The sequence below is a fragment of the Gossypium arboreum genome, chromosome 2 (genome assembly GCF_025698485.1).
Source record: "Gossypium arboreum isolate Shixiya-1 chromosome 2, ASM2569848v2, whole genome shotgun sequence".
Taxonomy (NCBI): Eukaryota; Viridiplantae; Streptophyta; class Magnoliopsida; order Malvales; family Malvaceae; genus Gossypium; species Gossypium arboreum.
The window spans coordinates 114,495,807-114,634,991 of NC_069071.1; the positions used below are offsets into that span (position 1 = coordinate 114,495,807).

At 33.1% G+C, this 139,185-nt stretch overlaps 20 protein-coding genes and 1 pseudogene across 23 annotated transcripts in view; 11 read left to right on the forward strand and 10 right to left on the reverse strand.

The window, feature by feature from the left end:
* Positions 1–16,223: 16,223 nt before the first annotated feature.
* On the reverse strand, positions 16,224–20,073 carry LOC108466328 (probable LRR receptor-like serine/threonine-protein kinase At3g47570). The gene is made up of 3 exons (XM_017766660.2): positions 17,205–20,073; positions 16,621–17,034; positions 16,224–16,438 (listed from the first exon to the last, which is right to left on the reverse strand). Exons 1-3 carry the CDS (start codon positions 19,906–19,908, stop codon positions 16,431–16,433), a joined length of 3,126 nt encoding a protein of 1,041 aa, XP_017622149.1. The 5' UTR covers positions 19,909–20,073; the 3' UTR covers positions 16,224–16,430.
* Positions 20,074–24,893: 4,820 nt separating this feature from the next.
* LOC108466329 (uncharacterized) lies at positions 24,894–26,700 on the forward strand. The gene is made up of 4 exons (XM_017766661.2): positions 24,894–25,557; positions 25,656–26,453; positions 26,547–26,606; positions 26,671–26,700. Exons 1-4 carry the CDS (start codon positions 24,976–24,978, stop codon positions 26,698–26,700), a joined length of 1,470 nt encoding a protein of 489 aa, XP_017622150.1. The 5' UTR covers positions 24,894–24,975.
* A 1,349-nt stretch (positions 26,701–28,049) lies between these two features.
* LOC108466330 (uncharacterized) lies at positions 28,050–29,808 on the forward strand. Its single transcript, XM_017766662.1, has 3 exons — positions 28,050–28,418; positions 28,502–29,224; positions 29,752–29,808. Exons 1-3 carry the CDS (start codon positions 28,050–28,052, stop codon positions 29,806–29,808), a joined length of 1,149 nt encoding a protein of 382 aa, XP_017622151.1.
* A 6,864-nt stretch (positions 29,809–36,672) lies between these two features.
* Positions 36,673–38,366, reverse strand: LOC108466332 (uncharacterized). Its single transcript, XM_017766663.2, has 4 exons — positions 38,337–38,366; positions 37,606–38,220; positions 36,855–37,508; positions 36,673–36,765 (listed from the first exon to the last, which is right to left on the reverse strand). The coding sequence occupies exons 1-4, from the start codon at positions 38,364–38,366 to the stop codon at positions 36,673–36,675; spliced, it is 1,392 nt and encodes a 463-aa protein (XP_017622152.2).
* A 3,588-nt stretch (positions 38,367–41,954) lies between these two features.
* LOC108466333 (uncharacterized) lies at positions 41,955–43,132 on the reverse strand. The gene is made up of 3 exons (XM_053022870.1): positions 42,512–43,132; positions 42,144–42,324; positions 41,955–42,028 (listed from the first exon to the last, which is right to left on the reverse strand). The coding sequence occupies exons 1-3, from the start codon at positions 43,130–43,132 to the stop codon at positions 41,955–41,957; spliced, it is 876 nt and encodes a 291-aa protein (XP_052878830.1).
* Positions 43,133–46,805: 3,673 nt separating this feature from the next.
* Positions 46,806–50,962, forward strand: LOC108467113 (neutral ceramidase 2). Of its 2 annotated transcripts, none has more exons than XM_017767629.2 (11): positions 46,806–46,949; positions 47,027–47,101; positions 47,246–47,602; positions 47,690–47,898; positions 47,976–48,332; positions 48,436–48,700; positions 48,787–49,057; positions 49,149–49,274; positions 49,491–49,554; positions 49,663–49,832; positions 50,274–50,962. In XM_017767629.2, the coding sequence occupies exons 3-11, from the start codon at positions 47,271–47,273 to the stop codon at positions 50,817–50,819; spliced, it is 2,340 nt and encodes a 779-aa protein (XP_017623118.1). In that variant the 5' UTR covers positions 46,806–46,949; positions 47,027–47,101; positions 47,246–47,270; the 3' UTR covers positions 50,820–50,962. The 2 variants fall into 2 exon arrangements, with proteins under 2 accessions (XP_017623118.1, XP_017623117.1); XM_017767628.2 differs by having other exon boundaries at positions 46,808–46,949; positions 47,024–47,101.
* A 1,696-nt stretch (positions 50,963–52,658) lies between these two features.
* On the forward strand, positions 52,659–56,030 carry LOC108466816 (probable sugar phosphate/phosphate translocator At5g05820). Its single transcript, XM_017767175.2, has 4 exons — positions 52,659–53,130; positions 53,930–54,033; positions 54,951–55,179; positions 55,794–56,030. The coding sequence occupies exons 1-4, from the start codon at positions 52,690–52,692 to the stop codon at positions 55,938–55,940; spliced, it is 921 nt and encodes a 306-aa protein (XP_017622664.1). The 5' UTR covers positions 52,659–52,689; the 3' UTR covers positions 55,941–56,030.
* A 717-nt stretch (positions 56,031–56,747) lies between these two features.
* LOC108460837 (ataxin-3 homolog) lies at positions 56,748–60,361 on the reverse strand. The gene is made up of 2 exons (XM_017760516.2): positions 59,954–60,361; positions 56,748–57,725 (listed from the first exon to the last, which is right to left on the reverse strand). Exons 1-2 carry the CDS (start codon positions 60,200–60,202, stop codon positions 57,132–57,134), a joined length of 843 nt encoding a protein of 280 aa, XP_017616005.1. The 5' UTR covers positions 60,203–60,361; the 3' UTR covers positions 56,748–57,131.
* Positions 60,362–60,931: 570 nt separating this feature from the next.
* On the reverse strand, positions 60,932–65,223 carry LOC108464068 (OVARIAN TUMOR DOMAIN-containing deubiquitinating enzyme 3). 2 transcript variants are annotated; one of them, XM_017764155.2, is made up of 8 exons: positions 65,087–65,223; positions 64,837–64,993; positions 64,658–64,745; positions 62,826–62,889; positions 62,313–62,418; positions 62,164–62,218; positions 61,953–62,006; positions 60,932–61,275 (listed from the first exon to the last, which is right to left on the reverse strand). In XM_017764155.2, exons 1-8 carry the CDS (start codon positions 65,106–65,108, stop codon positions 61,138–61,140), a joined length of 684 nt encoding a protein of 227 aa, XP_017619644.1. In that variant the 5' UTR covers positions 65,109–65,223; the 3' UTR covers positions 60,932–61,137. The 2 variants fall into 2 exon arrangements, with proteins under 2 accessions (XP_017619644.1, XP_052881188.1); XM_053025228.1 differs by lacking the exon at positions 61,953–62,006.
* Positions 65,224–65,937: 714 nt separating this feature from the next.
* LOC108467315 (uncharacterized) lies at positions 65,938–73,987 on the forward strand. The gene is made up of 18 exons (XM_017767940.2): positions 65,938–66,339; positions 66,817–66,952; positions 67,515–67,653; positions 68,046–68,197; positions 68,600–68,683; positions 68,765–68,827; positions 69,192–69,320; positions 69,433–69,639; positions 70,091–70,210; positions 70,640–70,689; positions 71,455–71,614; positions 71,707–71,844; positions 72,238–72,360; positions 72,450–72,548; positions 72,782–72,871; positions 72,989–73,073; positions 73,161–73,294; positions 73,383–73,987. Exons 2-18 carry the CDS (start codon positions 66,824–66,826, stop codon positions 73,524–73,526), a joined length of 2,046 nt encoding a protein of 681 aa, XP_017623429.1. The 5' UTR covers positions 65,938–66,339; positions 66,817–66,823; the 3' UTR covers positions 73,527–73,987.
* A 4,834-nt stretch (positions 73,988–78,821) lies between these two features.
* LOC108466566 (protein OCTOPUS-like) lies at positions 78,822–80,521 on the reverse strand. The gene has a single exon (XM_017766942.2). It carries the CDS (start codon positions 80,390–80,392, stop codon positions 79,001–79,003), a length of 1,392 nt encoding a protein of 463 aa, XP_017622431.1. The 5' UTR covers positions 80,393–80,521; the 3' UTR covers positions 78,822–79,000.
* Positions 80,522–84,876: 4,355 nt separating this feature from the next.
* LOC108466334 (probably inactive leucine-rich repeat receptor-like protein kinase At5g48380) lies at positions 84,877–87,217 on the forward strand. Its single transcript, XM_017766666.2, has 2 exons — positions 84,877–86,063; positions 86,143–87,217. The coding sequence occupies exons 1-2, from the start codon at positions 85,098–85,100 to the stop codon at positions 87,028–87,030; spliced, it is 1,854 nt and encodes a 617-aa protein (XP_017622155.2). The 5' UTR covers positions 84,877–85,097; the 3' UTR covers positions 87,031–87,217.
* A 523-nt stretch (positions 87,218–87,740) lies between these two features.
* Positions 87,741–90,657, forward strand: LOC108460642 (pentatricopeptide repeat-containing protein At3g09060). The gene has a single exon (XM_053025229.1). The coding sequence runs from the start codon at positions 87,863–87,865 to the stop codon at positions 89,948–89,950; it is 2,088 nt and encodes a 695-aa protein (XP_052881189.1). The 5' UTR covers positions 87,741–87,862; the 3' UTR covers positions 89,951–90,657.
* On the reverse strand, positions 90,463–91,742 carry LOC108460647 (uncharacterized). Its single transcript, XM_017760226.2, has 2 exons — positions 91,270–91,742; positions 90,463–90,925 (listed from the first exon to the last, which is right to left on the reverse strand). The coding sequence occupies exons 1-2, from the start codon at positions 91,606–91,608 to the stop codon at positions 90,494–90,496; spliced, it is 771 nt and encodes a 256-aa protein (XP_017615715.1). The 5' UTR covers positions 91,609–91,742; the 3' UTR covers positions 90,463–90,493.
* A 1,241-nt stretch (positions 91,743–92,983) lies between these two features.
* LOC108466335 (protein NRT1/ PTR FAMILY 8.1-like) lies at positions 92,984–95,135 on the reverse strand (annotated as a pseudogene).
* A 4,576-nt stretch (positions 95,136–99,711) lies between these two features.
* Positions 99,712–103,942, forward strand: LOC108465074 (laccase-4). Its single transcript, XM_017765399.2, has 5 exons — positions 99,712–99,886; positions 100,012–100,163; positions 100,913–101,286; positions 101,790–102,716; positions 103,550–103,942. The coding sequence occupies exons 1-5, from the start codon at positions 99,794–99,796 to the stop codon at positions 103,678–103,680; spliced, it is 1,677 nt and encodes a 558-aa protein (XP_017620888.1). The 5' UTR covers positions 99,712–99,793; the 3' UTR covers positions 103,681–103,942.
* A 10,765-nt stretch (positions 103,943–114,707) lies between these two features.
* LOC108467331 (transcription factor DIVARICATA-like) lies at positions 114,708–117,152 on the forward strand. Its single transcript, XM_017767958.2, has 2 exons — positions 114,708–115,740; positions 116,516–117,152. The coding sequence occupies exons 1-2, from the start codon at positions 115,313–115,315 to the stop codon at positions 116,973–116,975; spliced, it is 888 nt and encodes a 295-aa protein (XP_017623447.1). The 5' UTR covers positions 114,708–115,312; the 3' UTR covers positions 116,976–117,152.
* A 4,832-nt stretch (positions 117,153–121,984) lies between these two features.
* LOC108462790 (sulfoquinovosyl transferase SQD2-like) lies at positions 121,985–126,119 on the reverse strand. The gene is made up of 11 exons (XM_017762697.2): positions 125,581–126,119; positions 125,045–125,111; positions 124,734–124,804; positions 124,295–124,412; positions 124,141–124,214; positions 123,948–124,003; positions 123,775–123,858; positions 123,173–123,260; positions 123,012–123,089; positions 122,819–122,875; positions 121,985–122,710 (listed from the first exon to the last, which is right to left on the reverse strand). The coding sequence occupies exons 1-11, from the start codon at positions 125,940–125,942 to the stop codon at positions 122,215–122,217; spliced, it is 1,551 nt and encodes a 516-aa protein (XP_017618186.1). The 5' UTR covers positions 125,943–126,119; the 3' UTR covers positions 121,985–122,214.
* Positions 126,120–131,643: 5,524 nt separating this feature from the next.
* LOC108466862 (josephin-like protein) lies at positions 131,644–132,324 on the forward strand. The gene has a single exon (XM_017767218.2). The coding sequence runs from the start codon at positions 131,760–131,762 to the stop codon at positions 132,153–132,155; it is 396 nt and encodes a 131-aa protein (XP_017622707.1). The 5' UTR covers positions 131,644–131,759; the 3' UTR covers positions 132,156–132,324.
* Positions 132,325–133,323: 999 nt separating this feature from the next.
* LOC108467165 (mediator of RNA polymerase II transcription subunit 6-like) lies at positions 133,324–136,436 on the forward strand. Its single transcript, XM_017767716.2, has 5 exons — positions 133,324–133,700; positions 134,858–135,032; positions 135,228–135,297; positions 135,692–135,801; positions 135,990–136,436. The coding sequence occupies exons 1-5, from the start codon at positions 133,459–133,461 to the stop codon at positions 136,149–136,151; spliced, it is 759 nt and encodes a 252-aa protein (XP_017623205.1). The 5' UTR covers positions 133,324–133,458; the 3' UTR covers positions 136,152–136,436.
* Positions 136,437–136,568: 132 nt separating this feature from the next.
* LOC108467164 (26S proteasome non-ATPase regulatory subunit 7 homolog A) overlaps positions 136,569–139,185 on the reverse strand; it is a 3,222-nt gene continuing 605 nt past the window's right edge. Inside the window, exons 2-10 of one of the 2 annotated variants that reach the window (XM_017767715.2) lie at positions 138,816–138,908; positions 138,627–138,708; positions 138,440–138,536; positions 138,205–138,280; positions 138,054–138,112; positions 137,821–137,943; positions 137,235–137,292; positions 137,025–137,110; positions 136,569–136,936 (exon numbers count right to left, since the gene is read on the reverse strand). In XM_017767715.2, coding sequence (XP_017623204.1) covers positions 136,871–136,936; positions 137,025–137,110; positions 137,235–137,292; positions 137,821–137,943; positions 138,054–138,112; positions 138,205–138,280; positions 138,440–138,536; positions 138,627–138,708; positions 138,816–138,908 — 740 coding nt within the window. In that variant the 3' untranslated portion in view covers positions 136,569–136,870. The remainder of the gene's footprint in view (positions 136,937–137,024; positions 137,111–137,234; positions 137,293–137,820; positions 137,944–138,053; positions 138,113–138,204; positions 138,281–138,439; positions 138,537–138,626; positions 138,709–138,815; positions 138,909–139,185) is intronic. The other variant, XM_053025230.1, reaches the window with a different exon arrangement.

The following is a 139,185-nucleotide window of genomic DNA, read 5'->3' on the forward strand; positions in this document are numbered from 1 at the left end:
GAGACATAGCCCCTTCTTTTTGCATACAGGAAGAAAAACAGAACCAAGTAATCCGGATGAAATATGAAGCTGTGTTTGAAAATAGAGCAACAAGGTAATAAACCCGGATAAAGTATGAAAGAAGCTTGAGCTTCAAAGACTTGAGACTTACAAGAAGAACAACCAAAAACAGAAGCAAAAACAAATTGTTGAGGAAGAAAATGAATTTTTCTTACCTTTCATTTCATCCAGCAAAAGTATATATGTTATAATAAAATTGACAGTTACCAAATGTATAACTGCTCCCATAAATGCTTGACTAAAGCATAACTAAAATTACAAACAAAATGTAGCTGACATACTAGCTATCATATTCAAATCTTGACCAAGTCCTACTAACTTGAAGTACAAATTACAAAGAAACTAAATTAAGTTACAAATGAACAAAATAAACAAAATGCTGTTGCTCCACTGGTTCATCTTCAATGCTGGTATAATGTTGCATTGCAGGCCAAAGCTTAACAATGTTATAAGAGACATCAACACTCTAACGACTTAGATCATTTTTATTACCTTCTTTTTAGCAATATTTTGTTATTATGTTATATATTTATTGTTCCTAGTTTGTTGCCTTATTTTGAATAAGTAGGAATTTCCTGTGTTGCTTATTATTTTATTATGGTTCTTATAGATTAGTTTTTATATGCTCACTGACTGTTGATATTGAAGAAAGGGTGGCTTATATTATTTTATCACCATCTCTTTACAGGCAACCATTGGATAGTTTCCAAACAACTTTTCCAATTAAGAGATTGAGAGATGCCAAACTATGGTTCCAGTGAGCACTGCAAATTAAAATAAAACATTGTGGATATGGCGTCATTCTTAAATAACATGTTTCCGAGCACAGAAAAGAATGGTATATTGCTGGTGCTTATAATTTTCAAAATGAAACCATGGTCTCCAACTTAAGCCATTTCATTCATAATCTTTGGTACTAAGACAATAAACGAAAAACCAAGATTGAAAAACAATGAGTTGCAATATTCTGGAGATTAAAATGAAACATTCTTAAAAGTTATATCTGTAGTTCCAATAGGGACGGAAGCGTGTAAATTATTGTACTAACAAATCACACAAAGTTCAATTCCCAGGGAAGAGAGGTGGATCACAAGGATCTCTTAAATACCAACTCTTTCCTTAGTCAGAATATCCCTTCTATAGTAATTTAATAGCACAATTAAATACTATTATTATACCTTCAAATATTGAAAGAAAAATAGGACAAGAAAGAACACAAGAGTTTTAACGAGGTTCGGTAAATTATACCTATGTCCTCGGGCACTAACACCAGATGATAACTTTACTATCTCCAAAATATTACAAACAAATAGAATTCTTTAAGAATTCTCAAATGGGAGAAGAGAGAAAACTAAGAGACAAAGATTGGTTGGGATGGTTGAAATGAAAAATGATTAGGCCTATTTATAGTTGAGGTTCAGGGACCAACTTGCAAATGGCCTAAAAAATTAGGGACCAAAATTGCAATTATCCCATTCAACTTTAAACAACTTGCCTATCACTTTTTCTTTCGGTGCCAATTGCACCTCCCATTTTTGACTTTTCAACACCCCATTAATTGACTTTTCAACAATCTCCACCTGGAAGATTTGATTAGGATAATCACATCTTCACACACTTCCTTCAACTCCCCATATTCGATAAAGCTATCTTTTGTAGTGCCTCCAAATGCGCTCTCGAGCGCCATACACCTAAAGGTGCTCAAATTCTCAGGATGTTAATCAAGTTCAAACAATGATTAAACTTGATTGTTGTTACTACCTTGATCATCATATCTGCGGGATTATCTGCTGTCGGAATCTTCTAAAGTAGAATTTTTTCTTTTTCAAAGACTTCCCGCACAAAGTGATATCTTACGTCGATATGCTTGGTTCTTAAATGATAGACTTGATTTTTCGCTAAATGAATAACGCTCTGACTGTCACAATATAGACTAATGTGACTTTGAACAACTCCCAAGTCTTTTGAACAATCCATTAAGCCAAATAGCCTCCTTAATGACTTTCAGAATCGCCATATATTCGCCTCAGTAGTAGACACGACATCAGAGATCGTAAGGTAGACTTCCAACTCATGGGGCTTTAGCAAGAGTAAACAGATACCCCGTAGTTGAACGACGTTTATCTAAATCACCAGCAAAGTCAGAATCAACATATCCAACTACAAACTGACCAAGTGTAATGAACCGAAAGTTACGGTATCGGAAATTGAGTCTTGAGTACTGTTTCCGTGAAATTTATTCATGAATATTTATTAGAAATATTTATGAATTATAGTTGAATGGTTATTTAATGTTTGATTAAGTTAAGTAGCTTAAATTTAGAATAATGACTAAATTGCATACGGTATAAAAGTTTAATTATAGATTAAAGATTAGTAAAAGGGACTAATCTAGCAATTAGACCCTAAGTGCCATGTGTGTGAATGTATGATATAACATGTGTAATAGTTGGTATATATGTGTAATAGCTATAAGATATTTTATGTTATAGCTATTACACATGTTAATTTTATATTTATTATAGGTTAATAATAATATAATATAGTATAATGAATAAAGAATAATGAGTAAAGAAACATAGAAAGAGTTACAGAGAGCAAACGTGAGAAAGAAAGAAGGAAAGAAAGAAAGAAATAGAAAAGGAAAATTTGAGGATTAAGGCCCTAAAGTTTAATTGGTAAGTTGTTTTAGCTCATTTTCTTATGATTTTTATGTTTATGGATGCCTAATTCAAAGTTCTACATGTATGAGGTTAAAATGAAGAAAAATAGAAAATTTTAGATATTGATTTAGTTGAATAAATTGAGGTTTTATGGGTTAAATTGATAGGAATTGAAGTTAGAAGTGAAAATTGAGTGATTTATTAAAAGAATTCTAAGTTAGGTTTAAATAGGGATTAAGTTGAATAGAGCTCAAAATTTATGTTTTATAATGAATTTTATGAGTTAGAAATTGTTAATGAGTTGATTAAAAGAGAATATGAAGCTTAAGTTAAAGAAAAAAGATTAGTAATGGAAAAAGACGAAATTGGAATTTTGTAAAAGTTTGATAGAAAGTGAAAATGTGTTTTATGAATTAGTATATTGATGATTTTTAATTGTATGATTGTTAGTAGCAAACGTAGCAATCGGATCGTCATCAAAGAAGGGAAAAGAGAAAGTGAACGAAGATATCGATTAAATTCGATAAATAGTGGTTTGTATTTCTATAAACCGAGCTTAATCGTTATTGCTATATTTGATATTTATATTGTATGAAAATGTGAATGAGGTAAGTATTTTTACCATATTGAAATGAATGTGATTTTGAATACCCTATTAACAAATTGTCGGGCTAGTCGGATATAGTTGACATGTCATAGGAATTGGAAGTATTGGGATATTTCGACATTGAGTCGATGAGACACTATGTGTCAACTCATCGTTAAAGTTCGGATTTGTTCCGATGAAGTACTTTGTGTACTATAATGTTAAAGTTCGGATTTATTCGATGAAGCACTATGTGCTTATCCCGGAGTGTGGGTTGGATCCGTGTATCCGTCGATGTCCGAAAGTTATGTTAATAAGGGTAAATAAAGTAAAGGTTATTAAAGTCTTGATTGATATTGAATAATAGCAATAATGTGTTTGAATTACCATGTCTTAAAGTTGATTAAGCTATTGTTTATAGAAATACCATCGAGAGTATTCTCGGTGAGACGGTTTGTTTCGTCTGCGCAGCTAGGCTAGGTCTGAAAGTATAAGGACTCAACATATAAGCCGATCCCCAAACTCAAATTGGTGAAGTTTCTATCTTTTGGAAAATGGCATTGTACCTAGGATGTTTTTGGTTATTTTGAAAGTATCTAAGTTGTTAAATGATATTTTGGTATGTTTTGTAAATGTTACCAAAACCTTAAGTATGGTATGTTTTGATATGTTAGTAAAGAGTAATAAGAGGAATTGTTGGTAAATGTTGTAGAGAGAAGAAATGAAGATGTTATAAACTTAGTTATCAACATTTTATACTAAAACAGATTTGGACAGTAATAGTAGTCCAACTTTGAAAATATACCAAAAATAGTATAAAGTGAATTAGATGATGAATAAAATATTTAATTGAAGCTTAATGAATCTATTTTTATGGAAGAAACAAAATAGGTAAAAGAGTTGTGTTTTATGAGATATTTACGTTTTGGTGAAATAGGGTTAGAACAATTTCTGGATTCCCTATTCTGACTTTATAAATTCACCATAAATTGTGTATTAAGAATTAGGACTCAAACTTTATTTGTATGGATTCCTTATTGAGTCTATTTTTAATTGAAACAAATGGCATAGTCATTGGATTTCTGTACAGGAAGAAATTTGATTCGTAGTGCACAAGGGTCAGAGTAGCCGAACCCTGAAACAGGGGAGACTTTTTCTAATAAACTGTACTAATTTCCCTGACCAAAAATTCTAGAAAAAAATTATTAAGTAGATATATGAGTCTAGTTTCAGGTAAAATTTACAGAATTGGATTTTGAGTTTCGTAACTCGAGATATGATTTTTTTAGCGACCGTGACGCAGATGGATAGTTTACTACGAAAACTGTTTAAGTGCTATGATAAGTTTTGTAATGTCTCCCTTGACTCCGCAAGAAGCGGTCTCGGGTAGGGGGACGTTACACTATTGATTGGTATCAGAGCTATTTAGGTTTAGTCGGTTCTAGGACTAAATCGAATGTCAATGTGAATCTAGAGGTACATGCCATTACTGAGTCAAATTTGAGTTGGGATTAGATGCTGATATGTTTGTTGAATATTTTTGTTTTATAGCATTAAGAATGTCTGATAAAAGCATTGAGGATACTGATCAAGAGATGTATAGTGAAGATGATGAACCGTATAATGTGAATGAATCAGAGTCTGCAACTTCAAGTTTGAATCCAGTAGGAAATCAACCGAATGTTGGAAGTGATAATACTGAAGTCTTTAGAATAATCGCCGATGCCCTTCAAAAAGCGGTAGGAACTATGCTTGCTACGTCCTCTATCCCTACTACCCAAGAGCTCCAATTAAAGAATTGAGAAAATATGGAGCTGCTGAATTTTTGGGTGCAAAGGAATTGATTCGACTCATCGCTGAAAATTGGTTAAAGACTACAAAGAGAGTTCTCAAGCAACTTGAATGTACACCACAAGAAAGCTTAGTGTGTGTTGTCTCATTACTGCAAGAGGAAGCTTTAGTATGGTGGGAATCGGTGATTCGAATGTACTTGAGAACAGATAAGTTGGGACTTCTTTCAAAAGAGTTTCAAAATAAGTATTTGGGAGAAATGTACATAGAGGACAAAAGACAAGAGTTCTTAACACTGAAACAAGGTGAGATGCTCATAGTGGATTATGAAAGAGAATTTCTGAGATTGAGCAGATATGCCACTGAGTTTGTACCGACCGAAGTCGACCGATGTAAAAGATTTTTAAGAGGATTACGTGATGAATTTAGACTACGCTTGATGCCTCTTAGAATCACCGAGTTTATGGATTTAATGGAAAGAGCTAAGATGATTGAACAAATTCTCGGAAGGGATAAAAAGTCTGAAGTTGCTCGTTTGACTGAAAAACATCCCGGAATGGTTAGTTCAAGTCCACAACTTAAGCGGTCAAAGGAATCATGAGGTAATTGGAGATTTAGTTCTCGATCGGAAAGGAGTGATCAAGGTCGGAAAAGACAGACTCATCGTGTCTCTGGCAAGATCCAAGTCCGATTCGAATCTCGAAATTCCAATATGTGAGCATTGTGGAAACCGACACAAAGAGGAGTGTAGAAAGTTGACTGGAGGTTGTTTCCGTTGTGGAGCTACCGATCATTTTATTAAAGATTGCCCAAAGATATCTGGAACAACACCGACTGTAATGCAAAGATCTGAATTTGCTTTCGGAGGTCAGGATCAGCCAAGTAGTTCGTTTGCTAGAGGTGGTACTAGAAGAACTAGTGAGAGTGCTACACAACAATCTGAAGCTAGAGCTCCAAATGAGCGTATGTTGTGAGGACTCGAGAAGAGAAAGATGCTCACGATGTGGTGACAGTATATTCTTATTGAATTCAACACCGCTTATGCTTTAATAGACCTCGGTCATCACATTCATATGTTAATACGAAAGTAGTTGAGACAAAAAATTAGAGTTTGAATTGTCTAAAGTTATAATAGAAGTGTCTAGTCCATCGGGACAAACTACTTTAGTGAATCATATATGTCGAAGATGTTCGTTAATGATTCAAGATAGAATATTCCTGTTGATCTCGTTGATTATGCCATTTGGCGACTTTGATGTTATTTTGGGAATGGACCGTTATCGTAACATGGAGTGATTTTAGATCGTTATAAGAAGAAGTTTATTGTTCAGAATGAAAGTGAAGATAGAATTGAAGTAAATGGTATTCGGACTAGTGGATCAATTCGTGTTGTTTTGGCCATTAAAGCTAGCAAGCTTCTTCATCGAGGTTGTAATGCTTTCTTAGCATATGTGATTAATTCGGATTCAGTTGAAAGTCAGTGTAGTAAAATTCAGACTGTATGTGAATTTTCTGATGTATTCCCTGAGGAATTACCTGGATTACCCCATGATCGAGAGGTAGAATTTGTGATTGAAGTCTACCCAGGTACAAATCCGGTATCGATACCTCCGTACCGTATGGCACCTACTGAGCTAAAGGAATTAAAAGTACAGTTGTAAGACTTATTGGACAGAGGTTTTATACGACCTAGTACATCACCATGGGGAGCTCCAATGTTATTTGTTAAGAAGAAAGATGGGTCGATGCGGTTGTGCATTGATTATCGACAACTCAACAAATTGACTGTCAAGAACAAGTATCCACTTCCCGAATAGATGATTTGTTTGATCAACTGAAAGGAGCTCATTTTCAAAGATTGATCTAAGGTCGGGATACTATCGCTTGAAAGTAAAAGAGTGCGACATATTGAAGACGGCATTCCGTGCGAGGTATGGGCATTATGAATTTTAGTGATGCCATTTGACCGACAAATGCCCTCGCCGCTTTTATGGATCTTATGAATCAATTTTTCAGCCATACTTGGATCGGTTAGTAGTAGTTTTTATCGATGATATTTTGGTGTATTCCAAGTCGAAAAAGATCATGAGCAACATCTCCGATTGTTTTGCAAATACTACGAGAAAAGCAATTGTACGAAAAATTGAGCAAGTGTGAATTCCGTTATCGGGTTGTGTTTCTTGGTCATGTCGTATCGGCGGATGGAATTAGAGTGGATCCAAAGAAGATTGAAGCGCTTATTCAAAGGAAAGTTCCTAAGAATGTATCAAAGGTACGAAGTTTTCTTGGATTGGTGGTTACTATCGAAGATTCGTCAACGGATTTTCAAAGATAGCCTTACCGATGACCAAGCTACTACGTAAGAATATTCCATTTGTTTGGAATGAGCAATGTCGAAAAGTTTTGAAGCATTGAAACGAATGTTAACAGAGACACCAGTATTGACTTTACCGTAATCGAAAGAGATTTTGTAGTGTACAAAGATGCTTCATTGAGTGGATCGGATGTGTCTTGATGCGAACGGAAAGTCATTGCTTATGCTTCAAGGCAATCAAACCGCATGAACGCAACTATCCAACTCATGATTTAGAATTAGCAATGTAATTTTGCCTTGAAGATTTGGAGGCACTATCTTTATGGTGAAAAGTGCTATGTTTATACTGGATCATAAAAGTTTGAAGTATCTGCTTTCACAAAAAGAATTGAATCTGAGACAAAGGTGTTGGATAGAGCTTCTGAAAGACTATGATTGTGTCATAGACTATCATCCAGGGAAGGCTAATGTAGTAGCCGACGACCGAGTAGAAAAAGTGCGATTGAATTACGAGCAATGTTTGCACAACTTAGTATCACTAAAGATGGAAGCCTTTTGACTGAATTAAGAATAAAGCCGGTAATGTTTGATCGAATCAAATCAGCACAGTTAGAAGATGATAAGTTGTTAAAGAAAAGAGAGATGATTCGGAATGGTACAACAGAAAATTTTAGCATTGATGGAAATGGCTGTCTAAGATTTCAGAATCAACTTTGTATTCCAAATAATTCTGAGTTGAAAGAGTTAATTCTTCGAGAAGCTCATAATAGTCCATTTGCATTTCATCCTGGAGGTATGAAAATGTATCGTGATTTGCGTGAATTGTATTGGTGGTCGGAATGAAAAGGATATAACGAATATGTGGCAAAGTGTTTGACTTGTCAACGAGTGAAGGCAGAACATCAAGTTCCATCGGATTACTTCAACCCATCAATATTCCGAATGGAAATGGGACCGAATAACGATGGACTTTGTGACGGATTACCGATGTCTACAAGTAAAAGAATGCTATTTGGGTAATAGTTGATCGACTTACGAAGTCACTCATTTCTTAGCTGTGAGAACCGATTGGTCGTTAAAGAAACTTGCTGAGGTTTATGTTCGGGAAATCATTAGATTACATGGTATTCCAAAATCAATAATTTCTGACAGAGATCCAAGGTTTACGTCAAGGTTTTGGAAGCAATTACATGAATCTTTCGGTACTCGACTTCATTTTAGTACAGCTTTTCATCCACAGACTGATGGTCAATCTGAACGGGTAATACAAATTTTAGAAGATATGCTTCGAGCCTATATGATTGATTTTGAGTCTAACTGGGAATATTATTTGTCATTAGCCGAATTTGTGTATAATAATAGTTTCCAGTCAAGTATACAGATGGCACCGTATGAGGCTTTGTATGGACGAAGATGCCGATCACCCGTATGTTGGACAGAACTGAATGAGAATAAGATGATTGGACCTGAATTGGTTCAAGAAACGAAAAGTACAATTAAGAAAATTCGGGAAAGATTGAAAACTGCTTTTGATAGATGTAAATCGATGCGATTTGAAACGACGGGATATTGAATACTCGATCGGGGATAAAGTATTTTAAAGGTTTCACCTTGGAAGAAAATTCTAAGATTTGGTCAAAAGGAAAATTAAGTCCTCGTTTTATTAGGCCTTACGGGTTATTGAGAGAATTGGACCAAGAGCGTATCGATTGGCCTTACCTCCTAACTATAGAAAATGCACGATGTCTTCCATGTTTCTATGCTAAGAAGATATCGATCGATCCTTCACATGTTATTACTACCGAGAATGTAGAGATTCGACCGACTTATCGTATAAAGAAGAACCGGTTGAGATTCTAGCACGAGAGGTAAAAGAATTACGTAATAAACTTATTCCTTTAGTAAAAGTGCTATGGCGAAGTCACGGTGTTGAAGAAGCTACATGGGAACCGAAGAAACGATGAGATCTCAATACCCCATCTCTTTTCGTAAATTTCGAGGACGAAATTTATTAAGGGAGAGAATTGTAATGAACCGAAAGTTACGGATCGAAAATTGAGTCTTGAGTATCTTGCTTCAGTGAAATTTATTCATGAATATTTATTAGAAATATTTATGAATTATAGTTGAATGGTTATTTAATGTTTGATTAAGTTAAGTAGCTTGAATTTAGAATAATGACTAAATTGCATACGGTATAAAAGTTTAATTATAGATTAAAGATTAGTAAAAGGACTAATCTAGCAATTAGACCCTAAGTGCCATGTGTGTGAATGTATGATATAACATGTGTAATAGTTGGTATATATGTGTAATAGCTATAAGATATTTTATGTTATAGCTATTACACATGTTAATTTTATATTTATTATAGGTTAATAATAATATAATATAGTATAATGAATAAAGAATAATGAGTAAAGAAACATAGAAAGAGTTACAGAGAGCAAACGTGAGAAAGAAAGAAGGAAAGAAAGAAAGAAATAGAAAAGGGAAATTTGAGGATTAAGGCCCTAAAGTTTAATTGGTAAGTTGTTTTAGCTCATTTTCTTATGATTTTTATGTTTATGGATGCCTAATTCAAAGTTCTACATGTATGAGGTTAAAATGAAGAAAATAGAAAATTTTAGATATTGATTTAGTTGAATAAATTGAGGTTTTATGGGTTAAATTGATAGGAATTGAAGTTAGAAGTGAAAATTGAGTGATTTATTAAAAGAATTCTAAGTTAGGTTTAAATAGGGATTAAGTTGAATAGAGCTCAAAATTTATGTTTTATAATGAATTTTATGAGTTAGAAATTGTTAATGAGTTGATTAAAAGAGAATATGAAGCTTAAGTTAAAGAAAAAAGATTAGTAATGGAAAAAGGACGAAATTGGAATTTTGTAAAAGTTTGATAGAAAGTGAAAATGTGTTTTATGAATTAGTATATTGATGATTTTAATTGTATGATTGTTAGTAGCAAACGTAGCACCGATACGTCATCAAAGAAGGAAAAGAGAAAGTGAACGAAGATATCGATTAAATTCGATAAATAGTGGTTTGTATTTCTATAAACCGAGCTTAATCGTTATTGCTATATTTGATATTTATATTGTATGAAAATGTGAATGAGGTAAGTATTTTTACCATATTGAAATGAATGTGATTTTGAATACCCTATTAACAATGTCGGGCTAGTCGGATATAGTTGACATGTCATAGGAATTGGAAGTATTGGGATATTCCGACATTGAGTCGATGAGACACTATGTGTCGACTCTTCGTTAAAGTTCGGATTTGTTCCGATAAAGTACTTTGTGTACTATAATGTTAAAGTTCTGGATTTATTCCGATGAAGCACTATGTGCTTATCCCGAGTGTGGGTTGGATCCGTATCCGCCGTTGTCCGAGTTATGTTAATAAGGGTAAATAAAGTAAAGGTTATTAAAGTCTCGATTGATATTGAATAATAGCAATAATGTGTTTGAATTACCATGTCTTAAAGTTGATTAAGCTATTGTTTATAGAAATACCATCGAGAGTATTCTCACAGACGGTTTGTTTCGTCTTGCAGTTAGGTACGAAAGTATAAGGACTCAAAGATACAAGCCGATCCCCAAACTCAAATTGGTGAAGTTTCTATCTTTTGGAAAATGGCATTGTACCTAGGATGTCTTTTGGTTATTTTGAAAGTATCTAAGTTGTTAAATGATATTTTGGTATGTTTTGTAAATGTTACCAAAACCTTAAGTATGGTATGTTTTGATATGTTAGTGAAGAGTAATAAGAGGAATTGTTGGTAAATGTTGTAGAGAGAAGAAATGAAGATGTTATAAACTTAGTTATCAACATTTTATACTAAAACAGATTTGGACAAGAATAATGAGTCCAACTTTGAAAATATACCAAAAATAGTATAAAGTGAATTAGATGATGAATAAAATATTTAATTGAAGCTTAATGAATCTATTTTTATGGAAGAAACAAAATAGGTAAAAGAGTTGTGTTTTATGAGATATTTACGTTTTGGTGAAATAGGGTTAGAACAATTTCTAGATTCCCTGTTCTGACTTTAGAAATTCACCATAAATTGTGTATTAAGAATTAGGACTCAAACTTTATTTGTATGGATTCCTTATTGAGTCTATTTTTAATTGAAACAAATGGCATAGTCATTGGATTTCTGTACAGGAAGAAATTTGATTCGTAGTGCACAAGGGTCAGAGTAGCCAAACCCTGAAACAGGGGAGGCTTTTTCTAATAAACTGTACTAATTGGCCTGACCAAAAATTCTAGAAAAAAATTAGTAAGTAGATATATGAGTCTAGTTTCAGGGAAAATTTACGGAATTGGATTTTGAGTTTCGTAACTCGAGATATGATTTTTTTAGCAACCATGACGCAGATGGATAGTTTACTACGAAAACTGTTTAAGTGCTATGATAAGTTTTGTAATGTCTCCTGCTTGACTCCGGCAACGGTCTCGGGTAGGGGGACGTTACACCAAGTGCTTCATCCTGTTCAAAAATTAAACCAACATCTACGGTTTTTCGAAGATACCGTAGAATCCATTTCACACTTGCCAATGTCCTTTTCCAAGATCATGCATATACCGCCACAACTCCAACAACTTGTGAAATGTCGTCACGTACACACCATCGATACATCAAACTCCCAACTGCATTAGCATATGGGACTTTTGCCATATATTCTCTTTTTCTTCAGTTTTGGAGATAATTGAGCACTAAGTTTCAAATAAGAAGCAAGTGGGGTACTTACATGTTTTGTGTTTTCATTTACACCAAAACATTGTAATACCTTTTTCAGATATTGCTTCTGATTCAAACAAAGCTTGCCTCTCTGTCTATCTCTACTTATCTCCATGCCGAGAATCTTCTTGGCTTCACCTAGATCTTTCATCTCGAACTCTTGATTCAACCGAGCCTTCACTTATCTATCTCTTTTGGCTCTTGAGCGATTAACATATCATCAACATACAATAGTAGATAAATGAAAGATCCGTCATGTAGCTTCTGCAAATACACACAATTGTCATATTTACTTCTTGTGTACTTCTGCCTTCTCATAAAGCTATCAAATCGCTTGTACCATCGCTTCGGGAATGCTTCAATCCATATAGCAATTTGTTCACTTACAAACCCAATTTCTACCACCAAAGATCTGTGTATCCTTCGGCCGAGTCATATAGATCTCCTCTTCTAACTCATCATGCAAGAAAGCCGTCTTAACATCAAGTTGAGCTAGCTCCAAATTCAACTGTGCTACTAAGGCCAACAAAATTCTGATGGAGGAATGCTTCACAACAGGGGAAAATACATCATTGTAGTCAATTCCCTCCTTCTGAGCGTAGCCTTTAGCTACCAATCTTGCCTTGTAGCGAATATCTTTCTTGCTAGGAGATCCATATTTCTTTACGAATACCCACTTGCATCCGATTGCCCTTTTACCTTTCGGTAATTGCGCCAACTCCCAAGTATTGTTCTTTCGGAGAGATTGCATTTCTTTATCCATGGCGCTTTTCCATTTATCACTTTCTAAGCTTTGCATTGCTTCTTGATAAGTGATAGGAATATCATCATTAACAACGGGAAGGGCGTAGGCCACCATATCAGTAAATCGAGTAGGTCTACGAATTTCTCTCCGTGGCCTTGCAACCTGAATCGGTTCAGTGTACTTAACGGTTCTTGGGTCGAACCTCTTCAACCTCTAATTCCTCCATTGTGGCTGGAGAATTAGACTTATTAACGGGCAAATCCCCATCCGCTCAAACTCCACTGCTTTGGAGTACACTCCACCGCCGTGGAGTTTCACTCGTCTGAATATCTTTATCTCGCTACCTTTTTCAATGTGGCGATTCATCAAAGGTAACATCTCTGCTATGCATCATTTTCTTTGTGTCTAAGCACCAAAGACGAAATCCCTTCACTCCGTAGTGATTCCTATAAAGAGAGCTTTCTTTTCCTCGATTTAACTTTGATTCCTTCACATGGTAATATGTAGTGGATCCAAACACATGTAAGGAATCATAATCTGTAGCTGGTTTTTCAGACCATACCTCCATAGGAGTTTTTATTTCTAATGCGATGATGGCAAACGATTAACAAGATGGCCAGGTAGATGTCACACCTCACCAAAATTGCTTGCCCAACCCAAAGATTGGACAACATACATCGAACTTTCTCCAACAATGTTCGATTCATACGCTCTGCCACTCCATTCTGCATGGTGTATCCCTAACGTGAAGTGTCGAACAATACCATACTCTTGGCACACATCAAGAACGGATCACTTCTATATTCCCTCCATTGTCCGTCCTAAGCCGCTTGATTTTCTTGCCACCGGTTTTCGATCATAGTTTTCCATTTAAGAAAAACTCCAAGCACTTCATCCTTAGTTTTCATGGTATACACCCAAACTCTTCTCGAAAAGTCATCAACAAAAGTAACAAAGTAGTGTTTTCCTCCCAACGAAGGTGTTTTGGAAGGCCCCACACATCTGAACATATTCCAAAATACCTTTTGTATTATGGATAGTGTGTTAATTTCACTCTCTTTTGCTTTCCCAGAACACAATGCTCGCAAAATTTTAATTTGCAAGCATTTGCACCTTTCAACAATCCTTGCTTTGCCAGAATTTGCAAGAATTTTTCGCTGGCATGTTCCAACTTCATATGCCACAACTGCATTGAGTCCAATTCTTTGTTACCGGAAGCTACAGCGACTGCTCCAATAACTGTACTACCTTGGTAATAATACAAGTTATTTTTCCTAATGCCCTTCAATATCACAAGTGCGCCAGATGTCACTTTCAAAACCCCATCTCTCATAGTAACAACTGAACCATTGGATTCCAAGGCTCCCAATGAGATGAGATTTTTCTTCAAACTGGGCACGTATCGAACATCAGTCAGAACTCTAGTTGATCCATCTTGATTCTTTAATTAGATTGAACCTATCCCAACAATTTTACAGGCATTGTCATTGCCCATATAAACAACTCCTCCATTTAGCTTAACTAAATTAGAGAACCACTCCCGGTTAGGGAACATATGATAGGTACAACCCGAATCCAATATCCACTCATTTGAATGGAACGACGATGATGATGCAATCAGTGATAGTTCAGAGTCACTGGTATCATGCTTTACAACACAAGCATCTACAATAGTTTTTCCCTTATTCTTCAGCTTTGGACAATTTTTCTTCCAGTGGTCTTTCTCATGACAAAAGGCACATTCATCTTTCCCAAGTCTGGACTTTGACTTTGATCTCCCTTTCTGAGTTTTCTTTCGAGTGTATGAACGACCTCGGACTACTAAAGCTTCAGATCTCGATTGAGTTTTTCTTTTGTCCTTCTTTCTCTGCTCATAATCAGATAAGGCCGCATGCACTTCGCTCGCCGAGATATGTCACTCCTGCCATGAAGTAGAGTAGTTTCTAGGAACTCAAACTCCTCAGGAAGTGACCCCAACAGCCTCAAAGCCAAATCATCATCTTTGAATATTTCATCCGTATTTAGCAAATCAGTGACTAACTGATTAAATTTGGTGATGTGGTCATTCATTGTGGTACTTGGGACGTAAGTGAAGAGAAACAGTCTTTTCTTCAAGTGGAGCTTATTTTGACTGTTTTTCTTCAAAAAATTTTCTTCAAGTGCCACCCACAACTTATTTGCAGAAGTCTCCTTTGAAAAAGCATACCTCTGCTCTCGAGAAAGGCATGATCGAATTGTGCCACATGCTAACCGATTGATCGCCTTCCAATCTTTCTCTTGTACATCATCTGGTTTCTCTTCATCAATGGCAATGTCTAGACCCTGCTGAAAAAAAGGCATCTAGAACCTCACTTTGCCACATACCAAAATAGCCCGTGCCATCAAAGATCTCCACGGCCAATCTTGCATTTGCAATTGTCGGTCTTGTCCATATGGACGATGTTGAAGCTCCTAAACCGTCCATCTTCTCCATAATCTTTCAATATACCTAAGGAAATCTTTTCTGATGTGGAAGATCAGTTTAAACTGCAACCACAGAGCATACTACGATTAACCTTCGACTCTGATACCACTTGTAGTTCCAATAGGGTCGGAAGCGTGTAAATTATTGTACTAAAAAATCACACAAAGTTCAATTCCCAGGGAAGAGAGGTGGATCACAAGGATCTCTTAAATACCAAGTCTTTCCTTAGTCAGAATATCTCTTCTATAGTAATTTAATAGCACAATTAAATACTACTATTATACCCTCAAATATTGAAAGAAAAATAGGATAAGAAAGAACACAAGAGTTTTAACGAGGTTCGATAAATTATACCTACGCCCCGCACTAACACCGATGATAACTTTACTATCTCCAAAATATTACAAACAAATAGAATTCTTTAAGAATTCTTAAATGGGAGAAGAGAGAAAACTAAGAGAGAAAGATTGGTTGGGATGGTTGAAATGAAAAATGATTAGGCCTATTTATAGTTGAGGTTCAGGGACCAACTTGCAAATGGCCTAAAAAATTAGGGACCAAAATTGCAATTATTCCATTCAACTTTAAACAACTTGCCTATCGCTTTTTCTTTCGGTGCCAATTGCACCTCCCATTTTTGACTTTTCAACACCCCCTTAATTGACTTTTCAACAATATCAAATCTTGATACTGCAACAAAATATAATATAGCTTTTTCTATAGTCGCTCTTGCTTTGGTTGCTAGACTAACTACCCCGTTTCTTTCCTGGTCTATCAAAAGTTAAAGCTAGAGCCTGTCAAAAAATTCTTAACACATTCCATCTAGGTGTTTATAACCAGAAAGGCAATTAGGATGAATAAGCTAGAGCCTGTAAATAAACTCTTATCACATAGCACATAATACTCTGTCAATAAATATATGTTTAGAAGTTTACGGAGTTATACTATAATAAAGTTCACATTCAACACGCATAAGTTGAAATTAGCATGAATAAAAGAAAATAGCCACGCTTTGCCTGATTTAAGCCCTTCAAGTTCATTGATACAGCGGCGCCTTAGGTACCTGCAACATATGGAAACAAGGAAACCTCTAAACCATCGAAGTTACTTCCATTGAGTGTAACCAAAATACATGTTACTTGTTCAAATTATTTGAATAAATCATTTATATGAAAAGTAGTGGAATTTAATTTGCTTCTAAGTCAAGTAATGATTTGATTATTTTGTTAACATATTATTGTATACCTGCTGATTGAGCAATATATAAAGCTTGGCGCTCACGATATACGCGAGTTGGATGAAGAAGTTTGACTCTAATAGAACAAAGCTTGGAAACAACATCACTCATGTCCATCCTCTCGGTAGGTGATTCAGCAGAACAAGTGAGTCCAATTTCAAATATTGAATTCAAGTGTTGAAGATGCTTGTCATTGAGAGTGAATTCTGTAAATGTACCTTGTCTAGCTCTCTCTTGAAGAAGAATGGGATCTGTAATCTCAATTACTTGTTCTGGCAAAGCTGCCTCAACAAAGTTGTGAATGCTAAGACCTTCTTTGAACATATTATCAGTCGGCCTTTTCCCGGTGAAAATCTCGAGCAAGAGAATGCCATAGCTGTACACATCACCTTTTGTCGACAACTCACTTCCCATGGCATATTCTACAATTAACTTATCACAAATTACATATAGAAATAATTGCAAAAGAAAATCCTTGGAAAATATAAAGATAGCCTGTTACATCCAAGCTCTAGATATATGAAAAACTACTTCTAGATTGTGTGTTTTGCTTTTATATTATAGAAGAAGGGGAAAAAAAAACTTAATTTACCCGGTGGAGCATAACCAATAGTCCCTCTTAATCCAATGGAGCTTGACTGATTAGTAGAATAGTTAAGCCTATCTGAAGAAAGGATTTTTGCTAAGCCGAAGTCACTTATATGGCCAACCATTTCTTGATCAAGCAGTATATTGCTTGGCTTGAGGTCACAATGAATGATTGTCGTCTCACAATGATGGTGTAGATACTCGAGTGCATAAGCAACGTCTATGGCCACATTAACTCTTTGAAAAAAGCTCAGGTTTCTCATAATGCCCGACTCATTCCTCTTGATAGATTGATGTAGCCACTCCTCCAAGCTTCCATATTCCATGAACTCGTAAACCAATGCTTTAAAATCATTGCCTCGATAATCAACACCTGAAATGGCTGTTAATACCTTGACAAGATTTCGATGTCGAATGTTCCTCAGGGCCTCGCATTCAGCCAAGAAACTCCTAGAAGCTCCACGATTTAGAAGATTAAGCACCTTTACTGCAATAATTGCTCCACTCTCTTCGAGAATTCCTTTGTATACAGAACCGAAGCTTCCTGAACCAAGCAAATTTTGTATGGAGAATCCATCTGTGGCCCTTAGGATGCTTTGGTATGACAACTGTAAAATGGAATTTTCTGCACAAGTTGTTGTTGGCTGCTCTTTCTTCTTTCTAAACCACAGGATGAGGAGACAAGAGAAGACCAAAGTCACCCCCAAAATCACGATGATAATTGCAACTTTTAATTTAAGGGAAGTGTCTGATGATGTTTTTGAGTTACATCTTGACAAGTGTAACTCAGGAATGCCTCCACAAAGGTTATTGTTTCCCTCAACGAATGTAGCACTTTTATTCTTAAAGACTCCTTCTCTTGGTATGACTCCCTCAAAATCATTGAAAGAGAGATTTAAATACTTTAATGCCCCAAAGCTCACAAGGAATTCTGGAACCTCACCAGAAAGATTATTGTCAGAAACATCCAATGCCACAAGACCTCTCAATGAACTCAAAGATGAAGGAATGGGCCCTTCAAACAAATTGCCTTCTAAAAACAGTGCTTCTAGACGTACACAGCTACCAAGGTTGTTTGGAAGCAAACCGGATAACCTATTTCGAGAAACACGAAATGCACCTAGATTTTTCAGTTTTTCTACTGTAAGAGGAAGGCCACCAGTCAAATAGTTTGATTTTAAGTCTAGAAAAATAGACAAGGATGGGAGTTCAAATGCTTGAGGTGGTATTGGTCCACTAAGATTGTTATGAGAAAGACTCATTGCAAGCAAATTTTGGCAGTGACCAATACTTGAAGGAATGCTGCCCTGAAGATTGTTAAAAGCTAAATTAACTTCGGTTAACATGGTTAAATTTCCAATAGAATAGGGAATAGTCCCAGAGAGAAAATTATTATCAAAGAAAAATCTTTGTAGCTTCTGATGCCTCCCAATATCGAAGGGAATGGGACCTGATAGTTGATTTTGTGATGCATCTAGAATTTCCAATTTGATGAGGTTTCCAATCCTATCCAGGATTCTTCCCGATATTTTGTTCTGATATATTGATAAATGTAAGAGGGTGCTAGAAAAATTGCTAATGCATTTGGGTAATGCCCCTCCAAAATTATTTACCCCTACATATAGATTTAATAGTTTGGTATTATTGACTAAAGTGCAAAAAAAGTTCAAGTCACCTTCTCTCCCACGTCCCAAAGCATTGGCGCCTAGTTGAAGCTCGCTTAGTTTATCCAACTTTTCCAATGAAGGCACATTTCCAGTGAGTCTGTTATTGTTAAGTTGAAGTATATCCAGACTTGAAGCGTTGCATAGTGCAATCGGGATTTGTCCAGAGATTTGGTTTCCCCAGATGGAAAAGAATTCAAGATTTGGCATTGTGATCTCTAAGTCAAAATGAAAAGTACCTTGAATTTTGTTTCCACCAATATCAATGGCTAAAATATTGGAGAGATTGAACATTGCCGTAGGAAAGATACCTGATATTGCATTCTCTGCTACCATAAAAAATGAAAGATTTGTCAATCGTCCAAGAGCTTCGGGTATAATCCCGGTTAATCCATTAGATTCCAAACGAAGCTCCTCCAGGGATGACAAGTTCCCAAAGGAAGGTGGGATACTCCCTCTCAAATCGTTGTTTCTAAAACCCAGGAATTTCACGTGTGACAAATGACCAAGCAAAGCAGGTATTTCTCCTGTTAGTTGGTTGCCTGACAGATAAACTACTATAAGCTTAGAACAAGCTGATAAATTGGAAGGAATTTCACCACTGATGGAGTTATTGGTCAGGTCTAATATTTGCAGTCTTCTTAAACGACCAATTTCTTGAGGAATCTTGTTGTAGAAGCGGTTGCCCACAAGACTCAACTCCCTGAGAAAGCTCATATTTCCAACATACGGTGATAAAGATCCTGAGAGTTTCAAGTGTTGCAGTTCCAACTTGGTGACTCTCCGATGCTTACGACCGCAGGTAACACCACGCCACTGGCAGAAGTGAATAGAACTATTCCAAGATTCCATAACCTTAAGCTGATAACCGGTTATCTTCGCTTTGAACTGGAGTAAAGCTTGTCGATCAGTGTCGTTTCCTCCAACTACAGGGCTGCTTGTTGCTAAACCAAGCAAGTTGAAGCATGAGAGAAAAATTATAACTTTAACGTAAACAAGAAAAAAAGAGTTGAACACTTCCATATGCTTTCTTGATAGCTCCATCAACCTGAATCAATTTCTTTAGGGATGAGAATGATTTGTAGTTGAGAATGCTTTGTTCATCAGTGCAAAATAAGTTATTTTTGAACTCTGATACTACCTTATTCTATATCCCCTAAATTGGCTTAATTTACCATTTTTCAAAGTCATGTGGCTACAATTATGGAGCCCCCCACTTCTTCATGGAAAAATAATTGGAAAATGTAAGTATTGACTTTCCAAAGTCATCTGATAGATAAGTTAATGGTAACCAGATTTACAGACTACCATTGGATAGTTTCCAAACAACTTTTCCAATTAAGAGATTGGGAGATGCCAAACTGAATCCTCGTATGCAGGCCCCGCTTTGGGATCGTTTGAGAGTGTAACTGTCCATCATAAAAAAAGGGATCTTAAAAGATATTTTTTAATTTTTAATATAAAAAAGTTTTCAGACTAAAATAAATTAATTAAATATTAGAGTTTTTAATTTTCCACCATAAATGTTTTATCTTTTAGTGTCCAAAAATTGACTTTTATTATATTACATTTTATAATTTTTTAAAAAAGTCAAATTTATTATTTCACGTAGGACTCAAAAATATCAAATATCAAATATCAAATATCAAGAACAAATGAACATTGCATACTGATTTAACTAAGAAATGAGAGAGTTTATTGTCATGCTCCTTTTTTTTTTAACCATATTTAAAATTTGGATATATGATCATATTAGATTTATGATCATAAAAAAAGAAAAGATAATTTAGTAAAATTAAATACATTTATGTCGGTTGGATACTCGTATTCGACACACCACTTAAATTGAGTAATATTAACTTATTTTTCTTCTCATGTTTTTACTTAAAATTATGCATAGTTAGTATCGAATAAATTAAAACAAATTCTAATTATTCATTTAATTTAAAAAAATTCAATCGTTAATATAGATAATATTTTAGTTCTATATGATAAAGATATCGAATCAATTAAAAAATTTACATATCAATTGAGTCTATTGAAGTTGGCTTCCATGCAGGACAATGAGTAGCACAAGGAGCAAACCATGCAGTCTGAGCCATGCATGTTGCAGCTAGAGCCTGTGCTGCTGATTTTGTTACTTCAAGGAAATATTTCGTTACTTAGTTAGATTTGAACTAAGTTGGTAACATATTTGATGTAATTAGGTGCTGATGGATTGATGAATCAGCTTTACTGTGTGTTCAAGTTATGTTTATCAATTTACTAGGTTACTTAGTGGTGTTAGGTAAATGTTTAGGTGACAATTGCTTATTTTGACCAGCTTATTGGCTGGTATATGTAATGGCTTTATGCCTCAATTCATTTGTAATGAAATCTGTTAGAAATTCTTCTTCATTCTCTGGTTTTTTACTCAAGTTCTTAAGCTGATTTTGAATGTTTTCCTCAGCAAGACATCGAGCCTTATAGCTCAAGTTTCTGTCAAATTTCTCATTTTGTTTTCTTAGTTCCAACAATTGGTATCAAGAGCTCATTTCTTAGTGGACTTCTCAATTTTTTTTAAATCCTCAAAACCATGTCTTTATCCGGTTTCTTTCCAGCTCCACCACTAGTGTTCAATGGTGAAGGCTACCACATTTGGGTAGGGAAAATGAAGACCTACATGCAGGCATTTGACTTGTGGGAGGTTGTCAACTCGGGTGTTGAACCACCACATTTGAGAGCCAACCCCACTGTGGCTCAGATCAGGTAGCATTCTGGTGATAGAGCCAAGAGATACAAAGCAATGTCATGCATCCAAAACAGTGTGTCAGACTTGATCTTTACAAGGATCATGGCTTGTGAGTCTCCAAAACAGGCCTAGGATCAGGGGCAAAGTCAGAACAAATTTTTAGGGGGGCCGAATAAAAATTTAATTTTTTACAGTCTATATATTTATAAGTTTTAAATGATTAAATCGAATTTTTATAATTTTAGGGGGCCAAAGTACAATTTTACCTTTACTAATTTAAAATTTTAAATAAAAATTTAAGAGTCTAAATATAAATTTTTCATTTTAGGGGGCTGTACATCGCCAAATTTCCTTGTATCCGCCTCTGCCTGGGATAAGCTCAAGGAGGAGTGTTGAAAATGGCCAACCATGGTGTTGTTATATTTTGGTTAAGTGCATGCAGCTTGTAAACATGCTGCAGCACGTATGCTTGTTGTAACTGTAAGGTTGTTTAATTACTTTGTTAAGTTACTTAGTTGAAAATGAACTAAGTTGGTATTGTTTTGATACTTTTTAGGTGCTGATTGACATAATCAGCTTGTGTGCAAGTTAAGTTTTTCTTGCTTCAAAGTATGATTAGTGGTAGTAGGTAGTATTTAGTGATGTATTTGACTATAAATGTATTGTTTTTTCTAGTTGAAAATTGAGCAAAAGTGACCTAAAAAGCCATAAGCTCCCTTGCTGCACATTTGTGAGCAAGTAAAAATGTTTCTTACATCTTGCTTCATTGTTCTGTGTTCTCTGTTTTCTTACTTTACTGTTGTCAAAACCCCAACAGAGTATTAGCTCAACTGAGATAAATATTATTGCCAATACAATAGTACATGAGTTCGAATACATGAAGCGTATTATATAAGTTTAGGAGAATAAATTTGGACCACTTCGGTTTAAGAAACGAATAATTCAATCCCATTTTCATATTGCTTGAAAGCTAAGTGGAATTATTCCAACTCCACTCACAACCATCATTCATTTTCCCTTAGATATCTTTTTCCTTTAATGAAGAATCCTGGAAGGAAAACAATGCAAATTCTCCTATTTTCTTTTGTGGAGAAGTACCAGGAAAATTGTTGGAAATTGGCCATCCATGCTGCTGTTATGTTTTTGTTGAGAGCATACAGCTTGTATGCATGCTGCATGTTGCAGCAACAAGTTTTCTGTTGTAGTTGCAATTTAGTTTAGTTTGGTTGGAAATGAACTAAGTTGCTGACGTTTTGATGTGTTTAGGTGCTGATAGAGCTGATAATTCAGCTTATTGATGTGTACAAGTAATGCTTAGCAAGTCCCTAGGCTACTAAGTGGGAGTAGGTAGTATTTGGTAATGTGTTTTATCTATAAATGTATTGTTTTTCTAATTGAATGAATGAGCTAAATGAGTGAAGCCATAGCTCCCTTGTCGCACATTTGTGAGCAAGTAAAAATACTTGCCTTTGTTTCATCTGTATTTCTTCCTCTGCTCTGCTCTTCCCTAAAAAATCCCCAACAATTGGTATAGATGCTAGAAAGGTTTTAACACAAAGCATCTTTCCTTCATATTTTATCCGGGTATAATACGTTGTTGCTGGTGCTCTGTTTGAAATTCTTACTTTACCCGGTTAAAGTGTGTCAAAAACTCCAACAATTGGTATCTAGAGCTGTATTCTTAAGGGACCTGTTGTAGTTAAAACCAAAATCAGATGGCTTCATCAGGCTTCTCACCAGCTGCACCACCAGTCTTCAATGGAAAAGGCTATCACATATGGGTGGTTAAAATGAAGACACTATCACATATGGGTGGTTAAAATGAAGACACCAAAACAGGCATGGGATAGACCGAAGGAGGAGTTTCAAGGAAAGAATGTGAGCTTTCCAATGTGCAAGCTGCAAGCTTAGCAAGATGTCAAAGCTGCAAGCTTAGCAAGAAGTGATAGTTATGAGCCTATTGAAGACACCAACCAAGACAAGAAGCCAAAGTGCGAGCTCATCAAAGGTGTATGGTTGCAAGCAGCAAAGTTGAAGACACCTGTTGAAGACAGTAAGCAAAAAAGCGAGCCTGTCAAAGGTGTATAGTTGCGAGCAGCAAAATGCAAGCCCGAGTGGGTGCAAGCCAAAAATGGCAGACTGAAGGCAAGCAAACTATACTTGCAAGCTGTTTATGCAAGAAGAAGCAGGACTGTAATAGGGAACAAGGCAATATGTGTTGTCAACCAAGGCTGTGAAGGAGGAGAAGACTCCATTTGCCAAGGTTGAAAATGAAGTGCTTGTGCAGGGTCAGCTTGAAAGAAAACATCTAAGGACTGCCAAGTTCAAAAACTTGATGAATGAATGACATTTGCAGCATGGAGTCCAAGGAGGAGTGTTGGAAATTGGCCATCCATGCTGCTGTTATGTTTTTGTTGAGAGCATACAGCTTGTATGCATGCTGCATGTTGCAGCAACAAGTTTTCTGTTGTAGTTGCAATTTAGTTTAGTTTGGTTGGAAATGAACTAAGTTGCTGACGTTTTGATGTGTTTAGGTGCTGATAGAGCTGATAATTCAGCTTATTGATGTGTACAAGTAATGCTTAGCAAGTCCCTAGGCTACTAAGTGGGAGTAGGTAGTATTTGGTAATGTGTTTTATCTATAAATGTATTGTTTTTCTAATTGAATGAATGAGCTAAATGAGTTGAAGCCATAGCTCCCTTGCTGCACATTTGTGAGCAAGTAAAAATACTGCCTTGTTCTGTCCTGTATTTCTTCCTCTGCTCTGCTCTTCCCTAAAAAATCCCCAACAATTGGTATAGATGCTAGAAAGGTTTTAACACAAAGCATCTTTCCTTCATATTTTATCCGGGTATAATACGTTGTTGCTGGTGCTCTGTTTGAAATTCTTACTTTACCCGGTTAAAGTGTGTCAAAAACTCCAACAATTGAAGGAAAAATGCTTGGAGTTCAAGCTTTTAGCTATTGTTGGGGATTTTTGAAGGAAGAGAAACGCAGCAGAGGATGAAAACAGTCAACAAAACAAGACAATGAAGCAAGATGCTAGAAAGGTTTTTACTTGCTCAAAGCATCTTTCCTTCATATTTTATCCGGGTATAATACGTTGTTACTGGTGCTCTGTTTGAAATTCTTACTTTATCCGGTTAAAGTGTGTCAAAAACACAACAAAAATGATTTGAAAGAACATATGAAAATAGAATAAAATTAAAAGAAACACAATATATTCTTAAAAAGATTCGCTGAAATATCAGGGATTAGCTATCTTTCGTTAAATAAGAAAAATAAATAAATAGATCAGTGAATTTGAGGTTGGTTTGTGCTGTGTTCCAAACTTCATCCCGTCTGAAGTTTCTCTTGTTTTGTATTCCATTCTGTACCTATGGCTTTTAAAACATTCACGGCTTCAATCAAACTGTTGATAGACCAGGAAAGAAACAAGGTACTTCTTGCTGAAGCTGGGAATGATTTTATTGATATTCTCCGCATCCTTCTTAAGTTGCCGCTTGGAAACATTGGTCTACTCTTTCGCAAAAATGAAAGCCTGCTGACCGGTTGCTTGGATAACCTAAACAACAGCGTCGAGAATCTCAGCCTCAACAGCTTTCGAAACCATGCATGTAAGCTTATGTTGCTTTATCCTATATGCACTCATAAAGACAAGCCAGTCCAGTATTTTACATGCAAAACGAGGGGATGTGGTTTGTTGAGTTATTGTGAAACTTCAAGATGCTCTTGCGGGAAGTTGATGAATAGTGAGATATATTTAGAAGAAATGGAGAGAGATGGGGTAAAATATGAAAATGAGGGAGGGTTCAGTAAAGTAGAATCCAGGTTTTTCATCACTGACGATTTAAGAGTGATGAAAGGATTACCAGGTGATCTCATTCAATTTCTTAATAAGTTGGGTATCAAGGATGTTTATATGAATGCTATTAAGGAACTTGAAATTGGTCCAAAAGAGGTACTGTGTACTTAACTCACTTCCATTTTCTTCTTTGAATATGATTTAGACTATGATTATGATAGTAATTTATGTGTCCCCTTGCTTGATTATATCAGATAGTTAATCTTTTGAGCTATTCATTGATCTCAAAGACTACTCTGACCGATGTTTTTCTAAGAAAACAAGGAACGATGTTAGTTGAACGGCCCTTGCTCATAGGTCCAAGTACCAAGGAGACAACTGCAAAAGATGGCAAAACAAGAGTGAAGATACTGAAGAGAAAGTCAGATAGGAAGATCTTGTATGCTGAAGCAAATGAAGATTTCGTTGACCTCTTATTTAGCCTCCTCACAATCCCTCTAGAATCGGTGTTACAACTTGTAGGTGATAGTTACATCATAGCTGGATCCATTTTTAACTTGTTTAACGATTTAAACACTATATTCTCCATAGCCAAGCCAAAGACTCTCCAGGATTATAGTTGGCCTGAAAGAATATTTAGCTTCCTCACACACCCTTTAGGATCTGTATATGAATTTGTAACGAAGTCAAAGAATTCCAAAAAAGTTGTTCTTCCCCCATTTTATAGTTGCCCAAATGAGATTCCAGATATCTGTTCTCAGCAGCCTCCTGCATATTGTTTAGTGACAAACCCCTTTAGCGTAAACAGGAGATACTACTTGGAAAGTGCAATTAACAGAAGAGGAATGCCTCTAAAACTGTTGGACCCAAAGTCTTCAGAGCCGAACACAACGAACAGTTCGGGCTATGTCAAGAAAAACTCACTGTTTGTTATCACAGATGATCTAGTAGTTAAACCATTATCCTCGGTTTCTAGTATTTCTTTACTAAACGAAATAGGTGTCGCAGTCGATGATGTTGAAGAGCAAGTTATTAGCATAGGAGAGATTGAAGTAAGTCATTATCCTTGCGAGTTTTGATCAATCTAAATTTCCACTTTTCACTCACTTTATATTCATAATCTGTAATGCAATATTGTTTTGCAGGCGGTTGGTTTATTGAGGGCTTGTTTGTGTTCGTCTTCAGCTTTGTCAGATTTAATGAAGGTTTATGTCTAGCAACCAAAGCAAGAGCAATTATAGCAAAAGCTACATTCTATTGTTGTTGCAGTATCAAGGATATGGAGTTGTAGTCGCCTAATTGTCAAGATGTTTTAGTTTACTTTCATGTAATAGTACTTTATTGTCCCAGTTCAAAACTAAAATATTACTTTTAAGTAATGTTTCAGTTTCTATCTTGGTTTTTGCTTTAGTACAAAAGAGTTTGAATGAAATGGCTCAAGTTAGGGACCTTGGTTATACTTTGAAAATTGAAAAGACCAGTAAATATACAGTTCTTTTATGTACTTGGAACCCATGTTATTCAAGCATGAAATCATAGTTACAATATATGTGCTTTGACAAGGTCGAAGTGAAAAATATTTTTTAGGGGAGACTATAATTAAGATGTAATTTTTAAAGGATTAAATTAAAATTTTATTACTTTTCGGTGTCAAAGTGCAATTTTATCAATGTGCAAAAGTTATATATTAAGGGTATAGTTAACTTGCTTAGAAAAGAGTCACATTCTTTACTTTATCTGTTTGTTAATTTGGAAGATCAAAACAATAAGATTCGAATATTCTAAAAAATTGATGAATATAGGTACACTTTCGCATTTAATTTTGATTTGTTATTAATGATTTAACATGATAGACTCTGGTTTACAAGTAATTAAGTTTTTATCAGATCTTATTTTTACGGTTCTAACAGTGAAAATATATATAACTTAGATCATGGCCCGTCAACTGTTATTGACAAGTTCAAACCTATCTAGGTATCAATTAAGGGCCTAAAATGATATGTAAGCTATTCAAATTCGAATAGAAAAAAAATTAAGTTTGATTCATCGTTCTTGAGTTGAGCTCAAGCTCAAGTGAGCAGAGTTCAAGTATTTTGTTTTAATAATATGGTTTCGACCCTTTAAAATGTGAAGTTTCATTTTTTGCCCATTAAAATTTTCCAAGATTTAATTTAATAAATAGTAAAATTATACTTTAACCTTCAAGAATAATAAAATTTTGATTTAATTTTAAAATTATAAAAATATATACTATTAAAATAGTAAAATTACATTTTAACTCTAAGAATGTACTATTCTTTTATGTGCTTGGGTCCATATTATTCATGAATGAAACCATAACAACAATATAATGTAATTTTTTTTTCCTAGATTTAGCATCAGTATGATTATATTATTTATCTGTATCAATCATTCTTAAAACCAATCTGTAACACTTTGCCGTAGCAATTATAATCTTGAGAAGCATTATCATTAATGTAAACTCTCATATTTTCATTATAGTACATCAGTCATTCATATATATAGAATCATAATTGCCTGAAACTGAAAGGGATTTTCACTTGCTAACATGATTTTCAATGGTAGTGCTTTCCTTTGTTTAGGTATGGTGAGGTTTACACAGAGAACAATGTTGTCTTCGTAAATCAATGCTGCTTTATCCAAGAAGCATTCATGAAGATAAGTTCAAGAGCTTGAAGCTTAACAAGGGGTTCACAGTGCCTACCCAGTATTTTGTTTGTGAAAAAAGGGTTTGTAGACGAAATCCGGTAGGTTGGCTTAGTTATTTCAGAACTGCAAGGTGCAGTTGTTGGAAGTTGATGAATAAAGAAGCTATTCTTCGAGTGAAAAAGAATGTGGTAAAAGATGAAACTGCGGGAGAATCGACATTTTTTATAACTGACGATCTAAGAATAATGCAAGGATTACCAGGTGATTTAATTCAATCCCTTCTCAATTTTGGTATCAAGAATGTTAGTCTCATTGAAGAAAAGGTTCTAGAAATTGGATCAGCAGAGGTGATTTTGATAATTTCCTTTTTACTACTTTCTAACTTCCAATGTGATTTAAGTTTCATAATTGTGTGTCCTTTTGCTTACAGATGTGTAATCTTTTGAGCCATCTTTTTATCTCAAAGATGACGTTAACCGATGTTTTTCTGAGAAAACAAGGAAGTCTCAGCAGTACAGCCATGCTCGATGAGCAATTCATGCTCGTACGAGCACCTAATACGAAAGAGTCAAATGAAAATGATAGCAAAACAAGTGTGAAAATCATGTTGAGAAAGTCTGATAGCAAGTTATTATATGCTGAAGCAAGTGCAAATTTTGTTGACCTCCTATTTAGCTTCCTCACCATGCCATTAGAATCTATGTTAGAACTTGTTGGTGGTAATGGTAACGTCACAATTGGATGCATATCGAACTTCTTGAACGATTTAAAAACCATATTCTCCATAAAGAAAAAGAAATTCCGGAAATGTGTTCTTCCCCCGTTTTATAGTTGTCCCGATGTGTTTCCCGATATCCGTTCTTGTAAACCTCCTAAATATTATTGTAACTCAGTACCAAGACCAAATGGCCTTAACTTCTACTTGACATGTTACCATGAAACAGGCAGGCTGTTAACATTTATGGACCCGAAGTCTCCAACGCCAAACATGGAAAATAGTTCGGGCTATGTTGAGAAAAACTCACTGTTTGTTATAACAGATGATCTTGTAGTTAAATCTCTATCCTCGGTTTCTAGCATTTCTTTACTAAAGGAAATAGGGATCTCGGCCGATGATGTTGAAGAGCAAGTTATTATCATTGGAGAGGTTGAAGTAAGTCATTCTCCTTGTGAGTTTTGATCAATCTAAATTTCCCATTTTCAGTCACTTTATAATCATAATCTGTAATGTAATTGTTGGAGTTTCAACAATCTTTAACCGGGTAAAGTAAGAATTTCAAACAGAGCACCAGCAGCAACGTATTATACCCAGGTAAAATATGAAGGAAAAATGCTTGAAGTTCAAGCTTTTAGCTACTGTCAAGAATGGAGAACAGAACTTAGAATTTTTAGAAGGCAAAGGAAGAATGGAGCATATGGAAGAAAATCTGATAATTTTCATTAACATAAACAATGGCATATTGCCAATACATAAATCAAGCTTTTAGCTTGTCAAAATCAACATGTGGTCAACTAATCTACACCAACTACCACTAAGACATTGGAACTTACAAAACTAAACTTGTACATGAAAGAAAAGTTGATTAACAGCTCATTCATACATCAATCTTCTACCTAATGTAGTTCAATATGAACCAAAAAGAGTTACATTGACTAAAACAACAAAATGAACAAAAACAGATTGCAGAACTTGGTTCAACAGCTTCTGGTCTTGGCCTGCTCTGCATGATCGGATGACTGGTGCTTGAGCTGCATGGAGGGCCACATTCTAACACTCCTCCTTGGACTCTATGCTGCTAACTCCAAGTTCTTTCCTTAACTTGATAAATCTTGAAGTACTTAGGCCCTTTGTGAAAATGTCAGCAACTTGGTCTTCTGAATTGCAATGAACCAGCTCTATTTCTCGAGCTTGTTCCATCTCCCTTACTACATGCAATTTAATGTTGAAGTGTTTGGTTCTACCATGGAAGACAGGATTCTTTGCAATTGCAACAGCAGACATGTTATCACAATAAATCTCTGTTGCTTCCTTTTGATATAGGTTTAAATCACCAAGGATTTTCCTAAGCCAGATGGCTTGGTTTACTGCTCCAGCAGCAGCCACATACTCAGCTTCTATTGTTGACTGAGCAACAATTGATTGCTTCTTGGAGCTCCAGCAAAACATAGCTGAACCAAGGGTAAAGGCATACCCTGAGGTACTCTTCAAGTCATCTTTTGATCCAGCCCAGTCACTATCAGTATAACCAATGAGTCTTAGATCTTTTGCCTTGTTGTAATGCATGCCATAGTTCAGGGTACCTTTGATGTACCTGAGGACTCTTTTTGCTGCTCGAAAATGGTCCTCATTGCAACAATGCATAAATCTTGATAATAGACTCACTAAAAACATTATGTCAGGTCTTGTGGCTGTTAAGTACAGCAAGCATCCAACCAGGCTTCTATAGGTTGTCTCACAAACCTTTTCTGAGTTGCTTTGACTTTTTAATCTTTCTCCAACAGCAACTGGAGTGCTTGTTGCTTTACAATTCTACATTGAGAATTTTTTCAGAATCTTTATAGCAAAAGTTCTTTGACTAAGAAAGAATCCAGCCTGTGATTGTGTCACTTCCATCCCTAGAAAGTAGGTCATTTCTCCAAGATCAGACATCTCAAACATTTGATGCATTTTGGTTTTGAAATCAATAAGTATGGCTTGATCTCCTCCTGTAACCAATAAGTCATCAACATACATAGACACAATAAGCTGTGTTTTACCATTTTCCTTTTTGACATACAAAGTAGGCTCACTGAGGCTTCTTTCGAATCTCATACCAACCAGATAACTGTCAATTCTACTATACCAGGCCCGAGGAGCTTGTTTTAACCCATACAAGGCCTTCTTCAGCCTGTAGACCATGTCTTCCCTGTGTGGCACTTTGAAACCTTCAGGTTGCTCCACATATATCTCCTCTTCTAGGTAACCATTGAGAAAAGCTGATTTTACATCAAGCTGATGGATTTTCCACTCCATTTGAGCTGCTAAGGCAACCAACAGCCTGATGGTGTCTAGCCTGGCCACTGGTGCAAATGTTTCCATGTATTCCAGGCCATACTTTTGGCTAAAGCCTTTCACAACTAGCCTGGCTTTGAGCTTGTTTAGGCTCCCATCTGCATTCTGCTTGGCTCGATAGACCCATTTTACTCCAATAACTTTCCTGTTGTCTGGCCTAGGAACCAGTTCCCATGTCTGGTTCTTCTCTATCATGGCTATCTCATCAGACATTGCCTGTCTCTAACCTTCATGTGCTTCAGCATCTTCAAAGCAGCCTGGTTCTTCTTGTGAAACATGTGCCCTCTCATAAACTTCAGCTAATGTTCTTGTGCCCCTGACTGGTTCATCATTAACATCCATGTCAGGCTCATTTTGCTCAGAATCAAACTGATCAGTCATGAGTTCTTCAGAGGTGGCTTCAGGTTGATTTCTTTCCCAATTCCAATATGCCTTCTCATCAAATACTACATCCCCTTACTTGAACTTTGTTGGTGAGGATCCAAGATCCTATAACCCTTTTTACGAGCTATAGCCTACCGTAATACCGTGTTTGGCTCTTTTTGACAGCTTGTCTCTCTTTATAGCTGGTATGTGAGCATAGCATAAGCAACCAAACACCCTTAGGTGCTGTACTGAAGGTTTGAATCCAAGCCAGCCTTTGAATGGAGTCTTTTGTTTTAAGGCTTTGGTTGGAAGCCTGTTTTGTAAGTAGACTGCAGTGTTAACTGCTTCAGCCCACAAATTTTTAGGCAATTTCTTCTCAAACAAGAGACATCTAGCCATATCCAATAGGCTTCTATTTTTTCTTTCACTAACCCCATTCTGTTGAGGTGTATAAACATTTGTTAACTGGTGTTTGATGCCAGCATCATTGCAGAAGGCTTGGAACTGGGCTGAAGTGTACTCAGCCCCATTATCTGACCTAATGGTCTTTATCTTGCAGCGTGTTTCTGTTTCTACTGCAGCTTTGAACTTCATAAACACTTGAGCAACCTCAGACTTATGCTTCAAAAAATAAACCCAGCAGTATCTGGTAAAATCATCAATGAAGAGAATAAAGTACCTATTGCCACTAAGTGACTCAGTTCTCATGGGGCCACAAACATCAGTGTGCACTAATTCCAGCTTGCTTGATGCTCTCCAGGTGGTGTTTGCAGGAAATGGAAGCCTAGCTTGCTTTCCCATCTGACAGACTTCACGAACATCTTCATTCTGAACTGTCTTGGTGAAGTTTTCAACCATTTCCTTACTAACCATCCGAGCCATAGACTTAAAGTTGGTATGACCAAGTCTTTGATGCCAAAGCTTGGTATTTTCTGTTGAAGCTGTATGGGCTGTGTGTGAGTCACCTGACCAGTCAACTTCAAAACATTTGTCACTCATGGTGACTGTCATAAGGCTTGATCCATTTGGATCAGTGATTTGGCACTCTTGACCCTTGAACACAACAGAGTAGCCCTTTTCAAGCAGTTGAGCAATGCTGAGAAGATTTCTATCAATTTCAGGTACCAACAACACATTTTTGATGATCTTGTCACCTATGGCAGTGCATATCAGCACTTCTCCTTTGCCTTCAGCATTTATGAACTGACCATTTCCAATTTTCACCCTGGTTTTGCAACACCTAAACATCCACCTAACACCACTAAGTTACATTGGAATTTATGAAAACATTACTTGCACACATAGGTAAACTGATTTATCAATCTGTCAGCACCTAATTACATTAAAAGCTATACTAACTTAGTTCATTTTGAACTAAAAAACTAACCTAGTGCTTGAAGTAACATAGCAGCTTGAACTTTAGCCAGCATAAGTATGGCTTTGCAGCTTGTTCTGCTTCTTGGCTGTTTCATGTGCTGCATGCATGCCAACTTCAACACTCCTCCTTGGCTTGCATGCTACATAATCCTAGCTTAGCTTGCAAATCAGTGAACCTTGCTGTTACAACAAGCATACGTCTTTGAAAGATGTTTAGAAGTCGCATGCACTTAACCAAAATATAACAAAGAAGATGGTTGGCCATTTTCAACACTACTGGTTTGCTTTTGAACTTGGCAGTCCTTATATGCTTTGGTTAAAGTTGAACTTGCACAAGCACTTCATTTTCAACTTTTCTCAACCATGGACTCATTTTCAACCAAATCTGACTCACACACTTGACTATCTTAGTCTTTTGTGCCACAGATTTGTTCATCAAATGGAGTGTTCTCCTCTTTCACAGCCTTGGTTGGTATCACCATTCAAACACATCTTGCCTTGTTCCCTTGTTAATTACAGTCCTGCTTCTTCTTGCTTCCACATGTTGTTGACCTCGCACCTTTGACAGATTCGCATCTTTGCATACTGTCTTCAGTAGGTGTCTTCAACAGGCTCCCAACTATCACTTCTCGCTAAGCTTGCAGCTTTGACATCTTACTAAGCTTGCAGCTTGCACATTTTTGCTGAGCTTGCAGCTTGCACATTAGAAAGCTCACATTCTTTCCTTGAAAACTCCTCCTTCAGCTTATTCAAGCTTGTTTGGAGTCTCTTATGGTTGAGCTGATGTTGTCTTCTCTTCAAGCAGTCCTTGATGACATGCTTTGACAACTTCTTTCTTTTAACAAGCAGCCGAAGCAAAATCAATGGCCCTTAAGACTAAGGTCATGATACCAATTGTTGGAGTTTCAACAATCTTAAAACCGAGTAAAGTAAGAATTTCAAACAGAGCACCAGCAGCAACGTATTATACCCAGGTAAAATATGAAGGAAAAATGCTTGAAGTTCAAGCTTTTAGCTACTGTCAAGAATGGAGAACAGAACTTAGAATTTTTAGAAGGCAAAGGAAGAATGGAGCATATGGAAGAAAATCTGATAATTTTCATTAACATAAACAATGGCATATTGCCAATACATAAATCAAGCTTTTAGCTTGTCAAAATCAACATGTGGTCAACTAATCTACACCAACTACCACTAAGACATTGGAACTTACAAAACTAAACTTGTACATGAAAGAAAAGCTGATTAACAGCTCATTGATACATCAATCTTCTACCTAATGTAGTTCAATATGAACCAAAAAGAGTTACATTGACTAAAACAACAAAATGAACAAAAACAGATTGCAGCACTTGGTTCGACAGCTTCTGGTCTTGGCCTGCTCTGCATGATCGGATGACTGGTGCTTGAGCTGCATGGAGGGCCACATTCTAACAGTAATATTATTATGCAGGCGGTTGCTTTATTGAAGGCTTGTTTGTGTTCATCTTCAGCTTTGTCAGATTTAATGAAAGTTTATGTCTAGCAGCCAAATCAAGAGCAATTATATCAAAAGCTATATTATATTAGTGTCGGTATCAAGGATATGTAGTTGTAGTCGCCTAATATTCTAAGATGTTTAGTACTTTATTATCTCAGTTCAATACTAAAATATTACTTTTAAGCAATGTTTCATTTTCATCTCAAACTTTTTGCATCTCCTTGTTTTTCTATCTTGGTTTTTGCTTCACTGTCTTAGTACAAAAGAGTTTGAATGAAATAGCTCACGTTAGGGACCTTGGTTATACTTTGAAAATTGAAAAGACCAGTAAGTATACAGTTCTTTTATGTGCTTTGAATCCATGTTATTCAAGAATGAAACCATAATCATAATATAATTTTCTGAGGCTGAGCCAAAAACAAATAGCAGCGTCTATGCTGTGTTAAGAATACATTGACAGGCTCTGACTATGTTAACACCAGATGGAGTTCATGATTCGGTATTAACTCTCTTACCATGGTGTGTACAAAGTGGTCCACATTTTTGCCGATGACTGCAGTTTCGAGGTGGTCACCATCGGTTCTGTAATTCATAATTTTTGGTACTAAAAATGAAGAAACAAGGAGTTGCAATATGTTGAAGATGTTACAAACGTTACTTAAAAGTAACTGAGAATTTGACAACTTCAAATTGAAAATAAATTGAAAGATGAACTATTGCCCGTAATAAAAGATGTAAACTTTACTTCAAAATTAGCATAATGTGATTTTGGATTTAAGAATTTTCTGTTCTTTTCATTTTGTTTTGGTTTCTGTTTTGTGGAAGACGAGTTGAAGGACTAGAAACTTAGCATGAATTTTAGTGTGCCTACAGAGTATTTCATATGCGAAAACTGGTAATGTCGAAAATCGGGTGGTATAGTTGACAACAGAAGCTGGTAAACTGATGGGAGATGCGGTAAACCTGAAATTAATGGAGACTCAATGTTCTTCATCACTGCTGAGTTAAGAGTGATGAAAGGTTTAACAGGTGATCTCATTCAATTCCTTCATAGGCTTGGTGTCAAGAATGTTAATAAGAATGCTGTTAAGGTTCTAAAACTTGGTCCAAAAGAGGTACTGTGTACTTAACTTACTTCCGTATTCTTCCTTTAAATATGGTTATCATAGTATTGTGTCCCTTTGCTTGCTTTTATCAGATACCTAATCTTTGAGCCATTCATCGAACTCAAAGACAACTCTAACTGATGTTTTTCTGAGACAACAAAGAATGATGTTCGTTGAACAGTTCATGCTCGTAGCTCCAAATATGAAGGAGACAACTGAACATGGTGGCAAAGCAAGAGTAAATATTTGGAATTGTTGCAGCCGATGTTTTAATATACTTTCAACTTGAATTTTTTGTGATATTCTCAGTTAAAACTCAACAGTAGTTTTAAACAATATTTAATCAACATCTCCAACATATTGCGACTCCTTGTCTCTCTATCTCCAGTATTTATGTGGATCAATACATACAATACTAAATACCTCACATTTAATGCCAGGGAATATTAAACAAATGTTGGATATTTAAGATTTTTACTAGGTACTCTAAGAATAGTCTGGCAGTTTGTACTAGATTACATATATCATGTTATAAAAACTTGATGGACAACCCTGTCTGTGTCACAAATAGATGCAGGTTCACAACAAGACCGCTGCTGATGCCAATGGATGTCTGTCAGTGTCAACATGGTTATTCAAACAGAAAGGCAATTAGTTTGAGTTTAGCAAGAGCCTGTAAATAAATTCTTAAAACACATAGCACATAATACTCTTCTTTTGTATGTTTCAGATGCTAGGTAGGGAATTGCAAGTTGGTAGGATGAGTCGTGCAAGTTAAGACTGCATCGCAATTCATAGCTATTTTTTTATATCTATGATGATTTTTGTAAAAGAATCGATATTGTTTAATTCTAAATCCGGAATCTTTGTTATTGATAAAATATAAGTATATTTTTGGTTCTTAAAAGTAAGAATGCAAACCATTTTGAAATATGATCTAATTGTTGCCAGTGAAAACATGTAAATGCATGTGTCCTTTTCATGGTGGTACAATGCGCAATGGCTCCCCATTCCTGAAATTGGAGCAACAAGCCTTTTCCAAACGACTTATCCCGCATTGCTGTTTTGGCATCATACTTGAATAACACAGTGTTCTCACCGATTAAAAAAAACTTAAGCCATTTCATTGATGGTTGTTTTTTCATACCCAGATGATAAGGAAAAACACAGACTGAGACAAGGAGTTAAAATATGTTGCAGATGTTAAAGAAAAATTGCTATTATGGCTCTTGCTTTGGCTGCTTGACATAAAGGTTCAGCAAAGCTGATAAAGCTGGAGAAGAACACAAACAAGCCCTCAGTAGAGCAAGCGCCTGCACCAAAATATTTAAGATAATGATCAAACTTAAAAAATATGAGAATTAGTATATTCAATTGATCAAAACTCGAAAAGATGACTTACTTCAACCTCTCCAATGCTAATTACTTTCTGTTCAACATCATAAAGAGGGACCCCTGTTTCCTTTAGAAACGAAAAAGTGGAAACGGAGAGTAGTGATGTAACTACAAGATCATCTGTGATCACAAACTGTGATTTTTTCTTAATATAGCCCCTACTGTTTGATGAGTTGGGGTTCGGAGATTTTGGGTCCAGCTGCTTTAAAATGCCGTAGCAGTGATGATGAAAAGTAGTAGACTGCTGAGAACAGATACTTGGAAGCTCAATTGGGCAACTATAAAACGGGGGAAGAATACCATTCAGGTAACTATTCTGCTTGGTTATGGAGAATGTGGTGTCTAAATTTTTAGACAAGTTATAGATGGATCCCACTGTTAGATTACCCTTATCTCCTAAGAGTTCCAATGCACATTCCAAAGGGATTGTGAGGAAGCTAAATAGAAGATCAACAAAATCTTCATTTGCTTCACCATATAATATCTTCCTATCTGATTTCCTCAGCGTTATCTTCACTCTTGTTTTGCTATTTTTTTCAGTTGTCTCTTTCATATTTGGAGCTACGAGCATGGACTGTTCAACGAACATTGTTGTTTGTTTTCTCAGAAAAACATCAGTGAGGGTAGTCTTTGAGATCAATGAATGGCTTAAAAGATTAATCTGATATAAACGACCAAAGGGACATTACTATCAAACTAAAATCTGAAATAATCAAGCAAAGGAAATATGCAGAATTTAGTTTAAGGATATATATTACCTCTTTTGAACTGATGTCCACAACTTTTTCTTCAATCTGACAAACATCATAGATACCCAAATTGAGAAGAAAATTAATAAGATTACCTGGAAAAGCCTGCATTACTCTTAAATCATCAGTTATGAAGAACAACATTGGTTCTCCCTCACTTTCATCTATTACTGCATTACCTATAGGAATCGGAAAATTCAACATATTTCCGCAACGGCATCTTGAAGTTTTATAATGACTAAACAATTTTTCTGGACAACAAACATTTGAGCATCGGAAGTACTTTGTAGGCTCACTAACATCCATGTTAAGCTTCAATTTCTTCGAGTACTGGTCTTCATGAATGCTTCTCGGATTAAGCAGCATAGACTTACATGCATCGGTACGAAAGATGGTTGGGCTAAGGTTTTCTACACTGTCATATAGGTTATTCAAACAAACAGCTCGCTGTACACTTTGATGTTTGCTGATAAGTCGTGCAATGTTTCCAAGAGGAAACTTAAGCAGGCGACGAAGAATATCAACAATGTCACTACCAGCTTCAGCAACAATTACCTTGTTGCTTTCTTGGTCAATGAAAAGCTTGATTGAAACCGTGGTGGAATCTTCAGAAGCCATGGACATCTAATTGAAAACAAAACAAAAGCAAAAGCAAATTCAGATGGATAAAGTTTGGAGCACAGATGAAATGAACCTAAAACCAGTCTATTTATTGTGTGAGACCATAAGAGGGCCATTACTGCTTCAACAAAACCTTTGATGTTCCCCATGCATAACAAGTGAGACTTTATTAAGTCTAAGTTCAATTAAGAGGAAGTAAAGATGTATGTGCATGAATATGGACTAATTTAATCTGACTAGATAATATGTAAATACTAAGCCCCTGCAATAAAGGTTTGGCATCTGATGTTATGGATTCCATAAACAGAACATGTAATTTATGTCAATGCTGTTGGTTTCTCCAAGATTCTCAAATTAACCAGAAAGTAACATTTTTGGCATAAAATGAGGAGTGTAAAATAAGGTAGTGTTATACTAAATGGTACTTATTCATGTAATCACAGACAAATAACAAAACCATATCTTATAATGTAAGAACTTAAATAGATTCATGATCACAACAAGACAGATAATACCTTTGTATCTTCTAAAAGAGAATTTAATCACTGAACAAGTCTAATAACAGTAGAGATGACAATAATCATAGCTCAATCTTAATGGTCAATTTTCCTCAATCCAAAATCACTTCAATGCTAATTTTGAAGCAAATTTTTTTTAATTATTTTCATTATTAAAACCAAAAAAAGATGAAAATTTCACAGTAGTTTGGAAAGCTGTCATCTTGTTGATGCAATGCAAGAGAAATTACCATTCCTCATCAAAGAATATGACAGCATTCAATCTTTATAAAGAACTCAAATCATTTTAGTATATCATATGATCAAATTATAATAATAAGCATATTGAACCAAATTTCCTAAGCTAAAATAAGGCTATTTTATCAAAATAACTCAAAAAAATTTATTATTTACTAAATGACCTTAATTAAAAAAATCACCTAAATCATCTGAAATGAACCGTGTTGACTATTGAGGGGTTTTGGACACCCCATGACCAGCACTCATGTCCTCAATCCCCAAAAAATTACCTGATGATTGGAAAAGTGTTTAAAAAAATAATTTTTTTGGGGTAGGTCATAGCATGGCCAACACCCATATATTTTTTTCCATTATCTAAAAGAATTTTGAGTTTTGGCTTTATGGTGACCGACACCACTTTTTGATTTAAAACATTTGAGCTAATTTTTTTTAATCAATCCTATGCCTATTACACAAACACCATATTGTATATTACAACATGATATAGCCCAAATGCTTTGAAACACAAAGTGGTGTCAGCCACCACAAAGCCAAAACTCAAAAAAAAAAAAATTAGATACTGAAATATATATATATATGTTGGCCATGTAATGGCTTGCACCATAAAATTTATTTACTTTTTAATCATCAGGTTATTTTTTGAAGATTGAGGACATAGATGTCAGTCATGGGTGTCCAAAACCCTTAAAGTATGGTTCATTTCAAGTTATTTAAGTGATTGTTTTTGAATTAGGGCCATTTACATAAATAATAAATTTTTTGGGGTTATTTTCATCAAATATCTCTAAAATAACCAAAAACAGTCTTTTTGTCATAAAATTTGAATCTCTAGAGAAAAATATTGCTCAGTTTTGCAGAAAAATCATTTAAGTTCTCCAACTAACCAGACTGCTTCTATATTGTACTAATAACAAATATATTGTGCTAATAAATTCTAAAGCTTCTAAGAAATGGAATATAAATTCTGTAAACAAAATTTGAACGTAAACTCGTCAGATTCAGTTGCTTCGCATCTACATGATTCTTCTTCAAGCAGCTCGCAACTTTACCGCGACCCCAGTTCGCATTTTTACTTCCCCAAAGTAATGAGCTCGCCAATATTGTTGAATCCGCCAATCATAAGACGACTTCACCAATCTTGAAGGATTCGCGAAATGCTACATGAACGGTCATTTTGCAACAACACTTCCATATTCTTCCTTTGAATATGATTTATAGTATGGTTATGATGGTAATGTGTCCCTTTGCTTGCTTATATCAGATGCCTAATCTTTTGAGCCATTCATTGATCACAAAGACTACTCTAACTGATGATTTTCTGAGACAAAGAATGATGTTCGTTCAACAGTTCATGCTCGTAGCTCCAAATATGGAGGAGACAACTGAAAATGGTGGCAAGCAAGCGTAAGGATTTGAAATTGCTGCAGCCGATGTTTTAATATACTTTCATGTTGAAAATGGCCAACCATGCTGCTGTTATATTTTTGGTTAAGTGCATGCAGCTTGTAAACATGCTGCAGCACGCATGCTTGCTGTAACAGTAAGGTTGTTTAGTTAATTTGTTAAGTTACTTAGTTGAAAATGAACTAAGTTGGTATTGTTTTGATGTTTTTAGGTGTTGATTGACATAATCAGCTTGTGTGCAAGTTAAGTTTTACTTGTTTCAAAGTATGATTAGTGGTAGTAGGTAGTATTTGGTGATGTATTTGACTGTAAATGTATTGTTTTCTTATTGAATGAGTGAGCAAAATGAGCTATCAGCCATAAGCTCCCTTGCTGCACATTTGTGAGCAAGTAAAAATATTTCATGCATCTTGCTCCATTGTTCTGTGTTCTCTGTTTTCTTCCTTTGCTGCTGTCAAAACCCCAACATTTCAACTTGAATTTGTGAAATTCTCAGTTAAAACTCAACAGTAGTTTTAAACAATGTTTAATTCATATCTCCCAACATATTGCAACTCCTTGTCTCCCTATCTCCAGTATTTATGTGAATCAATAAATACAATACTAAATACCTCACATTTAATGCCAAGGAATATTAAACAAATGTTGGATATTTAAGATTTTTCCTAAGTAGTCTAGACTACATATATTATGTTATTAAAACTTGCAGATCAACTGTCAGTATCACAAATAGATGTAGTGTCAAAGTGAAAGATTACCTACATATTATAATGAAACTGTAAGTTTCTACTTTACACCATTGTCTTGAAATTTCTTAAACACATTGCACATAATGCTCTTCTTTTGTGTGTTGCAAATGCTAGGTAGGAATTGCAAGTTTTAAATCCCAAATATGATCTAATTGTTGCCAAAGATATGGAAGAATTCTTGGTGTTGATATTTTGGTTAAGGGTGAAAACATGGAAATAAATGTGTCCTTTTCATGGTGGTACAATGCGCAATGGGTCCCATGAATGAAATTGGAACAACAAGCCATTACCAAAAACCTTATCCTCCATTGTTGTTATGGTATCATACTTGAATAACACAATGTTCTCTCCTAAAGCCATTTCATTGATAGTTTTTTTTTATACAAAGACGATAAGGCAAAACACAAAGATTGAGACAAGGAATTGAAATATGTTGCTAAAGAAACATTGCTACTGTGGCTCTTGCTTTGGCTGCTTGACATAAAGGTTCAGTAGAGCTGATAAAGCTGAAGAAGAACATAAACAAGCCCTCAATAGAGCAAGCGCCTGCACCAAAATTTTTAAGATTACTGAAAAAAATGAAATTTGAGTATATTCAATTGATCAAAAGTAGAAAAGATATGACTTACTTCAACCTCTCCAATGCTAATGACTACTTGTTCAACATCACAAAGAGGGGTCCCTGTTTCCTTTAGTAACGAAAAACTGGAAACCGAGGATAGTGATTTAACTACAAGATCGTCTGTGATCACAAACAGTGATTTTTTCTTAAAATAGCCCCTACTGTTTGTTGCATTCGGGATCGGAGATTTTGGGTCCAATTGCTTTAAATAACCGTATGAGCTATGCAAAATTTTTGTAGGATGCTGAGAACAGATACTTGGAAGCTCAATTGGGCAACTATAAAACGGGGGAAGAATACCATTCAGGTAACTATTCTGCTTGGTTATGGAGAATATTGTGTCTAAATCTTTAAACAAGTTAGAGATGGATCCCATTGTGAGATTACCCTTACCTCCTAAGAGTTCCAACGCAAATTCCAAAGGGATTGTGAGGAAGCTAAATAGAAGATCAACAAAATCTTCACTTGCTTCACCATATAATATCTTCCTATCTGATTTCCTCAGCATTATCTTCACTCTTGTTTTGCTATCTTTTTCAGTTGTCACCTTCACATTTGGAGCAACGAGCATGGACTGTTCAACGAACATTGTACTTTGTTTTCAAAGAAAAACATCAGTAAGAGTAGTCTTTGAGAACAATGAATGGCTCAAAAGATTTAACATCTGACATAAAGTATCAAAGGGACATTACTATCAAACTAAAATCTGAAATAATCAAGCAAAGGAAATATATAGAATTTGGTTCAAGGATATATATTACCTCATTTGAACTGATGTCCACTACTTTTTCTTCAATCTGACAAACATTATTGATACCTAAATTGAGAAGGATGTTCATAAGATCACCTGGCAAACCGTGCATTACTGTTAAATCATCAGTTATGAAAAACATTGATTCTCCCTCACTTTCATCTTTATTTGCAACTGTTCCCACTTTTAAATCAGTCGGATTATCCATCAATTCTCCGCAACTGCATCTTGAAGTTTTATAATGACTAAACCAACGACCAGTTTTTATACAAAGATAAGTTCTACATAGGAAATACCCTGTAGGCTCACTAACATCCATGTAAAGCTTCAATTTCTTCGAGTACTCGTCTTCATAAATGCTTCTAGGATTAAGCAGCATAGACTTGCATGCATCAGTACGAAAGCTGGTTAGGCTAAGGTTTTCTACGCTGTTATATAGGTTATTCAAACAACCAGCTCGCTGTAAACATTGATGTTTGCCGATAAGTCGTGCAATGTTTCCGAGAGGAAACTTAAGCAGGCTTCGAAAAATATCAACAATGTCACTACCAGCTTCAGCAACAATTACCTTGTTGCTTTCTTGGTCTATCAAAAGCTTGATTGAAACCTTGGTGGGATCTTCAGAAGCCATGGATATATAATGGAAAACAAAACAAAAACAAATTCAATGGATGACGTTTGGAGCATAACAGAAATGAACCTAAAACCTGTCTATTTATTGTGTGAGACAGTAAGGGCCGTTACTGCTTCAACAAAACCTTTGATGTTCCCCATGCATAACAAGTGAGAATTTATTAAGTCGAAGGTCAATTAAGAGGCAGTAACGATGTATGTGCATGACTATGGAACTAATTATGTGCATGAATATGGAACTAATTACACAGACAAATGGCTAAAGGAGAGTAACCTGACTTGATAAAATTTAAATACTAAGCCCCTGCAATAAAGGTTTGGCATCTGATGTTATGGAATCCATAAACAGACATGTTATTATGCCAATGCTGTTGGTTTCTCCAAGATTCTCGAATTAACCAGAAAGTAACATTTTTGACATCAGATGAGGAGTGTAAAATAAGGTAATGTTATACTAAATGGTATCCATTCATGTAATCACAGACAAATAACAAAATCATATCTGATATTGGAAGAACCTAAATAGATTCATGATCACAACAAGAAAGCTAATACCTTTGTATCTTCTAAAAGAGAATTTAATCATTGAACAAGTCTAATAACAGTAGAGATTATAATAATCACAGCTCAATCTTAATGGTCAATTTTCTTCAGTCCAAAATCAATTAAATGCTAATTTTGAAGCAAATTTTTGTAGTTCTTTTCATTATTAAAACCAAAAAAAATGAAATTTTCCCAGTAGTTTGGAAAGCTGTCATCTTGTTGATGCAATGCAAGAGAAATTACAATTCCCCATCAAAGAATATGACGTTAAAATAACCCCAAAACAGTCTTTTCTCATGAAATTTGAAACTCTAGAACAAAATATTGCTCAGTTTTGCAGATAAATCCATCTAAGTTCTCCGAATAACCAGACTGCTTCTATGGGATATGAACTTTTGCCTATCTTTCATCTTCATCTTGAATTTCTTCATCTCATTGCTCTTCAAGTCATACAAATATATGAAATCAGGATGACCCGTGTAACTGTTTTCTTCTTATGCTTCAGCATTATCACGTAACTGTTTTCTTCTTATGCTTCAGCATTATCACCTCACCATTTCTCAATGTACCAACAGCAGCTAGTTTCATAAAATGAGGCAACTTGTCTGTCTCCGAGTATGCTCCCATTGTTGTAAAGTTTATGGAGTTAGCAATAATGGAATGTTCCATTGACCAAACTTGTCTGTTAAAATCATTCAAAACCCATCCATTGCGCAATGCACGCAGTTATTGGTAGATAAAAGAATCATGGTATGCACTTTCGTGCACTAGCTAAAGCTTTACTATGTCTGCTGGAGATCATATTCACGTTGGTTTAGTAATAGGTAAATTTGAAGGAGAAAGGGACATAACTTTAGAGATTCATTTCAAAACTTATTATTGGGAGCTCGATTTGAGTTTGATTGAATACTATTCATTGTCTCTCTATCACCATTTTAATGAAACCATGTTATTCGACTTCAAGTTTGTGGTCCTAGCAATTATACAGTTGATGTTGGTTTTAGATAGAGTCAAATTTAAGTCAGACTAATTTAAAATTTTTGGATTATTTCAAATTAATGCATTAATTTGGATCATTTTGAGTACCAATTTAAGTCTTTTTTGAATTCTGACTGTTTTAGATTCATATAATTAGTTTTGTTAGTTAATCAAGTCGGTGCATCTCGAGTTCATGTAATTTCAGGTCATTTTCAAGTTACTTGTTCGAGCCATTTTGGGTTCAGCTATTTCGAGTTCAGGTTATTTTAGCTTAAGGTGATTCTAATTTTGTATTTTTTAGGTTAAGTCATATTGTTGTCTTTTTCAAATGTTTTATTTTGATATTATAATTAGTGTTTAAAAAGGACAAATTTGTGTTTTGCCCCAGAATTTTTCAAAGTCTTTTAATTTGATTTCTTTTATAGAATTTATAATTTTAGTTTAATTTAGTAAACTATACTTTGGTAAAAAATAAAGTTTAAAAATATACTTAAATCATATTCAAATATATATTTTTGAACAATCTCATTTAGGTTATAATAATATTTGTTCTTCGTGACACAATGACTAAAATTACCAATAACTCTTCCCAACCTATAAATAGGAGGATAATGCGTTTCAGCGCACTCGAACCCACATCTTCCTACATTGGTAACAATCGAGTTAAGACTCAATCAGCTATTTAAATATTAATTAAGTAAAAAACATAAAGTTAAATAATTATAATACATAATACAATTTCATCATTAACTTATTTTGCTTTCTCTAAATTCTGATAATCAAGACCCGAGTTTAAAATATATTTTATACAAATATCCCGACCTCCTCTATCAACAATTCTAATTTCACCCCTAGTCTTTTTATAATCAAATAAGATTATTCTAAGTTATTTTGGATTTGCATAATTGCGCACTAAATTATTTTTTATTCGGAAATTTTTCAAATTCGAATTATATTTTTTATAATCAAATCGAATAGGAGAAAGATTTGAATACATGTTTCCTTCAGCAAGTATAAAATCAGTGGTAAGTTTGAAATTTTTTTTGAGGGACTGAAATTAAATTATATAGTTTTACAATAATAAAAATACAATTTCACCATTATAATAGTTTATATTTTTATAATTTTAAAAGATCAAATCATATTTTTATTATTTTTAGGGTTAAAATATAATTTTATTATTACTTATTTAAAATTTTATAAATTACAAAGGATCTAAATTAAAAATTTACCATCGAGAACCATAACCTCTTGAATCTCCATTACGCTCCACCACCGGATAAGATCATAACCACGTCACATTATTCCATCATGACCACGTTGTGAATAATAAAAATGGAGGATGAGGTGGTTGGTATTTGGAAAAGCCTTACAGTTGCATTGCCATTTTAGTGATTAGGGATCCACTGCAATTTACACCCACCGACAATTACCTACACCCATTTATTACACTTCACCCAACTTTAGGAATAATAATCTGAAAATCGAGATATTTAAACGATTTATAAAATATAAGTTAAAAATTATAATTACGTAAAATTAAGTTAATAGATTTAATTTTTAGGCTTAATTCATGATTTTATTTTATTTTAATATTTAAATTTATTTTTGTCTCAATTAGGTATTTAAAATATTTAAATATTATAGTTTTTAGTCCAATTTTATTTAAACCGACATTGAAAAAATAGTATTTGGACCAACTTCAATAGCTAATTTTTGAGGTGGGGTTCTCCAAAAATTCATATCAATTGATATAAGAACCAACCATCATGTTTTTCAATTGTAATTGTGCGGTGTGGCTGGTCATGCTAGATTAAACTAGTGCAAAGCTGCTACTGTGGGGGCGTTGGGGGTTGCGAAGCTTGGTGATGAACTGTAGTGGTGAGGGACGAGTTTAGAGAGGAAATGATATTTTTCTTTTAAATTTATTTTATGTGAAAAGTTAATGAAATGTGGCATGACTTAATTGGTTGAATTTTTTTTAAACAGACTTCAGAAATTGGACTAAAATGAGAAAAAAAAATATTTCAAGGGCCTTTAATTTAATTTATAATTAATTTTAATTTTTATAATATAAAAACAAATATTTTATATTTAAAATAATAAAAAATCCTAAATAAAAAATCTTTTTCAAAAAACTACTTATGGATAAAAATTAATATATAAAAATTGAAAAATCGAACCAATTATGGTCACTACCAACCTCAACCAAACCAGTATCACTCCGCCATTCTCCCATCCCTTTGGTAGTGGCGCACCAATCCATAAACACTTTGCCCCCGATCACCCTTGAAGTGAGTGTTTAGACACATTTCACCACTTTATTCAGTTTATTCATATAATAATACACTATTTTGTCTCCTTTCAGCAGTGTTTGTCAACTACCCAATTATCCAGCTTTACTTGAGCTCACACCCAAAGAAGATAACTTGCTTCTTCCCTACAGGTACATACCCATTATTCTATTTGCTTATTTCTTTAGTTTTCTTTTCCAAATTTTGATTATTTTCAACTATGGTATGATCTAAGTTAGACCCATTACTGTGTGAATCTGAAATACGTAGCTTACTTGTTTGTTTTAATGTTTTAGTGAGGAATGAAATAAAGCTAAAGCTATGAAGATGGTTTGTAAAGATTGTTGTTTTATGGAGAGACCAGTTAGAATTCTTCGGTTCTTGTTTTTGTTACTGCAAATTGAAGGGTCTTTATCAGCTTCCAATTATTTGATTGGCCTTGGAAGCTATGACATAACTGGACCTGCTGCTGATGTTAATATGATGGGTTATGCAAATATGGAACAAATTGCTTCCGGTATTCACTTTAGATTACGTGCTCGGACCTTTATCGTTGCCGAACCGGAAGGGAATCGTGTTGTATTTGTGAATCTTGATGCTTGTATGGCTTCACAGATTGTTACAATCAAAGTACTTGAGAGATTAAAAGCAAGGTATATGCTTGTATGGCCTCACAAACTTTAGGATTTAGTAGGTTGTTAAGCGTATTTTCCGATAAACGAGCTTTTGCTTTTGTTTAGGTACGGCGAGGTTTATACAGAAAAGAATGTTGCCATTAGTGGCATTCATACTCATGCTGGTCCTGGTGGATACCTTCAATACGTTGTGTATATTGTAACGTCTCTTGGATTTGTAAGACAATCGTTTGATGTTATCGTTGATGGTATTGAGAAAAGTATTATACAAGCTCATGAAAATCTCCGTCCTGGTTCGATTTTGATAAATAAAGGTTAATATTTTGTTTACCTATGGCTTAATGATATATCTTGAAAAAGTGACTGAAATTTATAAAATGGTGCGATACAGGGGAACTCTTGGATGCCAGTATAAATCGTAGTCCGAGCGCTTATTTGAATAATCCGGCTAATGAACGGAGTAAATATAAGTATAATGTGGATAAAGATATGACATTGATTAAGTTTGTTGATGAAGAATGGGGCCCTATAGGTAGTTTTAACTGGTTTGCTACCCATGGAACTTCTATGAGCCGTACGAATTCGTTGATTAGCGGTGATAATAAAGGTGCTGCTGCTCGATTTATGGAAGATTGGTTCAAACAGACTAGTTTTACAGCAGATTATGATAGCCTGTCTTTCAACAGGTCTGTAAGTGGGAGAATCCCTCGAAGAGTTTCGAGCATCATCCCTAATTTTCACGAAAAACGTAAGTGAATCTTGCCTTTAAGCTATACTGAGAATTATTGTTACACATAAATGATGTTCAGGGCTAAAGTACATACAGCACATGCTGTGTTTGATTCAAACAGGTAAGGAGCTGATGGAACTTGCCGCTTCATTTAAATCTTCTCAAGGACGACCCGTTACTAGACTTTTGAGTGTTGCAAGAAGGGTCCGGAATTCCTTAAGGCAGGCAGATAAACCTCAGTTTGTATCAGCATTCTGTCAAACAAATTGCGGTGATGTCAGCCCGAACACACTCGGTGCATTTTGCATCGACACTGGTCTGCCGTGTGATTTCAATCATAGTACCTGCAATGGGAAGAATGAACTGTGTTATGGCAGGGGCCCAGGGTATGTTGTTTATGTGTTACATTTGTATTCTTAGTTCGTTTAGAGATATAGGATACTGATGGAACAATGTTAACATGTATTGGCAGCTACCCTGATGAATTTAAGAGTACCGAGATTATTGGAAAAAAGCAATTCAAGAAAGCGGTCGAACTTTTTGACAAGGCAACCGAAGAGTTGAAAGGAAAAGTCGGGTATCAACATGCCTATATAGATTTCTCGAATCTTCAGGTTTCAGTTCCTAAAGCGGGAGGAGGTAATGAGGTGGTCAAAACATGCCCTGCTGCTATGGGATTTGGTTTTGCTGCAGGTACAACTGATGGTCCCGGAGCTTTCGATTTCAGACAAGGAGATGATCAGGTAAGAGAACTAAAGCCGATGCTGCGGACTTTAACACGTGTTTTGTAGTGCCATGTTTGTCAGATGATTCTATTACTATGTTCTGTTTCAGGGGAATGCCTTTTGGAAATTAGTGAGGAACTTACTAAAGCCGCCGGGTCAGGAACAGATCGATTGTCAGAAACCTAAGCCTATTTTGCTTGATACCGGTGAAATGAAACTACCATATGACTGGGCGGTACGTGTTTAGTTTGAGCTTAGTTAATATATGCGGTGAAAATGGTTACACCATTGAATGAATTTATGTATGCTGTTTTCATACCGAGCGCTCTACATTACTTGAACTGCAAGATATTGAAGTATAGTTAGATGAACTATGCGAATAGTTTAAATCCTAGGGACAAGAATTTGTGAATATTTTAATTTTGTCCTGATATTAAATATTTCATGCCAGCCTTCGATACTTCCGGTCCAAATTGTGCGGATAGGGCAACTTGTCATTCTCAGCGTACCTGCAGGTAGAAGCAATTTTTTAATTATATTTCTGAAAACTTCTCGATTTTTTAATGATGGCTCAAGTCTTGATGCATGTTGAACTATGTTCTTAATGTTATAATTTCTTGCAGAATTCACAACCATGGCCGGCAGGCGGCTCCGAGACGCTGTTAAGACGGTGCTTACTTCCGGACACAATAAGCAATTCGACAGCAATGTCCATATTGTCATTGCAGGGTTGACAAATACTTATTCACAATATGTTACCACTTTTGAGGAGTACAAAGTGCAGAGATACGAGGTTCGTGTTATCCCATTCCTCATTATCGATCTTTCCATTCACGACAGTCCTTCGTAACACTTGTTTTTTTTGCAATAAAGGTACTATGGAAGTCTTTGTACTAGGAGTCAGATTGCATTTTGCCCCTATACTCATAAAATAGACAAATTAGTCCCTGCATATTAGATTAAAGAGCAAATTGGTTCTTCTTGTTAAAAATTCCATCCATTTATATTGTTAAAAACCGGTATGGTTGACAGAATAACTAGATAGTGACTCGTAGCATGCCATGTGTACCTTATGTTGATGTACAAGGACCAATTTTTAATAAAATGTTTAATTTGCTTTTTGATCTAACGTACAGGGACTAATTTTCTCAATTTTAAATAAAGGGGACAAAATGCAATTCAACTTTTATCTTGTTTCTTTTTTTTGCTTTTTTATTGAAATTTTTATTTTTAGGGAGCCTCAACTCTGTATGGACCACACACGCTTAATGCGTACATACAGGAGTTCAAGAAACTTGCAGCAGCTCTTATCGGTGGTGGATCTGTTGAACCAGGTCCGCAACCACCTGATCTTCTTGATAAGCAGATTAGCTTATTAACACCGGTTGTCCTTGATGCAACCCCACTTGGTGTGAATTTCGGTGATGTTAAAGACGATATCGCTAATTCCACTTTCAAACGGGGCAATACAGTCTCAGTCACCTTCTGGTCTGCTTGTCCTAGGAACGACCTCATGACTGAGGGCACATTCGCATTGGTCGAAATTCTCCAAGATCAAAAGACATGGATCCCGGCATTTGACGATGATGATTTTTGCTTAAAGTTCAAGTGGTCAAGACCTGCAAAACTAAGTCCTCAAAGTTATGCAACCATTGACTGGAGGATACCAGAATCAGTAGTCACCGGGGTTTATAGGATAAGACATTTCGGTGCTTCGAAATCACTTTTTGGTTCAATCCGACATTTTACGGGTACTTCGAGTGCCTTTGTAGTGGAATAGTATAGATCATATGCATGTATGAATATAATTAGCAACAGATTGTGCCGTATAGAATAAATAACACAGTATGTAATGCATAGCAGAGCCATATATCGAAATTATAGAAGAATAAATGAATTGTTTAGTTATATTATTTACATAAACAGCTAGAAAATGTAGACACCATTTGTGTTTTTTTTTTTTTTTTCGAAATTAAGATATCCATCGTCAGTAGTAGTGACTAATCTTCTTATTGTGAGTGCTCTCCAAAGAGGTAAACGGCTGGCCATGAAATATGCTTCATTCTCATGGTTGAGATTGCACACCCAATCTCATGGTCAAGGGATGAGGTGAATAATCATCACACGACGCTTCATGGTTAACACTATTTATGTTGTTATTATGAAGTTTTGTGTTGCTTAGGAATGTGTTGGTAAAAGTAATATGGTGGCTTTTGTATTAGGAATCGAATTGTATTTTACTAAAAAAAAGATAAATTAGCCCCTAAACGATAGATTAAAGAGAAAATTTTATTCATTATTATTATTAAAATTAACATGGTTGACGAAATAATTAGATAATTATGGAATAATTTTTAACACAAGGATTAATTTACTCTTTAATATAATATATAGGGATAAATTTGCTCATTTTTTGAATAGAGGGGAAAAAATATAATTTGATTCATAGTACAATAACTTCTGTGATACTTTTACTAAAATGTGTTGCATTGATATGTGACTTCTCTCTCTTGATTATTTCGAATTGATGTTGTTTCGAGTTGAGTCATTTTGGTAGGTGAGCGAAAGTTAATTCAAACCAACTTTAATAAATGGCTTTCAAACAATTAGTTTAGTTTAGTTGATTATGGTGGTTAGTTATCAATTATGAAAATTTATAATTAAAACCATTCAATTTAATTGACCTTTAATACTTACAATATATAAAATTTTAATCCAAATCCAAACTCAATCTAATTTGGTTCAATTAACTTAAATGGCTGAATCGATTTATATTAAGTTAATTCGATTATATCAATTAAAATCTTTTAATCGAATTGGCCAAATCAATTGGCTAGTCCCCATAATTTCGAATGAGTTGATTTGAGTTTGCCAATAAATTTTTCCAGGTTTGGATTTAGATTTGTTCTTGTAGTTTTGAGTTCATACTTTGAATTTAGGTAGATAATTTAGACTTTAATTTGGATTAATCTAATTAAATTTTTAAATTTGTGCCAGAATCAAGAGATTTACTCAAAATAAATAACAAGAAAAGATACAAAGAGGGGCGAAGGGAGAGGCTAGCAAGGACCTTGGCCCTTTCAAAATAAAAAAATTGTTTCTTTAGACCCTAAATATTTATAAAATTTTAAATTAATATATGGTAAAATTATAATTTTATCTTAAAAATATTAAAATTTTAATTTAATCCTTTAAAAATTACATTTTAACTCTCAAAACAATATATATCTTAATATCGAAACCATTAAAAAAAATTCATGAAATCATGTGTCTTGCCTAAACCTCTTTCCGGGACAGCATGGGATTAGTGCTAAAAAAGCCAAAAACAAGTCTTTAAAACTGAAAATTGCCTGACACATACATGACCAACATTGAATCACGTTTGCGACGGCTGAAAAACAAGACACCATATTCATAATCATTCAACAGCAACCCCCAAAATCAAACATTTAATGATCATTAAAATCTGCTAATCCAAACCCCGTTCCCCTCAGAAAAAAACCTTTTTTTCCCATGCACATCGCATCAGGCACTTTCAATCCTACAATTCCTTATAATCCTTACGTTACCTCTCCCCTTATTAGTTCCCAACATTTTTTTTTTCTGAAAGAACGACCAAAAAAAGGGACAAAACCCTTGAAACCATAGCTATGAAGACCATGATTCCATGGACCACGATCTGGATCGTGTTCTCATGGTACGGTTCCAACATTGGTGTCTTGCTTTTAAACAAATACTTACTTACCTACTGTGGGTTCAAATTCCCAATTTTCTTAACCATGTGTCATATGCTTGCTTCTTCATTGTTAAGTTACGTAGCTATAGCATGGCTCAAAGTGGTTCCCATGCAAACCATTGGTTCTAAGAAACAGTTTATAAAGATTTTTGGGTTGAGTTCGGTTTTTTGTTTCTCGGTCGTCCTCGGAAATGTCTCGTTACGGTACCTTCCGGTGTCGTTTAACCAGGCTATTGGCGCAACCACACCGTTTTTCACGGCGGTTTTCGCTTATGTTATGATGAAGAAGATAGAGAGTTGGGTTACGTACTTGACATTGTTACCTGTTGTGGCTGGAGTTATCATTGCTAGTGGGGTAACAATTTCTTAACTTTACTAGTTCTGAATAAATCAAGTATCAAATCAAATCAAATTGATATTTAATGTTTCCGGGTTGACCAATTTCGAATTTAGGTCAATTTTGGATTTGAGTTGTTTTATGTTGAGTTCATTCAAGTTTGAGGTTTGGAGTTTTTGAGTTCGATCATTATGGTTTTATATCATTTTGTTTTACTAGTGTTTTAGAATAATTGAGATTTTAAGCATGTAATTCCTTAGATTAGGTAATTAGTTTTGGATTGACTCCATCCAGATTGAGTCAATTTGAGTTTTAATGTTTTTGGGTCAACCGATTTTGGATTTGGACTGATTTGGGTCAAGTTAGGAAAATTGGGATTTAGACATGTAATTTGACTCGACGAGTTAGTTTGGATCAAGTCAATTTGAATCAAATTAATTCGAGTTTCAAATAATTTTCAGAATGATTAATCTCAGATTTGAACCATTTTAGGTTTAAGCTATTTAAATTTAAGGTTCAGACTTTTACTATTCAGTCATTATGATTTTATATCTTTTTGGTTTTTAGTCACTCTAGCTTTAGGTTGTTTCTGGTTTAAGTTATCTCGAGTTCAATTTGTTTCAGGTTTAGATCGTTTTAGGTTCAAATTGTTGAGTTTTATATTGAAATCAGATTGAAACGAATTTGAGTTTGATTACTCGAGTTGGTGGTTCAGATCAAAATTTGACAGGTCTAATTTGTATAATTGGCAGCAGAATCTTTGGTAAATGGTAATTTTTTCAACACATTTTCACATATAGGTGTTTGTATGTTGTAGGCTGAACCAAGTTTCCACCTTTTCGGATTTCTAATGTGTGTTTCAGCTACTGCTGCAAGAGCCTCTAAATCAGTGCTTCAGGCTATTTTGCTGTCATCAGAAGAGTAAGCTTTTTATATATATATATATCAATTTTGTTTCGGATCATTTTGGGTTTGAGTGATTTAAGTTCATGTTAACTTTAGGTTGAGTCATTCCGATTTAGATTGTTTAGCATAGGGGCAAAATCAGGAATTTGATATTAAGGAGTCCAAATAAAATTTTAAAAGTTTGGGAGCTAAAGGTAAAATTTGTGTTTAAAAAGAGCTTAAATTGAATATTTTATTATTATAAGGGATTAAAATTAATATTATGCCACTAGAGGGTAAGGCTGTTGCCTGCCCATCTCTAGCTACGCCTCTGGTTTAGCATTCGAACCATTTCTAGTAGGGTAAGTTATTCAAGTTTGTCAATAGAGTTTTTCAGTTTGAATCATTTAAGGGTTTATCATCAAGCTTGACACTCAAGTCTAAATCATTTTGAGTTCAAATTTTTTCGAATTTGGATCATCTTGGGTATAGATTGCATCTAGTTAGGGTGGTTTTTGGGAACGAGTTGAAGGGTTTGAGTTGACGCTTTTAGTCAAAATGAATTATGTCGAATTTGGTAAAAGTACCATGAGGCCTTTATAATAGGAGTCAAATTGTATTTTGCTTCATCTATTCAAAAAATAGGCAAAAAATAGGCAAATTAAACCTGATCTTTGTACGTCATCTTAAGGTACTGTCTAGTTATTCCATCAGGCATGCCAGTTTTTAACAGTACAAATAGATAATATTAACAAAAATGATTAATTCGCTCTTTGATCTAATGTATAAAAATTAATTTACTCATTTTTTGAATAAATGGAACAAAATGCAATTAGACTCCTATTACATGAATCTACATGATACTTTTACAATTAAATTTGCATTAATCTGGATATTCGGATTCGGATCTACTCTCAACATTCATCTAATTAACTTATGTTATATTGTTGTAGGGAAAAGCTAAACTCCATGAATTTGTTGATGTACATGGCACCAATAGCAGTGGTGATATTGCTTCCTGCAACTTTATTGATGGAGAGAAATGTGATAGCCATAACCATAGCTATTGCAAGAAAAGATACAATAGTTGTGTATTATCTGCTTTTCAATTCTTCTCTTGCTTATTTTGTCAACTTGACCAATTTTTTGGTCACTAAACACACCAGTGCCTTGACCCTCCAGGTATGTAATCTTTTAAAAACTTCGGGTTAATTGTGCCGGACATTTTTATTGTCAATCTCTGATCTACATTCTAAATTAGTTTCCAAACTTTAGAATTTGTCAGTATCGTATCAAGTGAATCTTTCCATTAGTTTAGCCATTAATTTGGATGTTAAAGACCGGTTTAAATGAGACGAGAGACATACCAAGTTAGCACTTAAATGTCTGAGCTAATGACTAAATTGACAAAAAAACTTGATTGAAATGATAATGATAAATTAAGTACTCAATTAAAATATTTTAGATTTAAGGATCAATTTAAAATTTAAGTCATAATTTGGAGATGTTTAACGGAATTAACCCAAAAACTTGGATTCTAAATTAGTCTTTAAACTTAATTGAATCCTTAAAATACTTATATCATATCAATTTGGTCCTTCCGTTAACCAAGTAATCAGCTTAGGTGTTAAATAGTAGCCAAGAACGGATGGATTAATTTGTATACATTCAGAAAATAGCTATCCTAAACTACACCAACGCTTTTATTTTAATTCGTTACATCTAAACTCTCGATAACTCTATGCCGTAAATATTCACGTATTCAAAATATAATCACAAATTTAAAAATATTTCAGGTACTGGGAAATGCAAAAGGTGCAGTTGCAGTGGTGGTGTCGATTATTATATTCAAGAATCCAGTTTCATTAATGGGGATGCTGGGTTACTCTTTAACAGTTGTTGGAGTTCTTCTTTATAATGAATCCAAAAAGGGAAATAAATGACATTTTCTCAATTTTTTTACTCCTATAACTTAATTTTCTATTGTTTGCAGCTTACTCAATAAAAGTAGAAAGAGATTGCATGGATTTTAATTTCAAACTTGATATCGATCAGAACTTAAACATCGCAAGTCATTTATCACTCCAAACCTTTCAACTTGATTTTTATCACCATTATGACTATTATATCTAACTATTTATATGCATGCCTCTATATAAATATAGGGGATAAAATTAGAAATGGCTAAAAATGGCAAAAACTCGACAATTTTCGATGTGACTTAATCTGATAAGGAAATTGGATCGAATCAAATCAAGAAAAATTCCACTTTGCCTTGCCTCAAGACAATTACAAAAATCCCTTTTCGTATAATACTAGTTTAAATATATATATAATAAAATTTATATTAATATTTGTTCTAACTTAATTATATTTAAAAATAATTAATAGTAAAATAAACTATATTCGTAATCACCTTTCTATGATTTTTTAATTATTCAACTATCAAAAATTATAAAATAATCAATTATAATTTTTAAATTATGTAAAAGAAAACCCAAAAATCTAAAATAATTAAGTGAAAAAAAAGCAAAATTAAATAATTGACATTTTTGAGCAACTAAAAAACTATAATTGATAACCATTTTGTATTTTTTAGTAAAAAATCCAAAATTAAGAGACTACTAATTAATTTACCCTTAATAGTATCATTATAAAAACATAGAAAATTAAAATTTATTATTTTCTTTTGATAAAAATATTTAAAATAAATAAAAATTATGCCAGATCAGGTCAGAATCCAATATAGCTTTCATTTTTCGAGGCAAATAAATTAATATTTAATTTCAGATTGGACCGGAGTTTGGTTATATAGAGAGTATGCCGGGTAAACCACCCGGCCCGGTTGCCATCTCTAGATGAAACCAACGGTGGCACCCAAAAGAAACTGAAAAGAACTATGACAGACACCATAAAGCAGAGATGGTCTAAAAACTATATATCAGCAAAATTACGACGACATATCTAAACAAAAGTACCTTCTACAGTGTTAAATTTTGACTAGAAAACCGTGTAATGAATGTATATACTGCGACAATGCAACAACCTCTGAGCCAAAAATGTCGGTTCAAAACATCGAAAATCTGACATGGATTTTTGTCACTTGCACAGCATAATATATATATAATTTCTTCTTATGCTGTTTTTTCAGGGATATCTTTATTTTCAGTTTTAGGGATGCTGGACTCACCGCTGGCCGTGGCTGGAGAAGAATCCATCAAACTAGCGGCGATTGCAGCCCTCAAGTCTTCATCTTCCATATCTGAAAGCATTTGCAGGTCAGTCTCGGCCAATGAAGGCAACCGCTCGGTATGTTGTTGTTGAGACATATTGTTTCTTTGAGGAGGAGCTTGTGTTAAGTTGCATGATTTAGTTATCCTTTCAGCGTCCTCGGGTGATAGCCACTGCCCGTAACCATTCGAGGCTTCAGAGGAAGAAATGGGGCATTCTTTCGGAAAGTTTCCCCTCACCAGGAAAATGCTCCAGCCGGATCCTTTTAAGGAGTCCAGATAGGCCGAAAGATAAAACTTCGAGAAGTGTTGCGGGGCTGCATAAAGACTGTCGAAATTATACCATTCTCCATTGACTTTCCGGATGCAAAACCAATGATCATGGAGATGACAAATGAACGCATTTTCCAGCTCAGGATCTATTTGGGCAGGCTCCGCAACGGGGCAATCAAGGGGAATAACTTGCAAATCCCAGACTTCTAAAGCTTTTTCCAAAACCTAACAGATATTATCAGACAATGCCATAGATGTTATAAGCTAGTCATCTCGAAAATATAACAGACATATATATGCACTTGTCTGAACAACAAACAGGGAACAAAATGATTCCTTTTGATACTAAATAGGGGAAGAAAAAGAATGTTTTTTTCTGTGTGTGTACGTGGGAGGGATAAAAAGAAAGCATAAGCAACAGTGATAAGATACCTTAACTGAGTTCTATGTGCCAAATCATGGTCACCCTGCATATAATAAGATTATTTAATCGATAATCATATCTGTGCACGCATGAAAGGCCACTGAACCGTCTTGATCTATAAAACAAAGTACAAAGCAAAACCATGCCAATAACTAATACCCTAAGGTGAGTAATGGTCCGCCAAACCCAGGGGCGAAGCGAGAAATTTTTTTTTTTGGGGGGGGGGGGGAAATTGAATTATAATTTTTACGATAGTAAAAATGCAATTTCACCATTTGAATAGCTTATATTTTTATAATTTTTAAAAGAATAAATCAAAAATTTATCATTTTTAGTAGCCAAACTGCAATTATACCTTTACTAATTTAAAATTTTAAAAATTTTAAAGTGGCCTAAATGAAAATTTTACATTTTAGGGGGCCGGGGCCCCTGCCAGCCCCCCCAGATTCGCCCCTGACCGAACCTTCCTAGCTTCCTTATTGGTAAAGAAGCCAATAGCATTTATTGTTTGACTTTGCTAGTGCTATTCTTGAGATATCTATAAATGGAATCATAAGTCCTAACACATGATATATTCACATATCCAATGCATAGCATATATACATAACAAAGCATTTGAATGTAAAACCAAACCTAAGATTGATGATACCATAGAGGGAATTAACGTAACAAAATGTCAACCATAACGCCTTATCCTACATTACTTCCTTTTATAATTACACAAACCACCAACATTTATAACTGAATCCTAATATGCCAGAAATAATACTTGTCAAGATTCTCATGCATTTATTTCACTATGAAAAAGAATTCTAAAGATGCTTTTTGTCATTATTTATTATTCTTGGGATAAGAGTCTTTAAGCATCGGACATTGAACATATAGCTTCACACAGTTTACATGCATGCTTACTGCCTTTTCTGGAAACCTACGGGTTGCTTTCTAAACTACAAAGGACACTACAAAGACACCATTTGGGCTTATATTGAAAAGCCACACTTGCATGGATAATATTTTGATTAGCATTTTCAGCAATTATATCCACATAACCAAATTGATTCTACAATGGAGTAAAATGAAGATGCATGCATATCCCACATATACATGAAGATTTCCAAGTTTTACACACATTGCACACATGAATTCTACTCTACTCATACGATCTTTCTAAGAAATTTTCGCTAATATGATATGACCAAAAACCAACTAGATCAAACATATCAATGCTGTCAACTAAGGCTACAACAAATTTGCTCCAAGTGAAACACGTAGTCGTATAGTATCATATAAATTGCAATATGATTTCCATTCTTTGGTGCTTCTTTAAGATAAAATTAGCTTCTTCAATACATAATGAAAGTACACAGGCAGTTTAGGTTTACAGCTCTTAGTGAAACAATAATAACCAAGAAGTTGATGATATCATCACCGATCATGATGTATTATTTAACAAAAGTCGAGAAGGGATTCTACGAAAAAGCCAAACACGAAAGGATGTTTTGATTAGCATTTTCAGCAATTATATCTACGTAACAAATGGACTCGATAATGAATGATACGAAGATGCATATATGCCCTGCATGCGCAAGAATTGTACTCTCATCATATGATCTTTCTGGGGAATGTTTCCTACTATGATTTTACCCAAAATGAATCCGATCGAACCAATCAATGCAACCAACACAGGCTGCAATAAACTTACTCCCAAGTATAAGATTAAGACAAAGTTAGCTACTTTAATACATAAAAGAAAAGTAACAGGCAGTTTGGGTTTACACCTCTTGGTGCAACCATTCAATAAGGCACTATATCAAATATTCAAGTTATTCATGGCCTAATCTAACAATTCAGCTCCCAAACTTGCTAACCCTAATCACTCAATACTCCAAAAGAACTTAACTTTCAACTCAATTTGATATTAGCAGGGTAAAGCCCATTCGAATTATTTTGTTATTCGATCTTTCAACAAAGAAACCAAATTTAGGCACTTAAATCTAGATTTTATCCAATCTCAGAAACAAGAGCAAACCTGGATGCTAAAATCGCCACCGAGAGATACATTGTGGGATTCTTCAGAGAGGAAATCACCGGCGGCGGCGGTGGTGGTTCCTTGAAGCATCATCTGGCGCTCTTTGGAGTCGAGATCGGAGGCTAAAGCCGCTAAATCGAATTCAGAGAAGAAAGGTCCTTGTAACACCGTGTTGACACAATGGACGGCACACAGCTTCGACTCTTGTACCTCGTGGTACAACATACCGCCATTGCTTGCTCCTTCCATTGCCCACTACCCACAAAAACCACTCAGTTGGAATTAAATAATAAAATAAAATTCCTTAAAGGGAAACCCTTATCTGTTGATATTTTTTGGATTATTTTTTAATTTATGGCTTAAAGCAATAGAAGTACGAAGAAGATGATGAAATAAAGAAAAAAGAGGAAAAATATTTATTATAATTAAGGGAGTTTTTTTGGCTTGGCTTGGCTTGGCTTGGCATTTAGGGGAAACTCACCACGTGTAAAGGATGTATTCCCACGTGTAAACCGTCGTTTACTTTCCTTCTGGGTTTTAGTTTTTGTCGTTTTGTGAAGATAAAACAAAGAGTAAACTACCGCTAAAGTCAATAATTATTAATAAATTTACATTTTGATCACTTACTTTTAAAAATTACAAAATAATCATTAAACCATTTAAATCAATTAAAATCTAAAATATATCATTTTACACATTAATAAATATCAATCTACTGTATTAATTATTAAATTATCCTTAGAGCTCATTAGCCAAACTTTAAAAATATTTAATAACCTAATTACTTACATAAAAACTTTTAAATAGTTTTTAAGTATTTCATGAAGCATTTCAGGTAGAATGATCAAAATCCAAAATTTTAACATAGTAAACAGACTAAAACCATAATTAGACCAATTTTGACTCCAAGCATTAATATCAAATATATGAAAAAAATAAAATAATCAATCAGATTGGATTGGATCGGATCGGATCAGATTGAATCAAATACAACTCTGGCATGCATTTACTTAAAAGATCTAAACTTTAGTTATAAACTCATCCATTCAATGTTCAAACATAATCTTCCTGCCTGTAAAAAGATATGTAGGAGAATCAACTGGCTAAAATCCATTAGTAAATCTTACAAAAAATGGGTGGAATTCAGCGTTTCAATCCATCGATTTGAAGTGGATAGGATACTCTCAAACAAGTAGGTCGTAATGGTTTCGGCCGCTGTAAAGAAGCCTTACGACTTTCTTAGGTTTTCCTTTTCCGAAGCCCTTGCGGAACTCAGATCCGTATTCCGCAATGGGAATAAAGCCCCATCCACCCTTTCTATGCTGCAATATACGAAACATCAAACAAATTAATGCAAGCATCAAACTAGGAGGATAAAAACTATTCAAGTGCACGCATTGGCTTGAGCAATGTTTCATTTTCATTATAGATGCATGAAACAATTTCGAAATTTATAACATTGGTTGCGGTGAATGTATAGACAAATCGAACCCCGGCACTCATTCATAAATGAAACTTGAAATATAGGTGGTAGCGTGCACGGCTTAACACAAATAGGGGGTAAAAATACCACGGAGGCCTCTATACTAAGAGTCAAACTATATTTTGCCCCATTTACTCAAATAATGGGTAAATCAGACCCTGTACACTAGATTAATGAGCAAACTGCTCATTTTTGTTAAAAATTTCACCCATTTCTGATCTTAAAAATCGGCTTGGCTGATGAAATAACCGACAGTCACACGTGACATGTCACGTGTACCTTATGCTGGCATATAGGGACCAATTTTTAACAATAAAAGAGACGAAACTTTTAACAGGACTAGTCAGCTATTTAATCTAACGTACAGGGACTAATTTGCCCAATTTTTTAGTAGAGGGGGCAAAATGCAATTCAATTTCTAGTACAAGAGCCTCCATGGTACTTTTACCAAAACAGGATATACCATATTCGAAACCAGCCTAAATTTTCAATGAACAAGCCAAGAGACAAAGATACCTCATGCTCGGGGATATAAACAACTATTGGCTGACCACACAATCTTGAAAGCACCTGGGAAAGTTTATGGCCATTAATCATCGTAATTGTTTCAACAAAAAAGTGACAAAAGACTGCTGCAAATATGTGCAAAGAGAAAACGGCAGATGAAGTTCCTGCAAACCCATTAATGATTCATTCTCTAATAAGTATGCATTGAAAGAACACTAACCAGGAGCTCCGATTCACCTCCCCAAAAGTCAGGCCGCTGAATGCGTTGGCAGTAACTGCAGAAGATGTATTTTCATCGCAAGGATATGTTAAGGAATCAATCGAAAATAGTAGAGATTCCATGAATCATCTATAAGATTAGAGACTAACCGTTTCAAAGATTCTTCAACCGTAATGGCAATCAAAGCCTCTTCGTACTGCTGCCGGTCTTTCACACTGTCACATAAAATCTCTTTAACAGCCATTCGTAATTCATCTGCATTGATATGATTCGGAGTTTAGTAATGTACCTAAAAGGTTTGAAGCCTACAAACGGAGTTACTAAAAACTTGCTAATAAATAAACAGAACATGTAATCATGCCGATGCTTTAGGTTTCTCAGAGATTCTTGAACTAATAAACTCGAGAATAAGCCCTTGCTTCTCAACCATCAAAAAATTTTGTACTTGGAAAAAAGTGGGGAAGAAGGGCCGAAAAAGACTAAACACAAGTAAAATTTTCTCCAGGATCAACTATTAATCCTATCCTATATTCCATGATTTGAGCTCATGGATCAAGCCAAGTACGCAAGCTCAATACTTGAAACTGCCAAAAGAAAAAGAAAGAAAGATGGTTTGTGCAAATTCAGCTATAGTGAATGATTATGAAATAATAGAATCATACCGGCATCATCTCTCTCTTCCCGGGGGCTTAAAGCAATACCCTTGTTGAAAGCCATCCCTTTGACCTGATTCACATCATTCACAATTAGTACACGAGCCATTACGGCGGAGAACACTAGACTACAAGGATTTCAAAGGTTTGAGGATTCAGTAACATATGCTTAAAAGTGTGTTACAGGTACTTATATCGAAGGTGTATCTGCCTTAGCTGACACATCACTCCTCGTTGACTTGTACCTCGTAAACACTCCTCGTAAAATCTGGTAGTGTCACACTATTTATGTTATTCATATAATTATAGACAAATAACAAAACTGTATCTGATAATGTAAGAACTTAGACAGAGAGGTTTCTATTAAGTTACCGGTAAAAGTATCTTAGAAGCTCCTGAACTAGGAGTCAAATAGCATTTTGTCTCCTTTACTTAAAAAATAAGCAAATTAGTCCTTGCATATTAATCAAAGAGCATATTAATCCTTTCTGTTTAAATTTTTGATCCATTTTTACTATTAAAAACTAGAGTGGCTGACAGAATAACCAGACAATTACACATGGTGTGTCACATGTACCTCATTTCGATGTACAAGGATCAATTTTTAATAGTGGAAATCGATGAAATTTTTAACAGAATGATCAATTTGCTCTTTGATCTAAAATGCAAAGACTAATTTGCTCATTTTCTAAATAGAATGGGCAAAATGCAATATAAGGGCCTCCATAGTACTTTTACCTTGAGTTACCCAAATAGATTCCGTATCACAACAAGACATCTAACACCTTTGAATCTTGTAAAAAAAGAACATTCATCATCCAAATGGATGACTGTCAATGTCAACCAACATCATCCAAAGTTACCCGAATTGGCTTAAACCAGAAGCAACCTGAACCCAAAATACCATAACTCGAAATGATCCCAACCTGTAATGTCCTAACCCAAAAAACTAAGCTCCAATCTTGAATGACCTCAACCCAAAACAATCCGATTTCGAACCCATAACAAACTGAAACTGAAATGACTTGAATCTGAAATTAAACCAAATTTGGAATTGATCCAACTGAAATAATCCAGAAATTTTAAAACCTGAAATGACACACAAGCCACATTACCTGATCCAACCTGCTACCCAACATCATAACTCGAAATGATCCCAATGGATGATTGTCAATGTCAACTAACATCATCCACGGCTACCAAGTACCACTTTCAACCACTGGGTTCTTCTACTCAAATTGGCTCAAACCAAAAGCAACCTAAACTCAAAATGACCCCAAGTCGTAATATCCAAACCCAAAAAACTAAGCTTCAAACCTAAATGAGCTCAAGTCAAAACAACCCGAATTCAAACCCTTAAGTTGAAGTAAAAATTACCCAAACCCAAAATTAATCCAAAAATAATCCACTCAATTGACAGGGCTAATTGTACTGCAATGAATTCACCATGCAAACAAATCAAATTAACAGCTACCCTATAGAGAAACAAAGTTGAAGAATCTTCAACAAACATCATCCCAATGGATGATGATCAATGTCAACCAACATCATCCACAGTTACCAAGTACCATCCTTAACCATCGGCTTCTTCCACTCGAATTGGCTCAAACCAAAAGCAACCTGAACCCGAGATACCATATCTCGAAATGATCCCAACTCGTAATGTCCTAACCCAAAAAACTAAGCTTCAAACCTGAATGAGCTCAACTCGAAACAACCTGAATCCGAACCCATAACAAGTTCAAGCCAAAATGACAGGTCTAATTGTACTGCAATACATTCACCAAGCAAACAAATCAAATTAAAAGCTACTCTATATAGAAACAAAGATGAAATGTTACCAGTGCTCGAAATAGGCATCGACCATCCCCAGTAACTTTGTGAATTGAATACTGCTCAACTTTCTTCGTTGCTGCCGACCCACCTCCCCTATCAAAAATTAAAACTTGGGGTTACAGACAATGCGAAATGTAGGCAAATTTTATTATTATAATAATAATATTAATAATAAGAGTTTTACAAAGATGCTCCAATTCTAGCGAAGAATCGATGACTGTTATCTGCTGGGAAAGTTGTGGACAATGAGTGAGAGAGGCTTGGAATTGAAATAGAAGAAACAGGGGAAGAAACAAGCTCGAATTTTGCAGTTCCATGCCTGAGTTGCTCCAAAATGGTCTCTGCTTATTTCAAAAGAACAAAAAAAAGTAATTTGTTTGAGATTGATACCAAAAGTAAGGGAAAAAAACGAAAGACCCCAAGTTTAAGAATACCATTGCAAAGCTTGTTGGCCATTGAACAAGCACTTGACACAAAGACGCTGTCCCTGAAGTGGGAGGAAGAAGGGAATTGGATAAGAACCAGTGGTATTATTGGGCCGGACCAATGTTTTATATACTAGAATCGTTCCAACCTAGACCTGTTCACGTGCTTTATTATATTTTAAAAATGAATTTGGATAAAAAATAAATTTATTTAAAACATGATCCGGTTTTGAGTTCGGATATTCTTGAGTTCGAATTTGACTTATTTTTTCTTATATTTATAATAATATATATCGAGTTATTTTATATTAGATAATTTATAATACATAAAATTTAAATTTATATAATGTAAATAATAAAAATGTTTAAATAATTATTTTAAAATTTTAAAATTAAAAATTTTAAATATTAAATTGGTGTATAAATATGGGTAAATTTGAGTTAAATTTTAAACTATATTTTACATGAGGGCAGGTTTTGGTAAACATACAATATGTTAATATGATGCTTAGTCCATGAACATACAATATGTTAATACGATTTGTTATCAGTTAATTTGTTCGATTAAAAAGTCATAACTACAAATACAACTAAGTGTGAGTTTGAATGGGCTACGTTTTCATTAGGTTAGTAAAAACAGAGGTGACGGTGAGATTAAATAATATAGCGATACTGTAGCGTAAAATAAAAAATAAGCTAAATGCACCATACCGTACTACTACCTCAAACGAAAACTAATATTTTAATTAGTTCAAATGATCTTTACTGATTTATAATTCAATTAATTTGATATTATTCTTACTGTTACTCTAACCGAGTCCGAATATAATCAGTCTAATTTAAATACTATTGATGATAAAAGTCAAACCTGGGTCTTCCACATTATTTTATATCCCCTCTCTATTTAATTTATTTCGGCTACAGTCCAAATCTTCACGTTTCTCACTATTTCCTCTCTCTACTGACATTGGTGGAGAGTATGATTTATTAACTTCCCTTTTCTCCTTCATAGTTCGAAAAAAAAAAAAACCTCCAACAACTTTCTCTCTCTAGGGTTTTTAAAAGGGAAACTGCCACTGGAACTCACCATCTTAAGGCTTCGTACAGCTTTGAGCAAGGTTTTTGTGTGTGTGTGTGTTTATCTGATTAACGACAGGTAACGAAAAAGAGAGGAAAAAGAAAATCAGCTTATTTTTTTGGCGGCTTTCAACGGCGTAGTGGATCGATTTTACTTTAGTTTCGTCGTGGATTTCATGTTTTTGGTGAGTTTGAACTTAATTTCAGTTTTTCTGTTATTTTTTTGGTTCGTCAACGGACTCAACTGTTTCGATTTTGCTGCCAAAAAGATTTCGTATAGTTTTTTGTTGATTAAGATTTTTCGAATTGTTAGTTTAGTTAGCTTATCAGCTAGACGTCGAGCAGGTTAGGTAGAATTTTGCTTTTAATTTGATGAATTTATTTTACTCTGAGTGAGCTAGCGGTTGTATTTGTGATGATATATTGTTAATTGATTAGAGATTAGTATTTGTTATGATTTTGCGTTTAATTTAATGAATTTATTTACTCGGAGTGAGCTAGCTGTTGTATTTGTGATGATATAGTGTTAATTGATTACAGATTAGTATTTGTTATGATTTAGTATTGATGAAGAATTTTCTGCTTATACATACTTATATATACATATACGTTTCATTTTATTCACCTCCTGACATAGGCTATAAGTGCATTGTGTTTTGTAGATGCGGAATGATTGTTGGTATGGACCTAAATGCTTTCCCATTACCTGAAGATGATGAAGATCCATATGAAACACAGATAGAACATTACTCTGCTCCAGAAGAGCATGTAGAATCTGCAGTTGAAATTTCACGGCGGGTAATTCTCAAAATTTCTCCTCTGGTTTTCTCTTAAAGAATGCATTTAGTTTCTTTTAACATCTATCTTTGATTGGAAATGGTTTCTGGTTTTTATGTATGTATATATGTAATTCCGTGAGAATGAGATGTTCCAGGCATTGAGGGATAGAGTGAGGTAGTGCTGTAGCTATTACGAAGTATTGAAGTTATTTGCATAGATGTTGATTTCATAGGTAATAGGTACTTATTGACAAGATAACATGGAGAACTGAGGTTTTGTTTGTATATTCATTACACTGTAAAATGATGCTCTTGTGTAGATGTTCTTATATTTGTAGAGGAATTGTGAACAATTCTTACAATCCTACTCGCATTTATGAAAAATCAGTGTCTTTTTAAATTCGATTGTTAATCAACATGCAGATTCCTTTCCCATTTTTTTCTTTTTCATTACGCTCTTATAGGTTAAGCATGTCATATTATGCTGTGTTGTTTTTGTTTACTCTTTGCAAAAGTTCATAGTCTTCATGTTTGTGGATCACTGTTCATCCTTGCATGGTAATGGAATTTGCTTCTGTTAGGAACGCGAAGAGAGACGGAAGAGATTGAGAAGTGACCGACCAGATGACCGGCCAGTACATATCTCTCAGCCTGTTGTATATGATCACTTCTATCAAAATAGGAACTCAACATTTTATGATAAAAGCAGGATCCCTCCTGGTAAGATCCCTGACTTTGCACAATAGATTCTATTTAGTTTTTGTGGCTGTTGTCAATGTATGTTAAAATCATTGGTGTTCTATTGCCCCGATTTTGTAGTTCATAATGATTTTTATTTATGTGTAACCGAATTACCACAATGGTATCTATTATGTCAATGGTCAATAGAAAAATTTTATGGATACATTGTTTGAAGCTGATGATTTCAGCCCTTTAGACAGTCATTATGATGTTGGTGTCATCAGTAAAATGTAATCAAATGTATTTGAAATTGTTTCTTGTTTCATTTTTGTGCTTAAGATGTTGATTTTGATTGATTTATTAACTTTCAAATATGTCTTGTTGCTTAAACCATCGTGCATTTTTTTTTCCTATTTGCAAATAATTTGCAGGTTGGTTGGATTGTCCTGCGGTTGGTAAGGAAATAGGCTGCATCATTCCTTCGAAGGTTCCACTTGGTGAATCTTATAATGACTGTGTTCCTCCTGGTAAAAGATACTCTTTTAAACAAGCGGTTCATAAGCAAGAAGTTTTAGGAAGAAAGGTATGTATAAAGCATGACATTTCTTTTCATATTTCGCATTGATAAGACCTCATTGATTCTCCCATGAATGCAAAGCTGATCTCTTCTATCATCATCTTAAACATGTAAATGGCATAACAAAATCCTTGTGAAAGAGCACAAATCCTCATAAATGCTGGGTCTTTCTGACTACAGAAATGACAGCATATAGGGGCTAAGGTGATTATACAAGGTTAGGTGGTGGGCATGTCTATATCATTCAAGATTTTGTTAGAAGTGTCTGTTTGAAGGACTTGAGCCTAAGCCTTTGTGCTTGTCAGTTGTCACCCAACATAAGTTAGTTATCGGTTTCTGCTGGATAAGACTTTTAAAATGAGATTGTTAATTTGAAAACAATACCTTATCTCTTATGCCTGCTTTCAGCTTGGTTTGGTGATTGATTTGACGAACACTTCTCGTTACTATCAAACTACAGACCTGAAGAAAAAAGGCATTAAGCATGTAAAGGTGAGCAAAGTATAAGAGTATGGTTTAATGCTTCTCTTACTTCTTTCAGCCTTGGCTTAATTTTTTATTTTTGTGTTCTAGATACAATGTAGGGGAAGGGATGCTGTACCTGAGAATGCGTCTGTAAATACCTTTGTTTATGAGGTACTTTTTGCTATGATATTTTTCCATCATTTCCAGAATCTACTAGAATCACTGCCTTCATCTCTTCTTAAAATGTGATTTCTGTGATAGATTTAGTCCCAACTCCCATGATGCATTTATCAATTGACAACCAAATTTGTGGCTGGTCACTGGGTTATATGTTTCCATGTTATGCTAAAAACAAGAAACTACTATGTTGTAATCACAAACATAAATTAGAACTTATGTCATAATCGGTAATGCATCCCCACTTCTTCTCATTCATGTAGTACAGTTGCTGATCTACATGTGGTTTGATGTGAGCTACTTGCTTCTAGTGTGTTGTGACCAATTTACTAAAACTTCCATGAAACTTGTTTATCAGGTGTCACAATTTCTCCTACGTCAGAAATCGAATAAATATATTCTTGTCCATTGTACTCATGGTCATAACCGCACTGGCTACATGATTATTCACTATCTCATGCGAACACAGCCAATGTCTGTTACTCAGGTCAGTAATTTTTGTTGTTGGTGGTGGTATGTTTTTTTAGTCTTTTCCAGTATCTGTTTTAGGTATTCACAATGGAATACTATTTACTATTTTTGTTTAACCTTTTCTGCAGGCAATAAAATTTTTTTCTGAGGCACGCCCACCAGGAATATATAAACCAGACTATATTGATGCCCTGTATGCATTTTATCATGAAAGAAGACCAGAATCTCTTGTCTGCCCTCCAACTCCTGAGTGGAAAAGATCTTCTGATCTTGATCTCAACGGTGAAGCAGCTGCAGATGATGATGATGATGATGGAGCTCCAACTGCATTACCTGTATGGACAACCATGCAGTATTCTTAATTTCTCTTTTTTTTTTTTTTATTTAACTTTAATAAGGGCATCAGAACAAATGAAACCTGTTATTAGCAAAAGCTTCATAGTACCATTTCCTCATTTCCATTTGGAAAGTGTAAGATATTGACTGTTTAGCACAAAATGACCTATTTATTATAAATATTATGAATGGGTTTGTCTTCTTTGATTATAACAGTAATCTTTGCTGATGGCCAGCCTGCCTTTTCTTCTTCACCATGTATATTAAGCTTTGTGTTATAAAGGTCTTACAAATTATATTAAGCTTTGTCATTAAATTGTTACTAATTGGCACTGAGGTATACTTGTTTATGTTTCTTCTAGTTTCATTAGTGATGTTTCAATTTTGCTCAAGATTCTGTACAAGTCTTTTCTTTTGATTTCAGCTTTAATATGTCTTTTGTCATTTCAGGAGAATCATGAAACTGATGTAATGTTGACAAATGATGACGTTTTGGGTGATGAAATACCTCATGACCAGCAGGTACAAATGAGGCAATTCTGCTATCAACAATTGAAGTTAAATACTGGGGTATGCACTTTGAAAGCAGATTCTGTTTCTTTTTCATTTTCCTTCAGCTACTTATTCGCATGGTCAAGACTGAGATTTGGAGACGGAATGTTTTCATCAGGACATAGCTTTTTTATTCACCTTGTTTCTTGACTGTAGCTTTGGAAATTTTGTGGAGGATTATTAAGTGATAAGTTAATAGTCTTTGAACTTGTTAAACTGCTGTTCTAATTTATATTATATTCGAATACTATAAGAATATTTTCTCTTAATTATAAAATTAGGAGAACTTCTCTCATTTATAAAACTAAAACTATTGAAAACTTGTACACCTTTTATCCAATTAATTATTTATATTTTTTTGGCTAAAAGTTAATTCTTTAGTTTGCGTATGATTCATTACAGTTTTAATCTAATACGAGCTCTGGTATGGCCATTTTTTGAAACCAGGTTAGAGGGCATGCACAATTCCCGGGATCACATCCAGTTTCGCTGAACAGGTCCTTTATATGTTTGGTTTTATTCTTTTTCTTAGTTCTTTATTCTGGTTTTTGATTCTTCATTTTGTTGAAATTAGCGCATTATCTCTTAGAACTGTGGTTGGCCTTTAAGTTATTTTCTTACTAATACAGCAATTTTCCTTGTTAAGCTAGTAGAGACTAAAATGCCTTGAGATTGCAATTGGCCATGCTGTATGTTAAAGTTCTAAAATATGTGTTCGAAATTTTTCAGAATTTTATTGGGCAATGGATATAACTTTAGAGTACAAATTTATATTTTAAATAACTTTTTTCTCATTTCTGAAAATACTTGCAGTTTCCTAAGGCTTTATAGTGACACGTTGATCATTTCTCCTTTTCCATTCTCATGGGATTCATGTCTATTTCAAGTACAAAATATTAGTGATGAAAAATCGGGTTAAAATGTGTTTGAAGGTGTGACCTGGCTCAGAAACGGGTCTTGAAGCATGCATGAAAAACGAACCATGGTACTGGGCATGGGATATGGAAATGATGTAGTTATAAAACTGTGTAGTTGCTATTACATTAGTAGAAAAAGCAAGAATGTCTTCCATTTCTCTGTTTTGTCTCCCAAAAGAGTTTTTAATTATCAGCATCAAATGTTCGTTGCTTACTTAATCGCCTTCAGTATAAAAGTGAGTGTTGAGCTTGTCCTATTTAGTGTTCTTTTACATTTTGTTCTTTTTCTAATTATTTTGACCAGAATATTTATCTTATAAAAATTCTCTATTTTTGAGTTTGCAGGGACAATTTACAACTTTTAAGGCAACGCTATTATTATGCCACTTGGAAAGCAGATGGAACACGATATATGATGTTAATAACTATTGATGGATGTTACTTAATTGATAGAAGTTTTAATATCCGAAGGGTTCAGATGAGGTTTCCATGCTGGCACAATAAAGTATGTATTTGCGTGTCTTCTTTTTTAAGTGAAACTCTGGGATCTAAGTGTCTCGTGAGTCTTATTACTTTGTCAATTTTTTCACTTGTAAGGGTGTAGGTGGCATGAATCATCATTTGACATTGCTTGATGGGGAAATGATAATTGACACCCTGCCAGACTCACGGAAGCAAGAGAGAAGATATCTCATCTATGATATGATGGTTCTTAACAATGAACCTATTATAGAGGTTGGTCGTCCTTATTTTTAATACAATTTCTCTTAATTGTTTGTCCACTTCGGCATTTTACCTATCTTATGAAACTGACGTTCAGTTGATAGCTTGTGATATAGATATTTTATCTTGTTTTTCTCTGAACTTCTGGAGACTATATTTTAAAATTCGTTGTTCGGCTTGTCAGAGATGTTTTAGTCGTCAGTAATCTTAATTTTCAGTTGCTTTTCTAGTTTCTTTTTCTTTTGGAGATTCTAGAATGTCAATTTTAGATCTAAGAGCATATTCAATTGAGAGACATTTTAATTTTCAGAATCATGTTATCCCCATTTTTCCCCTATGAAATTTGAAAAAGAAAAAGAAAATATAAAGCATAGCTAGTAATCCCACGGATCAACACTGGTGCAGCGGCCATTCTATGAACGATGGAAAATGCTGGAAAAAGAAGTGATTGAGCCTCGAAATTATGAACGCCACAATATTTACCAGAGCAGGAATCCTTATTACCGATTTGACCTTGAACCCTTCAGGGTATGTTTGATGAACACCAATGTGTAATATGTTGTTCTGTTTCTACCTCTGTGATAAATGGTTGAGAATTTGCTTAAATCTTTTGTCAGGTGCGGAGGAAGGACTTTTGGTTGCTTTCTACTGTAAATAAGGTTTTGAAAGAGTTTATCCCCAAGCTCTCTCACGAGGCAGATGGTCTTATTTTTCAGGTGATTGAAGAGGGTTATAGGATTATCGATCTCAAATCTTTTGAACTTATTCAACTGTTTCTCCTACTGTTATGTATGAAGGTCTTTTAGTTGGTAATTTAGTACCGCACCATATATAATCACCCGATCTATCATTTCTTAGTTTCACTTATGTGTTGCCTCATATGCATGCTCTCTTAGGAAAGCCATTATGTTTTTAGGCATTAGTGGTTAATAATGGTTCTTTTTGTCAGGGTTGGGATGATCCTTATGTACCTCGCACTCATGAAGGTCTTTTGAAGTGGAAATATGCTCAGTTGAACTCTGTTGACTTTCTATTTGAGGTTGCTTTTCTCATTTTTCTTTGAATTAGTTTTTTGACGTTTTAAATTCTGGGGGATTTTGGCTTCAAAATTTTGTAGCAATTCATCCTTGAACTGAAAGCTTTTATGTATCGACAGATTGGAAGCGATGATCGTGAACAACTTTTTCTCCATGAACGGGGAAGAAAGAAGTTGATGGAAGGGAATACTGCAGAATTCAGAGGTTGGTGTGACTTACGTTTATTCTACTTTCTTCTTCATTTGAGATCATTACCTCCTATTCAGGACAATTTCCTGAAATGCTTTGCAGAGGTTTCAGATCCTCCTTCATCGTTCTCTGGGAAGATTATCGAGTGTTCTTGGGATCCTGATCGACAAGTGTGGGTCTATATGAGGATCAGGACAGATAAGTCGACTCCCAATGATATTAATACTTACAGGAAGGTCTGTATCTTTGCTAATTTGACATATAGTTAATTTTTTTCCTTACCCAACTGCTGTAACTAACAGCTATCTACGTACGCAAGAACAGGTTATGCAAAGTATAAACGACAATATCACAGAAGAAATCTTATTAAACGAGATCAACGAGATCATTCGCTTGCCCATGTATGCTGATAGAATAAGGATGGACAGCAAGGCCCACCTGCATACAAATTCAGCACGACGGAGGTGATTGATATAACAAACTGGTTGTTATGCAGCCGATCAAGGTACTGAATGGTTCGATATGCTTTTCTTTAGCTTGTGTTTTTAAATACTTCTAGGTTTATTTTGATAGGAATTAGGCGCATAATTGAGTTGTTTGTATCATATCATGTATGTAATTAGCTATACCCTTCTTTAGTCAGTCTTTATAGTGTTTGTGTGCCATGCTGGTGAGTTGCATGATCCATAGTTAACTATTCTTCTTATAGTTGTTTAGATTAGAGGATTAGCATTAGCATTAGCATTAGGATTAGGATAATCATGTATGTATATTAGTGATAATATATAAATTAATCAATATCTTTTTCCCTTTATCTAGAGATCCTTTGAGTCAGGTTTTAACACTATGCTTGATTCAATGTGAGGAAATAGATTTATCTAATGTAAAGAATATATCATTTGATATCCAGAGTATGATACTTTTTTTAACTGTGGTACTTGTGCTATGTAACAAAAGTTATACATTTTGATACCAAAAATAACAATGTTAACTTTTTAGTGTTTAATTCAGGTTTTAGTGTTGGTTTGATGAAAATTAATTGCTAATATTATTAAGTTTGAATTTTCCATAATTTTGTTGATAGAATAAATTTAGTGTTAATTGTGAATTTGTTTAATTTTACGAATTAAATACTAAAAAGCTAAAATTGTTATTTTTGGTATCAAAATGTATAACTTTTGTTACTATATTGGAACAAAAAGTAACACTACCACATTAAGCCTAAGCAATATAAACCAACAAGATGGTCAACATCTTCAAAGAAATGGCCCTCTGCATATAAAGAGCAACACTGAGAAGAACCACCAATTAAAGAATTCACTGAAAATTTATGTCGTTAAGAACAACTGAGAACCCCGTTGAGGAAGTTGATTCATCCAATAACCTCTTAAGAAATATAACTGCTGATACCAATATAGGTAGAGGAAGAATGAGGTACAACCACTCATAAGTTAGAGTTATAAGTTTAATAGGTAAAAGTAAAAATATTAAGTTCGGAAAATGAGTTTAAATAAAATAAGGTCCGTTTAAAATACAAAATGAGCGCAAACTAGAACATCTAAGGCTTAAGCTCAAATTGATCTATTCTTCAAGTTGGTAATATTACAATTTATAAAACACAAATTAAATCTATAGTAATATATAATACTTGTAAACATTAAAAAAAAACTAAGGTGATTATATATAAAATTATAATAAATTAAAATATATAAATTTACTAAATTAAAATAAATAATTAAATTTACATATATATTTTAAAAATTTAAAATTAAAAATAATATGAGCAGGCTTAAAATGAATTTGTATTGAGTTTGGGTTTAAATAAAATTATAGATTCATTTTCGGTTAAATCGAATTTGACTAAATATAAAATATGTTAATATCATACTTAAATTTTGCTCGACTCATTAACACCTCTAGAATGTGGTTGGCACAATGGAGTCGATAGCTGATTGTGGTGGATTTTTTATTTAGAGAGTTGAGTAGGGAAAGCACTTATATTCTAAAAAGTGGGTCATCTTGGTGTAGATTATAAATTATGTTGTGTTATAGGAAATTTTAGCACGTGCAATGGAAAGAATTTAATCCAATGTCCTTAAGTGGGATTGGTGTAATTTTGGTGTATGCTCGTGTGGTTGATGCGAGATACTGGTGAAAAAGGGGAACGGTTTTAAGACGTTGTATGTCTGATCATCTTATAGTATTTGACGAGATGGCACCTTTCGGTGAGGTAGTTTCTGAGTCTACTTATTCAGATAGTTAAATGAGTTCTCTTTGCTATACAGTGAGGTGGCTCCTTTAGATGAGATGATTTTTTCCAACAATAACCAAAAAAATAGACTTGCTAGATTTTGAAACAGATTTGATGATTCAAATTAAATATTGTTTTGTGTTTCAATTGAATTACAAATTTGATTTAATAATTAGAGAAAAACAAATAAATAATACTGAAAATAAAGAAATTGGTCCAACCTATGACTTCTTTTTAGGCTTAATGATAAATTTGGTCATTAATATTTGTATGTTTTGTCAAAATAGTCCAAATTATATTTTTGAGTCTTTTTTATCATCAACTTTTGTTCTTTTTTCAAACTGTGTTTTCTAATAGATTTAATAAATAAATATAAGGTTTTAATCTTTCATATGTTTATTTATTGACAGATTTTCTATTGAGTTAATTTTTTAGATAATTATGTTTATTTTTTTAAATTAAGAGTTATTTTTTAATTTTATGTATTATTTTTTAATTTATTATTTTTACATATAACTATCTTAAAGAGCTATTTAAGTAATAAATTACATCTCATTAAAATATTCTACATATGAAATTTTATATTGTCCTCATCAATTTTTTAATGATGCTTTTATTAAATCTATTAGAAAAAGCAGTTTGAAATAAATAACAAAAGTTGATGGTTAAAAAGGCTCAAAAATACAATCAGGACTATTTTGACAAAAATGCAAACATTAGTGGCTAAGTTTATCATTAAACTTTTTTTTATTTTAAACTTTTTTTTGGTCATCATGGAGAGTAATGATCTAAAGACAACATAATTAGATATAATGGTTTTAAGTTGGCGAAATTTGTGGAATCCATTAGTGCCAAATCAATTTGTATCATTGGTCTTCAATGATTTCAGCAGCAAAGCCTGAGCTTTACAGCTTCAAAAGATGCCAATAGAATTTTTAAGGGTAAATTACCCATTAGTCACCCTAAAATAGGATCTTTCTATTTTGACCACTCTCAAAATTTTTGTCAATTTAACCACTGTCGCTAAAATATTTGATTGAAATGATCACTCAAGTGTTATCTCATTAATGGATTGTTGACTGAACCTGTCAAATCTATATTTTCTTCTAACCCTTCGTTGACCTTTCAATGGATCTCCCATTTCGTTTCCTCTTCTGACTCCATTTTTTTTGCTCAAAAAAGAGATCTCTTTTATTGGTTTCACTAAATCTGCTGTTTTGTTTTCTGGGAAAAGTTTCTTACTTTCTGGCATAGTAAAGAAGAGATGAAGGTGCAGATAATGTCTTGTGTTGTTCCCTAAACCATGTTTTGAGCATCCTTCCATCAATCTAAATTCCACATAGAAACCCATAAAAAGGATCTCTAATCAGTAAAATGAGTTTAATTTACAATTTAAAATCTTGGGTCTGAATCTGATAGTAATTAAAGACCTGACCTGCCAACAACATAAAATAAGCAAAAATGGCGAACTTGGAGATCAACAACGAAGAGATTCGTGTTCGAAACACCATATTCGATACTTTGCTATTGGATCCCTTACTCTGCAATCTGCATCATCTTCTTGAATGAAAAAAACAGATTCAACAATAATCCAAGTCCGAGTATTGAGTTTTTTTTCCAATGATCCGAGTTTCGTACAGTGTTTCAGGGATTCCCCAAAAGATGACTTGTCACTGTTGAAAGCAATTTTCCGAGGATGTCGGTCTTGTCTTTTGAGTTTTGGGGTTTTCAGTGCAACGCTCTGCAACTGCAAAGCATCAAATTTTTTGGGTTTAAGGGATTAATTTAAAAATTTTTAAGTTTTTTAGGGACTAAAAGAAGAATTTGTCATTTTATAATTTTTTAAAGTGGATATTAAGTAAAAAAATGCTGACATGGCAAGTTCAGCAAGCAAGCAATTAACGAGATAGCGATTGAGTGATCATTTTGAATAATCTTTTAACGAGATAATTTACTCAATTTTTAAATAATAATCTTTCAAAACAAGCAAAACCCTAGAAAGAAAATTCCTAAAAAACTAGAGAGGGAAATAAATATCTTAAAAAAAAGTTTGAAAAAAAATCCAAAAGTATAATAATTTAACCTCGAAAGTACCATCCTTAAACTTAAATAATTTGAATCCGAAATAACCCAAACTTAAAACAACCTAAATTCAAAAAGGTAAACTATACTTAAGGTCACTAAACTTTTAATAAGTTTATGTTTTAATCATTCAACTTCAGAAAGTCACAAAATGGTCATTCTATTTGAAAATTTTATTTTGAGTCACTAAGCTATTAAAATCCTTATTGTATGACTTTCTTTAATCGCATTTCCTGCACCACTTCTATCCTACTGTTTTTTTTTTTTCTTAAACAACTTTAAACGTTATAAATCTACAAATAAAAATCCCAACAGCTTTTGTCTCTAGTTTTCAGCATCAACCGCCAGATCAACTTGAATAAAAAATATGTTCTTCTATTCATCAATGGGTATTGATCTACCATATTGATCTTATCCTCGAATTGTCACTTGAAGCTTATTAACTAAATTTAAAAAAGAAAATTAACAACCTAATAGCTTAAATAAAAACTTTTGAATACTTCAACAATACTATCTGTTTTTTTAAATAGTAAGTTTGTTAGTCAATCCATTGGGAGGAATAAGCAAGGATGCTTCTTAATCATCTTTTTGACTTTAGAGATAAAAAAGAAGATTGATGATGGTGTTTTTACATGTTTAGAGAAAAAAGAGAGAGCATGATCTTTAACTCTCTTGATTGAAAATGTTGTTGGGTTATCCTTGTGATAATGAATGATTAAACCTTGTTAAAGTGGAAAATAATCATTGCTTTGTTTTATTCTTTTTGTTTTTCTTTATTTTATGAATTTCATCCTTTACTTTTATGAATATCAAATTTTAGTTTTTGAATTTTATGATAATTGAAAAGTTTGTCTAATTTTTAGTAAATATATAAAATTAAATTTGTTGATATAAATTGTTGAATTATTAATTTTAAAACATTTGTATTATATAGCGGTTTTGAGCATTCATCCGGTTACAATTGAACCTTAAGGAACATTTAAAAATGAAGGTTGTCACCGTGATTAGGAATGATTGTGTTGAATCATCTGAATTCGTGAATTTGCTTAAAAATTCGAATCTATTTATCACCCGTAAATTATTTAAATATTACTATCTAAATTAGTATATGAATTAAATATTATCATACATCTAAAAAATCCGATTTTAAAATTTTCAATCTTTTCCAAATATTCAAATCTGCAAAAATTTGAATTCAAACTCACTAAATTCTTCATATAAATTCTATAACCATCCTAATAATTATTGCATATTCGAATAATGACTCAATATCCAATTTGAATATAATTTGAATATAGTGTAATTCAATTAGTATCGATATTATTGTTAATGCAGAAGGATGTGGGTTCGTATGCGTTGAAACGCATTATCCTCATATAGGATTGGGGGACTATAGGCACTTTCAGACATTGTATCAAAAAGAACAAATATTTTACGAAAAACAAATTAAAGAAATTATTAAATTCCATAAAATTAGCAGTAAAATGATGCGGGAAGCTAACATGAGACCCATACCAAATTATTACACGTATAATCCATTTCATAAAACTAACAACATTATATGAATGTTCAAATGCAAAATTAAACAACATACATATGAATCTCAAATTCAGTACAACCTTTTTGGAACAGGATGTGCATGGTTACCCCTGCATTTCCCCGATCCACCTCTCCGGCCACTGCCGACGCCGCCACTCATCGTGTCGAACATTAACCGTCCATTCGACTCCACACCAAACCTGCTCGAATTCCGCAAACTTACACTGCTACTACTTCTCATAAGCTTCGGATTAAAACCCAATCTCGGCTCCGACACCGATTCCGAATACGAATACGATCTTTCGACACCACTAGCTCTACTATACTTATCTTCATCTTCATTTTTGTTAACACTCTTCCTATGAATGAACCCCAAAATGTTCCAAGCTTTAGTACTCCATTTCTTTGATTTTTTAGTACGATCCCCGTTCATGATAATGGAAGCATTGTCTTTAAAACTGCTAATCTCGAACGTTTCCGAGTTTGAGTTGGAGTTCGAATCGACAATGGCCGGAGAAACCTTAGCGGTGGAAATTGATTTCAATTCATCAATCTCAGCTACAACAGCTGCAGCTGTTTTTCTTATAGAATTGGATCTATCAAGACTTTTTCTTCTTCTAGAATCTGAATAATAATCCCTTGTTTGAGCTGATCCACCCGGTAAAGACTCACCATTAATGGAATCCATTGCTAATGGATGATCTTCAACCATTGTGGCTATGGGTACTTTTGGGAATGGTGTTGTTGTTCTTCCCATTAAATACCCATCCCAAGAAGCTCTTGGTTCATCAAATGAAAACCTTGAATCATCAAATGAAAACCTTGGTGGAGCTATATCACAAGATCTTCTTCCTAATGGGTTCTCTAATGGCAATCTAACTGACCCATTATCACCATTTTTGGGCTTTTTAAGCTTTTGTTTTTGTCTCCATTGTTGAAGTTTCTTGCTGAAAACTGAAGCAGTTGACCAGAAAGTAGTTTTCTTCTTTGTTTGTGAATCAAGATCCATATGATCTTTCATGGCTTTCAACTGTTCTTCTTCTTCAACGATCTGTACGTCGTCGTTTTCAGTAGAAGTTTTAATGGAAGATGAACCTAAATCACTTATTTCTTGAGAAAACAGTGAGCAGGATTTCCTTTGAGGTTCAAATCCCAAGTTGGTACCTTCGTTTTTTGACGCCGAGAACGACTTTGTACGGCGGAGCTCAGGGAGAAAACTGGGTCGGGTACCGTTTCCACCGGGAGGTTTGAAAATGGCTTTAAATGCGGCGGCGGTGGTGCTGCTGGGGGCAATGGGTGGTTTCCCAGAAGAAGAAGAAGTGGAAGCTGGTTGAAGAAAAGCGAGACGTTCGCAAAGGCATGAGGGACAAAAGGTGGTGAAACTCTCTTCAGGGTGGCGGTCACAGGGACGGTGAGGCGGTGGCTGTGGCTGTGATAATGGTGGATCGGCGGTGGGATTCATAAGCAAATGTAGGGATATGAAATGAGCATTTGGCTCATATTGTTTTAGCTTCACACAAAGGGAAAGAATATGAAACAATATGAGTGAAAAAGTGAAGCTTTTTTCATGGGAATCATGAGAGAGAGAATGATAAATTCATATATGGAAAAAAAATTTCTAAATTCATTAAACTATTAATAAATTTACATTTATTAAATTTTAAAAAATTATAAAATAGTCACTAAATTATTTAAAAATTTTTATTTAAGTCATTGGGTTATCAAGTTTTTATTTAAACAACGGTTCATATGGTTAAATTTAAAAAATTACGAAATAATCACTAAATTATCTGAAAGTTTTATTTAAGTCATTGGGTTATCAAGTTTTTATTTAAGCAACGGTTCATATGGTTAAATTTAAAAAATTACGAAATAATCACTAAATTATCTGAAAGTTTTTATTTAAGTCATTGGGTTATCAAGTTTTTATTTAAGCAACGGTTCATATGGTGGGCCAATACCCATCAACGAGTAGAAGAACATATTTTAAACCTAAATAGATCAGACAGTCATTATTGAAGATCAGAGAAGAAAGTTATTTTGATTTTGATTCGCATATTCATGACATTTAAAGCTGTTTCATGAAAAAACCGAATTGTAGAAGAGAAAAGGAAGGAGAGCTTTCAATTGGTTGAGGCAATGGAAACAGAGAACGCCATACAATATCAAATTTAACAGCTCAATGACTTGATGAAAACTTTTAAATAGTTCAATGACCATTTTGTAATTTTTTAAAATAGAGTCACCTTGAGTGTAGTCTAGCCTATTTTAAATAATTTTGTAAAGAAAAAAGAAGAGAAAATCTTGGCGTAAGATCGACAGTGACCCACCCAAACACTCCTTAGTACTCATTTTCTTTTTCTTTTTCTTTCTGTCTTTGCTTTGGTCCTTTATTTTTTCTTTCTGTCTTTGCTTTGCATTTCTTTTCATTTTGTTTTTCCTTTTTGAGCTTTGCTTTGCTATGCTTTTCACCATTTTGTGTCAAGTGTTTGATTTATATATATATATATTATGTTTGTGATATTTTAAATTGTATTTTTGTTGTTAAAAACTGACGTGATTAATGAAATAATTAAATAGTTACACGTGACGTGTCATATGTATTTCATTTTGACGTACAATGACCAATTTTTAATAGTAAAGATTAATGAAATTTTTAACAGAATGACTAATTTGTTTCTTGATTTAACGTACATAGATTAATCTGTCCATTTTATGAGCAAATGTGATAAAATACAATACAACTCCTAATACAAAAGCTTTCATGATACTTTTATATTTTTTATGTCATATTAGTAGTGCGGTTTAAATCATAACATATTTCAGATATTTTAATTGTAAATTTTAAGACATTAATAATTTATTTTATGTAGATTTTAATATATTTCTATATTTTAATAATTTCATTTTAATTTTCATAATGCGACATGTTTTGCTAATTTCCTATTTCTTGTCGTAATTAAGTTTCTAAACGACTTATTTTAAAATTGAATTATTATACTTGTTGTTGAAAATTATTTGATACGTTTTTTGTGAAAATTTTAGGCTTTACAAGCATGATTCAAAGGACGAAACATATTTATAGTAAAAAAGTAATAAAAATAGGATACATGGCGCTACTTGAATTATTCTCGTGGAATTAAAATTTTCTCGAACAACGTATCAAATACTACCCTTACTTGACATACATAATATAAATATTGTATTTAAACGTAGAAGAATTTAAAACCCTGTGTTGTTTTTTTAATACAATGCCTACTTCTATCTATTTCTTAAATTCTTAAACTAAAAAAAAAATACGCACTTAAGCGCACTCAAAATTACACTTTTCTTATGATTACAATAACAACGATATTAACTAAGCTAAAACTTAACCCGAGTTTTTGGGTCCTAATACATCTTTGTCATTAAGCACCAGACAGACAGACAATTCAAAGGACCAAAACCAGGTTAAATTACAGCAAACAGAACTCACTTTGGTCTTTTTATGAGACCAATTTAAAAGTAACACTCTTTGTCTTTGTTTTTAATAAAAATCAAACCTTAGATAAGGCTTCTTCTTTTTTATTCTCTCAAGCTTAAGTTACACTTTTTCTTTTCTTGAAAATCACATTTAGCATTTGTATTTGATTTTTTTAATTAAAATATAGTTGATATTTTTTTTGAATAATCTCATTATAAGTTTTGATCATATCTGTTCTTTGTGACACAATGCCTAGTACTACTACTCATAACCCCTCCCAACCCATAAATAGGAGGATAATACGTTTCAACATACTCGAACTCATGTCCTCCTATATTAATAATAATATTCATGCTAATCGAATTAATACTCAATCAAAAAATATAATAAAATTTTAAAATAACTCATAAAATATATGTTTTCTGAGATTATTTTTTAAGGATATTTCGACACTTATAAATACCAAAGTCTCGTAAGTCTAATAATATATATTATTTCGATTTATCAACTTAATCCTTGTGAATGGATCAATTATTTCGATTGAAATTGACATTGTGTTTCTAATAAGGTATCCTTTTAAATAACGTTTAGGAATGAAATCAGTCATAAAAAAACAAGATTATTGGGACTGATCGAAGATATTAATATGACATATGGTTTAAAAAATAGATTTGCAAGAGTATCAGTATTATGTGATGGATCTTAGTGATGATGAAGATGTCAAGGTGATGGTTTACCAAAAAAGTGGCGATCTTGTAGTTGAGTCGTTAATGGAGCTTAAACGATGGATAAATATTTTTTTCAATTATTCAAGTGTGTTGATGGTCTTGATGACAACATATAATCTAGATATTCGCTGCATGAGAGATGAAAAGCATGAATCTCGAGTTTATTAAAAAAGATCATTTAAAGATAAATTATTTTTAGGGTTTTTAAACCTTTGGGTCAACTTATAATTTAAGCCTGTTTATTTCGATTATGCAAATTCAAATTATATTTTTATCTTTGAATTAAATTTACAGAATGATCAATTTACTTTTTAATCTAACTTACAAAAAATAATTTATCTATTTTTATGTAAAAATAATAATGCAATACGATTCCGAGTACATATTTTTACCATAAAAAGTTAACCCAACAACTTTTTTGGTCAAATGGAATTAGAGATCATGCTTTCTTCTTTCCTCTAAACATGTAAAAGCACCATTTTCAACAAGCTTTTTTCCTTTCTTTTTGGCCTCTAAAGTCAAAAGATAAATGAGAAACATGGCAACATGTTCCTTCATAGAGAGGCTAAAAGATAGAAACGAAAGAGTGAATGAAGCTCAAAACCCGATGGCTTGACTACAACAAACCTGCAATACTACAACCAAAATAATTTATGATCATTTGAGACCTTATTTGTCAACGTTCCAGCATTGCTAGCTGCCTCTTTAAAGACCAGACCTCCCCTTTTTTTTCCCTTGTTTTTTTTTTGTATTATACCCATAATTTGGGTGGTGGGTTAGAAGGTAAGTTGGATCAAATCGAGTAAAATTATTTTGAATTAGTTGAGTTAATGAATTTTATTTTATTATCTTAATTTATTTTAGGGGTGTAGCTAGAGGGACTGGCAGGAGTTTCGATCCCCTTAAAAAAAGAAAATTTTTCATTTAGGCGTTTTAAAATTTTTAAAATTTAAATTAGTAAAAGTAAAATTATATTTTATCCACTTAAAAATGATAAAAATTTGATTTAATTATTTAAAATTATAAAGATATAAGCTATTAAAATAGTTAAATTGTATTTTTACTATCGTAAAAATTATAATTTAATTTTGGCCCCTAACCTAACAAACTTTCGCTTACTTCCGATTCATTTTAGTTAAATTCTAATTTTCAAATGTAACAGTACTAACCTTCTAATTATTTAGTTAAATTCGGTAAAAATACCAATGAAGCCCCTATACTTAGGGGCGATTGTATTCGATTCCTCTATTAAAAAATAAAAAAATTAGTCTTTATATATTTGAAACATGCAAATTAGTTTTTCTATTAAATTATTTTGTTAAATTATGATGTGAAACATTAATTTAAATAATTAGTTACAAATTTGGTTCTTGAAATATAACTAAAATATCATTTTATTTTTTAAAAAAATTAGCAATAATTCTAAAAATTATAAAAATCTTAAAATAAATATAAATGATTAAAATTATATTAAAAATATTAAATCAAAAGCATCTCAGTTACGTGCGCCTTACGTAGTGGCTCTACAATATTTATAAGGGCATCTATTGTAAACGTAGTATTTCCGTGGTGACTAAAATTACATATTAGCCCTTTACATTCATGACCCATAAAAAAATTAACACACGAGCCTTCACTGTGTAAGACTCTACCTGCTCCCAAATCTAATAGCTTTCTTTACTCTTACGTTATGAACCCATGTTTATGGTGTCATCCATAATTCTTTGATTTTTTCAACTCATGGAAACTGTGTTAGTGTGAAATTTGACTTTATAAGTCTTTAACTTAAGCCACAAGAAAACTCCTTATTTCTTCTGTCGTACATCTTCCAAACACGTTTTCCAATCACTAATTTTCATAGACAAGACTTGGAAGACTTACTTTTCTGGCTTTGGTCTGATGGGAACATATGTTGGCCAAATTGAAAGTTCTTCTCTTTTCCTTCCCCTCTAGTTTGTGTTAGGTTTAAATAGTTAATGCAGCCCCATTTTCTCCATTCAATTCACTCCTTGCTATTTGTTTCTTGCTTTTGCACCCTAAATTTGACCTCCATGGAAATGGCTCCAAACACAAGACTTGTGCTCCATGCTTTCTCATGGTCATTGCTAGCTGCTATAAGTATCTGCTCTCAAAAAGATATCGCCTGCTTGAAATCAATAAGAGCTTCCCTGGATGACCCTCATGACTACTTCAAATCTTCATGGAACTTCAACAACACAACAAAAGTTTCCGTTTGTAACTTTGTGGGGATCGAGTGCTGGCACGCTGACGACAATGAAGTGCTAAACATTCGTCTAACCAACATGGGGTTGAAGGGTCAGTTTCCACTAGGCATTGTGAAGTGCAAGAGATTAATGAGATTAGACCTTTCAAATAACCAGCTTTCAGGACCCATTCCATCAAATATTTCAAAACTCTTCCGTTTTGGAACTGCAATTGATATCTCCTCCAATAGATTCTCTGGTAACATACCAAAAAGAATAGCAAATTGCACTTTTCTAAATTCACTGAATCTCTCAAACAATCAACTAACCGGCTTTATTCCGCCGGAGCTTATTTTGCTACACCGGATGAAGAATTTCAGTGTTGCTAACAATCAATTATATGGTCCGGTGCCACTATTCAATCTCAGTTTAAGTAAGGATTCCTTTGTGGGTAATCCAGGACTATGTGGTAACCCTTTAGAGCCTTGCATTGATCATAAAAACAGTCCCTTCAAGAATGGTTTTATAATAGGCTACAGTGTTTCTGTAGTTTCTGTTATAACCATTTTTATGTTCTACTTTGTCCCCTGCATGCATAGGAATGAGAGGAACAAACTGCTCCGCCACTTCATATTGAACCTGATATGGAATAGGACTAGAAAGGTTAACATGACACAAAATTCCCATCAAACAAGCCAAATGGTACTTCCAGATATCCTACATGAAACCAGCAGAGAGGTACTCTATCTAGTTCTCTCCCTTTGTTTTTAAGTTACTTGTTCTTCAAGTATTCATCCCAGTTTGGTGTTTATCACAGACTTCTATGTTGGTGGAACTGGTTTCAAGAATGAGTTACAGTGATCTCTATGAAGTAACAAACGAGTTCAGTGGAGAAAACATCATAGGACATGGACAAATGGGGACAACATACAAGGCAACATCATCCAGCGGTTGTCTTCTAGCAATCAAGAGGCTATTCGACACCCAAAAATTCGATGAACATTTCATAACAGAACTGAAAACTCTAGGAAGATTAAGACACGACAACCTAGTCCCACTCTTAGGATTTTGTATAGAATCTAAAGAAAAGCTTCTGGTTTACAAATACATGTCCAACGGCAACCTTTATGATTTGTTACATCCTTTAGAAAAAAGAAGAACCATTGGTTGGCCATTGAGACTAAAAATTGCATATGGTGTAGCAAAGGGTCTGGTTTGGCTTCATCAAAACTGCAATTACAAGGTGATTCATCTCGACATATGTTCGAGATGTATCTTACTTGACCAGAATTTTGAACCCAAGATATCGAATTTCAGTGAAGCGATGCTAATGAAATCGAATAATCGATATTGGAGCAGTAGTTTCGACATGGATAGTGAGTTTTGGGAGTCGAGTTTCGTCAAGGAAGATGTTTATAGGTTTGGGATACTGGTTCTTGAATTGATTAGTAGAAAAGAACCGAGTGAACTCACTGATTTAGCAAGATCTGGAGATGAAAGTATTGGTAAATGGGTGGTTGATGATGTCAAGAGTTCTGGTTTTGTTGATGGAGGTTTGGTTGGGCATGGATTTGATGTTGAAATCTTTGAGATTCTGAGAGTTGCATGGAACTGTGTTCAGCCTAATCCTGATGAAAGGCCAGCAATGCTTCAAGTCCACAAAATAATGAATGGTTTTAGCAAGAAATATGCCTATCCCCTCTAGTTTCTTTCGTTCTTAATCAGTTGAGAGCTTTAATCACCGCTTCAACATAGTCTTTACATTTAAAGTTGGATAGCTATTTTAGGACATAATACGTTTTTTTTAATCAATGGCACGGATAACAACCAAGGAGTTGGTAGGTGCCTCAATCCCTCTTAAAATAATAAATTTATGTTTTAACCTTTTAAAATTAGTACATTTAACCTCCCATAAAATTTAAATTTAATAAATTTTAAGCTATTAACATGGAAAAATTGCATTCAACTGTCATAAAACTATACAATAAAAAAAATTCTCTAGCTTTGCTTTTGATCGGGAGAAGAAGTTTACTGCCACTACTTCCAATCACTTGATGGTTACTTGAAAGCACGATCGTTGGATCCAGACTGGTTTGGCCAGTACATTAGTCTAGAGAATGAAGTTGAATTGTGAACGGGTATATGTCGATTGAATCGGGTTAAAAATCTAATTTAATCAATAATTGAATCGATTCAACTGAATTTTTTTATTTTATAATAATTTATAATAATTTATTTAATTAAATCGAATCAACTAATTAAAACAAATATCAATAATCTAACCAATCCAACCACTAACCTATTTGTAAAAATATTACTTAAAAATAATTTCACATCCACAGCGCCCAATAGTTTGGGCCTAACTTTACCCATATTTTTATAGCTGCTTGCGCATATAAGCCCAATCTATCCCAATTATGACCCAAATTTCCCAATATAGAACATAATTTCTGGTCGCCGTAAATTCCTTCCTTTTTCTCAACAGCGTAAGCTTGAACAATGCGACTACCAATTTCCCAGAAACCACCCTATTTTCCATGACCAACTTCCCCCAAAACCTCTCACCAAAGCGGCTTCTCAAGCTTCTCAAATCAGAAACAAACCCTTACTCTGCATTGGCTCTCTTCGACTCAGCAACTCACCATCCGGGTTACACCCACTCACCCGACGTTTTCCACCACATCCTCCGTAGACTGATCGATTACCGTCTCGTTTCCCACGTCACTAGGATCGTTCAACTCATTGAAAGCCAGAAATGTAACTGCCCAGAAGATGTTGCTTTGACGGTAATCAAAGCTTATGCTAAAAACTCAATGCCTGATAAAGCATTAGATTCCTTCCAAAGAATGAAACAGGTTTTCGGGTGTGAACCTGGTATTCGGTCTTACAACACTTTGCTCAACGCTTTTGTTGAGTCGCATCGTTGGGATGAAGCTGAGTCGTTTTTTAAGTATTTTGAAACGGTGGGTATGGAGCCGAATTTGCAAACCTATAATATTTTGATTAAGGTTGCTTGTAAAAAGAAGCAGTTTAAGCACGCGAAGGAGATATTGGATTGTATGTGGAAAACGGGTTTTCAACCAAATGTGCAAAGCTATGGGAGTTTGATTAGTGGGTTTGTTAAAGGTGGGAACTTGGTTGTTGCTATGGAAGTGTTCGACGAAATGTTTGAGAGAAAAGTGATCCCTGATGTTATGTGTTATAATATATTAATTGATGGGTTTTTCAAAAATAGAGATTTTGTGAAGGCAAATGAGGTTTGGGAGAGATTGTTGGAAGATTCTTCGGCTTATCCGAATTCGGTTACTTATAATGTTATGATTAATGGTTTGTGCAAATGTGGAAAGTTTGATGAGTGTTTGAGTATATGGGAAAGGATGAAAAAGAATGAAAGAGAGAAGGATTTGTTTACTTATAGTAGTATGATTCATGGCTTATGTGAGGCAGGGAATATTGATGGTGCTGAGAGAGTTTATAAAGACATGGTTGAAAATGGTGTAATGATTGATGTGGTTACTTATAATGCAATGCTTAATGGGTACTGTAAAGCTAGGAAAATTAAAGACAGTTTTGAGTTGTGGAAATTGATGAAGAAAGAGGGTTGTATAAATGTTGTTAGTTTTAATATATTCATTAGAGGGTTGTTGGAGAATGGGAAGGTAGATGAAGCTCTTTCTCTATGGGGGAACTTGCCTCAAAGAGGTTGCTGTGCTGATGCTTCAACTTATGGAGTTTTGATTCATGGATTGTGTAGAAATGGATACTTAAGAAAAGCTTTGGATATATTGCAAGAGGGTGAACTTGGGGAAGGTAAAGTGGATAGCTTTGGATATTCTTCAATGATTGATGGGTTAGGCAAACAAGGGAGACTAGATGAAGTAGCTGGTTTAATTTGTCAAATGGTCAAGTGTGGTCATAAACTGAATCCTTATGTTTATAATCCCTTGATTCAGGCTTTTATCCAAGCATCCAGACTTGATGATGCAGTTCGATTTTTCAAGGGAGTGGACTCAATGGGTTGTTCTCCTTCTGTTGTTTCATATAATATTCTCATTTCGGGTTTATGTAAAGCAGATAGATTTCGAGAGGCGTATTCAATCTTGAAGGAAATGCTAGAGAAAGGGTGGAAACCGGACATGATTACGTACAGCTCATTGATGAAAGGTCTTTTCCGAGGAAAGAATGTTGAAATGGCACTTGGGTTATGGAACCATGTGCTTGACAAAGCCTTAAAGCCTGATGTAACTATGCATAATATCGTCATTCATGGTCTTTGCTCCGTTGGCAAAGTTGAGGATGCTTTACAGCTCTATTCAAAGATGAGACAAAGGAACTGTGCTACTAACCTCGTAACCTATAATACTATCATGGAAGGGCTTTACAAAACTGGAGAATACGAGAAGGCATCGGAGATCTGGACCCAAATTTCAAGTGATGGACTACAGCCAGATATTATTTCTTATAACATTACTCTCAAGGGGCTTTGTTCTTGTGGTAAGATATTAGATGCAATTGGCTTTTTGGATGATGCTTTAGAGCGTGGAATCCTCCCAACTGTCATTACCTGGAACATCCTAGTCAGGGCAGTGCTGACCACTGGCTTTAAGATGGCTGTTTCGATTTAGGATTCACTTGCAGTTAAATTCCCATTTCTGGACTTTTGGCAGTTGAAACTATGGTGCGCTCTTCACCAGATCAAGAATCCGGAGGACTAGTCTTTGAGTTGCGTACATTAAAGAGATCCTAAGTTCATTTACATGTTCCGGGATCAAGAATTGCTATCATTGTCATTCGTAAGACTTATTGGACGTACATGAGAGGATGGCTTTTACAATGAAAATTCTCTTGAAGTGATTGGAGGTATGGATGCATGAATACCTAAGGCTAAAAAGTCAAGTTCCTATACATGGCTTTTTTTAGAGTTTAGACATGACATGAAACCACACTCACATCTTGGGATATATATATATTTACATTTATTGTTATAAGCATCGGATTTTGAAACTCGCATTGGTATTAGTGATGGCAGCTATGTCACTAAGATCAAATGTTGATGATGATGCAAAAGAAACATTGCTTGATGTATCAAACCCAAGTATTAAGTTATTACTTGGGGTTATTCAATCATGCTACACCATTTGTTAGATTAGATATAATAAGAAGAGCCTTTACTTGTTTTCATCATTCTTTTCTGTTTTTTCCTCTTCTGATAACACTGTCTGTTCATAGATAAACTGGGAAAACAAAGCAACTAAAATAGCTCCAAGAACTGCAACTTTTCGCCAATCCGATCCAGTGACCAACGAGTCCGCAATCCCAATGGCAAGCACCGTGATTAAAGCAAGGTAAAGATTCCTCCTTGCTTTTGACCCAACTTTTTCTTTAGTAACCTCCTTAACTTTCTCAGCTTCCTCCATTGCTTTTGCTTTGTCTATAGGCTTTTTCTCTGTCAAGTTCTTAAAGAACAAACCTTCATTCCTTTCTTTCTCCATTTGACCTTCAAATTCTGCTAATTGATCTTCATTCATCTCAAGCTCTTGCCTGTTAAATTCTTGTGATTCTTCAAAAGCTTGCATTTGACTCTCAATGTTCTCCATTATCTGCTTAACACAAACAAAATGAGGTAAAAGTATTATAGAAGCCCCTGTACTAGAATTCAGATTACATTTTGCCTTTTTTACTAAAAAAAATAGGCAAATTAGTTTCTGTACGTTAAATAAAGAGCAAAAAGACCAGTTTTTAACAGTAAAAATGGATAGAATTTTTAACAGAAGGGCTAGTTTGTTTTTTTATCTAACATATAGAGACTCATTTACCCATTTTTTTGAGTAGAGGGGGCAAAATGCAATCTGAATAGTACTTTTGCCAACAGAATGAATAACAAAAACAACATCACTCACAAGCAGATTTACATATCAACCAGTTTTTTTATATAAACCCCTACCCTTTCACTAGCTTCTTCAAGTCCTTTAAGAGCATCTTCACCAACTTTATCAAACTCAGCATTAGCTTCTTCAGCAAATTGTGTGAGATAAGCTGATCTTTCGTCTAAATAATCCGTTAGACGAACCTTTTGAGCCTGCAACATAGCTATTTGAGCAAGCAGGTCTTGTTTACGAGTGTCACCTTCCGGTTCGGGGTCGGAATCCGACTCAGAATCATTCGATTTGCTGAGACACAGTATGGGGTTCTTTGTGTATGTTGTAATTCTTCTGGTTTGGAAAAAAACATGGTTACTACTGTGTGTAAAGGAAGCTTGAATGGATTTGAGGGCTATCATCATTTTTTTTCCAATATGGGGATGGAATGGCGGCTTAATTTTGTATGTTTCTATTTACAATTGGATGGGTTTTGTTTCTTTGTTTGAACCTCTCATTTTTTGTGTACATTATCCAGTTTTGTGAGCTATATTAATATAAAGAGAGCTGTGTGAAATTACCATTTTGCTTCCTTAAAAAGGGTATCAGGTTGTTTCTTTAAGTTTTTTTTTTGGACTTTATCCATTGTTTGAAGAATTATTGGTTTTTTATTTATATTCGAATTATGTATTGACACAAAATATAAATATAAATAAAATTACAAAAGTTAATAATTAATCATTTTGACATTAAAATATATTAATTTAACAATATATAAAAATTGATAATATTATTTAAATTATAATATATTAATTTATTATCTAATATTGTATTGTTTTAATGTTAAATTTTTTAAAATTAAATAACAATAATATAATTTATTATAAGTTAGTTAAATATTTTTAAAAATATTTTGTAATTATATTACTTTTTAATTTATTAGTAATTTTAAACAAAAAACTAATATTGTAAAAATATTATAAATTTAATATGCATAACTGACTTGTGCATTGCACAAGAATGCAAATTAGTTGAGGTGAGCGTTTGATCGAATCAAATGAAAATTTTTTTAGTTAATTGAGTTGATGAGTGATGTTTTATCTTCCTAATTCGATTTTGAATTTTTTTTTCAAATTAAGTCTAGTTAAATAAAATTCGAGTCGAATGAAGTTGTTCGAGTTAAATTAAAAAAAGTTAAACATGTCAAATTAAAATTTTGTTACAATAAAGTACGATAAACTTGAATCATTAATTAACTTATTTATGTCTCAAAATTATTATTCTAGAAAACTTTTAATTTTTAACGTTCTTTATATGTTTTTAGATTTTTTTTAAAATTTTATATTTTTTAAATATAATTTTAAAATTTCTAAAATATTTTAAATTTTAAAATTATTTTGAAGATTTTAAAGTTATTCTTCAAGAAAATAAACCAATATTCCACAACTTAGTTCTTTAAATCTATTATTTTTAACTGTAATTAAAAACGTTAAGGAATTAAATGAAATTAATAAGATTGATATACTAAGATCTACTTGATTAATTCATATTTGAATCAGATACAATTTGCTTTTATCATAAGAAGTCAGTAACATGAACCAGCCTAACTCAAAATTATCTACACTTCAATATCAAATCAAAATCACAATAGAAAAAATAAATGAAATGACTTGAGCCTGAAAATTCGATTAAAAAATTCAAACCCAAAATAATACAAACTCGCAAAATGATTGAAAGGTAAACCGATTCAATCCGGATTAACTTCGAAACCAACCCAAACTGCCCAATTGATCATCAATTTCATATAGGTGCCTTCTTAAAAGTATACCATCTAGCAACCATAAGATAAACTCCCAAATTAAGCACACTCAACACTGCCAAAAGCCAAAAGAAATAGTGAGGATGACCATAATTCAAATTATCTGGTATCCACCCATAATCACCATCCCTAGCGCTAAAATCAGCCACTATATTCACAAGAAATGGGCTCAAATCATTCCCTAAAGCAGCTGTTGTAAGTGAAAGAGCAGAACATAAGCTCCTCATAGCGTCTGGTGCTTGTTCATAGAAGAATTCCAGTTGTCCAATAAAGGTAAAAACTTCAGCACATCCTATAATGAAGTATTGTGGAACTTGCCAAAAGATCGACATCGGGATATGTATAAGTTTGTAGTAGTTATGTTCTTTTACTTTACGGAGTCGAACAAGTTCCAATGTGACAGTAGATAGCATGGCGAAGATATAAATGACAAGGTCGATTGCCATGCGTTGGAGTTGGGTGAACCCATTTTTATGACCGGTTAATTTTCATGATAAGAGACGATGAAACAATCATAAACTAGAACCCAGAAAATAACATTGATCGTCTCGAAGAGAAATAGTGAAGCCGAAGGGATCTCGAATGATGGGCTCATGTGAAGCTACATTGTGTTGCCTTGTAGTACAAACAATGTGGCCATTTGACTATATACAGCTGAAAATATAATACCTGTTGCCCATATGGGAAGTAACCTTATTATGGATTTAAGTTCTTCAATTTGGGCTATTGTGCAAAGCTTCCATAGATTGATGGATCCTTAGATTTGATCATTTGAAGTTACCACAGCTGCCTTGTCAAAGAAGCTATAATGGTACATACATTAATGAAATCAATTAGTACACAATTATAACATTACGTGGTAAAAGTATCACAAAATTTTCTGTACTATACATTAGATTGCATTTTAGTCCTCGGGCAAATTAACTTTTGTACGGTATATGAGTAAGCAAAGTAACTCCTTCAAAATTTGGTGTTTATGTATAAGGTATAAAAATAAATTTAACCCTCAACCTAATAAAGCTAAAAGGTCAAAACGGCATTAGTAACCAATTTTTTTTAAAAAAATTAATTAAGTCCTTTTAAATTTTAAAAATTATTAAAAATCATCAAAATTTCGTACCTTAATTGCTTCGTATGATTGAGTTTTCGGCTTCCTCGAACTGTAGAAGAGACTTGTCGTTGGGGACTTCAACTCGAGCTTTCCCGACGGAAGCAACCATAACCTGGAAGATTCGAGTAAGGGGACTCCCTCCTGGTCTTTGGTTTCTATACAACTTCGTACCCGAAAGAAGCTCGCAACTGCAATAGCCATGGCAACGGCTGGAATCCCAAACCCCCAACCACATCCCATGTTTGTTTGTATCCAAACAAGGAACGAAGAAGCGACAAGTGCACCGATATTAATCGAAAAATAGAACCAATTGAAGAAAGAACTCTTCTGTTTCTTTTCTGTTTCATCGGAATCATCAAATTGATCCTCACCGAACGAAGAAACACAAGGCTTAATTCATCCGGTACCAAGGGCTATTTAGTATAGTCCTAGAAAAAACACTCCAATTTGTAACCCTGTCGAATGGCAAATGTTGTTTTCGTCGCATTTCGGTTTTAGCCCATGAATTGATGCCGATATTGTCAATATAATCATGCCCTGCAATGAACTTACACAACTTAGTGACTAAAAAAAATTGACCAAACCCGAAATAAACTTACGAAAACATAGATGATGGAGAAACTAGCAATCGTCCAGTATCGTCCCAAATACGCATCAGCGAAAAACGCTCCGATTAAAGGCATGACGTAACACATTCCCGACCAATTCGTGACGTTACTAACGGCCATGACGTTTCGTTGATTGAGTTGGAATTTTAGATAATTAACAAGGTTCGTGTTAATCCCATAGTAAGCTAATCTCTCACAGCATTCATTTCCTATATATAAAGCATACGCATCAAATGTACCTTAAAAGGGATCATTGAAAATACCAGACCATGGAACATACATAGAATTTGTAACATATACAATTACCTAGGATGTAAGGACATGCTTTCCATGTCCCGGTCTTATGTTTGACGGCCGGTTTGTTCCGGAAATTGGTCGTTCCGTCCTCCTTATATATATATCTTCTTCTGCCATTACAATCCTATTAAAACCCCAAGGATTCAATGATCAAAAGTTCAAAGTTCAGCAAGCATATTGAGAGCTGAATTGAAACCCCGGAAGCAAGTGATTACTTATAAGCCATTGACATTAGCAATTTTGGGCACACAGTTGGATCAGACACCATTAAATGCTTGGTGAAACTGAAACAGGGCAGTGTCCGATTGATGTAAGATATTAATTATAAGTCTAATGTTCGAAACATGAATAAATGCAGATTTATTTAGAAAAGATTGAGTTATATTTTTTTTCTTGTTGGTGGGCACATTTTCATAGGAAAACAAAATGATCTTTGCTGCTTTCATTTGAAACATTTAAGTCCTTTTCACTCACTGATTTTGTCAGTGGCAGCCATTGATGAATTTTTGGGACTTATCTTATTATCATTTTAACAATTAGATGGGTGATGAAATTAATTAAGACATTAATTTTCAATTTGATTGGTTTGATTGTCAATTCAATTTTAATGAAATAAATTATTTAAAAAATTTATAAAAATAAAAAATATATTATAAAATTATAAAATTTCATTTAATCAATTTTTAGTTTAATTGGTCCAACCCTTTTATTCAGATTGATGTACTGATCAATTTTTAGTTTAGTTGATTTGAGCGATAAATCCGTTTGATTCTAACAACAATAAGATTTTGTTAGCAAGTGCATTTTAGTGTTTATGGCGATCTTTAAGATGAGTTAATATAACTTTATAATAATCACTTTGGTCCTGTTTGGTGTTTGACAATTGATTATATTAACTATTAAATGCACATTTTATTTAAAAATATTTACTTGTTTATAATACTTTAGTTTTTATTGAGTGAAATTATTGAAATGAAACACTATTACCAACGAATTAAAATATCCATTATGGAAATTAATTAGTGAATATTTTTAAAATTTTAAATAAACAAATTTCTTAAATTCCTTATTTGCAAATTTCTTAACTTGGAAATATATTAAGAGTACATAAATTAATCAGTGATTTTTTTTAGAATGGAAGCTGCTGATATTTTGACGCCCCTTTGAGGTTTGAGAGCATGTGGCAAAGAGAATAATTTTTTAGCAAGCATGGTCAAATATGTCATTCTATGTATCTCATTCTCAATCAGTTGCGAAAAAAATTATCCGTTCCAACGTTTTTTATTTTGGAGGTTTTAGCTTAACAAGCTCTTGTAAACCTCCATTCACCAAACACTACAATTAGAGGATTTGATTACTCAATTCTCTATTTGTGCCCAAATCAAACACCATCTTTATATTAAATTTAATGTTAGATGGTAGCTTACACTAATACGCATAACGATAAATTATTTATGTTTAAATTTTTATTTAATATCCCACGCTCTTATTTTTTAAAATAATGTATATAATGAAAATATTATAAAAAATAGTCTATAATTTTATTTTATCAAATTTTATATAAAATAATTTATTAATATATCAAAATTTATACAATATACTTTAAATATAATTATAAAAATAAAAATAATACAAATTTTCTTCTATTAAAAAAACATGAACAGATAAATGGATTTAAAAAAACAAGCCATGCATTGCTATAAAAAGTTGAAATTTAACACCTTTCTTTATTTTGCTTAGGCTATAGAAAAATAGAGGGTAGGCTTCTGTTTCAGTCCCTTAGAATGGTCTAAAAAAAGAAATTTTGGTCAGAGAATGGTCCAAAATTTGATCCCAAAAAAGCCCATATATACAACCCCAAGCAATAAATCTATCTCCATTTTCCACTAGAGTTTTTGTATACATATGTTTAATTCACATCAATTTAATTTAGGGTTTATATAGATAGGAATCAAACATGTGATTTATTAAAGAATTTGTTTATTTCTATTTACAATTTTCAAATAATATTGGGTGAAGATGATATATCACGGTTTGAATTTGTATTAAATGGGTGTCTCACAAGAATTTTAACTATCATTTTATACTGAATCAAGATTTTTATTTCTTTTTAATATTTTATTTCATTGTTGTCATATAATGATTGTTAGTTATAAATATATATACACCAATGTATTAAATACATTTATTTTTTAACTTAGAGTTGTTCATTAGACAAATCCAGTTGGTTTCGAATTGGATCAATTAGGAATAGATCAATTTGGGTTTACGTATGAGTCATTTGGGTTAGAATTATTACTGGTTTAAGTCAAACTTGGGTTTAGGTTAATTAAGGTTCGAGTTAAATAGGTTTAGATTGTTGAATTTTCATGATTAAATCAAACTAGATCAAGTTTAAATTAAATTGATCCAATTGAATTTTTGGTATTCGGCTCAAAATTGAAATATTTACTCCAATTTATTCTTCCAAAACAACTTTTTTTTTTCATAATAGATGCCATAAAGTATAATCCCAATCAAAGCATAATCAAGCTTCCAACCAAAATGAGAATTTAGTTTAGCAATGTTTATTGGGTCGAGTAGTAAAGAGTTCAATATCCTTAAACGGTATCTTTGATTCAAGTATTGTGGATGAAAAATACAAAGCTAAGAGAACTTGTCTCTCATTTAAAGGTCCGACTCAACTCAATTCCAGATTTAACCAAAATCCAATATAATTACCAAAAATCGCAAAATGTTAGACAAAAAACAGCAACCGGTTTACTATAGGGTCCAATTCCAACCTCGGACAGTCTAGGAGTGATTTGAACTCAATTCCAAAGGAGTTCATCATAATTTGGTAGCTAACCCTAAACTTCAATAAGCCATTTGGTTTCAAATGAGTAATCTCATCCCCATTTAAACAAATATACTTTGGAAAACTTTGAAATTAAGGAGAGGGGAAAGCATGTTTCTTAGTTGGTTTTGTCTTGGCTTTCAAACAAGCGATTATAGTTAAACTGTTGGCCTATTAGGGTTGTCAATTTATGAAGATCATCATGAAAGCCATTTCTCAACCTTTTTGTTATCTTGGTTGATAATGTTAAAACAATCAGATTTAGTTTTTGTATTTAATTTTTTTTTTCGATTTAAAATTTCAATTCAATCATTAAAATAGTTAGTATTTTTCGATTTAAAGTTTATTATCAATACACCCGTGCGATTGTATAAACTCAATAAACTGACAAAGTGAGTATTTTATGTCAAAATTTGTCATAAGTACATCTATGCAATTACACCAACTTCAAAAATAAATCATACTTTATAATAAGCAATTTTCTACGGAAAACAACAAGAATGTCAATAATTGGACTAAAAATTTTAAATCGGATTTTAAGTACAAAGACGGAGAACATAATTTGACTTATAAAATATTCTCACAAATAACATTAAATAAAGAAATACATTCTTAATCCCTCTAAAATTAATAATTTAATTAATTTAAAATAATTTTTTTAAAATTTTATCTCGATGTCTCGGCACAAAAATTTTTATTTCAATTTTCTTAGGTAAAAAAAGAAAAAGCCTGGGATGAAATAATCACACAGTAGCTGGCTTGGAATTCAATGCTTAAAGGTGGGCCTAAAGATGAATTTACTGACGATAAATTCCAACCAACCAATTTTCTGAGTTAAATGCTTGTAATTTATCTGGAAATGGCATTGAGAGGTTTAAGAACTTAAACTTCCAATTATGATTTGGTCCCTAAAAAACAACTTTTATGTGAAATGCAAGAAATAATGGGAATAAACCTTGTTTTTTCTCCATCTTTCTTGTTTCTAGAGGATACATTCATCCACCTAACAAAGAAGAAATCATATGTTTAAGCAGTAATAAATCTATTTCTAAGTTTGTATTATTCATAACTCTCCCCAAACTTTAAAATTGGAAGACGCTCAAATCTACATTTTCCTTGTTATTGTAACAAGAACAATGCCAACTAAATTAAGAGCCAAAATTCAGATGTTGTGATTTTTTTTTGGAATTCAAATCTCATGATTATTAGCATGAAGTAAACGGTTTTATTGTCTTTCTAAACTTGCCCGTATTTTCAAAGGGTAAATTCATGTATCTTTTCGACTCGTATTGAATCATTTTTTTATCATCACAAGATGATAATGTTTGAATCCGTATCATTTAGGTGTCAGTTGATGACCTACATTCAACTCTCACTATGTGTGGGTCTCCAATTTCACAATGCGTAGTTACCCTATGCTGGTTTTGTCTAATTCTTTGTCCATTTGTGTTTTTTACTTGTTTGATTCTTCTTTTCTTTTTTTTGGTATTTTTAATATCCGTTTTAAAGTCCATATTTGAGGCTCGTGGCTGCCCCTACCAATAATGTCGTTTTCAAGGTTCAAACCTAATTCTTCCCTACAAGCAGAATGTGTCTTACCATTGCACCTAACAATTGTTGGTATTATTGGTTTGAATCTACTTAAACTAGCTGGTAATTTAAAATTTTGTAAATACATGTATAGATTTTTTTTGTCACAAGTGTAAAATAATTTAGTGTATATTAATAATTTTCAAGTTAAGCTAGATTGAACCCATACTCATTTTACGAGTCTAATATTCGATAATTTAAACATATGATAATCCAAATTTTAATTAGAAATATCCAACACCAATAGGTCGCTTTAAAATGGTGCAATGTTAGAGTTCATACAGAACCGCAACAAAGCCAAGGGAAAAACCATGTGAAAAAATCAAACAATAACAAAAGAAAAAGAAAAATGGAGTCTTCAACCATTCGAATTTTAGTTATTGTTGCAATAATCCACTTTCCTGTTCTTATCGACAGTGCTGTTCGACAATACAAGTTCGATGTAAGTGTCTATCACTCCATTTGTTTTAATTGTTAGATGTTTTTAATTGGTTATAGGAATTAACTAAAACATGTTACTCAGTACTATTGTGTGTTGTGTTTTGTTGGTAAACTTGGCAAATTAAGGTGGTAATGAAGAATGCAACTATGTTATGTTCGACAAAACCCATTGTTACAGTCAATGGTATGTTCCCAGGTCCAACGTTGTACGCTGTGGAAGATGATACAGTGCTTATCAATGTCGTTAACCATGTCAATTACAATGTCACCATTCACTGGTGAGAACCCTAAAAATTTCCTTTTTTTTTATTATTTATTTTTAATCTGCTTTGAATCGGTTAAATTATCATTTTAATCCCTCTCTATTATGCTCAATTGTGAAATTTAGTCCCTATACATTAGGGTTAAGATTCTAAGTTCTAATTGAAATTTCAAAATATTGGTATTGTATAAATCAAGTATTTTTTGTCAACCTAACTATTAACTTGAGCATTAAATGTTAACTTGAATATGATGTGAATCATATTTAAAACACGTGCTTTACATATACTCCATACTAGATCCGAGCTAACATTTAACACCTAAGTCGATAGCTCAGCTGATAGAAAAATTTGATTGAAATGATATTGATATTTTGAGGACTCAATTAGGTTAAATTAACCCCTATACTTTATTTTGAAACAATTTAGTCTATCTATTTTTAAAATTTTTATTAGTTTCTCCAAATAATTAATACCGTTAACTATTTCAATTAAAATTTTAGAATTTTTCCTAAATTCCAAGAAGAACAAAGAAATCATGTTAGCATTATGAGTTTGTATAGGTGTTTTAAAGGAAAATTCACAAATTAACGGTATGAATTATTTGAACTAACTAATGACGTTATAAACGTAAAGAAATAAAAAATTATGCCAAATAATAGTGACTAAATCTTCAATTTGAACATAATAGAGTGACCAAAACCAAAATTTGACCCTTTAAAATCACCATTCAACACTGAGAAAGCTTTTTTCATTGAGTTTTTCAGGCATGGTATCAGGCAACTTCGAACAGGTTGGGCAGATGGGCCAGCATATATTACACAGTGTCCAATCACGACAGGGCAAAGCTATATATATAATTTCACCATTACAGGCCAAAGAGGCACATTGCTATGGCATGCGCATATTCTCTGGCTAAGATCCACCGTCCACGGCGCCATTGTCATCTTGCCGAAGTGTTGTGTGCCTTATCCGTTCCCGAAACCCGACAAGGAAGTGGTTGTGGTGTTGGCTGAGTGGTGGAAATCCGACACTGAAGATGTTATCAACGAAGCAATCAAATCTGGTTTGGCTCCTAATGTCTCGGATGCTCACACCATTAATGGCTTGCCAGGACCAGTCTCCAATTGTCCTTCACAGGGTATTATTTCCCTTCCGCTCTTAATTACATATAATTTGATATCTTTATTTTTATAATGTTATTAGTATATTTCCATATAATGTAATTGGGTCACCTGAAAATTTAATTAATTAATTTAAACAATAATAAATTTACAAATAATAAAAGAATCAAAGTCAATGGCACAATAAATTAAGATTGCCATAAAGTCAAGATCAAAGTTGTTTGTTCAATTCAAATCATATGTTGATTGTCATATGATCAAACATATAGCTATTAGTAGTTGGATTTTATTTAACTCTTTCAACTAAAATACATATAAAATAATTATTATACGTTAAATTAAAAATAATTACATTTATAATATTACATATTATCATGAGTTGACATGCCACATGTAACTATTTAATTATTTCATTTGTCATATCAATTTTTAATAGTAAATTTAGGTAAAAAATTTTAAGAGAAAAAAGTAATTCACTACCCATTTTTTAAACTAACATGATATAATACTTTGCATGCAGGTGGTTTCACGTTGCACGTTGAAAAGGGGAAGACATATCTACTACGTTTAATCAATGCTGCTCTTAACGAAGAGCTCTTCTTCAAGATCGCCGGCCACCATGTCACCATCGTCGAAGTCGACGCCACATACGTTAAACCCTTCAAAACCGACACTGTGCTAATCTCTCCGGGCCAAACCACCAACGTCCTTCTCTTCGCCGATCAAAAACAAGGCAACTACTTGGTCACCGTGTCCCCTTTCATGGACGCTCCCATTGCTGTAGATAACATAACCGCAACAGCCACCTTAAACTACATCGGAACACTCACAAACACCCCCACAATTCTCACTACCCCACCGCTGGAAAACGCCACGACGGTCGCCACAAATTTCGTAAACTCACTCCGTTCCCTCAATTCGAAACAATACCCGGCCTCGGTACCTCGAACCGTTGATTACAACCTTTATTTCACCGTTGGACTAGGGTTGAACCCTTGTCCTACATGCAAACCCGGTAATGGTAGCCGTGTGGTGGCTTCAATTAACAACTTGACATTCACATTGCCTACTACGGCATTGCTTCAAGCACATTACTTCAATATCAATGGGGTTTTCACGACGGATTTTCCGGCGAACCCGCCGTATGTTTTTAACTACACCGGGACTCCACCGTCGAATCTACAGACGATGAATGGGACAAAGGTTTTTAGGTTGGCTTATAATGCTAACGTGCAACTTGTTTTGCAAGGTACTGGGATTGTAGCACCTGAGAATCACCCAATTCACTTGCATGGATTTAGTTTCTACGCCGTTGGGAGGGGACCTGGAAACTATAATCCGATGACCGATCCGATGAAATTTAATCTTGTGGATCCGATTGAGAGGAACACTATTGGGGTACCATCTGGTGGATGGGTTGCCATTAGATTCCGTGCTGATAATCCAGGTATATTAACACTTTTATAATACATTAAGGGTTAATATAACTTTGAGCGTTCAACTTGGTAATTAAGTTCATACATGTAATTTTTTTTCCATTTTTATGCTTGAATTTGATATCTGAATCCATTTTGATCTTTGAACTTAGATTCTTTTAAATTTTGATGATATCATCACTTAATTTTTTTTATGTCTAGCACAATTTTAGAGTGTCACAATATTAAATTTGTATGTTTACCTAGTTTAAGGACCAAAACGGGTTTAATGGTTAAGTTCAAGTACCAAAGTAGACAAAAAAAACACATGAATTAAATGAATCTAATTGCGAAATTCAAAAACTACAAGTTATATTAACACTACATCATATTTAGAGTCATGAATTTTGTTCTAAACCATGTCCAATTTGAATTCCAACTCAACCTAACTTGATTTAAGCATGAAAAGTCAATAATTTGAACCCCCAACCTATCCTTGTTTGTCCTAAACTCAAATCCCAAATGAGTTGAACTCAACTAACCAAAATTGAAAATAACCCAAAATTACTCAAATCAAAGGTGACCAGAACTCAAATGATCCAAACCTATAATGACCAGTTCTGAAAAATTTAAGCCTCAATCCCGAATGATCTGAACCCAAAACAGCATGAACTCAAACTTAAACTTAAAATTAACTTGAAATGAAATGAACTAAATTTTTAAAAATTAACTGAATTAACTCAACCAGATTGATCTAACTCAAATCGACCCAATCCACTCAATTCACAAAATCTAAAGTCTAATAACATTTATAAATTTCTTTCCTATACATTGTCCATCAATCTTATTTGTGGAAATTGTTCAGGAGTTTGGTTCTTGCATTGCCATTTGGAAGTGCATACAACATGGGGGCTTAAGATGGCATTCTTGGTGGACAATGGAAGAGGACCTAACCAGTCACTTGTTCCACCTCCGATCGATCTTCCGAAATGTTGAAAACGACACCGAGATTTTCGAGTTCGGAAGAGATTGCAGTTTTTTCTTTGTTTCTGTATAAGCAAATGGTTTTGTTTGTCCAAATGAAAAGCAGCAAAGAGCTGGTACATTACACCGTTCTAGCCAATTTGGCTTACAAAACAAATACAATTATCCTGTACATTCTACTTTAATTCGACTTTATAATGTTATTAGTAGGTCTAAATTAATAACTCTATTAGTTGTACCATCAAAGTGGTTATATGAATTTTGTTTTACGACTATTCAATTATAGAATCAAAGACATGTGAAAATCCAATCAACCATATTCAATCAATAATAAATTCACATGTCCTGTATTTTAAAAAAATCACATTATCACTTTAATAACAAAGCTATTGGTATTACCAATTTGGATATACTAATAGATTATAAAAGTATAAGACCAAATCCTGCCAAATCAAAGGGATTAAATCCCAAATTTCAACAAAATAGAGGGAGTAAAGACCCATTACTCCAATACCCCATTGATATCATTGTTTTTCACAGCAATGTAGCATTGAAGCCTAGCATGGCCATCTTAAAATGTTCATTTGGAAAAGTTTGTTTACTTTCATGAATTCCAATTTATTTTTAGGTCTGTTATTTTTTTTTTTTTGGTAAATAGAACAAAGAACTAACAGGAATAACTCCTAGTCATATTAACAAAACAAGATTCATCCTTCAAAAGCACTTGTATTTCCAGCGGGGGTTCTTCAAAAATCTGCAAAGTCTCGCTCTTCCTTAAGGCCATTTTAGCCAAAGTATCTGCTACTTGATTAGACTCTCTTGAGTTATAATTTAAGGAGCACTTCTCTTCATAGGCTAGGATTTGGTGAATCCTCCTTATCAGGGAGCTCATTGGACCATCAGACTTGCTGTCACGAAGAGAAAGAACATTTTTCAAGGCTATCGGACTGAATAATGACCTCAGCATATCCTTGTTTCTGAAGGAGCAGAAGCCCATCCAAAATTCCCCACAGCTCAGCAACTGCTACTGTACATTTTCCCAAATGTCGGTTATACTCCTTTTTAGGTCTGTTGTTGATATTAGTTTTAGTACTTTTACTCTTTGAATTTTAAAATTTTAATTTTGACCCAATTGATACCAATTAAATGCGTTTGATAAAATTTTATTATTAATCTTGCACCATGCATAAAGTTATAGATTTAATCCATGTTTTTCAATTTGATCTTTTTTAGTCTCGGTACTTTTTGAATTTTGAAATTCTAGTCTTGATGCAAACGATAATCATTAAATCCACTAACCAACTTTTTTGTAAGGAGTATATGGAAATAGCAAGCTAACATAAAATTACACATCTGATAATAGATTTGTCGCATAAGATTTTGAAAATAAACAAAATTTAATAAGTTTAACCACTGACATCTGGTCAAGATTGAATTTTCAAAATTTAAAAAATATAATAACTAAAAATGATTAAATTAAAGTATATGAACTAAATCAATAAAAGTTGAGTGCGATAAAAAGACACATTACAATTTTAATAAAAAACTCGAATCAGAACCTTAGAAGCAACATTTTTAAGTGGCGTAACTACAAACCCAAACATTATCTCTTCCCTTAAAGACAATATTATTAGGTGTAAAAAGACAAATAATTGACATGATGGAAAAAAAAAAAAAAAGAAACACAAGAATTGACAAATGACAGTGTTGCGTTCATATCTAATTATCTTCAACTATTTCCCTATCTGTAGCTTTAATTATCTTTTTACCTAAATTTGCTTTAAAAAAAAATGTTGAAACTAAGGATAGTAGGATCAAATATCTGTAAATTTTAGATTATCCGAATGTAAATCTGTAAATTTATCTTTAAATTTAATTTCGTAAAATATTTAATTTTTATTATCTAAATTCGCATTTGAATTAAATAGTAAAATTTGCCAGCTATTTAAATTTACAAAAAATCTAAATTTAACATTTTCAATCTTATGTCAGATATCTACATCCGGATCAGCATGGCAAGCAGAGGCGGATTCCAGAGTTGGATATTTATACCAATTATTCGAATATTAAATGCAGATTCGGTTAATGAATATTTGAGAGGTTAAATTTGTATTCGCTCTAAACCTGCAGCAGATAGTATTTTATTTGTAATATCCAAATTCACTTAATTCGGATCGGGTATCCGTGGATATTCAAATCCCCAACCCGATTTGCCATCCCTAGTTAAAACAAATTTTCATAAAACTTTATCATATCTAATCATAGTTTTAGTCCCTCTAACATACTAATATTTAGGATTTAAATTTTCTACTTTAAGTTCGATAGTATTGTTACTGATGCTCTTAAGAATTAGTAATTCACATACACGATAGGTACATACCCACACCACACACATTACATCGAAAGGGAACTACTCAAATAAAGGCTTACCACTAACTCCCTGGAAGTTTAAACCCGAGTAGATTTTACTAATGAACAACACTTAGCCACCAAGCCAATTATGGAAATTATTATTATTATTATTATTATTATTATTATTATTATATTACAGAAATTCTATTGTGCGCTCATAAAAAAATAGTATCCAATTTTTGAATTAATGTTTTAATTAATAAACATCATATTTTTAATTAATAACTTCTTTATTTATATATACAAAATAATAATTATATAATTATATAATGAAAATATTTATATATATATCATTATGTTAAATATATTTTATTTTTAATACATCAATTAATTTTTTGATATATTTTGGAGGTATGAAATACAAATACCAGTATAAACTAGTACCGCTTGTCCCAGACCCTCAAATCTTAAATTTTTTTACTAGTAGGCTAATGATTAGGCTGAAAAAAACAAGGTGGTGTCGCTTCTCCACCACCCTTCACCACCCACAACATACCATTTTCGTAAATAATGTGGATGGCATATCATTTTGTATTTATTTTTATTTTTGTATTATGTAGGTAAAAAGTTGATAATAACATATTTATTATTTTATCTATATAAATAAAGAAATTATTAGTTAAAAATAAAATAAAAACTTAAAAATATGTTTGTTAATTAAAAATATTATTTAAAAAAGAGCTTAAGCAATATTTATTAGAAAAAATCATTTAAATATAGGAGAGGATTTGAACACAAGACCAAAAACTATAAAATGCACGTATTTAACCAATAAAAAAAATCAAGCATTATAAAGTGTTTTCAAAAACTCGTTTATCATGTCAACTTCTTACTCCAAATACGACTTATTTTCCTAAATCGTGTAAAAACGGTTTAATCACTAATTCTTTTTTAAAATATGGCCTTTTTCACTAATTTTACTAAAAATTATTAGTAAAATGATGACTGCTTTTGAATGGTGCCTGCCTTAGTGGGAGGAAATGAGGATGGGACTTTTGATGCTGACCTCCCATCAGCCTCAATAATTCAACTTTTCAAAGACTCAGCTGTAGGATTTCTAAATTGAAAAAGAAAAAAAAAAAAAAAAAAAAAGCTTTGTCTACTTTTATAAATTTCATCAATTTTTTTTTTAAAATTTTTTTGCCCTGAGAACCAATAAAAACAAAACCCCATCAACAAGTTTACATTACTTTCACTTTTATTCAAGACAATCTTGTTGTGTTGGCAACATTTAATTGCACATAAATTTTAGCATTAGCATAGATAATTGAGCTTTGCAGTAAAAAAATAATTAAAAATCAGCCCTTATAGTTTGAACGAGGAAATGGGGACCAATCTTTGATTTACGATTATCAAAGGATTTGGGACCAATCTACCTATTTGGCCTCGGGGCAGGATTCCCCCCAACCCCAATAAATATATATTTACTTTTTAATTTAATAACAGATTGGTTATAATAAAGGGCATTGTTAAGAGTGAGGGACCTTTTGAAAAAATTTTAAAAAATTATGATCTTGGTAAAAGTATAATTGTTAAATTTATTAAGTTCTATTATTTTTAAGTTTTACGTCAACTTGTTATTTTCATGTATTCTTGACAAAAATGATTATTTGCATTAAGATTAAATTTTAAAATTCGAAAAATATCGAGACTAAAGATATTTAAATTAGAAAATATAGATTAAATCTATAACTTTACAAATAGTAAAAGACTACCAGTAGAATTTAACTGATGTTGTTTTGGTAATGATTGAAATTTTAAAATTCTAAAAGTATAGAGATTTTATAGAATTATAATAAAATATATCATAACTCGACCCGAAGTCTAACCCACTCTGGTGACCTAGAATTCAATCCAAAAACTCCCCTTATATACATATCCAAAAACCCTCTTTATAATTATAACAAAATATATCATAACTCGACCTGAAGTCCAACCCGTTCTGGTTATCTGGAATCCAACTCAAAAAACTCCCCTTATATACATATCCAAAAACCTTCTTTAGGGGGGTTTACTCTCCAAACACTCCACGAGATTATCTCTTTCACCAGAAAATCTTTTTCCTCTTTACTTTAACCATCCATGTCAGTAAGAACACGAATCAAACTGATCAATTAAAACTATTCAATTAAGAAAAAATACAAAAACTAGAATTAATCAATAAAATAAAGCATTGTAGAATGATTAATAGCATAACTTGAACTAAAATTTTTGGCTTTGGCTTTTGGTAACATTTGTATGAAGTAGTCCAAAGAGCCCACCCCCAACTACAAGACGAGCATCATGAATTGACAAGTATCTAAAATAGGCAGAAGACAAAGCCAACAAACATAGAGTGTTTAGACATGACCCCAATCAAACAAGGGCATCTCAACCAATCAGATGAAGATCATGCACTTTCATACAAGGCAACAACTTGGGAATAACAAAAAAAAGGATGAAGGACGGGTTTGGCTACAAATGAAGATAACTATCTCGCAAAGATTCATTCTCATTGATCATCACTTTTAGTCTCTTTCAGCCCTTATCTCTCAAACTTGAACCTCTAAGAGTGTTTTGAAGAACAAGATCCGGCACTCCCATGGTTTATTTATTCTTGTAAATCTCCTTCTTTTGAGTTCAATTAAAAAAGCATATCAGAGCACAAGTTTTGAAGTTCTCATATCTCACTTAATTTTTGTAGGTCTTATTCTCTTAAGTCCATCTCATTATTTTTCAAACTCAATAACATTTCAAAAAGGTGTAGACACATTGTATGTTTATAGATAAGGTCAAACTTTGTTAAAAGAAATATATGCAAGATAATGTGAATTATTAAAACGTCGAAACTTATTCTCAGATATATATATTCTGCTATACGTAAATCAATGAAAGAATAGTAAAAATAGTGATGCACAAGTAAAATAACTAAGAATGCTTTGTTCATTTATAAAATATATATTATCTAAATTTTAAAATCTTTATGATCATCAATAGGTATTAATTTATAATAAATTCTTCTAGAAATGTTATGGTTGAATAATGAAACCCTTTCTTGCCCTTTAATAATAACAATAATAACATTTTTTAATACAATATTAAGAGTGGAGATGGGATAATACGGTTCGAATCCGTGCCAAACAGGTATTCAACAAGAGTTTTAAAGTTTCGAGTTTTAGTAGAGACGAAGACAGGGGCAAGTTGTGGCTTTGACCTCCTCAAAAATGGCAGATTTGTCATTTAACTCTTAAATGTTTATGAAACTACATGTTAATACAATGGTAAAGCTGCACTTTAACCCCAATAACTTATGATTCATCTCTGACCCCTTAAAACAATTTTCTAACTTCGTTGTTGAATTTAAGTTTTGTGAAAAAAAAAGCCTCAAAAGAGTTTCACCATCCGTTTAGAAACGCTTGAATTTAGTCGAAACTATCAAATACATTTACCTAGAATTACTCATAATCCCTCTTTAACTCTTAAATAGGAGGATAAATACACTTCAACACACTCAAACTCTCGGCCTCCTATATAAGCAATAATATCAATACCAACCGAGCTAGTACTCAATCGATATAAACCCAAAATTTTAAATAAGTAATATAGGATTTGAAAATACAAATAATTTAAGAAGAATGGTGTATAGATGTGAGCTGCTTAGTGGACCCACCAACCCATTGTTGAAGGCGTGTATTAAATTTTGCTTTTGGCAGATAACCACATGAGGTAAGGCAATGCACTCAATGAATATTAATTAATATTTTAAACATTAATTTATTGCTATTAATAAATAAATAAATTAAAGATATAAAAAGTAAGGCATATAAGTTAGCATGCCAAAAATAGGTAGAATATTTATTTTAATAAAGAAAAGGAATCTTTCTATAAATAGAAAGGGTCGTACATTTGTTTAAGCAGTCATTATCATTTTCCCAAACAGCTTAAGAAGGGCTAAGTGGAAGACAAATAACTTTGGGGATTATTTTATAATATAAAGTTTAATTGTGTCCCCCACTCCCTATATTCTTCTCAATTTTGAAATTAAGTCCCTCTACCCCTTCAAATTTAACTATAATTTATTATTTTTTAAAATAAGACGAATAGGACTAAATTCCCGAAATTAAAAACAGAAGGATTAAATTTAAAAATCAAAAGAATACAAGGATTAGGGTGTTTTGACTTAAATAAAATAATAATAATTAGAATTTGATCTAAATTAATATTAATTTGGACAAAATGGAACCTATCAAAAAAAATTGGTCAATTTGAAAATAAATTAGTCAAATAAATAGGCTGTAATTCAATAAAAATAGGGAATAATAGAAAATAAATACCAATTTACCAAACTTTATGCCCCACCTTTCTTATTTTTAATTCATACCTTCAAAATTAAATTATATTCAAAATAGTCCAAAGTTATTTTATGATATAAAAGTGAACTTTTCTCTCTTTTTTAATATATATTTTCCTATCTAACCCTTATTGTCCATATTTTGGATTTAGTTTTTAAGTAATGACAATATTAGCATATACTCAAGCTATACTTGAAGCGATAAACATCCCGACCATTAGGCGTACACACTTGGTTCTCAAAGAGAATCTTCGTTAATTTTTTTATTGTTCAATAAAAAATTAAGGTTAGAGATTTTAATTTAGATTTTTTGAATTTATTTTTATTATAATTAAATGATTAATTCTAATTAAAATTATTATTTTTAAAAAGTTATTAATACCCTTTTTAAAAGGCACTTCCTTTTTTATAATAGTGAGGCCTAATAATTATTATAGATTTTATTTTATTTTGCTTTTAAAGTGGTTCCATGTTCACTAACCCAATAACTTCACAATTTACTATATTTAACTCTATAGCTTTTGAAAGACTAATAAATAAACCCAACTATTATTTTTATATATTCTTTTAGTTGGGCAATAAAAAGTTGATGTGATTCTATTAGGGTAGCCTTTTGAAAATTAGGATTTGGATTTCAAAAATAGTAAAATTGTGGGATAAAAGAATATATATAAATGTATATAAAGTTTGATTATTTTAAAGGGTAAATTATATAGGTAGCTATTAACTATTATTAATTTTTTGGCTTATGAAAGGTTACGAAATGATAATTTAATTATTCAATTTTATTTTTTATCACCGACTATTAAATTACTAATGGAAAGATGTCTTGTCAACTTTTATATTTAGTATAATAGCAACTTTAGTCCTCAATATTTATATATTATGTCAATTTAGTTTTGGTTCTAAAAATTTAACCCCACAATGTTTCCGCATTATTTAATTTGATCTTTTTTTTGTAATTCTACTTTTACTTACGACCTAAAAACTAAAAATTTTATCAGTTAAATTTAATCGAAAAGATTTAAAATCCAATATAATAATTTTCATATTTTCATTTTTAACGGTAGGAACGATGAGATTTTTAATAAAAAGATCTTTATTTTTGATCTAATATACATGAACTAATTTACCCGTTTTGAGTAAATTGGGCAAAATGCAACCTAACTAATACAAAGGCCTCAATGATACTATTACCGATTTTATATTATATTAAATCTTAACTAATTTATATAATAAATAAAACCGAATTCAAATATCTACAATTTATATTCTCATAATTGAATAAATTAATTATTTAGCACATTATTAATAATTTGATAACTTCTAATATGAATATAATTTACTTTTAGGTCTCTAAGTTTGGTTATTTAGATTTGGCATTTTAGGTAAAAATTAAAACCTTTAGGTTCTACTATTTTTCACACCTATATATATATATATTTGTAGCCACAATAATTTAATAAAATTGCAATTGTTCATGCTTTTCATAAACATATTTCATAGGTTTTACTTTTAAAGATATTAGAAATTGAGGTATGGTAATAGTTTAGACAATAATTAGTATTTGATATAATTTTAATGAAAAAATTTAGTCTAAATTGTATCAGTAGTAACTTAATTATGCGTATAATTTTTCTTTTTGGCCATTAAACTGAAAAAATTACAATTTAGTTACCAATATTTTCGATATTGTTTTTTATCATCCAATCATTAAGTGAATAACGGAACAATGGTGTGACACTTTATAAATTTATATAATCATTCGCTTTTATACTTTCTACCAATTTGGCTTTATTTTACTATTACTTCTCGTAGAAATAATTTAACAGTTTTAGAAGTAGAAGATGAATATGACTAATTTGTTCCAATGATTAGTGGGGCTTTTATTTTTAAAATTTAAAATTTAAGTTTAATTGTTAATATTGTTAAAATTATTCTGTTAAATTTGCTACTTGAAAGTTATATAGCAAAAATGACGTTGTAATGAACTTTAATATAATTAACAGTAAAATTTTAATCATGTTAACAGTTGAACTTGTATTCTTAAATCGAAAAATAGAAAGACTAAATACCTTGAAATAAAAGTTAAACAGATAAATTTCGAATATACGAAGATATATTTTAACTTATTTTTTCTTTGAATTTAATAAAAGAAATTTGAAAATGATTAAAAAATGTTTAATAAATGTGAACATTAATTAAGTAGATCTGTTAAGTAAATATGATCTAAAAGCAATAAATATGAGTTTGACTAAATGGATATTAATTAGAAATCTGCAAACCTTAGTCAAATCAATGATTTGTTTAACGGTGGCTACTTCAATTCTCATAATCAACAATAAAAGGTTAATTTCATCAAATTTCTTCAAACTATGGTCTAAATTTTAAATTGGTCCTTGAACTTCAAAATGTTTTAATTGAATTCTTAAAACTCCATTATTGTATCAATTAGGCTCTTCCATCAGCCTAGCCATTAGCTTAAGTATTAAATACCTATTAAAATATAATCCGAAACATATTTAAAACATACAGATCAAAATATAAAACACGTGTATATCTATATTATTGATAGCTTGGGTAAAAAGAAATTGCCATCTTAAATATGATTGACATTGTCTACTTTTTTTTTCTTTTACATGTTAGATTTAAGTTGGCCATATAATAGGTTTAAAATTAGGATAAAACAACATTTAGTCCTTGAACTTGACAACTTATCCCAATTTGGTCTTTGAACTTTTTTTTTGTCACATTAGTCTTAAAAATTGACAACTTTTCCTAATTTTTGTCTTTACAATAACGTGACATTCTGATATTGTATCACATTTTTACATAATTTTTTATGTGATGCAATATCAAAGTGTCATGTCATCACATCGACCAAAATAAGGGGAATTTGTCAAGTTTTAAGACTAATCTAGAAAAAAAAAATCAAGGACTAAGTTGAGAACAATTGCTAAGTTTATGGGCTAAATGTTACTTTACTCCTTTAAAATATGCTTTATGTCATTTCCGAACAAATTGATAGCTAAGTTGATAGAAAAACTTAATTGTTACGGTATTGATATTTTCAATAGTCAAGTAAAACACCTTAAAATTTAGAGACAAATTTAAAATTTGAGTAACAGTTTAAGGATAATTGATAAAATTAACCTAAAAAAATTGAAAATAACTTTTTAAATTTCCGATTCAATTTATATAATTAAATTCTCGAATCAATCAATTTTTTATTCAATTGGTTTATTCGATTAACGAATAAATAATGGAAACCTACATTCTAATAAGAAAAAAAGAAAAGATTTTTTCTTACAAAAATCTATGAAGGAAAAAACCAAAGCTTTTGAAATAGAAATTACAGAAACCCCAGTATCAAAAATCGATGATAAAAAGACAAACATCTCACGTGCTACAACTAAATGTCATCAACATCCATCGCCATTGTCAAGGTTGTTCCTTTCTTTTATTCGTAAATTACATTAATAGTCACTCAACTATTAATAAATTTATTTTTGACCACTTAACTATGAAAATTTATAAAATAATTATTCAATTATTAGTAAATTTTATTTTTAGTCACCCAATTATGAAAAGTTATAAAATAATTACCCAACTATTTAATCTTGTCTTTTCTTGTTACTAGCCGACTAATGGCGACGACTTTTAAAATTGACATAATAGTAACTTTAACCCTCAATATTTATACATTGGGTTAAGTTAGTCTTGATTCTAAAAAATTTAATCATCAATATTTACACATAGTGTAATTTAATCTTTGTGATCCTTCTTAAAAGCTAAATTTGATTGAAAATATACAAAATTTGGAAGCACACAAAAATCCAATATAATAATTTTTATCTTTTCTCTTTATTTAAAAATTAACCCTTAATGTCACAAAAAAAAAGTAAAACTACACAAAAAAATCAAATTCCTCAATACATAAATGTTGAGGGTTATTTTTTTTAGAATCAAGACTAATTTGACATAATTTATAAATGTCGAGGGTTAAAATTACTATTATGCCAAGTTTTAAAAGTTGTCACAGGATAAAATTAAATAATTGTGTGACTAATTTGTAATTTTTCATTGTTAAATGACAAAAAAAATCAATAATAATTAAGTGAGTACTAGTGAATTTACCCTTTTTTTTTTTTTTTTTTTTTCCCTTCTCCTTCAAAGCTAAAATGACTCGAAAAATCCCATAATCACCACCCACTTTAGTTCCTTTCATTCACTTATTGGTTTTATATTGCTCATTGTCCCTTTCATTTTCTCTTTATTGCAATCACTTTCTATATATATAATATTTACAAATAGAACTTTGCTTTAGCTCAAGCATAAGCACATATAGGCGCCCACAATCTCCATTTTCACCAATCACAACTTAGCAGCTTTGACCCTTTCCCTTTCTTTTTCTGCTTTGCTTTTTCACTCTCTTCTAATTCCCCTGTTTCATACATTATTATATAAGCATTCATTCTCTCTTGCTCTCTTTGCTTTTGCTTTTTTGCTTTATAAAAGAGCTAACAATTTCTCAAAGTAGCTCCCTTTTCTTGGATTTTCACTGATTTTTGATGTTGTAATGATTTTGGGTTTTTTGAATTTTGATCTATATATTGTTTTTTCAGTGTTTTAATTCAGTGTTTTAGTTGGATTTTGGATCTTTTTATGTATATCTAGGTTTTTTTTTTCATCAAGATCTGATTTTTCCTTGGATTTTGGAGCTTGAGGTTCTTTTAAAGAGATTCCTTCATGGATTCCATTAATGCTTGAATGATTTAAAAGTTAAAAAAACAACCATTTCTCTGCAATTTTTTTTTCTTGGACTTTCTCTCTCTTTGAACAAGAGGGAGAAAAAAAGCAGAGCTTTTATTTTTAGGGGCAAATCATCTTTGGCAAAGAACAATGAATAGGGAACTTGAAATCCTTTCACCAGCTTCTTATTTACAGACATCAAATTGGTTGTTCCAAGAGAGTAAAGGTACTAAATGGACACCACAAGAGAACAAGTGTTTTGAAAATGCTTTAGCTTTGTATGATAAAGACACACCTGATAGATGGTTTAAGGTAGCTGCCATGATTCCTGGTAAAACAGTTGGTGATGTTATCAAACAATACAGGGAATTAGAAGAAGATGTTAGTGATATAGAAGCTGGTTTGATCCCAATCCCTGGTTATAGTAGTGATTCTTTTACGTTGGAATGGGTTAATGATGGTCAAGTGTTTGATGGGTTTAGAAATTATTATTATACACCTGGTGGTAAAAGAGGGACTGGGACTAGACCTGATCAAGAAAGGAAGAAAGGTGTTCCATGGACTGAAGAAGAACACAGGTAAATTTGCTTGTCTTGTTCATTTATGTCTTGTAATTATGGTTGGATTTAGGATATTAAGTTATGTTTGGTTTTATTATGTGGAATTTGTAGTGTTTAAGGCTGTCATGGTAGTGGAATGGCAAAAGGTTTATGTTCAAGGCTTTAGTTGACATTGATCTCGAATTTGATTCGTTAAAAGGATTGATAATTTGGATATTTGGAACATATTGTAGTAATGGGAATGTCTTGTTTGATCCTTGAAATTGTTATGTTTGGTTTTTAACATGTGGAATTTGTAGTGTTTAAGGTTGTCAGGGTAGTTCTTTGTTGATGGTGGACTCGCAAAAGGTTTATGTTCAAGTCTTTAGTTGAGATTGATCTCGGATTTGATCCATGGATAACTCTTACCATACTTGAAACATATTGTAGTAATGGGAATGTTCTTTTTGATCCTTGGAATTGTTATAAATGTTGGAAAAATGTTGTTTGTACAGACACCCTATAGGTTGTTTGGGTCAAAGATTGTATTTTGTCCCTTCCACTCAATAAATGGGCAAATTAGTCTCTATATATTAGATCAAAGAGCAAGAAATGGATGGAATTTTTAACAAGAAGGACCAATTTGCTCTTTGATCTAATGTTTAAGGGCTAATTTGCGCCTTTAAAAGGGAGCAAAATGCAATCTGACTTTTAGAACAGGGGCCTCTATGGTACTTTTACCAGTTGTTTGGTTTTGTGGGATGACCTTTTTGTCTAGCAGGCGATGATGGTTTTATTTGGTTATCAATGACAGGCAATTTCTAATGGGGCTTAAAAAGTATGGCAAAGGTGATTGGAGAAACATTTCGCGGAATTTCGTGACTACGAGAACACCGACTCAAGTGGCGAGTCATGCTCAAAAATACTTCATCAGGCAAGTAACCGGAGGGAAAGATAAGAGAAGGTCAAGTATCCATGACATCACGACGGTTAACATCCCCGATACCATCTCTTCTTCACCGGATCAAAGCAAGCCTTTGTCTCCAAGTAATTCTTCCACAGTCATGCAACCACAACAACAACCGAAAGCAACCAGTGTTACTAAAGAAATCCTCGACTTCGAGTGGAACCAACGGAATGAAGGAGCAGCTATCATTTTCGACCAGACGAGCAGCGGCAATGCACTCCTCTCACCTTACTGTGGGATGATTTCTTCATATGGACCTCAATTCGGATCGTACAACGCTCTTTTCCAGTCTATGCAACATCCATAGATCTTCATCGATGAATCAATCAAAAGCCCTTGTATCAGCTAGCTTTGATCAATTCCACATGTGTATATGTTGAAGATGCAATTTAGTCCCATATTTATCAATCACTGTAATGAGAGATCACTTAAATGGTTATGTGATTATCATTGAAATTATGCATCATTGAACCATAAAAAGAAAGCTTATTACATGACGCTTGGGGCATTTATTAATGTCTTTGTTGTCACCAGTTATTATTAGATTGATTGTGCCTTTGTTGGATATTTTGCCTTAATAGCCACAAGCCTTTCTGGTCAAATTATGGTTTTGGTCCCACTACCATATTCAAATTTGAACCTTAATTATTTTGGTTAGAATGTTAATATGATATCTATACATTTAAACCCAGACTAAATTATTCTTACATATTTGAAATAAGTTATATACCAAACCCAAAGAGGGTAAACTAATCGAAAGGTTAGAGATAAAACAAATCTCGTGCAACCTCACAATCTATGATACCAAGACACCACAATAAAAACACACTCGAAAACTATCATTGATATATATGTTATATAAACAATTGCAGTGCATTTAATATTATTAATGCGATGCATTTACCTATTTAAATTTCCTTCTATAACAATTTATACTACTTTTATATTTTAATTTCGTACATACTGCGTGTGTGTGTGTATATATATATATATATTATAAGTAGTAGTTTCAAACCATCCACAAACATATGAGATAGAATTTCTTGTTTTATAGAAATTTGAAACGTCTAATTTCTTAAGAGTAAAGGTGCGACAAATATACGAGTATTGAGTAAGATGATGATTATATGAAAGTTACACGCACATAATTCATCTCAGCTAAAAAAGATGTTATATTTTATAAATTTAAATGTAAATCAAGGGCAAATCTAGAAATATTAAGAGAGATCAGAATTGAATTATAAATTTTAAAGAGGACTAAATATAACTTTCTTTTTTGCATTCTAACCTTAGTGCTAATGCCTTCGAATCATGCTCTCCAAGACATCCCGTGAATCATTATGCAACTTGTAACCAAAATTACAACCACACTGTTGCATCTGCTTGAACTTGTTGCTTGTCACTAAATTGATATTGTTGTTGTTGATGAAAAAGACTGGTGGACACCATATTGGTTGCACCATGCACAAATAATTTTATGGTCCCACCCACTAGACAAAACTATTTAAGGCCAACATGGAGCAATATGTAAAAATACAAAACTTTTTCTTTTTTCATTAATGACAAAACTGTCGACTTTCCTCCTTTAAAAAAAAAAATCACTTTTTCTTTCTGCAATTTGTATAGGAAATGCAATTTGGCCACTTTATTCTAATGCCTTATAATTCCAATAAATATTTTTATTTAAAAAATTTGATTATAAATTTCAATAAATCGAAGCGAATAATACCTTGTAATTTAATTCGGATTCTCCCCTCCCATGCCCCTTGGGGCATCATAGTAGGACCAAAGGTACCAAATCGAAAGGGAAATAAAAGTTAAATTGTGGTTATGAATTTTTTTTATTATTTTTAAATTTAACATATAATTCTTGTTATTTAATTTGGTATAATTTGATTCTCAATATTTATAATTTTATTAGTTGCTTTAAATAGTTAACGAATGTTTTCAACATTCAACATTTTTCTCTTAAATTTCTTTTATTCTTATTGTGGGGTTGCTTTGTATTTATCGAACTTGTTGCAGACACTTAGAAAGACGATCTACGAGCAATCGAAGAAAGGCCAAAATAGGCCTGACGTCACGATGCGGTGAAACCCCAAGATGAACGTGGCATCGTGACATTTTCCCAACTTATGTAGTTGCATTTTGACAATTCAATATGATTTCTTTTTTCCAGTTAAACTCTGATTAATCTAGGACGTTTTAGTCATATTTGACATTCGAATTTGGCCTATAAAAAAGTCTTAGTAACGCAAGAAAGATTGATGCAACATCACAACATAGCACAATTAAGAAATAGCTTCAAGAGAAATTTGTGTTTTAGTCGAAGGGCTTTGTATTCGGGATTCAAAGTTTTTTTTTTTTGTTTATTATTATCTCCATCTTGTACTTTTCAGATTATTTTCTCATTAGTGAAATCTCATTTGCCCATTAATTTTTATCCTCTTAACTAAGGATTTTCCGAGTAAATATCTGTGTGTTCGATTTTTTCTATTTTCTTGTTTGTTGTTTATACGAGCCAATCTCAACACTTATATTTGACATATTACATACACCTAACATAAAATTTATACATTCATTTATCTAGTGTTAATTTATATTTATTAACATGAATTTTTGTATCGAAAGAGATTAAATCTTAAATCAGAAACTAAAAAAATAAAATAATGTTTGTTTTTATGTCCAAAAAGTGATAAAGGTTTCTTCTTCCCACGCATGCATATATGCAAGAATTACATATTAGATGCAAAGAACCCTGTCATGTTGCATCAGCTATTACAATTATTTTATTAATTTAATTTTGATGAAAATTTTATATTTATATTCCAATAATAAGTGGTTGTTGTTGAGAAAAAAAAAAAAACCCATAAAATTTCATTACCAGAACCAATGAGCTGTGGTTTTGTTTTGATTTTGATTTGATGATGTCAGTTTGCACTTTCTGTTCCCTGTCTCGTCTTTCATTTTATAATTTCGAAAACTTGTGTAGTGGAGCCGTCGGCTACCCAATTGAAAGCTCAATCTCTTCGTTTTCACCATGTTGTCTTTTGCCATTTGATTCAAAATTTTGATTTCATTTCAACTCAAATTTAATTATAATAAAATTAAAAATAATGGTGATAGTAAAATTAATTACTGTAATTGTAAAATAAAAAATTTATTATACCATAATTATCGTCCATCCAAAAGGGACTTAATTATATTTTTAGATTTTTATTTTATTTAATTTATTTTAGAAATTTAATTTCTCTATTTACTTGATTATTAAAGTTTAATTGATAAGTGTGTTTAAAATTTAAATTTTAAATGTTTGATTTAAAATTAAATTTCAATTAATAACCCATATTAAGATTTAACAGAAGGGGTTTATAATTTTGTCAGTTGGATTCATTTTAAATCAAAAATTACAGAAATTGAATTTTTAGAATTAAAAGTAAAGTGACTAAATTTCTAAAGTTCAAAAATATAAAGACTAAAGGCACAATTAGGCCAATTCAAATTGATTTGACGTAAATTGACTCAAATTAAGTAGGTGGAAATGACTTCAATCTAAAGTAATTATAACAAAAAATATTCGGAAACTTGAACCTCAAACTTGAATGATACAAATAAAACCGAAACTTAAACCTATTTTGAAAATTTTAAAATTTGAATTGACTTGATCTAAATTGAATCGTCGCAAAATCAATCCAATCCGCTCGGTCGTAGGGTTTATATGGTAAGAATAGTCTTCTTAAAGTATTTTTAGAAGAAACAAAGAATAAGAGTTAATCGAAACACAACAATTGAGGTTAAACAAGTGTTTTGAATATTGTTAAAACTTAATAATTTTTCCTTTTAGCCCTCTAATTAAATGATAAATTATATTTTTGACTTCTTTCAAAAATTAATAATACAATTTAAGTCTTTTTAACACAATTTTTAATTTCAACTACCGAAATTTTTAAATTTTATCTCAGCTTTGTTCACAAAATTCTAGCAATAACCATCAACTTAACCACCATTATACCAATGAAATCAATCAATAAACAGTTCATTGGAGCATCCATCTATTAACCTGTCAACATGTCATCTTCAAATGTCTCTTCTAATTTTCCATTATTGCAACATAGGACAAGCAATAGAATCCTTCAACTTATGAGAGTACTTCAATGGACTTCAATTCAGCTTCATGTTGAGCTGAAAAGTAATTATTAAAACAAAACATTCATTTGTCACTTCAAATTTTATTTTTTTGCCTTTTTTTCTGTAAAGTTTTTCAAACATCAATCAAAAGCGACATTAGTGGGGAGTAAACAGGCGAACTGCGAACCATGGTGTTTCACCAAGTTGTTGTTGTCGACGATTGATACAAATACCTGTAGCTTTTGCCTTAAAGACATGCATAATGAAACTGATATAATTCCAACAGGAACCTGAAAAAAATGTTGACGTGACTTTGTTTTTTTTAACATAAACATTACTTCAATGTGAAGAAACATCCTGTTTGGTCCTTCAGAATCACTTGGATTTATGTAAATTAAACTTGGTAATTGGGACTGAATTGGGTGGTTTTGGTTGAAGTTAATTTGGGTATGGATTAATTTCAAGTTTAAATCATTTCGAATTCGAGTTGTTTTGGAATTAAATAGTTGAATAAATTTGTGTTTTCAAATAATTTGATTATGGGCTTAGATTACTTTGAGTTTTTAATAATCATTTTAAGTTCGAGTCGTTTTGTGCAACTATATTTCTTAATAAATTATTATACGAAAAGTATTAAGTCAAAATTGTCAACGAAAACATGATATTGTATTGCTCACGGTGTTTACTTAAGAAGTAACACTCGGTGCAACACGAACATTGTGTTCTAACGAGATTAGATTTTATACATAATATGATCGTGTTTTTGTATTGTGACTAAAGTTTCAAGTTTTAAAGGAATATGAAATTATGAAATTAAGTAGAAGGATAAAAGTATCATGAACACTCATGTACTAAGAGTTACATTGCATTTGACTCTTTTTATTTAATAAATGGGCAAATTGATCCTATACGAAAGATCAAAGAACAAAATAATCATTTATGTTACAAATTTCATCCATTTCTATAGTTAAAAACTGATGTAACTGATAAAAAAATCAGACAATTACATGTGAGTACCACTTGTACCTCGTGCTAACATATAGGGACTAGTTTTTAACAGTTGAGTTTTTCAGAAAATTATTAATTTTCTCTTTAATCTAACGTATAAGAATTAATTTAACTATTTTTTGAGTTGAGGGGGCAAAATCCAATCTGCCCATACCGGTAACTCTTAGCAGGCAGAAGCAGTTTCAATTGTCAAGGCGTAATATCCAGTTACCAATATGTGCCTATTTCTAAGCATTATCATTAGAAGTACATAAATATGCACAACAAAGTAAACATTACTGCAAAAGAATCAATCATGCATATCCCATAGAAGAGCCTTTTTGAAAGGCAATAATAAGTTGACAATCCCTAGAAATTTGCAATTTTCCTTTCTTTTCTACCAAGCAAACTAATGTTAGAATATATTCTAATCACCTATAGCTGATTTTCGGGGAGGGGAAAACTCGTTTTGCTAGCCATTGTAGAGGTCTCAGTAGTTGTGCTCTCTTCTTCCGCCAAAACCAAATAGCGGCGTTGTACTGTTCGTTCCGTATCTTCTTAGTCGCTGCTCTCCAATCGTACTTTTCCATTTCTTGACGTGCAGCTTTGCCAATGGTTTCTCTCATCTCCTTATTTTGTAACAATGGCCCCAGTTTGGTCAAGCAATCATCGAGATCTCCGGGGTTAAAGAGAAAGCCGGTTTTGCCTTCCTGGTCTGCCGGAATTATATCAGGGATCCCCCCTGCACGAGCACCCACCACTGGGATTCCTGAAGACATAGCCTCCAAAACAACAAGTCCAAGTGTCTCGGATTCTGAGGGCATGACGAATATGTCCCCACTTGCATATGCTTGAGAGAGCTCTTCGCCTTGTAACATTCCAGTAAAAACCACTGGCATGCCTGAAAACAACTTCTCAAGATCTTCCCTGTAAAGAGATCAAATATTGGTTTTTAAAGGAGCTTGAATTAACGACATAGCAAACATAGTATCCCTGAAATACTTGAGACTGCATTAAAGCAGTCACACGGATTACCTGTACGGTCCATCTCCGATAAAAGCAATTCTAGCTTCAGGAAGTCTATCCATGACACTGTAAAATCGTATATATTCCTAACGTTAAAATTTGCAACAAAAAAAAAAAATCATAAATCAAAGGGAGTCTATGGTCGCAATGAAAATTCAACGTAACTCCATTAATTTTTCAATTTTCAGCTATGACATGGTACCTTTTGAGGAAATCCAAACTCTTCTCGACTCCAAGACGCCCGACATGAATTATCAATGGTCTCTCCGGTTCACCATTGCTTTATAAGGCAATATATATATAGCATTTAGTACTACATTGTAATTTAGGATCGAGAAACAAAATAACTGGTACATGGAGTACCTTAGTCTTAACCGCATTTCATGAGAACGATATCGGGGGTGGAAGCTTTCGGAATCAACACCCTTGTTCCAAAGCCGAATCTTATTAGCTGAAAGTGTTGATAAATAAAAAGAAGGTTAGTTTAAGGTCGAGCTATCTACTTATCGTCAACAAGCCAGCAATCATAGAAGTAAATAAGAGAACAAATAACACAAAATGCAAAAAGAAAAAAAAAAGGCTTGACGTCATATGGTAAAAGTACCATAGAGGCCGCTGTACTAAGTCAGATTGCATTTTACCCCTCTACTAAAAAAAAGACAAATTAGTCCCTATACGTTAGATCAAAGTGCAAATTGGTCCTTTTGTTAAAAATTTCATCCACTTTTACTGTTAATGATTTACTGTCTGATTTATTGTCAGACAGCACAAATGGATGAAATATTTAACAAAAAAGACCAATTTGCTCTTTGATCTAACGTACAAAGATTAATTTGCCCATTTTTCGAATAGAGAAGGCAAAATGCAATCTGACTCCTCGTCCAGAGGCCTCCATAGTGTACTTTTACCAACTCTGTAGTAACACCAAAGCTAAAATGCAGAAGGTTAGTTTGATATATGTTTACCAGCAGTTACCCTAGCTGCTCGGAGATCCTTTGCAATTGCAACTGATGGAACCAGTGTAAGATCGGCTGCTCTATGAAGAAATTCTGATAAAAGAGCAAAAAAAACTGTCTATTACTTAAACTTGGGCGAGAATACTGGCTTAAAACAAGGGTATAGAAAAGGTCTTACATACTTAATATCAACCACATAGGTTTCACCAACCAACTAAAAGTGTACCTCGGGATATACCTGTAGAACAAACGAAACGTCAGATTTGAGATCGGGTTTCGTATAACAGTTCCATAGAACAAACAAGTCTCGGGATATATCATTATTGAAGGAACGGGATGGATTTATTAGGTGAATCAAAGAAGAATCGAACTCACACTGGAACATGGGTGTGGTAAGACATTACTATGGGTACACATAGTAGTTTTGCTATAATGAGAGCACCGAAAACCTGCAATGCAATCCGCAACAATCAGGAATTTTTCTCCTACTGTTCCTCAAGAACTTAACGAGCAGCAATTAGAAGTGTACCATGATCCCGGGTGAAGATGCGTGTATTATATCAGGCTTAAACCGTGCAACTTCTGAAATTATTCTTGGACTGAGTGCCAAGGAAAGAGGCACTTTCTGGTACCAAGGGCACGGGAAACTGCAATGAGAAAGAGAAAAAAGGAAATATATATATATATATAAAAAAAAAAAGAACCAATATAGAACGAAATCCAAAGAATGAACTAACGAAATAGTTGAAACATATATGAAGAAAATTGCTTAACATTTCACAACAAAGCTATCTGCATCCTCAGGGACAAAGACACGGACACTAAATCAATCATTGTTAAGCACTTTTACCAACCCCTCATAAACTGCCTAAGAATGCTTCGCGAATGGTAACATTCACGGGGTTGCACGACATCTTAGAATGTAATCAAAGGTTAACTTTTGCTCAAATTTATTTGATTAGACCAACCTTCTCGATCCAATCAACTTTGCTCCGTAGAACTCCTTCGGGACCCCTTCGTGTGTTGTTACAACCATTACCTATGAAAGACCAATAGCCACATAATTAGTTCATCATAATTATATTCCGGTCAAAAATTTCAGCTGCATCGGCTATGATCTTCTGGATAAGAATGAACTTAAGCTAAACCGGTATTTGTTCGACCGTTATTCCTTCAAATACAGTCAACTAGAAATCACTTGAATCAAATAAAAAGCTAATGAACTCAATTCCTAAGCAGTACTCAATGGTACTGCCATAAACAAACATAATGAACATACCTCATCTCCCATTTCCCTTAAATATTTTATAAAATTCTGGAACCTGTTTTTATACCCTGATACATACCTGCAAAAATGGGAGCAAAATGCATCCAATGAGTACCAAGTTTCCACATTTTAACAAATTGATACCTATATAAGCAAAGATCAAAACTTCATAATTGATAACAGCCATGAAATCAATGTAACTCTCAAAACATTAACAAAATGCACTCAATCAGTGCCAATTTTCTACATTTTTTAACAGTGTAAGGTAACAAATTGATACCTACATAAGCAAAGATCAAAACTTTAGCATAATTGATAACAGCCATGAAATCAATGTAACTCTCAAAACATTAACAAAATGCACTCAATCAGTGCCAATTTTCTACATTTTTAACAGTGTAAGGTAACAAATTGATACCTACATAAGCAAAGATCAAAACTTTAACATAATTGATACCACTAACACACACCAACTAACACCCAAAGGTCTCAAATTTAACAACAAGAACAACATGACTCAGAACATAAGATGCAAAAGTGAGACTCACGAGAAAGGAGAAGGCTCGACAAAAAGTGCAATACGACGTGGCTTTGCATTGTTTTCAGAATCAATCAAAGGAGGATTTTCATCTTCTCCATCATCTTCTTTCACCTCTGCAACACTCAATCCACTTGCTTTAACAACAGTTACCCTTCTTTTTCTCTCAGTTTTCAATCTGAGTGACAGAGAAAAGCATATTTTTTTGCAATTCAAGCTAATGGGTGTTTTTGAAAATGAAGAAAAGGGCAAAACTTTAATAGAATTGGGAAGGATTAAATTAGAAGAAGAACAAGAATTGCTTGAACTTGAAGGGTATACAAATAAAGGATGAGAAGAGAGATAAGGGTTTATGGACAAAGAAGAAGACATGATGTAGCACTGAATAAGTTACTGCAAAAAAAGGGGGGGGGGTTGTTTTGGATTGATTAATATGGAATAGGTGATTTGGTGAAGGAATCTAAGAAGACCTATGAATACGCAGAGAATGGATATTCTATATTTTGTATTACAGAGAGGAGAGCATCGAACAGAAGATGACTGAGCATATGCTTTTTATATAGGCAATGGATTAATTTCACTAAAGGTCCCCAAATAACGATCTATATTCTAAATCAGTGCTTAATCTTCAAATTCATCAACCTACTGTCAATTAAGGTGTTAATTGTAAGCATTCACCGTATAATCCTCCTAAATTTTAATAAAATCTTTTTAATATGCCATGTTATTCATTTGGATTTGGATTACTACAAGATAAAATGCATTGAATCATGTGAATCATATGATTAAATGCATTGCAATCACATATAGGGACCATACGTGCCATTGAAGAGGGGGAGGAGGTCCTACTTCGTTATCCTCAATGATTGATTGAGCAAAATTTAAACCACAAATTGGCTTTCTTTTTGTCCTTTTTCACTAGAACCAAACCAGTTCGGTTTTATGTCTTAAAGATTTTTTCATCTCATCTCCTTTATTAGTAGTGTTACTTTGCGTAAATATACTTCATTATTCTCCATTACAACATACTTTATTTAACTTAAATATAAGAAAGTATCTCAAAACATAAATTCCGACATCCTTAAACTCATGTTTGTCTTGTAGTAATTCAAATACATTTGAATTATTATTTATTATTATAAGCTACACCTTTCACTTTAATCTCAAATAAAAAAATGCGTAGAATACATGAATTTTTTTCATATCTATGGTTGTTAAATTGTATAAGGTTTTGAATTCTTGTTTCTAGTTCAATAATAACGATGTTATTAAAATCGAATTAGATTCATTGGTTAAATTAATTAAATTTAAAATTAGTGGTTTAATCAAATCACCCAATAATATATAATTGAATATAAAGCAAATTATTATGAATTGGTAAAAAAAAAATGCCAGACCAATGTTGAAACGAGTTCAAACACTTAAATTAGATGAATTAAAAATCGATAATCTAACCTGATTCCCAATCTAATTCTTACATCATTGAATGATGGTTCAGCCAATGGACCAATAATCTTCAAAGAAGCTCAGGCTTTAAGTTAGTTCAAAATAGTTTTCTTTCTGTATTTCATGCTTGATTGACAAACGTCGGCTTAATCTAAGAATTCAGCCCATATTTTCTGGTCTAAAACTAAACCTGGGTTTGAGCTTGAAAACCTTCATCCCTAGGTGATTATCGGTTTTGTGCTTATAAATTATTCGAGTTTTATTTGAAATAGTTTAAATTTAATTCAATTATTCTTGAGTTGAGCTCGAACTCTATCGATTGATGTGAGTTTAAGTATCTTAACTATATTTGACTCAACCGAATTAGGTAAGCTAATGTCTTTAAGTATATTTTACTATCCAATTGAATATATATAAATCAATTTTGACCCGAATGTGAATTTGTATAAAATTTTGGTTAATATCATTTTCTTATTATCAAAACTTGTATGAAATAGTAGTTAGAGTTACTGTCTTACACTAATAAAGTTCGATGAATGACAGTTTATATAACAGTCCAGCAATAGGCTATCATTCATTGAAGTCTATTACCATTGTTTAACACTTAAAAGGCTTGAATTTAAAGATTGACATTCTCCATCCTTCTCTCTCAATATTATACTGATAAAAGAAATGATTTTCGACATAACATTCCATAAAATAAAATTGATTGCAATTACTCCATAGTGTCGCGACACTATTGTATCATAAAAATCGGGCCTCGACTAGACCATGTTGTCAAGAGAGGCCTTGAGAGTCTCATAATCAACGTGAATATCTTATTCTAATGTTCTAGTCACATTGTTGTTATAGTTATGATTTGACTTTGAAAGATTGCTTATTATTTGCATTAAATTCGAGTATTATTACCGTCCGAATATGATCCCAAATTAAAAAAAATATTTATTGAATATTCAAATATGATAAATATATAAATTTAATAAGTCAAAGAAAATTCAAGTAAAAAATTTAAAAAATCAATAAAAATTATTTAGATATTTATAAATATTTAAATCCACATTGTTTATGATTAGTATCAATGATTAGTGGTCATTGCTTTAATGAGGCTGGAAATTTATGAATGAGTATCCTTCTTTGTCTCCCAAAGACAATGAACTTATGGTGAGTATCACTTTCATAACCAAAATTTTGTCCAAATAAATTAAGACAAAACTAAAAATTTTCTAAATCTAATACAGCTTGATTTCAACTCAAACTACTTCTTTGAAAATGTTGCTCTAATTGTCTCAATTAGAGTTGACAATGGGTTAATTCGGGACAGATCTTAAAAAACATGTAGGCTCGAGTCCGGTCTGACTTGAAAATGGGTTTAAATTTTTGTTCAAGTCTGACCTAAATTATATATGTTAAATTCGGACCTGGACTGACTCGACCCATATTAAAGCCTATAGCATTGATACAATAGGGAATGTACTAATACTTGCTACGAAATATTGATACTCGAAAAATTTTTCTTTAATTTTCAAAATATCTAACATTAAAACGGTATTGATATCAGGCAGGATATCGATATTTTTGTAAAAGGTACTAATACTTTGTTAAGGTATTCGGGCTAAGCCCAGGCCAAAAAAAGCTTACCCGAGGCCTTACCCTGTTTAGAAAGCGGGCCTCGTTTTTTGTCCAAGTCTATATTTCGGGCCTATATTTTTCTCCAAACCTCCAAATTTTCAAGCGAGCCTTCGAGCATGATCAGGTGACCCAGCCCGTGGACAACTCTAATCTCAATTATATAGATGTATATATTATTTTTATTTACATGTCTAATTGTATCAAAATAAAATTCATGTATTAAACCAGACATCGAATAAAAATTTATTTACAATATAGTAACTATCTTGAACCGATTGGTATGAATCAATAAATATGGGTATAAACTAAAAACACATTGAAACATACCAAAATTTTGATGTGAATGAAATTTTTATTGGTTGATATTGATTAAGACTAAAACGGTATATACTGACCAATGCGGCACCACCGACCATGATTTCCAAAGCTTTCCTAAAGCTTATCTTAAAGCTCCATCATTAAGCAAATAAGTCCTTAGGGTGGGTCTCCCTTTTGTCTACTTTTCTATTCATTTTGCTTTGTCATTCGAAAGCTTTCTTTTTCTTGATTGTTTTGACCAAATATTGGTCCAATTAAAAAATTCGTCCCATAGGACAGCAAAATCCAAGGAGAAAAAATGGGGTTAGTTCAACTATACGTTCCTAAACTATGTTTCATATTTTAAATTAGTCCCAAAGTTCAAAGCGTTTTGACTTTTTGAAACATTAGTATCGTATTAATTAAATTCTTACGTCAGCCTAGCTATTAGCTTAGACATTAAATATTAGCTCGAATGTGATGAGAAGTATATTTAAAGCATGTAGATTAAATGTTAGCTTAGTTATGGATAGGTTCGATTTGATGTGTTAAAAAATCTCTCTTCTAATTTTAATGGAACTCTTTGTTTCTTTAACACGTCAGATTCAAATTATTCTTCATGCGATAGGTATACTGTATACACACGTTTTAAATACACTACACGTCAAATCGAGTCGACATATAACGCCAAGTTGACATTAAGCTAATAGAAGAACTTGATTGATATGTAAGGACAACGTCAGAAAATATTTTTGGGATTAGAAGTTAATAAAATATTTGGGAGGCTAAAATGCAATTTTCTCATTGTACTTACTTGTGATTTCTTACAATTTAAAGGACTATATAGAGAATTTTCCATTTTCACGGGGCCAAGGCAATGCCTGTCCCTTCCCTCCACCCCTGTTGATACATTGTTGATACTTTGAGATTAAAGTTTAGGATCAAATTAAAATTACAATCATACTTTAAGAGCCTCTTATGAATTAACCTAAAAAGTGGTTGCCTTATATTCACACCAAGCCACCAAGGCTCACACTCCCATAGATATCAATAGAGATAAATTAACATTTAGTCCCTAAACTTGACAATATTTTTAACTTTAATTATTAAACTTTTTATGGTCTACGTTAGTCTAGAAACTTGACAACTTTTTCTTAATTTGATCCCTAAACTTATATATCGATAAGGGAGGATGACGTGATATTTTAATATTGTACCATGTCATCACTTGAAAAGTTTTAAAAAAATTGAATTTTTTATAACTTCTTTATAGTTTTTAATAATTTATATAATATTTTTTAAATTGATGTGACACAATTTGAGAGTGTCATATCATCGTGTCTTAATGGAATCCAAATTCAAGGACCAAATTAAAAAAAATTACCAAATTGCAAGACTAATGTCGACCAAATTAAAAAAAAATACCAAATTTAAGGACTAAATATTGCTATACCCCATATCAATATTCAAACATATTCCCTCTCTTTTTCCTATATGTTTTCAAAGAAGTAGGCCATCCTCTTAACAAATTCTATATTTCTCATAACGAAATCAAGATATGGCTAACAAAAGAGAAATAAAAAGTAGGGACCTAATAGCAAAAAAAAAAGAAGAAAAAAAAGGTACCTCAAAAGCAACGCTGATAAGAAGAGAATCAAGTGCTTGTCTCCTTATGTTCCCTTCGCTTAGTTGCTGCTAATTAACACTTTAATTAACTTTTTGACCAATCTGCCCTTCAAATCATCCTCTTTTCATTTTTTTCCCTCATTGCTTTACCTTTTCTATTCAAATTCTTGTACATATATGCACCTAACCTAACCTAATACTGCACCTCACATCAAATAAGTAGTCCCACTTTTACCTAAGCTTGTTTTTTTGCTTTTTTTTGTTTAATACCTACTTTTAATATTTGTACCGATATCAGAACAAAAATGATACATTTATTGGTAGGGTATTGATAATTTTGAGTTTAATATCGATTGTTATGAGATAATCTTTATATGAATATGATCTCAAGTTAGATGATCTTGAAATTAGAATCAGTGAATTATGAATTAATTATGATAAACAATGTGATTCCTTGATTTTGATTAACCCGGATTTATACCTTATTTGTTGATAAAAAGTTTTGGACATATTCTCACCCAATTCAAATATGAACATGAATTTGGAAATATTCAAATTCAAAATGACCTAAAACTTTAAATGATCGTAACTTGAAAGAACCTGAACTTGAGTATAAAGCTAGAATGAAAAAAAAATCCAAAATAAATTGAACCCAAAAAAAATTGATCATAAATTTTAATTTGCCCCCTCAAATTTTAATGGCCAACTGCAAATAAGCATAACTTTAAGTGACCAAAATTGGAATATATAGATGGAATGAAAAAAAATCCCAAAAATCTTACCTGAAAATTTTAATGAAATTCAAAATAATTTTAAAATTTTAAAATCCAAATTAACTTTGACCCTACCGGGGCAATTGAGAAATTCTAGCTTTGGCATCAATGAATAGGCAATTTTACATTCAAATACGCTTGGTGCATGTTCCATGCACGTATACATACCATTGCATGTGACGATTGTTGCTTTGTGGAAAAAGTTAGCCCACCGTGTTTAAAAATTTAGGGCCTGTAGTCAACATCTTTGACAATGAATATGCTTTACAGTTAATTTACAATTTAATTCTTTAACAATTGAATAAATAGCCCCTAATTCCTCAATAAAATACCCCTAAAAACCTTATCAAGTGTTTCTTCTTCGTTGGTAACCTTTTCTATGAACTTCCCTTAAATCTTGTTTCTCAAGTACTCCAGAATGTTGAGAAGAACGACAATCAAGCAAGTGATTTCCAGTCCCGATGATGATGAGAGCCCAAAGATGTTACTAAAACATGGGGGAAGTGGCAAAAGAAGAGGTAAAAGAAGAAGGGTTGCCGTTGTCGCGATGTTTACGTTAAGGCTTGTTAAAAGATCCTTTTCACCGGCAAGATTGTTGAGGCGTCTTGGAGATAAAGTCGTGAGGGCTTTACGGTTGGTGTCGATTAGAAGGAAGTCTATGCGTAAGGTTTCTTCTTCAAATCTTCCCAGGTCACGGTCATTGGCCGAATCTATCGACTCCCATCGTGCTGAAGCTATAGAAGATTGCATCGAGTTCTTGAATTCTTCTTCGTCTTTGTCAAGATCGAACTCAGTTTCCACATGTTCTTGCTAGAGATTGTGGAACTAGAACAAAAAAAATTGTAAATGAAACGGAAAACAATAGGGGTAGTCTATATGATTCATTGATTATTTTGATTTCCAATATTATTGTTTTCATCCTTGTACTATACTTAACTTCGAATTTAGTCCTTGTATTTTGATTTGAATTTTTTTTTTAAAAATCACTAAACTCCAAATTCCCAGCTTTCCATTAATTTTTCATTTGGAAAACATTTTTTTTTTAATTTCACATCAGCCAAATGATGGTATAATAGTAATAATAGTAAGATGATTAAATGATGTCAAATTAAAGTTTAAGTACTAAAATTTCAAATTTAATATAGTATAGGGACTAAAACCATAATTTGACCTTTAAAAAATAGATGCCGAAAGCAATCGAACCAAATGGATTGCCTAATTTCACGGGGACAATTTGGTGGGGATTTAGGGGAAAAGGTTTATAAATGGATATATACAAAAGTTAAATTTTGAATTAAGACGTTTTCTTTTTTAGCTTTTTAAAATATTATTGAGTTTTAGCTCGAGTTGTATGGGCATTATTGTCAATATAAGAGGACGTGGGTTCGAGTACATTGAAGCGCATTATCCTCCTATTTATGAGTTAGAGAAAGACCATAAAAAAAATCATAAAAAGTACTTATCATTATTTGCAAACTGGAATAAAGACGGCATGAAATATTTGATGCACTAAAAGTGTCTAAATTCATTCAACGATAATGAATCACAAGATATCATTATGAAATGTATAATAATTATATTTATTTTAAAATTATTTATCGGTGAAATTAGAAATTTTATATTGGGGTTGAAATAAAATTATAAACTTTTGACGAGACTAAAAGCAAAGTTTTTGTTTATAAAAGGGCTTGAATTGAATAATTGATAATTGAGAGGGGTTAAAATTGATAATATCTCATTTTACTAGGGAGCAGGGGCGAATTTGAATGTTTTAGGTGGAACCAAAATTGAATCATAAATTTTTAAATTTCATCATTTGAGGGTTAAAATGTAATTTTATTATACATAAATTTATAATTTAATAATTTTAAGGGACTGAAATGCAACTTTTTACTTGGGGCCTTGCATTCCCCCTTAAAAGGGTTGAGTTACAAGTTATTCAAGTTTAATTAGAAAGAAATATAATTATTGAATAATTAAACACTTATATACTTAAAAGAGAGATTAAAATTGAATAATAGCTAAGCTGAGCTAAAGGGCTAAAAACACACCAATTTGAACGAAAAGGAAAAAGGTCCAAACTACGACAAGAACATACCCAAAAACATAGCCCCAAAATGGCGACGCCACCGGGGGCGGCAGGGGGAAACTTTGAAGCACCACCACCACCTCCGATGCAACCTCCCGGAACGGACATGACAGGTATATGTTTCAGAGACCAATTATGGCTAAACACGTACCCGCTTGATCGAAACCTGGTTTTCGATTACTTTGCCCTATCTCCATTGTATGATTGGACCTGCAACAATGAGCAGCTTAGGATGCGATCCATTCACCCTCTTGATCTCTCTCAACTTTCGTAAGTCTGGGTTTTCTTCCCCTTTCAATTAATGCTCTTTGGCATGCTGCAAAATTAGATATCTTTTAGTTTGTTTTTTGGAATTGAAAATTGTTAAATTTATGAAACCTAGTTTGAGTGTTGAAGAAATAGTGATTTGGGTATGCCAAAGAGTCAAAGCTTTAAAACAAAGTTAAATTCTGTTGTTAGTCCCCATACTTTACAAAAGTTGTAGATTTAGTCTTTATACTTTAATTTGGTCATTTTTAATCTTTATACTTTTCAAAATATAAAATTTCAACCATCGCCAAAGATAACTGCAATTTCCAAAATCTAAGGTGGCAGCATACTATCATGTGTAATGTCATCGCAGCTTGTTATTTCCACTAAAAATCCAATTATAGGGACTTAAAATGATCTAATTGGAGAATATGAATTAAACCTACAATTTCACCCATAGTATAAGACTAATAATTGAATTTAACCAAATGAATTCAACTGCTACTGTTTTGGGACTAAAAGTTTAAAATTCAAGAAGTATAGGGACTAAAATTGACCAATTTAAAAATTTACAGTGATTAAAATTGATCAAATTAAAATACAAGGACTAAATCCACAACTTTCGTAAAGTACAGGGACTATTAGCAAAATTTAACCTAAAAAATTATTAAGGGTTGGGGTAGCTACCAAATAGTTAACTTGATTTTGCAGTTTAATTAAAAGTATTTCATTTGATTGGAAATTTTGCTGATTATTTCATCAATTATAGCATAGAATTGTAGTTTAAAAGATTTAGGTGATACATTTATATAAAACTTCTACGCGGCACACGCAATGGAGCCATAGACAGTCAAGTGAAATTCAATCCACGAAATAATTTGATCTATGAACAGCATCTTTGTGGTAAAGGTCGTAATGCTAGAGAAATCATTACCGCAAGGCATAGAAGGGGAGGTCATAAGCGTCTATACCGTAAAATTGATTTTTGACGAAATGAAAAAGACATATATGGTAGAATCGTAACCATAGAATACTACCCTAATCGAAATGCATATATTTGTCTCATACACTATGGGGATGGTGAGAAGAGATATATTTTACATCCCAGCGGAAAGGTGCTTATAAGATTAGTAACGAGGGTTTTTTTTTTTTTTTTTTCCTTTTTAAATTTAATATAGGAAAATGACTGGGATGGAGTATATGCTTAGTGAAGTTATGGAACCACATCTCTTTGTTATTCGTAAACAAAAGAGGGACAGTGCGGAGAAAGTCACGCCGATGCTAGCATATTATATTTTGGATGGTTCGATATATCAAGCACCGCAGCTTTGCAATGTCTTTGCAGCTCGAGTTGTAAGTTTCATCATATTGTTTTTCCTTTTGTGTTTCATACCTGTATAACAAAACGATGCTGGTTTCAGTCTGGTAACGGTTTTCTTTTCGTTGAAATGTTACCAAAACCAGTTTCCCATTCGGATGTCTTGGTCATTCGCCATATTTATATGCATGTATCATCTGTTGGTTATTAATAATTTATCCATTTGACAGGGACGTGCTCTCTATTATATATTGAAAGCTTTTACGACTGCTGCATCAAAACTGGAGAAAATCGGATATGGTAAATACTTTCATTGATCATGATCGTAATTCTCGAAAATGGTCATAATCATGCAATATAGGAGCAATCAGATTCTTTTGGTCTTTCCCTTTTGCTTTAAACCTTTAATAATACCATTGCCTGTTTCAACTCTGTCGGCACGGATTCCTGTTCATTTATAGCAATTGGTCATCTTATTTTGTGCCTTGTATCATGGTAAAAGTACCATGGAAGCCCCTGTACCAGAAATCAGATTGCATTTTGCTCCTTTTACTCAAAACATGGAGTAATTAATCTTGGTACATTAGATCAAAGAACAAACTGATCTCTTAGTACAAGGGCCTCCATGGGACTTTTACTCTCACATCATTCATTGGTGGCTTTTTACGTTGTTTGAATTGAATTTCTGGTGCAGTTGACACCGAAAACGAAAGCGAAACTGTTGAACCAAAGGGCGGTAAAGAGGCAATCGACTTCAAGGAAGTTAAACGTGTGGATCATATTCTTGCTTCCTTGCAGCGAAAGGTAACCTACATAACGCAAAATCTTTGCCTATGTTCTTATTTCGATCTTAATTTTTACGATGGTATAAGATCGGTAATACGAGGGACTAACATTTTTCATTTCGGATTTTATTGCTTTGTTGTCCACTTCTCTGTTTGTATAGAATCTATTTTGTTCATGATTTTAAAAACCTGCATTACAATTTGCAGTTACCACCAGCGCCTCTGCCACCCCCGTTTCCCGATGGCTTTGTTCCGCCTTCAACAGCAGAAGTAGAGAAAGATCCCGAGAACCAGCAAATAGCAGAGCCTCAACCTTCTGCTGTTGATCCCATCATTGATCAAGGTCCAGCTAAGAGAATGAAATTTTGAGGCCATTGTTTTTCTCCCATTTAAATGGAGCATTTACAACTTATTAGCTAACCGAAAAATCTTGGTTCAGTTTATTCAGTTTTGACAATAAATTTGGTTCGGTTTTAGAGACTTTGACCGAATGCTCACCCTACCTTTTAGCCTTGTGTTACCCACAAGCTTTGTCATCTAATGTAAATTAGCATCTAATGTAAATTAGATGAACTCTTAAACTCTTAAAGTGATTCAATTGAAAGTTTAAAGTGATTCAATTGAAGAATATAAACTAAATTTGATTAAGTTAAATCGCAATAGCAAAGCTTAACCTACATATTTTAACACATTGTTTGAATGTTTATTAATGCGCATTGAGGAAGTTGCAATTTCAATCTAAATTCTTGAATGCCATAAATTACAGGATCTATTTCACCAATAGAATAAAGAAAAATGCAAATAAAGGCTTTTTCATAGCAAACCACAAGAAAACACATAGCTGTAAAAGCAGTATCCAACACTCAAATGATTAATTCAGCATACATGATGCTTAATGGAGATGCACTTCATTAATACAGTCTATAGTGTATGGAAAACAAAGAGAAAAACTCTCAAATTTTTGAAGCCTACTGATATCTTCTGATTGAGCTATGAAGAATACAAAATCTCAAGAATAGAGGATCCTATGGAAGTTAATAGCACCCTATGCTCAAGTTTTTGACATGATTAGGACTTTATGTTCCGATTCAACTCGTAGCCTGGACAGTTGTTGGCTTAGCATCTTCAGCCTTCTCATGTTCTTTGTTTAACATCTGGATAAAACCCAAAATTGCTGGTCAGAACAGTCTATAAGTTTCAGCATGGTTTAAATATCAGAGAAACTGAAAGCAAGTCTCTGACCTTGTTATTGATCAAATTATGGAGCGCAATGACACTTCGGATGAGAGATGACAGATATATAACCAACATCATATCATTGGTTTTTACTGCAGAATAGAGGAAAATGTGGATCAATGAATTTCAAAAGTTAACACGTGTCTGTATCTAATCTGAAAGAACATGAGCATGTTAAGCGAATTTTTGTGAAACGTGTGGTTAATTTTGTATTACCTGCAAAAGCCTTGATTAGGTCATTTACGTTTAGGTTTGGCAGCAAGTTGAACACATCCTGCAGTTTAAACATGGAAAAATAGTAACAACAGTAAGGCAGACATTAACCGATCCAAATAGGCTTAAAATTATAAACTGTTGTCGATATTCTGGATAACTCAGGTAGACAGATAAGTTCAAGGGGATAAAAGTACCGTGAGGCTTCTGTACTAGGAGTCAGATTGCATTTTGCCCCCTTTATTAAAAAATTAGGCAAAAAGCAAACTGATCTTTTTCTATTAAAATTTTTATTCATTTCTACAGTTAAAAACTGGTATGACTATATAACCACATAGTTACACATAGTACCTCATTTTGAGGTACATGAACCAATTTTTAACGGTAGAAATGGATGAAATTTTTAATAGAAAGAACTAATTTTCCTATTTTTTAAGTAAAGGAGCCAAAATGCAATCTGACTTCTAATACAGAGGCCTCCATGGTACTCTTACCATTCAAGGGAAATTTATGCAATCAAGTATTAAAGACTTAAAGTTAATAACTTCAAATGCTTTTTCACTTTCAACTTCCACTGAAATTAGTTTACCTGTAAATGGTACAGTATTTCATGATTCAGTGGAAGCTTCTCATCGATAACAAGGTCAAGGTAAGAACGTATCTCTTTTAACCTTGCATCTAAACCCTTCAAAGCTGTGAGTTTTCCAGTTACCTGTTATTAAAACCAAGGTATATATACTCCTATTGTAAAAATTTTCCATAAAAGTAAAAGCTCTATTACTAACTGGAATTGAAAAAATAAATAAGGAAAGATAAAAAGACCTCAGTTGCGAGTGTACTAATGGTTGTATCTTTTACATCCCTTAGCAAGTGCTCAACTCCTGTTTGTGAGCAAAAATGGAGTTATATTGGTAACAAAATAAAAAAAGGGTAACTTTCTGAAAATATAAAAATATTTCATCCAAGGGCATACCGATCTCTTCAACTTCATGAGCAGCAATTTCTGAAGGAACATGAACGAAAATCTTTTGGCTCTTTTGAGTGGCATTCTGCAACATTACTGGCATATTAGTTCAAATTCCCAACAAATACAAACAAAAGGCTGCAGCTTCTTAATATAAAAAGAACTGCCATTCCGCCTCAAGAGTCGAGCTCTCTCTCTCTCCATCATGCAAATTTAAAAAAGATGCATACAAAATGGTTCTTACCTCCTTAACCTCTTCAACATCATAGTAGGCCTTAGTAGGGATACCCAACTCCTTAGGTTGGACATCGATGATGACCAAGACAGGATTCGGGACATAGCTGCAACACCAAAAGCACTTGGTTAAAAGATTGGACTTTTAAAATTGAAGTTAAAAACCATATGAGAAACCACTATTAATAGAATCTTACTTGTGGAACAATCTATGAATGTCTAGGTCATTTTCCCGCAACTTTGGGCCGGTACTATACCAACCAACAACATGCTCCTTGGCTAAAACAATTATCACAACAAATCCAGATTTAAAGAACATTAATTACTTCTTCACAGCCGAAACAAGAAAGGAGAAAGAACAAATGAACTAAAAGTAGCATAATTACCATTAATCCTCTTGAACATCGAAAACATTGATTCATGGTAGTTGTGGTCGAGAAACCATATGCTCGGGTCCTTCTCATCTTCCTCGAAAGGCACTGAAAATTCAACATTCAACTCTTAAAAACATTGATAAAAATAACAATGGTGAATCACGTGTTAGCACAAGCTCACGATACTAAGAAATTATTCTTTAATTGCATCATCTTCAATAGCATACATTCTTTGCCTTCAATTCAATAAATTCAACCAAAGAAGAGGGAACTTTAGGTCATATTTACCCAACATTTGCCTTCAATTTACCCAAAAAATTCAACCAAAAAAGAGGAACCTTAGGTCAATTTACCTAACATTTGCCTTCAATTCCATAAATTC

What these genes read in the sequence shown, in the direction of transcription:
- LOC108466328 (XM_017766660.2), bottom strand. Translation starts at nt 19,908, where the DNA reads ATGGAGCTATCAAGAAAGCATATGGAAGTGTTCAACTCTTTTTTTCTT. An exon ending in TATTGGTTATGCTCCACCGG is followed by an intron (nt 17,035 to 17,204) that starts GTAAATTAAGTT and finishes AGTTAATTGTAG; the next exon opens with AATATGCCATGGGAAGTGAG.
- LOC108466329 (XM_017766661.2), top strand. Translation starts at nt 24,976, where the DNA reads ATGGCTTTTAAAACATTCACGGCTTCAATCAAACTGTTGATAGACCAG. An exon ending in TTGAAATTGGTCCAAAAGAG is followed by an intron (nt 25,558 to 25,655) that starts GTACTGTGTACT and finishes TGATTATATCAG; the next exon opens with ATAGTTAATCTTTTGAGCTA. An exon ending in TTAGCATAGGAGAGATTGAA is followed by an intron (nt 26,454 to 26,546) that starts GTAAGTCATTAT and finishes ATTGTTTTGCAG; the next exon opens with GCGGTTGGTTTATTGAGGGC.
- LOC108466330 (XM_017766662.1), top strand. Translation starts at nt 28,050, where the DNA reads ATGCTGCTTTATCCAAGAAGCATTCATGAAGATAAGTTCAAGAGCTTG. An exon ending in TAGAAATTGGATCAGCAGAG is followed by an intron (nt 28,419 to 28,501) that starts GTGATTTTGATA and finishes TTTTGCTTACAG; the next exon opens with ATGTGTAATCTTTTGAGCCA. An exon ending in TTATCATTGGAGAGGTTGAA is followed by an intron (nt 29,225 to 29,751) that starts GTAAGTCATTCT and finishes GAACAAAAACAG; the next exon opens with ATTGCAGAACTTGGTTCAAC.
- LOC108466332 (XM_017766663.2), bottom strand. Translation starts at nt 38,366, where the DNA reads ATGGGGAACATCAAAGGTTTTGTTGAAGCA. An exon ending in TCAAAGGTTTTGTTGAAGCA is followed by an intron (nt 38,221 to 38,336) that starts GTAATGGCCCTC and finishes GTTTTCAATTAG; the next exon opens with ATGTCCATGGCTTCTGAAGA. An exon ending in TGGACATCAGTTCAAAAGAG is followed by an intron (nt 37,509 to 37,605) that starts GTAATATATATC and finishes CGTTTATATCAG; the next exon opens with ATTAATCTTTTAAGCCATTC.
- LOC108466333 (XM_053022870.1), bottom strand. Translation starts at nt 43,132, where the DNA reads ATGGCTTCTGAAGATCCCACCAAGGTTTCAATCAAGCTTTTGATAGAC. An exon ending in TGGACATCAGTTCAAATGAG is followed by an intron (nt 42,325 to 42,511) that starts GTAATATATATC and finishes TTCGTTGAACAG; the next exon opens with TCCATGCTCGTTGCTCCAAA. An exon ending in TGCGTTGGAACTCTTAGGAG is followed by an intron (nt 42,029 to 42,143) that starts GTAAGGGTAATC and finishes CCCGTTTTATAG; the next exon opens with TTGCCCAATTGAGCTTCCAA.
- LOC108467113 (XM_017767629.2), top strand. Translation starts at nt 47,271, where the DNA reads ATGAAGATGGTTTGTAAAGATTGTTGTTTTATGGAGAGACCAGTTAGA. An exon ending in CTTGAGAGATTAAAAGCAAG is followed by an intron (nt 47,603 to 47,689) that starts GTATATGCTTGT and finishes GCTTTTGTTTAG; the next exon opens with GTACGGCGAGGTTTATACAG. An exon ending in TGTTATGGCAGGGGCCCAGG is followed by an intron (nt 48,701 to 48,786) that starts GTATGTTGTTTA and finishes ATGTATTGGCAG; the next exon opens with CTACCCTGATGAATTTAAGA.
- LOC108466816 (XM_017767175.2), top strand. Translation starts at nt 52,690, where the DNA reads ATGAAGACCATGATTCCATGGACCACGATCTGGATCGTGTTCTCATGG. An exon ending in GAGTTATCATTGCTAGTGGG is followed by an intron (nt 53,131 to 53,929) that starts GTAACAATTTCT and finishes TGTATGTTGTAG; the next exon opens with GCTGAACCAAGTTTCCACCT. An exon ending in ATTTTGCTGTCATCAGAAGA is followed by an intron (nt 54,034 to 54,950) that starts GTAAGCTTTTTA and finishes ATATTGTTGTAG; the next exon opens with GGAAAAGCTAAACTCCATGA.
- LOC108460837 (XM_017760516.2), bottom strand. Translation starts at nt 60,202, where the DNA reads ATGGAAGGAGCAAGCAATGGCGGTATGTTGTACCACGAGGTACAAGAG. An exon ending in GTGGCGATTTTAGCATCCAG is followed by an intron (nt 57,726 to 59,953) that starts GTTTGCTCTTGT and finishes AATATCTGTTAG; the next exon opens with GTTTTGGAAAAAGCTTTAGA.
- LOC108464068 (XM_017764155.2), bottom strand. Translation starts at nt 65,108, where the DNA reads ATGGCCAACAAGCTTTGCAATG. An exon ending in GCTAGAATTGGAGCATCTTT is followed by an intron (nt 64,746 to 64,836) that starts GTAAAACTCTTA and finishes AATTTTTGATAG; the next exon opens with GGGAGGTGGGTCGGCAGCAA. An exon ending in GATGCCTATTTCGAGCACTG is followed by an intron (nt 62,890 to 64,657) that starts GTAACATTTCAT and finishes GATGTGAATCAG; the next exon opens with GTCAAAGGGATGGCTTTCAA.
- LOC108467315 (XM_017767940.2), top strand. Translation starts at nt 66,824, where the DNA reads ATGATTGTTGGTATGGACCTAAATGCTTTCCCATTACCTGAAGATGAT. An exon ending in TAAATACCTTTGTTTATGAG is followed by an intron (nt 68,828 to 69,191) that starts GTACTTTTTGCT and finishes CTTGTTTATCAG; the next exon opens with GTGTCACAATTTCTCCTACG. An exon ending in CTGTTGACTTTCTATTTGAG is followed by an intron (nt 72,872 to 72,988) that starts GTTGCTTTTCTC and finishes ATGTATCGACAG; the next exon opens with ATTGGAAGCGATGATCGTGA.
- LOC108466566 (XM_017766942.2), bottom strand. Translation starts at nt 80,392, where the DNA reads ATGAATCCCACCGCCGATCCACCATTATCACAGCCACAGCCACCGCCT.
- LOC108466334 (XM_017766666.2), top strand. Translation starts at nt 85,098, where the DNA reads ATGCAGCCCCATTTTCTCCATTCAATTCACTCCTTGCTATTTGTTTCT. An exon ending in TACATGAAACCAGCAGAGAG is followed by an intron (nt 86,064 to 86,142) that starts GTACTCTATCTA and finishes TGTTTATCACAG; the next exon opens with ACTTCTATGTTGGTGGAACT.
- LOC108460642 (XM_053025229.1), top strand. Translation starts at nt 87,863, where the DNA reads ATGACCAACTTCCCCCAAAACCTCTCACCAAAGCGGCTTCTCAAGCTT.
- LOC108460647 (XM_017760226.2), bottom strand. Translation starts at nt 91,608, where the DNA reads ATGATGATAGCCCTCAAATCCATTCAAGCTTCCTTTACACACAGTAGT. An exon ending in TTGAAGAAGCTAGTGAAAGG is followed by an intron (nt 90,926 to 91,269) that starts GTAGGGGTTTAT and finishes TGTGTTAAGCAG; the next exon opens with ATAATGGAGAACATTGAGAG.
- LOC108465074 (XM_017765399.2), top strand. Translation starts at nt 99,794, where the DNA reads ATGGAGTCTTCAACCATTCGAATTTTAGTTATTGTTGCAATAATCCAC. An exon ending in TTCGACAATACAAGTTCGAT is followed by an intron (nt 99,887 to 100,011) that starts GTAAGTGTCTAT and finishes TGGCAAATTAAG; the next exon opens with GTGGTAATGAAGAATGCAAC. An exon ending in CTCCAATTGTCCTTCACAGG is followed by an intron (nt 101,287 to 101,789) that starts GTATTATTTCCC and finishes CTTTGCATGCAG; the next exon opens with GTGGTTTCACGTTGCACGTT.
- LOC108467331 (XM_017767958.2), top strand. Translation starts at nt 115,313, where the DNA reads ATGAATAGGGAACTTGAAATCCTTTCACCAGCTTCTTATTTACAGACA. An exon ending in TGGACTGAAGAAGAACACAG is followed by an intron (nt 115,741 to 116,515) that starts GTAAATTTGCTT and finishes TATCAATGACAG; the next exon opens with GCAATTTCTAATGGGGCTTA.
- LOC108462790 (XM_017762697.2), bottom strand. Translation starts at nt 125,942, where the DNA reads ATGTCTTCTTCTTTGTCCATAAACCCTTATCTCTCTTCTCATCCTTTA. An exon ending in CATCTTCACCCGGGATCATG is followed by an intron (nt 124,215 to 124,294) that starts GTACACTTCTAA and finishes ATTGCATTGCAG; the next exon opens with GTTTTCGGTGCTCTCATTAT. An exon ending in GAAATGCGGTTAAGACTAAG is followed by an intron (nt 123,090 to 123,172) that starts GTACTCCATGTA and finishes TGCCTTATAAAG; the next exon opens with CAATGGTGAACCGGAGAGAC.
- LOC108466862 (XM_017767218.2), top strand. Translation starts at nt 131,760, where the DNA reads ATGTTGAGAAGAACGACAATCAAGCAAGTGATTTCCAGTCCCGATGAT.
- LOC108467165 (XM_017767716.2), top strand. Translation starts at nt 133,459, where the DNA reads ATGGCGACGCCACCGGGGGCGGCAGGGGGAAACTTTGAAGCACCACCA. An exon ending in ATGTCTTTGCAGCTCGAGTT is followed by an intron (nt 135,033 to 135,227) that starts GTAAGTTTCATC and finishes TCCATTTGACAG; the next exon opens with GGACGTGCTCTCTATTATAT. An exon ending in TTGCTTCCTTGCAGCGAAAG is followed by an intron (nt 135,802 to 135,989) that starts GTAACCTACATA and finishes TACAATTTGCAG; the next exon opens with TTACCACCAGCGCCTCTGCC.